This window comes from Lissotriton vulgaris, chromosome 4_1, assembly GCF_964263255.1.
Source record: "Lissotriton vulgaris chromosome 4_1, aLisVul1.2, whole genome shotgun sequence".
Taxonomy (NCBI): Eukaryota; Metazoa; Chordata; class Amphibia; order Caudata; family Salamandridae; genus Lissotriton; species Lissotriton vulgaris.
The window spans coordinates 528,236,984-528,381,162 of NC_141691.1; the positions used below are offsets into that span (position 1 = coordinate 528,236,984).

The 144,179-nt window shown below is 46.8% G+C and overlaps 1 protein-coding gene across 1 annotated transcript; it reads left to right on the plus strand.

Moving 5' to 3' along the window:
• The first annotated feature begins 15,029 nt into the window (after positions 1-15,029).
• On the plus strand, positions 15,030-108,984 carry LOC147721199 (E3 ubiquitin-protein ligase Siah2-like). The gene is made up of 2 exons (XM_086964680.1): positions 15,030-15,622; positions 108,188-108,984. The coding sequence occupies exons 1-2, from the start codon at positions 15,206-15,208 to the stop codon at positions 108,737-108,739; spliced, it is 969 nt and encodes a 322-aa protein (XP_086820806.1). The 5' UTR covers positions 15,030-15,205; the 3' UTR covers positions 108,740-108,984.
• The last annotated feature ends 35,195 nt before the right edge of the window (positions 108,985-144,179 follow it).

Consider the following 144,179-nt stretch of genomic DNA (forward strand, 5'->3'; position numbering starts at 1 on the left):
GCTGCTTAAGCAGGCCCCTCCGTCCAGGCAGCAGCCAGCAGGCGGTCCGAGTCCACACACACACACGCAGTACTGGTGATCACGACGATGACTCACTCAGTCCCACTCCCACAACAGTCCTCGACCTCGGCTCTCCTCAATATGGCATTGGCGTCACATGATCGTATCTATCGACTTACTTCCACAGTGTCCTCTGACTTTCACTTTCACTTATGGTGTGTGTTGTTGTGCAGTACTGGGCATCTCTGGCATTATTCCAGCATGCGCAGTGACGAGGGACAATGGCCAATCACTGAAGACAATGGCTCAGAGCAGCCAACACCCACGCGCGTGGCACCATCCTGCCGCAGCAGCCAAACCTTGCGCAGCGTTAGCAGCGCCACTGCGCCAGAATTGGCTAAAGAGCAGACTGAAATCTGCCCATTTTGAGACCCGGGGCCCGGGTCCATGCCTATATCGATAGTGGTAGGGGGGGGGTGGGGGGGGTGGAGGGGTGGGAGGTCTAAAGTGTGCGCATGCGCGGGCCCGTCGAAATCTGGACAACTCCGGCCTTTTGCATGCGCACTCGCAGTCACCCTCTGCCTGTGCGCTGCCTCAGCCTGCCTGGGCTGTCACTCTCTGCTGCAGCCCCACCCCCCACGGGCCGGCCGACTTCCTTATGGATGCCCGATCCTGTCGGGCTTCTCCCGGGGACTTGGTACGCTCGGCGCTCCAATTTTTTTGGGGGGGGGGGGGGAACTTGAGAAAAAAAACATATTTTATTATGCAGTGCAGTCTCGGTGGTCGTCCAGGCTAGTGGGGCAACGCCCCAACGCCCCCAATGGATGCACCGCCACTGCTGGGGCCTAATTAAGTTGTTGTCCGGACAGCGCCGGTGATTCACCTTTCACCCTGAACCACCCCCTGCACCTGCATCCACCCCACCGTAATACCAATCGCCCCCCGTCTGAAACTTCTTTCCACTCAGACATTGACCTCTCCCCGTCCGTGTAAACTCCACAGGCAAGCCACCAGACTCCAACGTCTGGTCAACAGAATCTAGCTCACACCCAAGAAACCAGATAAACTCAAGCTCCTCCGTTTCTCTCTCTCCCTACCCCCACAGGGCCTCGTATTCAGCACCCATCCAACATAGCCCACACAAAAGCGGTCCGACCACGCTAGTAGTCCTGTCCCACACTACAACCCCCAGTCCCCTATGCTACCATAACGCAGCTAGTTCGAAAAGACCCCGACAGGAATCAGCCCAACCGCCATCCTAAACGACATGCCTTCCACCATGTCAACCTTCCCCAACCCCCTCACCTCACCCTATGTTAAACCACACTGCCCGAACTTCTTCCTGATCAGTCTCCCCACCCCCCAACCTCTCACCCAAAGCGATAAAAAACCTTAAACACAAACTGATCAGGCAATTCCCCGAATCACTCTTTGCTGACCTTTACCATTGTTCTGCCAAAGGCCAAGTAAAAATGGACCTAATCTTTCACACGGAAAGCCCCGTCAAGTGGAATTCCATCCTGAGAGCACAACTCCACATCACCAAAACCATCAGTACTTCCCATAGCTGCAAACTATCTTTCTCCGCCCCTAAACGCAAGGCGTGCTGTGGGAACACCTTTGTGACCATTTACTCCAATGGCACAGTCTTGATTTAAGCCAACAATATCAACCTGGAGTCATTCGATCTCCTCTTTCCCTCTCTGAGGACTACGATCACCCACACACAGTCTCCCCTCCCATCAGTCCCCACCTTCATCGACAACCAGTCCCTCCAGCAGAACATCCACGCCATACCTCCACCCGCTTCCACCAACCCTCACGCTCCGCCTCGATCCACCTCCCACTCCTCTACCCTCAAGAACAAGACGCCCCCTCCTCCTCTGGTCTGGCACCTTGAACTCCCCCACAGGCATAATCCACTTCGAGCATTACCGGGCGACCACATTACCCAAGCTAAGTCTCCCTAGCACCCCCCCATCCCCACCCTCATAGGAAACCAACCACCACATCACGACCCCGCACACCCTGCCCCCAATCCCACAACCCAGACTAACAACACAACAACTACCAAAAGCAAGCAAAACGCTGTCAGATCTTTGTCCCTCCGTGAAAACCCCACCAAAATCCCCCCCCAAGAAGAGACAGGGCGATGACTCTCCCTGATTGAAAGCCAAGTGGATTCTATAATACAGGGCCTGAAAGACATCCTAAGCAACTTCGCCATATTCCATAAGCCGTCCTTGAACCCCCACTTGACCCCTATCATCCCCAACCTCTCTCACCAAAGCCCTTCCAAGGTTCTGCGGCCCAGCTCGTCCTCACCCCCTCCCGAACCTTACTACAAGACCCAATAGAACTGTGAAAGCCATGTCGTCTGTCGAAGCGACCGAGCTGCCCTCCTCGTACACAACCCCCTCTATGCACATCCCTCAGTCCTCGATCCAAGTAATCACTGGACAACCTGTCTGTGACTGAAATCGACACGTTCAATTACAACTCCTTTGAATGCCAAACCACCAACATTATCACCAGCAACAATAATTCACTGCACTGTCATCTCCTATACCAACCTCCGGGCAAAACCCCCTCGTTCACGGAACACTTCTCAGACCTGGTCGCCCACTGCTCTCTCCGAGACAGCAACAACCTAATTTCGGGTGACCTCAACATGCACTGGAATGATTTAAACAGCACACCAATCCAAAACTTGAACAAACTATTACAGAGCAACAACCTCACCCAACACTGCTCAGAAGAAACCCACAACAAACCCACATCATCGCCCAACATGACGTAATCACAATAGACCACATCCTACCGGTCGACTGGTCAGACCACCACTTAATCTTGTTCCGCATGTCCCAACCGATCATGCGCCAACCTCCCATCCAAGACCCCCCCACATGGTCAAGAAACCTAACACAGATCAACATGGCCGACCTGGAAGAAAAAATAACCACTCTTCTCCCCATCCCCCAGGATGGTCTCTCAACAACAGACCTCACATCCCACTACAACACAACCATGTCCTCTATCCTAGACCAACTTGCCCCCCTGAAACTGAAAACATCTAGGAACATCCCCTCCAGATCCTGGTTCAACAAGAAATTAACGACGAACGGAGGCAGCTTAGAGCCACAAAACGTCTATGGAGAAAGGATCCCTCTTCTAACCTTTGCGAAAACCTCAAAACTGCAAGAAGAATGTACAAAAAACATATCATTAATGAAAGAAACTGCTTTTTCTGCACCGCCCTCAACAATGCGAAAAACAGGCCAAAAGAACTCTTCAACATCATCAAGCAGCAAACCTCCAAACCCTCTTCAACCCCAGTCCAGGCCTCCAAACTTTTATGCGACAACTTCGCAACCTTCTTCAATGAAAAAATCAACAAGATCGAGCAATCACTCGACACCACCCTCAATCCTGCATCTAAAAAATCAGCCCCAGCAATCTAAATCACCTCTAGCTTGCGTCCCACGAAAGCCTGGAAAACCTTCTACCCCGTACCTGAAGCTGAGATTCTCAATCTAATCTCTTCCTCCAAACCCTCTTCACACAACCTCAACCCTGTACCCTCTCAACTGACCAAAAAGCTAAAACTCTCCCTCGCACCACTATGGTGCGAAATCATAAACAGTTCCTTAAAAACCGGCATCATACCAGAGTGTCTCAAAGTTGGCCAAGTCACACCATTACTTAAAAAGCCTGGCCTAGACCCTAATGACCTGAACAACTTCAGACCGGTTTTCAAACTCCCCTTACTAGCCAAAATCCTCGAAAAATGCGTTCTCCATCCACTGAATCAGCACATAGACAATATCAACCTGCTAGACCAATACCACTCAGGCTTCAGAAAAGGCTGTAGCACTGAAACTGCGATCCTTAACATCGTCGATGACATCCTCAAATCCCTTGACACAGACCAATGTTGCCTACTCATTCTCCTAGCCCTCTTGGCAGCCTTTGACACAGTGGATCACAATCTTCTCATCAAGGCTCTCAAAGACCGGGTAGGTGCAGACGAGGTGGTCCTTCAATGGTTCTCTTCCTTCTTTCACGGTCGCTCCCAAAGGATAAAAGTTAAATCCTAAATGTGCGTGGTAGACTTTCCTACCTTGTGGTAGAAATGTTCTTTGATGTTTCAAACTTGTAGAGGTGATGCCTGATACTGTAGGCTGTGAAAGAAAGTGGAACGTAGATTGAATTGCCTGTATTCGATATACAACTTGCACGCGGCTCGTCTGAGGCATCGCTTGCACATACCTCATAGACGGAGGGGGCGCGATTGAATCACGATGGACGCGGGGGTATTACTTCATGATCCTGCCCGGTCTGTAGATGTAATATGAGACGCACATTTAGACTGTATCGCCGGCAGCCAAGTTCATACGAAAAATGCATCCAAACGCTTGACACTTACGTTCGCTCAAAGTTCGGCATTCCGTGTGTCTCTCCGCTCGTGGCTTCCGCGTACGTCGTCAGCCCGTCGGGCCGGCTAGTCGATTTTTTGTGCAACAACGCGAGAGGCTGTTGCGGCGGCTTTTCTCCCCGGGGCACTTGGTCTTTGTAGTGCAGACGATATGTTAGTCCCGTTCAATTGCTGTATAGAGGCATTACCGACTTCACAGTTTTTGAATCTGATGAGATAACCATGGGCACCACTCTTATCTTAAATTGCTCAACTCAGACAATTCATTCAGACCAACATTGGTTGTGTTAAATTTCAAAATTAGAAAGGCCTCCCTGCGTGATAATTGCAGATCAGGGTCACCTCCAGATCCTGGGGCGATTTTTATGGCTGACAGAATAGTCCATTTGAATTCATTTGGGCCATATTTGTGTTCCAGAAAATGAGATACAAGTGGGGCAGACATTACCTTGTTCTTTATCCTGGATCGGTGTTAGATAATCCTTTGTCGCACTTCCTGCATCGTTTTCCCAATGTATATTAGCTGGCACGGGCACTTAATGGCATATACAACGTATTTGGATTTACAGTTTGTGAACACGTTGTGTCTCCAAAATGTTTTGCCATCACTGAACAATGTGCCTTCTTAAGTGGTATCACATACCGAGCAGGTTCCACACTTGTGGTGTCCTTTCACTGGACCTGACCCTAAGATTGTACTCTGGACAGTCTTTTTCACCAGTGGACGTGTTGACATTATTTCTTGCCCAATGCTGCGATTTTTCTTTAGTGCAAAGAGAGGTTTTCCCACCTGGGGGATAGCATCTTCCACCAAGTGCCAGTGATTTCGAATGATTTTCTGGACAGATTTTGTATAGGGACCGAATGTGGAAACACAGACCCTCCGTTCCGTAGGCGATTTGTTTTTCTTTTGAAGCAGATGTTCCCTAGGTGTCCTCTTCAGCGAGTGTTTGACCAATTTCCGTGGGTACCCTCTTTCATGTAGCTTTTGCCACAGAGCTTCACCATGTAGTTCAAACTCTTCGACCCTTAAACAATTCCGTCTCACCCTCAGGAATTGTCCATAGGGGAGGTTGTTTTTTAAATTTCTTGGGTGGTAGCTGCGAAAGTGCAAAGCATTGTTCTTGTCCGTTTTCTTCAGATAGAGAGAGGACATCAGTCCCTCCGGGGTGTACTTGATTTCGACGTCCAAAAAAGGAAGAGATTTACAATCATACCTGAGGCTGAATTTGATGTCGGGCTGCGATTATTAAGCCACTGATGAAAGTTCTCCAACGACGTGGGTGATCCTTCCCAGATACACCACATGGAAAGCGGCATGCTGTGACTGTGCTGTCTATGGGAAGGCATAGAGGAAGAATAAAACAACAACATTTATTGTGAATTCGACTAAAGCATTATCTTGAGTTCCATTTAATCTTCCTTCGAGCATAACTTTGTCCTTTATTGGTGTTTATGTTTAGTTACCACTACTTAAAAGACACTGTGCAAAGATTAACTGTTTGTGGTGGAAAAAGTGGTTTAATATAGATGTGGATTGTATATATTGTGTATATATGTATTTTGCATAATTGTGTTGTATATATGTGCAAATTTGTGTGAAATGTACAGTGTTTTTCTTATTTATGAAAATTGAAAAATTAAAAATCAAAAAGTAGGCAACTAGAGGGTAAAAATAAAAATACCCAACAAACACAAGACTAGTATTGGTTTGTTGCTCTTAGTGTTGGAGACAAGAGAGAAGTGTGGGGTCGGCAATTTGTGTATATTTTTGAGTCTATGGGAAGCAGCATGCTGTAACTGTGCTGCCTGCTGCTATGGGAAGCGGCCTGTTGTGGCTGTGCTGCCTGCTGCCGATAGGAAGCAGTTTGTTGTTACGCAGCAGCAGCAGCCGCCTCAGCGTGCCCTTGGATGCAGCTTGCAGTGAAGGTACATTTATGCTTCCTGTGGTAGGTGCTGTGCAGTGGTGGGGCAGGTAGCGCATCATCACTTCGGGGAGGAGCAGCTGGAGTAACTTCACGGGTCATTGTGCTGTGATAGTGCAGCAGCTGTGCCTGTTGGCAGCTGCACACCCTGCTGATCCAGTGGAGGTGCCTGTGGAGTAGAGAGGTGGGTGCAAGGTACCGTGATGGTACAGTGAAAGTCCTTGTGATGGAAGTGATTGTTTGCTCTGTTGATGCAGTTGTGGTAGTTATGGGAGGGTATCTGTTTTAGCAGCAGATTTGATGTCTGTGGGGGCATTGAGCTGTGCTGATTCAGTTGTACTTCCTGCATGGGAACATGTTTTATGGTGGTGCAGCGGTGATGTTTGTTGAGGGCAGAGCCCTGTGATGACTGAACAGTGGGAGACACTGTTGTGTGATGGTGTACGTGTAGCACACCAGGTAGGAAACGTGGTGTGACAGTCTTTAATGAGAGGTGGTGGCTGTCCATGAAAGGCAATGTGCTGTAATGTGTCAATGGAGATGTCATTGGTGCCAGTGGGGGGAACATGTGCAATACTGGCGAACTGCCGGTACCTGTGGGATGAATGGTGTCCTAGTGGCTTGTTCAGGCCATTACTCTTTCATTGGCGCTGGGTGTTTCTGTATTACGTAATAGTAGGATCCTGTTTGAGCAAATTAAGTTTGGGCTGAGTGTCCACACCGCCCTCCTCTGTCTACCAAAGGCAGACCTATCCATCTTGTTTGTAGAGGGCTCGTGTTTAAAAGTGCTATAGAGCAGTTAGTCTTGATATCTTTAGACTCGCTGGTAGTAAGGAGGTCGGGAATTGGGGACCGGGTTCCTGCAGTTATAGCAATCAGTGGATTTGATGTTGTGACTGAGTTGACCGTTGTTGAGTATTTAAGAAGTTAGCTGGGGCTAGTGAAACGTTCGGTTGTAGTTGTGTATAGTAGTTTAACCAATTGAGTATGTGATCTCTGGCACTGGTCAGAGACGTTGATTAGCGTCAAATTTGACAGTTTGTCAGGCGTCGCGTATGTCAGGTGTGTTACTAACCGAAGCAGAGTCTTTTGGTCTTAACCTTAATTAAACGGTTTTAAAGTGGATACCTTGATTTTCACGTTTAGCTTTGCGGTTTGTGTTGTAACTGTGCATCTTGTGAGGTCATTATAGCATTAGAAGTCCACGAAATTATGAAAGCATTGTAAGGTGTTGGAATAGGAATGTGAAAGCGGTTCTAGCAGTGACAGTATGGCAGTTGCTGCTAGGATCTTACTTGTTCTAGAGGTGTTCATGTCGTGGGCGCATTGTGTAACAAGTAAGCCTTCTTTGAAGATTTTCTGAGTGTTCACTCACTTCATATCGGGACGAGTATGGGTTGTGTCCACTCATTTCAGTTGCTGACCCCAGTTACCTTCTGTAAGAGCAGGGTTTTAAGTGGGCCTGCTCTATGACCAGGTAGTAATTAAAAATGGACATTGAAACTGGTCCCTTTTGGATCCTATAATTGTCCGTAATTGTACTGGTAAAAAAACGCTGATCCATCTGCTGAATAATAAATGTAAACCGTTAAAGAAATCCATGTCAGCGATACCTTTTGTTTATATTTCACATTTTACTTAGTCTTGCATGCTATAAAATTGTAGCTATTTCCAGGCTGTTTTTTTTTCTCGTATTGCATATTACTCTGGCACAGAACATACTTTCAACTGTCACCCATAGCTGCCAAGGTTACAGATTGCTATGTGTGACATTATCATAATATTGGTGTAATTATGAGTGACATTTAAACTGAGTGACACTTTCTTGCAAGCAAAACCAAGCAATTTAAACAAGTGCGATTTACCACCCTTTAACAGTGACCCTCAAGTCTCCATTACCACTCTCTTGCATACTTTTGTTTTGTTTTATAGTGCTACTCGTATCATTGTAGGGTGTCAGAACTTTACATCACACCGACAACGAATCCCACTTGTACAAATCAGTTTATAGCAAATAATACATAAGAGGTGTAGGAAAGGAGTCATAGGGCATTCATACTGGGTATTTGAGTGATTGATTGTGATTAGCACAAACTCAGAATTTAAAATGTACCATCGTGGCTGGAGGTTGTCTTCACTAATAAGAATTGATTTCTGCCCAAATGAACCATTTTTACATTATAAGGATAATGAACAAACATTTGCAACGCAATAGGTGTAAAGATGACAAGATGCAGGTAAGTGGTAAAGTCTTTAATGTAAGAAAACACCTGACACCAAAGGTACATCTGCTAGCAAGTGCCACTGGCGAGCAACTGTCATTCTAACTGTCAACCTGCCGGTGGTCAGGTAGAACACCCTGACGTCATAATGCACCGGCAGGTAGCGCGTGCAGGGAACATGTCGCGCGTGCATTCATAGACCAAGCAACAGTTTAATAAACACAACACATCTCCCTTCCTAAAACAACCAGGGAGCCAATGGATGACGGCAGGGGGTTGCAGATGGGAAAAGAGGAAACCACAGCTAATCACAAACGAAATCTTGTAACTTAGCTGGAGGTTTTACTACTCTTCCATATCGGCTTACATTGGGTTCATCCTCACAACTGACGTCCTGTGACATAACATCTTCATAAACAGAATCATCAGAATCAGACTCAGTATCACTGTTGGTCTGACACCTGTACTCTTCCAATGTTACCTTGCTCTGCCCACTACTACTGTCTTCCAACCGTGAGGTATCTGAATTGTTCTCACTCTCAGAAAACACCTCGTTAGTACCTAGAGATACAACGTTGGTACCCTCTGGTCGAGACTCCTCAATTCCATCACGGTCCAGAATCCAATCGTAGTCCTGAGAACAGGAAACTTCGTTATTTTCCAGATCAGATTTACAATCACACACTCCTCCTCCGTCCTTGCATAAAGACAAAGCAGAAAAATGCCAGGTCTTTCCATCACTTAAAAGGGCAGAATTACAAAACACTTTCTTCACTTCCATTTGTTGAGAGTATTGATTTTTTTTCCCTTTCTGGTGATTCTTGCACTTTTAACTCTCACATAGTCTCCTTCCTTGATGTTAACTCTTTTACTTGCATGCCTGTCGTCATGGTATTTCTTACTTATGGTTTGCGACCTTCTTACATTCTCCTGTATTTCCTCTGGAGACCACAACACTCTTTCTGTTGTAGCCCAACTTACATTATCCTTTGTGATTGGAGTCCTTCCTCTCAAAAGTACAAAGGGACTGGTGCCTGTAGATACACATGGTGTGACTCGGAATGACCAAAGATTCTTGATTATTTGTTTCCTCCATGACATGTTATTCTGATTTGCCAGTTGGATTATTCCTTTAATCACCCGATTAAATCTTTCTACTGCGCCATTTCCTGCAGGATGGTAGACAGACGTAGTTTTGTGCTCTATCCCATGTTTCTTCAGAAACGCTTTAAACTCTTTAGAAGTGAACTGTGGGCCATTGTCCGACACAATGCATTTTGGAAGGCCCTCCCTTAGGAAAAGTTTGCGCAAAAAAACAACGACACTTTGGCATCAGCATCTTGCACCACTTCAACCTCTGGCCATTTTGAGAAATGGTCTACCAGTACAATAAGATACAACAGTTCTCCATTTTCTCTGATGGGACCACAAAAGTCAATACCTAGTCTGACCCATGGCATGTTTGGACAAGACAGTGGTTGAAGAGGTGGTCTCAGAGTTTGTTTACTCTTATTCGAATTTTCACATGCTGTACAATTTCTTACACTTCTTTCAATGTCTAGGTCATACCCTGGCCACCAGTATGAATTTCTTACTCTACTCTTGGTCTTACCAATTCCTAGGTGCCCTTCATTGCAAATATCCAGGAGTTTTGTATGCAAATCTTTAGGTGGAACCACCTTCCCATTCCTTAAAATTAAATCATCTTCCACTGACAATTCGTTTCTAAGTTCCCAAAAAGGACGTAATGGAGCAGGTAATTTTTTCTTGTCAGGCCAGCCCGTTCTTATGTATTTTTTTACCTCATGTAAAACCTCATCTTTTTCCATCTTTTCTGTCCACTCTTCAACAGAAATACATTGCACTTCTTCCAGAAAATTAGCTATACAGAAAGTGTCTATTCCTGAAACCTGTTCTTCATCATTAGGTAGAGGTAGTCGGCTTAGACAGTCCGCCACCTTGTTTCTCACCCCAGGAAGGTATTCAACTTCATAGTTATACTCTAACATTTTCATAGAAATCCTCGATAATCTGGGGGAAGCAACTTGTAGACCCTTTGTGGACAGCACTTTTACCAAAGGTTTGTGATCGCTTCTAAGGGTGATGTTATATCCCCAAATGTATTGTCTGAAGTGGTTCAATGCCCATGCACATGCTAGTGCCTCCCTCTCAATCACCGAATACCTTACTTCAGTGGGCGTGATTGATCGAGAGGAAAAAGCAATGGTAACCTCTTTACCTTCCCCATTGACCTGCGAAAGTACTGCGCCTAACCCCTTGTTGCTCGCATCGGTAGTTACTATGCTTTTCAAAGAGGGGTTAAACCCTTGAAGGGGTGGGGCACCACAAATATCTTCTTTTAGCCTGTTAAATGCCTCTTCACAGGTAGCATTCCACTCAAATTTATTCTTTTGTTTAATGAGTTCCCTTAAATGTAAGGTTTTAGAAGAGAAGTTCTTTACGAACTTTGCATAAAATTCTGATAGGCCTAAGAATGCTCTGACCTCATCCTTATTCTTGGGTGAAGCGGCTTCCCTAATAGCTGCTAGCAGCTCTTTTTTTGGTCTTATACCATTTCCATCAATTTCATGCCCCAAATAGGAGACTTTATTTGCAGCAAATTTGCATTTGCGCAGATCTGCTGTAAGCCCATGATGTTCTAGCAACCCTAAGACTCTGTTGAGTTTAGCATCATGTTCACCTCTGCTTTTGCCTGTTACCATGATGTCATCTTGGAAAATCAATAGATTTTTTTCTCCTTTGAAGAGTTCACTCATCAACCTCTGAAACATGGCCGCGGCAGAGGCCAGTCCAAAAGGTACTCTCTTGAACCTAAAATACCCCAGCGGGGTTACGAATGTGGTAAGACTTCTACTTTTGGGATGTAATGCAACCTGGTGGTAGGCAGAGCTAAGGTCAATTGTTGAAAACCATTTTGCACCATTAGTAAGGGACAGCATCTCGCTAATCTTTGGCAAGGGGAATTGATCCACTAGAATGTTTTTATTAAGATCGCGTAGATCAATGCATAGACGGAGCTTGCCATTTGGCTTCTTCGCGACAACCAAAGGCGAAACCCACTCTGCCGATTCCACCAGTTCGATGATGCCCTCCCTCTGCAACTTTTTAAGTTCATTTTCCACTTCACCAATGATGGAAAATGGTATGTTTCTAGACTTGTGTATGCAGGGCACAGCGTCCCTCTTTAGTTTGATTTCGTGGACGAAACCTTTTAGCTTCCCAATGTTCTCAGAAAATATCCCAGGATACCTTTTTTTGTAGAAATTGTTACATTCTTCTTCTGTTTGCAAAATGAGGACAGGGTCTGGACTGTTTGGATCTAGAATTATACCTAGTTCTCCCTGGTACATCCATCCTAACACAGATGGACCAACCTTGGAGACATACAGTTTGCCAAACGTTTGACGGGATTTAAATTTGAACTCAAGTTCCCTGTAACCTAACATTTCAATAGGTTCATAATTGAATGACTTAGGGAAAACATCTGGTTTCATCAATTTCTTCCCTATGACAGGTACAAATTTCTCCATCCATACTTCTTCATTCACTATAGTATATGGCGAGCCCGAATCTGCCACAATAGACATATCAACCCCGCCAATATTCATGTCACAGATCGGTTTCTTTTTTTTGTTTACCCCATCTTCCACATTCAACACAAATAAGTTCATATCATCCTCATCAGAAGATGCAAATCTTTCTTCTTCCTCTGAAATTACTGCTTTTACATTTCTATTGTTTTTTTGTTTCTTAGGACACATAGCACTAAAATGTCCTACCATACTGCAAATAGAACATTTTTGTCTCACCGCTGGACACGATCTGTCGTTGGCTAGATGGTATCTACTACCGCATCTATAACATCTCCTCTCATCTGAAAGCTTATTTTTATGGCTAGCATCTCTATTTTGTACATATCCAGAACTTGGTTTACCATAACTTTTCCTTGAACTTATGACTTTTTCTACCGTAGATTTTTTCTCAACAGAGGATTTTTCTTCTAGTAAAACAGCCTTTGCACATCTTCCTGTTAATTCAGTACATTTTACAATTTCAACTACTTCTTCCAAAGGCAATTCACCCTTTGCCCACAATTTCTCCTGTACATGTTTATTTGAGGATCTCATAACGACCTGGCCACGAACCAGCTCGTCATGTAATGCCCCAAATCTACAGGTAAGTGCTAAGTTTTTCAACGCAGCAACATAATCCTCTATAGATTCTTCAGGTGCTTGCTTGCGTTGAAAATTTTTTAATCTGTTTACGGAAATAGAAATAGTAGGCTTGAAATACATAGTAAAATCTTCTAATGCAATATTATATACATCTCCAGGCCTAGTTTTTTTGTATATCCTATTATATATTTTCATTGCCTTCGCCCCTAAACAGTGAAGTAGGATTTTCTTTTTCTTCTCTGGGGTCAACTCCTCATCCCCCTCAAAAGTGGATAAATAATTTTCAAAGTACTCCCTCCACTCTTCCCATTTAAGTGCATCATCACCAGTAGAGGGTATGAAAGGTAATGGTGGTGATAGATTCCAAACATTTCCTGTAGCCATTATCTATGCTAAAATTTTACACTTAAGGCTAAGTAGTGGAGAAATGATATATATATATTTTTCCTGAAAATTCACCTCTACACTGAACACTCTCACAGACTTTCCCACTGAAGAATTTTATCACTGTAGTTATTCAGTCAATGTAGCTATGCAGTCAAATAAAGTTAAGTTTTTTTTTCAAAAACTGTATGTGTTTATTTTTTCACCAAAACTAAGTAGTGTTTCTCTGTAAATATTCTACCTAGATGTGCGTGTAATCGATCTTGACAACACGCCAACAATGTTAGGAAAAACAATTTCTTTCACAAGCAGATAATTTCCCTTTTAAAACTGCTCGCCGATGTAAGCAAAGCCTATTTCCTTATCTGCGTGTTGGTGTGCGGATCACCGTGCAGATGACAGACACGACTACCATTCACTGACTTTCTCAAAATGGCCGCCAGACGCCGTCTTACGTTGCGTTTCACTGACGTCACCGCCGAGCCTGACAGGATTTTTTCCTCAAAGATCGTCGTGTGGATGCGCAGGAAGGCGGAACACGCTCCAACTTTCACACGCAAAGACGCTCCTTCTCACAAACGGAATTCTCCTGCCCTTCCACCACGCCGACTCGGACTGAAACACACTGCCTCAAACAACGGTGGCAAACTGTGGAAAACAAAGGCAAATCTCCTCGCAAGTTCTCCACTTCCGCTTCTGCAACCGACAACTGGCAAGAGGGTGGGGAACAAACTGGACCCAAACTTGCAGGCAGTGGCCCTTGGTAATTACCGAGACATCCTCCTATCATCCAAACCTCCTTTCCATTTTTCATTAACGCAGGAGGAGTGAAGCACTGTGAATCCCCATTAGCGCGCAGGGCTTACACAAACAGCAGGGCAAATATGACTCACCCTTTCTTTTTTCTGCTTTCTTCACGATTTCCTGGATGATGTTTTGAGGGAATACTTTGGTTGCTCACGAGAACAGTAACGCTGCTGTACGATTAGTGTCTCGTTAATCTCACTCAATAACAGCGTGGAAGGACAGCAGTTCTCCTTTCGGTTCAGCCTGTTATCTATTCCTCTTCACGGAATTCCAATGAGATGGCAATCCTTGCGGTTCAAGACGTACCCAACAGCAGATTTTCCTTGGCTTCTTGTGGGTTCCTCGTGGTGTCAGGCTCTCCGCCTCGTCGCCACTTGTAAAGATGACAAGATGCAGGTAAGTGGTAAAGTCTTTAATGTAAGAAAACACCTGACACCAAAGGTACGTCTGCTAGCAAGTGCCACTGGCGAGCAACTGTCATTCTGTCAACCTGCCGGTGGTCAGGTAGAACACCCTGACATCATAATGCACCGGCAGGTAGCGCGTGCAGGGAACATGCCGCGAGTGCATTCATAGACCAAGCAACAGTTTAATAAACACAACAATAGGTTTCGCAGTTATGAGAGTTTAAGCTATTGGCATTGTAAATAACAATGCCTTTTATTTATGTTTTTAAAAAGAAAACAAAAATAAAAGGCATTGTTATTTGCAATGTCAATAGCTCAAACATGCGTCAATGCGAGACCTATTGCATTGCAAATGCTTGTTTAAACATCTGCAACAAAATGTCACTTTCAAATGAAAGAGGCAGAGTTGTTTATACTTGTTACCTTGCCTAAGCGTACAGGTGATCACCCAATCACTGAAGATGTCACTGCGTTTTCTTACTGTCAGGTAAGCCATATCATCCAATAAACAGACGCGCAACACCAGAATCTATTTCCGAGGTCCACGACCATTTCCTCCAATCAAGGGCCGCGTCGTCTACGTGCCATCCGTAGGTTCCTATACGGAGCGAGATTCCGTCACTTTCTCGTCCAATGGTAGAGCTTTCCTGTTCCCAAGCCCCCACTCTTCATCTGTGTGCGTGTATTGCTACCGCCATGTTAGTGCAGGCTCGAGCGTTTCGGGTGCTGTGGGGGTCGTTCGCAATGCCGCTCCGTACGACAGGCGGCGCGGATTGAACGCGGCGACTCCAGTCTAAAGCTGAGAGCCGAGTGCTGTCTGCTGCCCGCCATGAGCCGCCCTTCCTCGGCCGGGGGAGGCCTGGGCTCGGGGAAGGCGGGCGGCGGCGGGAAGCACGGCGGGGCAGCCGCTGCTGGCGGGGCGGCGGCGGTGGCCGGAGCGGCCCCCTCTGTAGCAGGGATTTTGCCCTCCCCGGTACAGGGCGCCTCGGCCGCCGCCGCCGGTTCCTCCTCGGCTGGGCCCGCCGCCCTGCCTGCTCAGGCCGCTGAGCTGACGGCCCTATTCGAATGCCCCGTGTGCTTCGATTATGTGCTGCCGCCTATTCTGCAGTGTCAGGCTGGACACTTGGTGTGCAATCAGTGTCGCCAGAAGCTGAGCTGCTGTCCCACCTGCAGAGGCCCGCTCACCCCCAGCATCCGTAACCTGGCCATGGAGAAAGTGGCCTCTACTCTTCCCTTTCCCTGCAAGGTGAGTTTCTGGAGGTGGGCAAGATATTGGAGAAAGTGGCAATGCGGAATAGTTTGTATCAGCAATTAAGATGTAGGACGTAAGTTGATCTCTTAATTCACATGAGCCTGAAATCAAACATTTTCAGAAACTATTATATGTATGAAATTGTCTGAACAGAAACATTGCACGCTTATTGGGCTTACCTGGATGGTTGGCCAAAGAACTGACCTAGTTACTTATAGACACGTTAGCACTGTTGGAATTTAACAACGAATCCACGCCCCACTCCACCCAGTTCTTAAAAGAATCCGCCAAGAACATAAACATGGTGAAACGCGACATTGCGACTCAAATACTAATATGAGACCTGATGTTCGCGAACCTATCTATGAAAGGAACGGTATATGCATAGCAAGGTATCCGTCTATATTGTCTAGGGTAATAAGTGGCGTGACACCGTCATCCAAGAACAGCTCAGTTTGTAAGACTCGTTCTAAAACTGGCTAAAACAGGTGCAAGCGCTATTTGGAAAGCAACTCGTGATAGGAGTCGTGTTAAATTTGTCTAGATACGCCCCCTGATAACTTGTGCGTACAAAATGACAGAACGCGGAACTGTAACAGGTTTACGTTTTTTTTCACTGTTGAGTATTTATTTTGTAAAAGCAGATACAGGACAATAATACGAAATATAAATAAAACTATAACATTATTAAGGTAGACTCACCACTATTCACTGTTAGGCCATTCTCAATATACTCGTTCCGCTTTAAGTGTATGACAGATACTGCCCACCCTTTCACAGCAAGCTGCTGTTACACCTTGTAGGACGGTCATGTATTTGAATATATGTATCATACCCGTTGTACCACATTCAACATGTGGCATAATAGAGTTGAGAGGTGAATGGCCCAACCTTTGACTCGGGCTTGCCTTAACTGTATTCTATAGTTAGTTGCTTCACACTGGACTCACACCTATGGAATGCTCAGTATCGTTCTTCCGTGGACTCATGAGGAGCATCTGTCATGGCACTTGCTCTGAGTCAGTCTTCCCAGAATTGGCAGAGAGCAGTCCATAGAAGTAGATACATACAGTACATCCACCCAGCCATAGTTTGTGTTCTGGGTGCTAGTCCAGCATTGTGGATGCAACCCATCTACAACCAGCCTTAGTATTGAATTTGAAAAGTAATCATAGGAGCAACTCAAAGAATCTTCACAACATGCACAAATTCCAGGAACTATGATGGTATTATGCAGAGAAGTTGGACAGAACGAAGTTGATGTATGTGTGGTGTCAGATAATTGGCCTGTTAGTCTACTTAGAAGTAGTGCTAGCATAACAGAGGTGAATATTAGAAGATTAGGACCTGAAGGAGTGGGTGTTGATCTTTCTTTAGAAAGAATGCATGTATGTTACAGGACAGGAGAAGGAAGGAGGTGAGGTTCAAAGGAGGTTTTGGGGGGACAAGGGGGTGAAACGTGGCAGGGATGTGACCTTGGGCCCTTCTGCTCTAAGCAGGAATAGCCAGTAGAAGAATCCCTTAACCACCCCATCCTTCCCCCTGGGTAGAAGTCCCATGCTACCCTGGTTGTGTGGGGACAAATGTGGCAGGATCACATGACTGCGACTTATCAATATCCCACCAAGAATTCTGGGATCCATGACACCGGGCAGACAAGGCACAATGACACTAGTTCTCATGATGATTGTGGAAATAGTTCAGGATGCGATATGTTCTTGTTGTGAAGAATGTTACAAACATATGTTTGAGTTCTTTACCATCAGGGACAGCTGTACTGTTGCAACAGTCGTTTTCACAAAGAAATGTATTTGTCAAAAGAGAGGAAAAGGTGGGCTATTAATAGTCTTTTTAGGGCTCGCCTGCTGTGCGCATAGCTGGCAAAGCTCTATAGGGGCTTAAACAGCGTTTAACCAAGCACGATTCCACTGGCGATTTCACGCAGTGCATGTGCTTTTTAGGTCATTGCGCAAGCGCAAGCCCTAAAAGGCGCATGCACAATGCCACCAGCCGCCTGCCTGCCTGGCGTAACCACATCAAAGGCAGCCCTCCCAGCGCATTTCTCACTCCCTAATTATTCACGGCCGGCCGTACTTTCAGTTTCGTCTCCTTTTAAAACTTGTTTTCTCAATTGCTGACTCCCCTCTTTCGCCACCAGGACTTGTTTTATTCCCGCCCTCTCCTCCCCCTTAATTCTGCCTCTCTCCTTAATTTCCATGGCATTGGTCAGAGGTCACAAAGTAGTACACCAACATCAAGTTCTTTCACTATTTCATTATAATGATATGTTTTCCTTTCTAAAAGTCAGTGTTATCTTGTCTCAATGTAATATAAATGTTTTGATTCAACGCTTTATTAAATTGTGACACCAGGTGGTGCAAGAGGTACTGAAGGAACTATAGGAATTGATATGTTGTTTTTATCACTCAGTCCCTCCAGCAAGATTGATGTTATAAGATTTTCCTTTGTGTTCTTTTTTTGGCGTAGTGGTCAACTGCCCCTTCTATCCCTGCAGCTGCCTAGCATCCAGTCTCCTCTGTTTCCCTAGCCACCCAGTGTTTCTCATTCACTGCTTCACTTTTCCCCGCCCTCTGTCAGTGTCTTCTACGAGAGAGGTAGAAGGTGAGATTGTCTCCCCCTTCAAGCACAAGGCAAGAATAAGCATCCAGGGTTACGTCCCTCCTCCACATTTTGTTCTGAGTAGGGCCGGTGCTTCATTACATGGCCTGCAGGCAGATGCCGTGCGGCGCCATCACAAAAGTCCACAAGATGGTGTTGTGTGATGTTCTCCAGTATCGAATCTTCGAAGCAAGAGGAGGTGGGGGGGGCAAACCAACAACAAGCTTTATTGTTCTCGGCAATATCCTCTACAATATACATAACCCTATTTAGTATACAATATAATATTAAAACGTGCAAATCCTATATATAAACATAAGGTAACCTTAGCTAAAACATTTCATTAAAAATCTGACACTAAAAGGCAATTAGGCTTTTGTGTTTTCAGTATGTTTGTTGTGAATTCTGGTGTGGTTTTGTTTAAGTGTTTTCCATTGTTTTCACAAACTGTAAAAATCAATGTTTATTAGAATTTACTCGTTTTCACTCCATAAACAATGAGGATGGTGTTTATCCAGTGCTTATAATAAAAAAAATCTGGCTTATCTTTCCTTCCTTTCCTCGTTTATTCTTATTATAATTCTTCTTTACGGCTCCTAATTCTCATATTGTACGTTTACCTTATATTTTGTCTCCTGAGTAACTTTTCATTATTCTCCTCACCTTCCTACCCGTCTCGTATACCAGCATCAAAATTCTTCTTTCCAACAGTCCACCCCTATACTATATCCAAGATGCACATAAAAGGGGTTATCTGTGCACCCATTAAAATTTGAGTCCAGCTAACAAAAGGTTAATGGTGAACATTTAACTCACCTTTATGCTGCTCTAATCTTTAGATAAACAACAAAGATTGACTGAATGAAGATCTTCTATTTGGGACTGGAGATATGTATTTTGTGGGATGCTCTGTGCTCTCATCGCTAAGCAGTGTCCCACTGCCCTGCTGTTTGTCTCAAGATACCAATAACTTGATTAATAAATGTGATAGTACTGTGTGATCTAGGCATGTTTCTGCTCATCATAGTCTTAGGGGCGATGTCTGCTAAGGAGTTAATAAGAAGACTGTTGGGTGTCGGCCTGTACAGTTCACATCACAAATCAGGTTTACTTTACAGTAACCACACAGCTCCACTGATGCACCCACCACACAGCTCCACTGATGCACCCACCACACAGCTCCACTGATGCACCCACCACACAGCTCCACTGATGCACCCACCACTCAGCACCACCACAGCATCACTCAGCGCAACCACAGCATCACTGGTTCAAATATGTTCTTTCAATGTTTCAAGCTGTTTACTAGCTTTCACGCTTTATTACAAATCACAAAAAAAGTTAATATTTCACTTCTGTTCATGGATTTTTAATAAAAAACACTGAACATAATCTTCACAAAAGTTATTTACAAAAGTTTAAGCTTTTGCCATTACAAATTAAATAACTTAAGTATTAATTATTTAAAAAAATTAAAAGCCATTGTTATTTGTAATATCAATACATCTAAGTCGCGTAAATACAAAACATGTTGCATTACAAATGCTATTGTTGTCACATTTGCGAAAGTTATAACTATTGGCATTGTAAATGACAAAGCTATTTAGCTATTTTAAAAAAGAACACATAAATTAAAAAAATTCATTTATAAGACCAATAGCTCAAACTTTCCTAATGCGAGCCCTATTGCATTTCCAATGCTTGTTACTATTTCTAAATGTTTATTGATGGATTTTTCTGCCTGTCGGTCACTGTTGAGCGAACTTGCTGGCTAAATTGTTTGCATGTAGAAAGTTTGCTTTTTAGTTCTGGTATTAGCCGAATTCTTTTTACTTAAACAGTATGTGTAATATGCTTATGGGCTTTCAGCCATCCCTATTCACTCATTGGTCTGTTAATGCCATTCACATTATTCTTTCACCTGTTGCAGAATACAGCAATATGCAGTTGATCATCCAACTTTAGCCACTGGCTTCCATCATTGTGAACAATTGCATTCTGCTGTTCATTTATTTTTTAAATAATTTAGCAGCTTTCCCAGAAATAAGGCTTTAAAAACGCTTGATAAAGTAAGCATCAACAAAGCCAATAGGGTGGCAGCTAACACATACCCATTGACTTTGCCAGTGATTGTTTGGGAAAACCACAGGTGATGGACAGAATGCAGAACAATGTCATACATTCACCCCAGTACAGAGATCTGGGCCCAAATCCATCGTTGTTTTGCACTCCACACCACCCCAGTTCATACATGGCCATATGCAAATCAGTCTGACCCTGTGCCTCATGGGAACAGTCCAGTCCGAACTGCCAAGCCATGCCTTCCCTGGACTGGAAACAAGCTTCCAATGACCAGTTTCTGGCATTCCAGCATTCTTCAGCCCGGCTTGAATCCAGTGGTGTGGAGTGCATGGGGCTCTCGTCTGAGCATACCCATCCCACTCGGGGTGACAAATGCAACCAGCATTTACAATGCAATGGTTTCGCCTTTGTTAAAGTTTGAGATTTTGGTATTGCTTTTGACAAATGGTCTTTTCTAACTTCTTTGAATTATGTGTAAAACATTGCTGTGTTTTACTTTACACAGAAAAGTATGAAAAAACACAATCGTTTACCTGAGTCGGGGCAAGGGAGTTACACGCCAAGGTAACCCCTGCTCACCCTCTAGGTAACGTGGCACGAGCGCCAAGGCTAAACTTGGAGGCGATGTGAGTTAAGTATTTGCGCACGCACCCCAGCAACAACACCAAAGGCCCACCACAAAGGAAACTCCACACAAGGTTATATATAAAAATAGCCTTTTGTATTACACCAAAAATACATTAGATAAGAACACACACTTTACAATGTGCCAACAGGCACGGGCAGAATTTACAGGGGATATGTACAAGACAGGGCCACATGGACCACTGTCAGGAATCAGCACTTTTAGAACTTGGAATATAAAATTACTGTAGCACAAAATAGAACATAAAGCACACAACCAGTAACTACTGGTAACAGTTAAGTACCACCTACGCAATCCTAACCACCTTAGGAACAGGTCATGCAGGGAACCAGGACCTCACTAGCACCACCTGTACTAGCAAGAACAACCACCTAAGTATCAAAATACCTGTAGGGGTATAAGCACATAACACATGATGCAGAACATACATTCTGAGGTGTAAGGAACAAGGCACGTGACGCATTAAAAACACATTCAGAGTTGCAGCGAAAGAACAATTGCGCCAAATTCACGTAAGTCACCACCTGTGACTGTCCCTAGGCCCTCTGGCCTCGTTAGGGCTAGGACGCCCTGTGTCCCAGTGTCAGGGGCCTAAACGTGGCAGCTGCCCACGAAGTGCTGGGCAGCTGTAGACAATGGTGGGGACAACGTTGGAGCCTTCCAGGCTTTGCACAAACCAACTGGCTGTCCTCCCAAGAGCCTCGCTGGACTCTAAAACGAATCTGGCACCTCGAGCCTCTCTCAGGGCTCTCAATACATAATGCCCCCTGAGCCCCTCTGGGCCCTACAAACAACTGTAGTGTTGGAGTCCCCTCCGGACTCTGAGTAAACAGGGGGGGGGGGGGCGGTGGAGTCCCTCTCGGAACTCGTGGACCAATAATGCAACCTGAGCCTCTCAGGGCGCAACAAAAAATGCCCCCAGGATTTTGGTGGAGTCCCTCTCTGTGGACTTGAACTAAAATACTGCCCCCGGGAGCCTTGGTAGGCTCTTCCACACAAATGCCACCTTCGTTGGAGTCCCTCGCTGGGGACTCTAAATAACAAATAGGTGCCCGGAGCCTTGGAGCCTAACTGACTAACATATCCACCACTCAAATTACTTTCATATTTTCACTATACCAATTCACCACTAATCCTTAATGGGTTCCGGAGTAGTGTGCAACTCACCGAAAAAGCGATTCAACGGGTCAGGGGTAGTAAGTGCTATATAAATGCAATTACAATACAATACTTATCTTGCAGCAAGCTGAGCAGAGAAATACGGTGATCAAAAGGTGGAAATATGGCAATAAAAGGGTGCGCACCCTGTGCCAGCCCAGCAGGCGACGGTGGAACAGAAATAAAACAATGGGCAACTGCTTGAAGTTCTGCCGATAATGAGGCGCTAGACTGCCTGAGGAGGCATCACATATGGACTCACTGGTATAATAAAGAAGCTTGTTTAGGGATAAACGTCGTGCACCAGCCTTCAATCCTTTCCCTACCCCCCCGTCCATCCTAGATTCCCACAGCCCCTCTTGGTGTAGCGCGTTTCCACCACAACGCGCATCCTGCGGAAATATGAGTCTGAAAACGTAAGACAGAAGGAAAGACTGCACACCATGCTGGAGTCTAAAAATAGGCATGGGAGCCCCCTCCTTCTGCCAGGATTCTGCGGTGTCAGTCCCTGCGTAGGAAGCGCTCCTCGCCCCTGCCTTGCGCAGGGGAAGCCCCTCTCCTTAGACCCTACCCCTGCCCGGACCCGGCCCACCCACTCCCCTCTGACGCCCACCAGGGACCTATGGACGCAAATATTTTCCCAGCTGCGAAACAGGGAGTCGGTAGCTCAAACCTCGGATTTCCCAAGTCACGTAACTTAAGGACCCTGAATGCATTGTTTTAACACCGAGCCTCAGTTCGATTATTTGCCAAATGTAGAAGCACTTAGAAATGAGGTAAACACTGTTGGGCGCTAAGAATAACGAGCATTTACACGACTGCCCTGCAAAACCTGTAACCCGCTCGCGACAAAGGGAGGTATTAAAACACGACAAAGGAGAGGATGGAGAAATAATGAGAGAAGGAAAACGGGCGGGGGGGACGGGGGTATTCTGCCATATGGAAGAGAAGTGCCTAGAGGGGAGCGGGGGTGACTCACAAAGATGAGAGGAAGAGAAAATTGTGAGAGGCGGCAATGGAAGGACATCCTCAAAACCAGTGTTGGAGGTCCCCGAAACCAATAGCACTGTTAGGCCGTTCTAATGGCATACAGTGCTACATCAATATATGCTATTAAAAAATAAATGTATGGCAAATCAAAGATAAAATAGAAAGGAGAGGGTCAGACAAAGCTGTGGGTCGAAGGACCGTGGAAAGTCGCGGAAAGAAGGACATGGTTGACAAAGAAACTAATACAGCAGCATGGCAAGGCAGAACAATGACGGCGATTGCACCCACAAAACAACAGATATGGTTGGGGTGCATGCATGTCAACATTTGCGAACACCCGCATAGAAGAATTTGAAGCTGACATGGGGAATGTCCGATTTACCCCTGTAGGCTTGCACTGCAGGCAGTTGGACAAAGAATGTAGACAAAATTTCATGGAAAGAAGAAGGTTGTGAATTTGATGGGGCGGAGAGAGAGAATAACAAGCACCTACGGGCACACGGACAGCAGGAGGGGGGCGGGAACGGGGACACTAACAGCGGGAGGGGGGCAGGAACAGGCGCACGGACAGCGGGAGGCGTGGCGGGAACGGAGAGCGGTACATCGCGCAACCCACCCCTGAAAACGACACTTCAAAAATGACGGAAACAAAGCTTGATAAATAAATAAACAGCCCACCGCCGCGATGACTATCAGAAAAGGGTGGAGAGGGAAGATATCGCGAGCGCCCACGAATCTGGTCCGGCCATGACGGACAGATCTCTGTTCCAATGGCTAGCCTCCATTTATGGAGCTAGCCAATGGAACAGAGGGCGGATTCCCAAGCCACATATTATTCTCATTAGGTTTTCGCCTGCGCGAAAAGCTGCGCAGTGCGCAGCTTTCACTTAGGACGAAACCTAAACAGGTGATGGACAGAATGCAGAACAATGTCATACATTCACCCCAGTACAGAGATCTGGGCCCAAATCCATTGTTTTTTTTGCATTTCACACCACCCCAGTTCAGACATAGCCATATGCAAATCAGTCTGACCCTGTACCTCATGGTAACAGTCCAGCCTGAACTGCCAAGCCATGCCTTCCCTGGACCGGACCTACTGTCCAGCAAATGGTGAGTTGGAATTTGAGCCACTGGTTTTCCTACCATGCTGGGGTTCTACTGATTCAGAGAGAAGAAACTGTGGTGCTGCACTTAGGGCACAAGAGCTCCTACCTAGGCTGGTCAAGTGGCAATCTGGCAGAGTGGTGTGCTTATTTAGGGTGTGACTGTGCTTTTCTTGGCAGGTGTCCGTAGTAGTCTTGGCCCCTTGATATACTGCTGTTCAAAGAAAAAAATTGTCAAGAGATTTTCATTTTTGATTTGTTTTTTTTGGTATCATTTGAGAAGTAATTTAGCTTGGCTAGACACTGCTATTCTGGGCTGATTTTGTTTCTGCACAACTTTTTTTTTAAAATGGCCGATGTGTTGCAGTGATGTAATTTTTAAGGAACCATGTGACCTATATACTTCATTTTGGTGTCAAAAATAGGTTTTGGGGGTAAGATAGTCTTATAGAGACAGAAAAAAACTCCTACGAGCAACCCTTCTGCCATTTTCCAAAATGGTGGCTCTATAATGTGTGTTAGCCATCATATTGGTAATTTAATGTTAATATTGTTTTTGTTTCAGGTTTTCAGTTGATTCAAATTCCTAAATATGAGCGAAGCAGGTAGTAGCCTAGGATCTTTACCTCCTGAAAGATTTTTGCCAACTACAAAAGACTCTTGTCCTATGTCAAACGTATCCGAATGAAAAGCTAGCATCAACTGTGCCTGGACAGAAGATAGATCGAGATGCTACAGTAATACACCGAAACAAAGTTCACTAAAGATTGAAACTGGTGAAGAGGATCAAATATTTGATCAATGTAACAAGTGGTATCAGTCGTATACAATTGAACAAAGGCTGTTTTTTTTTTTCTTCAAAATTTTAGTGACCAGTGAATCTCAACAAGAATTGGAGTCTCTTGGGGAAAGTGATGACAAACCAACCCAATGCCCATTCACTGAGAAGATTAATGGCTTCCCCTCGTCCATCTCCATTGTGTTTTCTGTGGTTTAGTCAAAATGCAGGTCAAAAGGATTGGCGTTCCTTCTGCTTTTACCTCATGAGGCCTGATCCAATACCCTAATTGGGATGACTTAACTTATTACTTGTGTGGTATCGTGGTCAGAGTATTCACACTCGCTGAAACCAGACACAGTGTAGTTTAGGGTATGGGTGACCGTTGGTCATTGCAGCGCTGCCCACTGAGGAGCTAGTCCAGTCATGAAGCATTACACCTATTTGTGTGTGAGGGTCCATCCTCCTATTGGAGCCTATTCCTTTCTCCTCAATCATAGACCGGAGTAGTTTTTCATGTTGAACTGCCGACCTCCTTTATATTTTTATCTGTGGTTTAGACAGAAGGGCCAAAGGGATTGACGAAAGAACAAAGTACAGAAAATGGGATTCTCAAAGGACAAATATGTGCTTATCTGCAGCTAGTTTCTTCCAAGATGAAGTTTTCAGCTGAGTAGCTGTTCTAACCAGTGAAGTAAATGTATTTGCAGCAGATTTGTATGCCTACCTGAACTGCATGCATGAATACTTTCAAAAATATGAATGTACGATGAGCTCCCAGCAGCAACATAACCACCTGTCTTCCGTTAAGTTTGCTCTCTTTGAAAAATCAAATTACGTTTTAAAGCCACTCTTGAGTGCTGGCTAAAGGTTCACACTCCATGACATCAGAGAAATAATGGTCAACATTGGTGAAACTATTGATCCATAATAATGAAATTAAGATTTTTCTGCTGAGCATGTACAATGACCAAATTCGTTTCAGTCTAACAAATAGAATGAGACACTTATGGTGATCTCAGCCTGTGGAAACTGCAGTGTCTGCCGCCTAAAAAGTAAAAAAAAACTCTGCATCTTGAACTCAGCATCTCGAACCAGGTAAAACGTGAACATTACAAAAACGCACAAATTGCATCTCCAAAAACGTAATACTTTGATCACATGCACATGTAACTTACAACACATGGACATGACCACCAGGAGAATCAAGACCTGAATAAAGGAACACAGGAGTAATCTAAGATGTAAAAGAAACACAGCAAAAAATGATGGAACATTTCATCCAACAGACACACACTCAACGACATAACTTGGATAATTATGGAACCAGTGGAAAAGTGATCAGGAAATCTGGAAAACCACCTCTTTAAGAAAGAGCAAAGTTGGATTTATCAAATGTTAACTCCATAAAACAAACCTGAATGACAGTATACCTTGGAGTAATGTCCTATGAACCAGGCATGTGTACTAAATATGAAGTTGAATGTACAAACAAATGACATGAATTTAGACAGCTCATGGTCGGCAAACTGAAACCTCTATCCCAATTTTATTCGTTTTTTTTTTATATGAGCAACCACATAAAATTCAGTATTTGAGCTTCGAGTATCCCGTTCCTCCAAGATGAACTTTTCAAATGCTGGAACCATCACAATGAAATAAGAGTATTAACATCAAACTAATAATCAATTGAAAAGTAATAACTGCACTTTGACATCATGGGGCATATATATATGGGTGTTCCTCTAGATACTTTGACACCTTAGAGGTATAAACCAAAGAAACAACTGAGGAGCATCATGCCAAAGGCAAAACATGAGCAAGCATGTGATAGTAACCCACGTTCAGGATCACCTATATGGAAAACCTCTTTGGGTTGTTTAGAAGGCCCTCACTCACCAACCTGGTTGGTGACATGCTTCATCATTGGCCCCCACCAGGAGTGGCCGAATGCCACCCTGGTGTGCTGCAACGCCAGATTACTGCGGAGCTGGTTTTCATTGGAATGTGCAATGTGAATAAAGTGATTTAAAAATATCCAAATTGTGTCTCAAAAAGTTTTTGTTTTGCCAATTGGATATGTATAAAAGATGTGTAGGGTAAAGGACCTTAGAGGTATATACACCTTAATTGCACCTAGGTTTTCTTTATACAGCGAGGGTCCTGCTCTACCACAACAAATACTTCTATGCAAATCCAACACACGTTTGGAAGCAGCTCCATCCTAGATGAGGTCAAACCCCGGGCACAGCGTCTCCCGCGGGACCAGAAATAGGCAGACCCATATATTTAATTTTTTTAAATTTAAACCAAACTGCATGGCCACGATCCACAGGACTGTCAGCGATGCAGTAGGTTTACATGTGGTTGAAGCACCTTGAAGAAGTAAGTAGAACGGAGGGGAGCCTGATGTCGGAGCAAATGGCCAGTTAAGCTCTTGGTCTAAACCTTCGTTTTAACCCATTACAGAGTGTGACTGCTGGCCCTCCTTGTCACAGTATCTCAGAGCAACAGGCTACCTCCAATTAAGTCAGTGTAAGCTACCTTTTTTAATAAATACCCTGTTATTGAATTATTATTAAATATGGTTACAACGATCACTCTTTAAACACTGATTACGTAACTAAAAATATACCCACATAATAAATCACTCAAACAAACCAGTTTTGTTTGCATGTATGAATATAAGAAGCTCCAGGATATCTAGCTGTAGGAAGTGAATTACTTGCTTGGCTCCACAAAAAGCAATGACCTACCTAATGTTTTTCAAATTCTACTCTTACATTTTAATTTGCAGGTCAGGATACGAGAAGCACTGTCTTCCCTAGCACCGGAGGTTCTGTAAGTTTTGACTGCACAACACCCCGCACTTGCATGCTTTAGTACGCATGCGAGTTTAAAAGATTTCTTGATACTGAAGAAAACCAGTCTGACTCGAGAGGCCGAAAAATATGGCAGAAGCAGGTCAACCAAATAGAGGATAAAGGAGAGTAATTTAATATCCCACAATTATCTGCCACTATTTTTTTAAATATTGACAGTCCTAGGAATGAAATCACAACTTGTGGAAAAGAATATCAAGTCAATTTTATTCTTTTCACCGTGCGCTGATACACAGCCACAAAATCACTCTGTCACAAAAACCAGCTCTGCTGTAATCTGTCGTCGCAGCACACCCTGGAAACACTCGGCAACCAGGGTGGGAACCCAATGATGAAGTATGTCGCCTACTAGGTAGGTGAATGAGGGTAAAACACCTTGTGTTTTCCAAATCACTTTGTGTTTTCCAAATCACTCTTTGGAGAAAATGAAATAAGGTAGTTGTAAAAACATCAATGATATAGGTAGGAGACTTGTTCCAGTGTTGAATACATTTAACGGTTGGGAAGGCAAACGGGTGTACACTTCACCCGCTCCTTTTCTTTCATTACTTAACCACAGGTAACACATTGAATAGCCTCTGCTTTCTTATCAGTTGTTGGCAGTGTACAAGGGGCAGCCATCAATCTTCCAAATGGACGGAATTTAGGTTTGGTTGTCATCGCTTTCTCAAAAGAGTCCGATTCTTGTTGAGATTCACTGGTTTCTGATATTTATTGACTTTTTTTTTCCTCCAGGTTTTCCATTGTATTCAATTTGTAGCACGTTACAATGAAAAAATATTTAATCCCCTACATCAGTTTCAATGTTTATTAAACTCTGTCTTGCTGTATTTCTGCAGCGTCTTGAACTGTCTTCTTTCTGGCCGCAGTTGATGTTGGCTTTTCTTGCGGATTAGTTTGGCATATGACACATTTTCTTTGTAGAAGGAGTCCTCCGATTTTGTAGTTTACACCACTCTCGTATCGGGTAAAGATCTTCTGCTACCACCTGCTTCACACATGTTTATAAATTTGAATCAACAGCAAACCTGAAAAAAAAACATTATTGCAATAAATTACCAATACGAGCGCTAAACACATCAATATAGAGATGCCATTTTGGAAAGGGGAAGAAGGGTTGCTCAGACGAGTTATATTCTCTCTGTAAGACTACTTGACCCCCCGCCCCCCCCCCCCATGCTGTCTGCATGGCTGGCGCCCCCCCAGCGCCAGCCATGCGGACAGCATGGCTGGCGCTGGCTGCTTCTGGGACGCTGATGGGCACAGGCTGACTTGCCTTAGACAGGCCAGCTGAGCGTTGCCGCTGAGCGTCAAAGTCGGTAATGACAGCCATGGAATGGCCAGGCTGACGTACGCTAATGCTTAACCGATTCTACCTCCACAACAAACGGCCAACAAGAGCTGCGGTGGAATGGGGAGGAGTGGAGCTGAAAAAACGAAAAGAAAAATAAAAGTAAATCCCTCTCCCTCTACCTACCCTATCTGCCAGTCTTGTTTAATAAGTAAAACATGACTTGTGAAAGCCCAAGCAGCTTCAGTTTGCTCCTTAGTGCCACCTTTGTACAAAAAGGTTGCTGAGACCATTAATAAGGAGTTGAATGGTATAATCAATCTGTCTCTTCAGGCTGCCTGTGTTCCGTAGGCCTGGAAGCAGGCCAAGATTTTAGCACTTTAAAAAAAAAAAGTCGTCGCTTGACCCACTTAGCATTGTAAACTACCGCCCCATTTCCCTTCTACCCGGGCTGGCCAAGGTGTGTGAGAAGGTGGTGAACAGACAACTCAAGTGGTTGAGAGAGGGCCTGCTGCATCCAGTCCAGTCAGGGTTTAGAGCCTCCCACAGTACCGAGTCTGCCCTAGTGGAGGTTTTGGAGGCTATTTGGGAGTGTCTGGATGCCGGCGGGAAGGCAGAATTAATTCTGCTTGACCTGCCAGAGGCATTCGACACTGTCCCCCACTCCCTCCTCCTCTTGCGTCTAACCAAGATCGGGGTTTCGGGTACTGTTTAGCGTTGGCTCAGATCCTACTTGGAAGGACGGGCTCAGCAGATAAGGCTTTCACCGTACTCCTCTTCTTCCCAGGCAGTGACTATTGGAGTCCCACAGGGGTCTTCCCTTAGCCCCCTGCTCTTTAACATTTATCTTACACCTTTGGTGTATCTGGCAAAGGAACTTGGGACTAAGGTCATGGCCTATGCAGATGACACCCAGCTTCTTTTCACTTGGGATATTTTTATTTTTATTTATAAAGTTTTATATAGCGCGAACATGACCCACTAGGGTATTGGAGCGCTTTACAATATACAGTTATTAAACATTAGATGGTTGAGGTAGGAAACATACATTTGGTGTTCGCCCTTCAGTACAAAAGAGGTAGATAGTAGTATATGGATAGCATAGGTGACTAGTAGTCAACAAAGAATGATCCACGAGGGAATCAGAACGCTTCACAATACACAGTTATTAAACATTATGTGGTTGAAGTAGTAAACATACATTCGGTATTCGCTTTCAATACAAAAGATGTAGGCAATAATATATGGATTGCACAGGTGACTAGAGGTCACAATAGAATTAAAGTCTTAGCATGTGAATTTGTTCATTAGAAGCATTTTTACTTCTTTTTTGAAGGAGGTAAAGGAGGAGATTCCACGTAGTGTTCCAAATTTTCGGTGCAATCCCTGAGAATGCTCTGCAACCAGTTCTCTTTTTATGGAAGGATTGTGGTTACAGTAGTAGTGAACTCTCACTTCGCAGTTGTCTGCATCCTCTCGATCGCTCTAGCTTTAGAGCGAAGTAACTGGGGGTATTGCTATGCAGGGCTTTATGGGTCTTGCAAGATGTCTTTAGGTGCATTCTTGCCTCGTAGGGCAGCCAGTTAGAATGTGGACTGTTTATTCTGCTCAACAATTTTTCGCTGGCTGGCTGCCGCACAACTTAAGTGTGATGAAGATAAATTGGAGATTCTCCTATATGGAAAGTTTCCCTCGAATTTTAGAGAAAATCTCTGGCTCATCAAGTTCCCTATTCCCACCTCTGTAGGGAAGCCTGCCAAGAACCTGGGGGTGTAGTTTGAGGAGAACCTCTGATTTGCTACACAGATTAAGAAACCTAATGGGACCTGTTTTGCCCTCCTTAAATCTTAAAGGAAGTTTATCCCACTCCTGCCTTGGGCGGCAAAGGAGACTGAACATGCGTCCTTATTTTGTCTCGGCTGGACTACGACAATGCCCTTTATATGGGCATCCCAGGCTATCTGTTAAAAAAAACCCCAGTTGGTCCAAATTGCGGCAGCCAGACTCCTTGAAATTCCGGCATGGACTAGAATGAGACCTCATCTGCGCTCTCTGCACTGGCTTCCTGTAGCCGAGTGGGTCAAATTTAAATATTTGGTCATGGACCCATCGCGCTCTTCTTGGGGCTGTCCCCATCTACCTGCAAAAACGCTTTGCCTTTTACACTCCAGCACGTTGTTTGGATTCCATGACCCATCGCCTTGCTCAGGTTCCCCGCTTTTAAATGTCAGAGGCTTGGGGCAGCTCTCTAGCTCGGAAAGCTGCTGTTGCCTGGAACGCCCCCCTTTTGCCCTCCGCAACATTCAGGATCCGCTGTTTTCCAAGAAAAATCTGAAAACGTACTTCTTTGCATACATTTCTGATGGTTGCCCTCTATGTTCTGCGCTGGGACACTTTCGAGTATCTGCACGATATAAATTAAATTAACATAACATAATAGGTGTTGGTAGAATGAATGGAGGCAGCAATGCATTTTACAGGACACCTAGTTTAAAAGTTGCATATCCCAAAGCGTTTTTCTCTTATGTTCTTGACATAGAGGATGTAGATTCTCTCCATCTTTAATCGCAGTAGCACAGTTGCTTCATCTCCAAGCAGGCTTGTGTATCATTCTTGAGCTCTATTTTCCTCTGTGTATAAGTGAACTTTTATTTGTCTGAGGTTTAAGCTATTATATTTGGTATATCTGTTTCTCATATATATGCTGTTGTTCAGTACAATTGCTTAAGATGTTGCAGTTTTTTTTATTATTGTTGTGGTTCATTTTGATATGATTGCTGTAGGGAATTTTAAGCTTAATGAATTTCGAAATTTCAGGCTCACAGACGTTATTAAAGTTTCTTCGCAGCTAATAATACTAATTGTACTGTTTCCTCAAGAATTGTTTAACAGTATTAAAGTCCCTCAAATTTCTTAAAGGTCTTGTTAGGAAAAATGTATTATTTTTGCTTATAATCATAGACTAAATGGTAAGCTCATTTAGTAGCTTATGGGTAGATGCTGGTTGACAACAGGAGTGCTTTTCTCTCTGATTCTTTGCTGTTTTGTTGTTTTCATTCGTAAGACTGCCCGAACCTTCACCACAGTGTACCAGTTTCTAGACTCTGCTGTCCCATGTTCCACAGATACCTATATTGAGTTTTTCTGCATTGCCATATTCTGTTGCAAGTTTTGATTGTTTACCATGAGAATTGTCTCAATCATTGCCTAAACTTGTTGAAGTAGGATTAATATCAACTTTGCTAGTCCAGGTTTGCCACCTAGTGTCCTGCATTGAATACGAGAGAGTATGGCATGTGCTCTAATTTGCTGGACGAAGAAATTGTGACCGTTTTGGGTTGGGACTAGTTTCACAGTTGACAGATCATAAAACTTGAAGGTATCTGGCCCACATTAAATGGGGAGATTCCAGAAAATCCAAGCCTTTGAAGGTGTCCCATTATTTAGAGAGTCTGAACTTAACAGTGGAATATTGATCTGGTACAGACATACTAGTGTCTGGTGAATATTTCATTAGAAATGTTTGTCTCCATTGAAAGTTTAATGCCATAATGGGGACTGACGGCCATGAGTTAACTTACTTTTTAAAATACACATTTAACTTTTTTACAGTTTAAAAAGCCATACTAGTTGACTTGTGTAGATGGTTCTTCGCAGCAATGAACACAACAATATACTCTTATGTTCCATTTTTTTAATCCAGGGTCAAGAGCCATGGCTCTCAGCAGCAGTGAGAGCCCAGTATGCTAGCCCAAAGCACATACCAGTTAATAATTAGGTTCTTTCAACTTTATTTTCTGTGTAATTCGAAGAGCGAAAATGTGTTTTCTGTAATGGCACAACATGGATACTCAACTCTGACTCTCTACAACACTCTGCTCCATTCGACTCGATCCCATTTCACACTAGGCCACTCTACTTACTCCACTGTGTGTGTGTCACTCGGACACTTTACTCCTCTGTATGCTATGGCACTCTACGCCACTCCACGACTCTTTACTCCACTCTACGGCCCTTTTCAATATGCCCCTCCACTGTAACCTATGCCTCTTTGCTCCCTTGTAGTAATGCTGAACAGCAGCCAAGTTTGTGTACAACATGGCTAAAACGCATTGACCACTTTCATAGGTGAGACTTATTGGCTTTGCCAGTGCCTGCTTATTTTATTTCCTATATTAACTTTAAATGCCAACTATTTATTTTGCCTGCCCTATTTTATCAAATTTGGTATGCTTTTTTAAATACATTGTATGTGCCTGCGATTTCAATGCTTGGTTGGGTGGTAATTTGGTTTGGTCTCCTAAATAACAAGAAAATGCCATGTATAGCTCTTCAATTGCTTTTTGCTTAACACCTAACTAGTAAAACCGCAGCGTTGGATAATTGCTCACTTTTTTTATTGTAACCATTATGAGGCCTCATTTAAGTGGCTAAAGTAAAAGGCAGAAAAACTTCAATCCCTTTTAGCATTCCTATCCTTTATTTTCTGAACTGTAAGTTCTTGAGCTGCCCAATGGAAATAACACCGCTTTCAGCACAAATTAAACCAAATCAGAACATTTGACTATTTGTAGCTACTCCTTTCTCTGCGGCTTCTCCTTTCGCTGCTAGAACAGTGTTTTCCGTCATAATTCTGTATGGTGCTTCACCGTGATGTTGACTGATAACTAATCTCACTTTTGTGTCTGTTATCACCGTTTGCTCCACAGCATTACCTCCGCTGACCACGTGCATTCCATCTGTGAGTCTCGCTTTCTTTAGGATAGGCATTCTTTCCTTCATCCAGCCCATGGGTACTCACAAACATTGGCCCAGGGTGTGTGTGTATGTGTGTATATGTATATGTATATGTATGTGTATGTGTATATATATATCATAAACCATAGGTTTCACACCAGTTATAGTTAGCTGGTCATTTTACTCATACAAAACCTATGAAATTCCCCTGTTATAGTTAGCTGAGCTAACTATAACTCGCGCGCCCGCAATGCACTGCTGATTATGTCACATATTACATCACTCATGACATGGTCAGTGACATCACTGATGACATCATCCAGTGAATGTGTCTCTTTCTGAAAAATAAATATATAAAAAAGATTTATGTATATCTAAAGGTCGATGGAAGATTGAATGGGTAAATAAGTCTAAATGGATGTTTTTTTTTTGTAAAATTGATTGTATAACTGATTTGTTAAGTATATCTTCAGTGAATAGGTGTATTAGCGAGTAATCTTTAAATATTTAAATATCTCTATCAGTGTCTCACTTTGTATATAAGTGGCTGCATGGGGTGGTGAGTAGCTACATGAGTGTGTATATGGGTTATTGTTTTTTAAGTATCAGAATGAATGTCTGTATGGTTCGGTGGGGAGTATTACTTAGAACACAGATGCATGAATGTCTGACTCACTGTTCGTATGTGTTTTGAAGACGGCATGTGTACAGGACTTTATAGGTTGATGAGTGTGTGTATGGTTGTGTTAGTGAGTGTTAGTGAGTGAATGACTGTCTCAAAAGTATCTTTATGAGTAACTACATATGTTTTAAACTAGTATAGGTGAGTATTGTATATAAATGAGTATATGTGAGAGCGAGAGATTGTAAGAGTTCCTGTATAAATAAGTATGTGTTTCTATAAGTGATTTAGAGTAAGTATGTGTACGATTCTGTAGAAATTAGTGTAGTGGTGGGTGTATAGCTGTATATGCAAGTAAATGGATGTTTGATAGTTTATTTGCATGTGTGAGTAACTATATGGATGAGTGTCGGTGTGTAATAAGATGTATATGTGTATGAGTACATATGATGAGTGAGTACATGTACGAGTGCCTATATAGAACTGTTAGTGAATGACTGGATATGTATGTATATTTTTTAAATACTGTATAGGTTGTTCTAACTGAAATTGGTTTCTCCATTTTTTGAAAATGTTACTTTCTTTTTTTGATCGTGTGTATCAAAGGAGAGGAGGTCTGCCACAAGGATGATGTCGTCAGTGATGTCATGAGTGATGTCACTGACATGTCATGAGTGATGTAATATGTGATGTCATCAGCAGTGCATTGCGGGCGCGCGAGTTAACTATAACTGGTGTGAAACCTATGGTTTTTTCAGTGAATTTGCAAGGTTTTTTAAATGCTAATTCCTAACTATAACGTGGCTGTAACCTATGGTTTTTTTATGTGAACTTCAAAGGTTTTTTAAATGGTAATTCCTAACTATAACGTGGCAAAAACCTATGGTTTTTTCAGTGAATTTCAATGGTTTTGTAAATGAGAATTTTTCACTGTAATATTTGTTATATTTTTTATAATGATTTACTACATTATTTTAAATTTATTTTTAGATATTTTATTTTTTAAATTACATTACATATTTTTAATATAAAATGAAAAAAAATGTCTACACCTCTCTGCAACAAAGCCCCCTGACGCGTTTGCAGAGGGGGAACTAATTCCCCTTGCATACTGGGGATCCCTGGGGGCCAACTAGCCCACCAGGAACCTCCAGTATTCCCCAGGGGGCTGCATTGCAGAGAGGTGTAATGAGGCCACACCCTTTTTTACAACTCTGCAGCGCAGCCCACGGGCGCGTTTGCAGAGGGGGTACTAATTCCCCTTGCATACTGGGGGTCCCTGGGGGCCAACTAGCCCACCTGGTACCTCCAGTATGCGCCAGGGGGCTGCATTGCAGAGAGGTGTAATGAGGCTATGCCCCTTTTTACATCTCTCTGCAATGCAGCCCCCTGGTGCGTTTGCAGAAGGGAAACTAATTCTACTTTTATATTGGTTGTCCCTGGGGGCCAACTAGCCCACCTGGAACCTTCTGTATGTGCCAGGGGGCTGCATTGCAGAGAGGTGTAATGAGGCCACACTTTTTTTTTTTTTTTTTTTTTTTTTACACCTCTGCAACGCAGCCCCCGGGCGTGTTTGCAGAGGGGGAACAAATTCCCCTTGCATACTGGGTGCCCCTGGGAGGCAACTAGCCTACCAGGAGCCTCCAGTAAGCGCCAGGTGGCTGCGTTGCTTTGCCCGGAGGGCTGCGGTCTCCGGGGCAGTGTGGGGGGGATTGGGCACCCCCCACACTTATCACTATGCCCCCACAATTTGGTCCCTCTTTGGGGTCATTTTTAAATAAACCTACCGGGTTTAAAAAAAAAAACATTTTTGGCCTTGGGGGTCCTTGTGGGACCCCATGAGCAGGCCTAGGGGGACCCACAGTTTTTGCCTTGGTGCGTGCTTATAGATATATAATGGATTTCAACTTTAATTTTCTCAGGAACTACTGGAGGGATTTACACCATTTAAACAAAAGCGTACCAGACCCTACCATTTTCCCAAATTTGGTGTTATTCCGTTCAGCGGTTCGGGCTGTAGCCGTGTCTAATCGTCCTATGGAAATTAACAATGGGGAAAACACGTTTTGGGACCCCCCCCTTTTTTTCTCGGCCCCCGCTTGACAAATCTTCCCGAGACTTTAAGGGAAGGAGCGGAGCGGAGCTGGCCATCTTCTTTGAGAAATTCGTGGAGATTCATCAACCGGCGCCAAAGTTATTCCCAATAGAATGTTGCTTATTTCCTATGGAAACAAGGTCCTAACTATAACTACCTACTGGCGACCGCCAGTAGGATATATATAACCATAACCTATTAGAGGCAATTTTAATTGCAAAACAGATTTTGCAGTCTGTTCTCACGTGCACCTGTGGTTTAAATTATGTGGGAAGCACAAAGCTACAGGTGCACGTAAGAATTCTGCAACATCTAAGAGCCATACTACACAGCGACCCATCCTACCCGGTGGCCCGCCACTTCAAAGACGTTCACAATAAAGATTTAAACTGTCTTAGATACTATGTGGTGGGGGCCATCCCTATACTTAAAAGAGGTAGGAATCGCATGCGCCTACTAAGACAAATGGAAACTAAAATGATCTTAAAACTTGATTGGGTTAAACAATATTGAGGAATTGCATAGCTTTGTTTAGTCCCTCATGTACACCAGTTTATTCCTACCCACATATGTTAAAGTAGTTTATCTCACACTACCCAGTCCCATTATATAGGTTCCCTAAGTCTGAGGACTTGGAGGAATACTGGCTAATAACATCTGGTCTTGTTTTTCACATTTATTTAAATATGAAATAATGGATTTATATTTGTCTACTATAATTGCACTATTTATTGACATGATTAATATCAATTATTGTGTGTGTGTATGTGTATATGTATATATATATATATATATATATATATATATATGTATGGTATGAATGATGAGAATATAAGCATAAATGTGTGTATATATATTTAGTTTTTACCTCTTATCCTGACGTGCAATATTTTCTGAAATCTCTCTTTTTTATAGAGTAGTTTTATGGAATATTTTATCATGTTGGGATAAATGTGTATATCTCAACTTTACATTATAGGTCATTTAACGTAATTTTGTATCTAATTTTCTACTTTTTTATGACTCATTTCTCTAAATATTGTCCATTTTGTATCGCATTAGCTTTTTACTGTTTTGATGAAATTTAGAAGGTAATTGATATGATTTTAACTAAATCATTACAGGGTTCTGTAATAATTGTTGGTTACAATATTGATACGCCTCATATATCAAACAGTCATTTGCACTTTATATTCATACCCAATTCCGTCTTTTTTGCACTTCCCAATATCTGCACATCTGTCTGCACTTTATATATGTTTGCTGCTTTGCACATATGTCCCTTTTATATCCATGGTAGATTTCTTACGATTTATATATTGGATATCCACGAACAAGCACATATGGTGGCCTATAATTGAGCTTACATTTATTTTGTTATGTATTCATACAGACAATTGCTCAAAGTTAAATAGTCAATAGTGGATTCATCCAGTGATATTATGACTTTAGAAAACTTTTGTTTTACTGAAAGAAATGTAATGGCATTTATGCTGTTAAAAGGACTGTTTTTCATTATCTTCGTAAAATAAGATAAGAAATGTTTTCTATGTCCATGACCATGTGATGTATGATGTCACAGTTAGGGGTGAGCACATTTTCTTTTGCACTAATATAAAAGCAACAAAAAAACTTTATTGACTTGCAGCGTGAACAAGGGCTCGTGAAAGCCTGAAACGTGTAGCTGTTCTGGGCATATAAAATTACTGCACCTGATTCCGTGGTCTGTCTCGTTCTCTCGCTCGCGTTGCAGGGTTGCTTGCTGGAAGTGGTGTGAAGTTCTTCGAATAGAAACAGAACCTGTGTGTATGTATGTGTGTATATGTATATGTGTGTGTGTGTATATCCGGGATCAAACAATTGTTGGAATACGTATCGGCGTGGTTCAGCCGAAGGTCTCACACCGCCACAAGAGCGCCAGCAATCTCCCGCCTTGAACCATCCTGTTGCAATTCGGTAAAACCGAAGAAAGGGAGATGGGTGCCACCGAGGACTGGATCTCGGTATTGGTTTTTTAGTGTCAGTCTCCAATGTAGGCTGACCCGTGGAAGCTCATCATCCAATTGATGTACTTTGAAACAAGCATCGCAAGAACAGCAGCGTAGCGCTCTACCCACTGGAGGGTTTTAAATATTGAACGGACTCCTTGAATCACAGGTCCGACTTGAAGTGTCAGAAAACAATAATCTAACCGGGAAGACAACACCGAGGGAGACACAGAAAAACAATGAAAAACGATCTTTAAAGAACTCGGACTGTGCATCAAATGGTCTGGGATTAAGGCACGACCACAAGTCCCACAACGCATTTCAACCGGAAGTGATTCCATAAATGAATGCCATTGGAGGCAAACGAAATGACTTTAAACATCGGACTGTGGGGTGATGCAAGAGCGAGGCTTACCTTGGAAAAAGTTCCAGGAGGAACGAAACATGTCGGAATTGAGCGCAAGCTACTTGTTTAATTCATTAAAAGGCATTTGAAACGGAGTTTCCTGGTGCGACCACGGTTTTTTCCTCTGGGATCAAACAATTGTTGGAATATATATATATATATTCACTTTCCACCTCCTATCCGGTGCACAGGCGGGTGCGGTTAGCGGCCGTGGATAGCCGCATCATCTGGTGCTCATATTCCTTCGTTTTTTAAAAAACGCACTCCAGGGAGAGCTTTCACAGCAGGCTTCTTTATTTCAAAGCGAACAGAAGCGTTTCGGCTTCAAGCCTTCGTCGGTGTTCATGACACCGCTATCGTCACAGACTAATAAAGTTTCTTAGTCTAATGGCAATCAAAAAGGGACCATAACCCTATTGCAAACATTGGACGCCATCTTTGAGTGTGCAATGTAAATTACACTTAACACTTTAATCTCAAAATTATGCAGTAATGTTGTTAAACCGCAACAATATTAAGCCATAGATTGGCATCATCTGGGCCCCATAAAATTTCTTCCGGCATAAGTGAATAAACATAAAGCACCCATCATTGCCCATAAATCTCCTTAGCCTCCTTTGACCAGCACAATATCCAAACAGTGTCAATAGGCATTAAATTCCATCAGGATCATGCATTCGATTTGGTCACCCGTAATGTTCTGGCTTCAGGTTTACTCTTATAATGAGCCAGCAGTAGTGCTATGAATGGCGGCTCTCTAGTTCGAGTGACCGTCTTTATCAATACAGGCTCCCCTGGCCTATATGACAGCTTCCTTGAGGTCTCAGGAAAGTAGTTCATCCACTAAGCCCTGTAGCGATGCCTCCGTTTTTATGTTCTGCACCAGCCCCCAGATCCCTGCTTACTTGTAGCTGTGTAGTTGTTAGTCCAGACCCAGCCGACATGAGCAGCTGGAGATGTTACCTCACTACCGGCAGTCTCTTTCTTTAGCGTCTGCTCCCTCTCCTGCCAGGCCGATTCACTCTCTGGGCCTGCGCGGGAGGGGAGACTCTTCCACTTCCCGAGTCAGTCGACTCCTCTTCAGCCTGATCACTCACCAAGGCACTTTCTTCGTTTCCCTCCTAGAAGCCGCGCTTTACTGGGCCTGCGCGGGAGGGAAGTAGTTGTGTCGCAGCGCTGCCCCTCTGGTACGCTGACAAGACCTCCGCTGGGCCTGCACGGGAAGCTGACGCCTCGGGTCTGTGCTGCCACCTCCTCACTAGCCACCTCAGCGACCAGCAGCAGCACCGGCGGCGTCTTTATCACAGACCCACCCCCGCCTTATCTGGAAAGGAGACGTAACACCCACCCGGGCACCTCTAGCCCCGATGTCGCGGAACAGGCGGTCCTTACAGCTCAACGGGCCCCAGCAAGCTCGTCCCTAGCAGGAGGGAGAAGTCGCTTCGGGACAGCGCTCCTCGGCGCAGGTGAGAGGACAGTCCTTGTCCGGTGCGGGATCGTAAAGGAAACTGGAGAGGGTGACCAGTTCTTACTGTTCCTTCTTTACCCTCCCTGGGCTTCTCAGCGTCGGTAATCTGCTCTTCCTAACGAGGGACAAAGGGGGCGGTACTCTTGACTCCGCACGAGCCCCAACAGTCACTTGATAAAATTCAGTGAAAGCGTCAGTTTCTCCTATTCCTTAGATTTCAGGGCAGGGCTCAGTAATAGAATATCTATGCAGGGTCAGGATATTTAGGCAGGGTCAGATCTACGGCCGGGGTGGTAACTGCAGTAAGGAAGCAACCCTTAAAAGAAGTCAACCCTCTGAGTATCCTATCCCTATTACGCCACATCCTGCACTCCAGCTAGCTATCCCTGTAACACAAAATGGCCACCCAGGTACTGACCTTATATACCCCTAGGCCCAGGTCACTAGAATGGGCTGGAAGGTTCTAGATCCCTCCATACTAACCTATGGCTAAGTTCTGAGGTAAAATTCTGACAGTTAACAGGCCACCATTTTGTGAGGGTGCCTGCCCTACCTCCATTCTGAAAGAGCACCTGTGCCTCTTCATTGTAAAGAAATGATAAGGCGCCCTAAGGGCCACACCAAAAATATAGTGGACAAAAAGGGGTTAAGAGGCAAAAGGGGAAAAAAAAGGGATAAATTAGGAGGGACCACCCAAAGGGCTGACAGGTCTAACACGCGTTCCTACCCCCCCCCCCCCCCCCCCCCCCCCCCCCAACTGAAATTGGGGAGAGCTACACAACCCCTTGGGAGTTCTCATCACTAAGGCGGAAGTACCTTGAGAGACAGTCTGCGTTGGCGTGATCCACTCCAGGCCGATGTTCCACCCGAAGTCCATTCCCTGAAGGGAGATGGACCATCTCAACAACTTGGGATTCTCTCCCTTCATTTTCATCAGCCAACGAAGGGGCCAGTGGTCAGTCTGCACAAGGAAGTGCAAGCCAAACCGGTATGGTTGCAGCTTCTTCAGAGCCCATACCACCGCAAAAGCTTCCTGCTCAATTGCACTCCACTTCTGTTCCCGGGAAGCAGTCTCCTTGATAGGAAGACAACCGGTTGGTCCAGGCCCTCTTCATTGAGTTGCGATAACACTGCCCCAATGCCATGCTCTGATGCATCCGTTTGGACAATGAACTCCTTGGAAAAGTCAGAGGCCTTTAAGACAGGAGCAGCACACATTGCTTGTTTCAGAGTGACAAAGGGTTCGCTGTACGCCTCCGTCCAAACCACCCGTCGAGGTTGTTTCTTAGATGTGAGCTCCGTTAGGGGTGCCTCAATGTTGCCATACCCTTTAACGAAGCGATGGTAGTATCCTGTGAGGCCCAGAAAAGCTCGGACTTCCGTCTGAGTATTGGGGGTTTCCCAGGCCATGATCGTCTCAATCTTAGCCTGGAGGGGCTGCACCTTCCCCCTGCCCACCAAGTGGCCTGGGTACACCACCGACCCCTGCCCGATCTGGCATCCGACCCCTGCCCGATCTGGCATTTGCTGGCCTTGATTGTCAAGCCAGCCTGTTTCAGGGCTTGGAGAACAGCCTGTAATTGACACAAGTGGTCCTCCCAGCTGCTGCTGAAGACTGCAATGTCATCTAGATAAGCAGCATAGAAGGCCTCCATCCTGGAGAGGACCTGGTTCACCAGCCGCTGAAACGTGGCAGGAGCGTTCTTGAGCCCAAAGGGCATCACACAGAACTGGTAGTGGCCCTCAGGCGTGGAGAAGGCTGACCTTTCCCTTGCTCCATCTGTAAGGGAAATCTGCCAGTACCCTGATGTGAGGTCAAAGGTACGATATTGGGCAGCTCCCAGCCGGTCAATGCGCTCATCCGCCCTAGGGATTGGATGAGCATCAGTTTGTGTCACTGAATTCAGTCCACACAGAACCTGAGTTCCGGAGTGGTGCCCGGCCACCGGACTGGACCAGGGGCTACTTGAAGGTTCAATCACTCCTAGCTCCAGCATCTTAGTGACCACTATGAATGCTGGCCATAACCTTATCTGACAGCCGGTAGGTCTTAGACTTCACAGGTGGGCTATCCCCTGTGTCCACATCATAGGTCCACATGTGGGTCCTTCCCGGGATAAGGGAGAACAGCGAGGAATACTGCTCCAGGACTTGACTGCAGTCCCTCCGCTGTTCAGGAATTAGGGAGGGTGAGAGAATCACTCCCTCCACAGACCCATCCTTCTCTTGAGACGAAAATAGGTCCGGAAGAGGCTCACTTTCCTCTTCCTCTACTCCATCAGTCACCATCATCAAGACGACCTCGGGCCTCTCATGGTGGGGTTTGAGGCGGTTGACATGGAGCACCCGATGGGGCTGTCTGGGGGTCTTAAGGTCCACTAAGTAAGTGACCTTGCGCTTCTTCTCAATCACCTCAAAGGGGCCTGTCCAGCGATCCTGGAAGGCACTATGCTCTCCAGGCTCCATCACCCACACTTTCTGGCCAGGCTCCAACTCCACTGGGTGAGGATTGTGGTCATACCACTCTTTCATAACTGCCTAGCTGGCTTCCAAGTTGTCAGAAGCTTGCTTCCACAACTTGGCCATTTGGCTCCTGAAGGCCAGCATGTAGCTCACCACATCCTGGGGAAGCTTCTTGGGAGTCTTTTCCCATCTGTCTTTCACCAGGCTGAGTGGTCCTCTGACAGGGTACCCATACAGGCTGAAGCCCACTCCTTTCTGTGGCACTTCCCTGTATGAGAACAACAGACAGGGTAGGAGGACGTCCCTTTTCCTCCACAGGCTCTCAGGCAGGCTTTTGATCATGCCTTTCAAGGTTTTATTGAACCTTTCCACCAGACCATTGGTCTGAGGGTGGTAAGGGGTGGAGAAACGATAGGTAACCCTGCATTCCTTCCACATAGCCCTCATATAGGCTGACAGGAAGTTGGTCCCTCTATCAGACACAACTTCCTTGGGGAAACTCACTCTGGTAAAAATCCCCATCAGGGCCCAAGTCACTGCAGGTGCAGTAACAGTCCTCCAAGGAATTGCCTCTGGGTACCGAGTGGCGGGATCCACCAGAACCAGGATAAACCTGTGACCAGCGGAAGTGGGTGGATCCAATGGCCCCACAATGTCGATGCCCACCCTTTCAAAGGGGGTTCTAACGACAGGTAGTGGTTCCAGGGGAGCTTTCAGCTTAACCCATGTCTTCCCAATGGCTTGGCAAGACACACACGTCCTACAGAAAGTGTCAGACGCCACCCTCATTTGAGGCCAGTAGAAATGAGGGACAAACCGGGCAAAGGTCTTGTCCTGACCCAGGTGTCCTGCCAAGGGTATTTCGTGAGCCAATTCTAAGAGAAAGGCTCGGTAACTTTGGGGGACTACCAAGGCCCGTGACGAACCGTGCACTGGAGCTTTGGGTTCACTGTAGAGAAGACCTTCCTCCCAGTAAATGTGGAAGTTCCCTGCAATGTTACCTGCTGCCTGGGCTTCGGCCTGTCGCCTCAGACCCTCAAGGGTAGGGCACTCCTTCTGGCCCTGACAAAACTCTTCCCTGATAGGCCCCCCCCCCCTCCCCTCGCCAATCCGCAGGGATGGGTAGGTCCTCCAGGGAGGCAACATCCCCCTCTGTGGACTCCGGATCCACCATCTCAGGTTTCCCATCCATCTCATGGGGTGTGGATTCCGAGGCAAGGTTCTCCCGCCCCTGGGTCGTCCCCTTTTGGGCAGCTGGCTGTGCCTTTTGTTCCAGGCTCCAGCCCTTGCGAACTCTCCCTCCGGGTAGTCGCGGACTTTGTACTTACACAAGCCCAATCAGGTGTACCCAGCATCTCCGAATGGGTCCGGTATTCCACCTCCTTCCAAGCATTGTGCTCCATATCATTCCCCAACAGACAATCGACTGGCACGGCAGGGCTTACGGCAACTCGAGAGGACCTACGACCCCTTACCACTCAAAGGGGACTTCAGCCACAGGGTAGTGACCTAGTCTGCCGTCAGCCATTGCGGCGGGGTGGAGTACGTTTGGGATCACCTGCTCTGGGGACACCAGATGACTCCTTACCATAGTCATACTGGCACCTGTGTCCCTCAGAGCTTCCCCTCTTTGGCCATTGATGGTGACCCACTGCCCATACTTGGTGGTATTTGGGGGCACCTGGATCTTGGGAACCATCTCTTTGTATCCCAGGGACACTAAGGTTATTCCCGCCCACTCCCCTCCCTTATCCAAGGGCAACTCCTCCCGAGCACTTCACTAGCCACTCCCGTGGTTTTTCCTCCAGTGGGAGGGGGTGGTCTCTTTGGGCACTTGACCTCTCCTTTATAGTGCCCAACCCCACCACATTCATAACAGCGGACAACCCTTGGCTGCTGACTATGGTCAGGATGAGGGTTTTTCTGTGGGTTGGTTCTAGGTGTGAAACTTGATCCCCTTCCTTGGAAACTGTTTTGGGGGCCTTTTGAGAACTCCCTCTTCTTATCTCCCCCCTCTTTCTTCTGGGGAGTGCCCTGACCAGTCCTTTGGGAATCTCCTCCAGTCCCCTTGGAGGACACCCGGGTACTAGCCCAGATGTCCGCCTCCTCCGCAAGCTTCCTGGGGCTGGTCAGCTTGCTGCCCACCAGGTGTTGACGCAGCTCTGGAAACCATTTCTCGAGTAGGTGCTCCTTCAATACCAAGTCGTACAACCCCTCGTAGTCAACCGCCTCGCTGCCCTGCACCCAACCCTCTAGGGACTTCTTGGCATAGTCTAGGAAATCCATCCAGTTCTGTGTAATCAGTTTGTGGCTGTTCCTGAATTTGTCTGTATTTCTCAGGGGTCAGCCCAAACTTCCTGATCAGTGCCACTTTCGTGGTGGGGTAATTAGTCTATTCCTCCTGTTCTAGGGCCAGAAGTGCATCCCTCCCTACTGAAGGCATATAGTTATACAGGCCACCCCCCCCCAGTGACTCTCTATCCCATGGGCTCTTAGCGAGACCTCATAGGCAGCCAAGCACTTGGCAATATCGTCTCCCACACTAAAACTGGCGACTAAGTCTTTGGACAAATAGGGTCTGGGTTCCCTGGTTGTTTCTTTGGGTGTGCTGCCACCATTAGGAGTACTGGAGGTCCCTACCTGTAGGGCTTTGAGGTCTAACTCCTTTAAGCTAAGCTCATGAGCGAGCCTCGTCTCCCCCCTCTCCTTTTCCAACCTAGCTAACTCCCATTTTAATAGTCGTTCCTCCCTCCTGTCAGCTAACTCTGCTGCAGTCAGGCCTCTTCCAGATATACTACTGCCCGCCCTCGAAGGTGTACTAGGACCTGGTAGCACTGGTTAGAGGCGCCAGACCCGTAAGCAGAGAACGGCCGGGACCAGGGTTCAATTCCCGACGCGGCAGGGTCGTGGACCAGGGTCAAAACGGACTCGCTAATTCTCGCCTCGGTGCCTACTCTAACCTGGGAACACACTCGGCAACTCTGGGCATTAAGCTTGCCTCATCTCTACAACGGCCCCCCACAGATGCCGGGGATGCCTGGTTTCACCTTGGAGATACCCAGAAAGGGACCATCTCACAGGGAAAACCAGGACGGGTTCCCCAGCGGTCTTCAGCGTCTAGATACTCCTTGGAGTCGTAGTGCGCTTTACAAGTACACCCACACAGTAAATTCCCCCTTCGGTTTGGTACAGCATTTCTGCTTCAATGGCGGTGTCACGATCCTCCTCTTCCTCTTCCTTTCTCCCATCTGGGTGAGCTGCCACCCATGCTCTTAAGCTGGTTTGAAGTTCCACCTTCTTTGCCCAATGCTTAAAGAACACCCCCTTTTCCTGGCAAAATTCCTTGAGCTGGGCCGCTGTATAGGTTTCCAACTCATCTAATTCAGACTCCATTTTGCCAAGCGGGGCCTCAGACGGTTATTTTGGAGAATTCAAGCAAGAGGCGTTAACTAAGGGCAACCTCCACCCACCACGAGAGGAATTTGAAAAAACAAAACTTCTAATTAGGGAGTCCGCCAGGGGAAAACTCCAGGTGTAGGTACGTGGTGCACACTAAGCCACTGCTAAGTAGCGCACTCTGATCCCACCACTGAACACCAATATGTTGGACCTGGAGTTACCAGTCCACATAGGTCTTTTCACTCTGTGCCAGGCTACCCTATCTCAAAGGCAATTGTGCTATGCTTGCATCCCACTTATCACAGTAACCCAGTGCCCATCCACTAAAAGAAGACACCACACCTTCACTTTAGAACAAGCATTTACAATGCAATGGTTTTGCCTTTGTTAAAGTTAGAGCTATTGGCATTGCTCTTGACATTATTTTTATTTATGTTTTTTTTTAAATAAATAAATGGCATTGTCGTTTACAATGCCACTAGCTTTATCTCTCGCAAATGACACACACAAACACACACAGAGCCCCCCCCACACACCCACACAGAGCCCCCCCCCACACACACCCACACAGAGCCCCCCACACACACACAGCCACACAGAGCCCCCCACACACACAGCCACACAGAGCCCCCCACACACACAGCCACACAAAGCCCCCCACACACAAAGCTCCCCACACACACAGCCACACAAAGCTCCCCACACACACAGCCACACAGAGCCCTCCACACACACCCTCACAGAGCCATGCAGGAGCCTTGCAAGAGATGCTGGGCAAGAGGGCAGTAAACCTTCGGGCGAAGCAGGGAAGATGGTAGAGATGCAGGGCGAGAGGGCAGTAAGCCTTCAGGGAGAAGCAGGGAAGATACAAGAGCCCTGCAAGAGATGCAGGGTGAGAGGGCAGTGAACCTTCGGGAGAAGCAGGGTAGAGTGGCGATCTGCATAAGATGGCGCAGGCTTGCACGAGGAAGAGGCATCCATGCCAGGGTGGGTACAGAACCGCACAGGCCATGAAGGAATTTCAGGTCTGTAGGAGAGAGGCCTGCATGAGACTGGGCCCGCGGGAGCAGGGAGCCGTGCGGCCTAGGGATCAGGGGGCATCCCAGTGCATGAGAACTAGCAGCGGCGTGGCTATCACTGTGCAGCAGGTGCAGCGGCACCAGTGCTCCCAGAGGCCCACTGCATTCAGATTTTAATTCCCAACCGGGTCACCAGAGGCACTTTTCCTGGTTGGCACCAGGGCCCGTGCCACTGGGCCAGTATCTGGGAGCAGGTGGGGGGCAGAACACGCCGGAGGGAAACCGAGAGAGGGTAAAACACACAGGCGTTTTGCTGAGAAATTACGTTTCTCGTCAGGCGGAGCCTGAGTGGGGCCTGGAGACCTATCCAGGAGCAGAGAGGAGAGAGCCGTCAATCCGATTAAAAGCAATTACAGCGAGATTATAAAGGCAAGTGCCGGGCAGAACAGAGAGGAGAGGAGAGCAGGGCCAGGGGAGAGGGAGGCTGGAAGCAGAGAGAGAGAGAGGGAGGAGACGGACAGCAGGGACAGATGAGCACTGAGAGCTGAGACAGGGGAGGCCAGGGGAAGAGACAAATCAGAGACAGAAGGAAAGTGAGAGTCAACAAAAACAGGGAGAAGGAAGTAGATGAGGGCTGGGAGCAGAGATCGAGAGAGACACAGAGCAGAGAGCAGGTGACAAGAATACAAGAATACAGAGAGACAGAGAGCGAGAGGGACAGCGGGCAGAGAGTGACTCCCCGGACAAACACTGTGAGGCCGAGAGAATGGACAGAGGGCAGTAAAGACAGGGGTCTGGGAGAGGCGGCCGAATAGAAAGTTCAGAGTTAAAGCAGAAATGGTTCACTGATAAAGCACACAAGAAAAGGGAAACCGAGCAGGGACAGGAACGAAAGGGGATAAGAACCTCAAGCCGCGGGGTCAGGGGCGTGGAGTCCGGACTCAGCACACACGGCATCGGAGCAGCCCCCGCCGGAGCGCACCGGGACCGGCCGGCAGCAACCCCAGGTAGGCAGCCTGGCACCCTGCAGGCACGGTGGAGCTGGGAGAACCGGGCGCACGTGGGGAGGGGCACACGAGGAACACAGGCAGAGTCTCACGGGACATGGGCACACGGGACAGGCACACAGAGGCTCACGGGACAGGGGCACATGGGACAGGCGCAGAGGATCACGGGACAGGGGCACATGGGACAGGCACACAGACAGGCTCAAGGGACAGGGAAACTGAACAGAGGAACACGGGACAGGTAAACGGGGCTGGGGCACATGAGGCAGGCACACAGAGTCTCAAGGGACATTGGCACATGGGACAGGCAAACGGAACAGAGGAACACAGGTCAGGGGTGGCACATGGGACAGGGGCACACGGGAGAGTCACACGAGACATGGGCATACGAGACAGGCAAGGGGGAGGGACAGGAGCACCAGGGCTGAATCACCGGGTCGGGGACCGGAGAACTGTCAACTAAGGCAAAGGGAACAGACACGTGGCACTGAGGCAGGGGGCACCTGGGCAAGGGCACGAGGGACTGACACTCTCGAAACAGGGGCACGGGACCGGTGCAGAGGGAAAGGAGGCAGAGGAGCAGGACAAGAGGGAAGGAGGAGGCGCACGGGGATGCACGGGACAGAGGCGCAGGGGACATGGTGACTTCTACCTGAGGCAGGAGCCGAGCAGAAAGGGGCCGCGTGTCTGAGGTCAATAACAATAAAAACAACAACAACAACAACGATAATAATTTAAAAAGCACATTTTGCATATCAAAAATGGACCCAACCTACTGGACTTCCGGAATGGCTTTTTATCTCTCCTTGGCCTCCCAGTTTCCTCCCCTTATACCATTCACTGCATTCTTAGCTAGCGCCAAGAACTGTGTTACTTGTGCTTTACAAACCCCAATAACAGAACACACGTTTCCTGGGTTCGTCCCAAAGATGTGACCCCTTCATCCCCCGCAGGCATCAAGATATTTTAAAGGGAACACAATTAGATTCTGAAGTGATAGATTTCTAGCTGCCTGGGGTGTAGCTCCGGGTGCACATGAGATGATGTAAAGACAGGAGTGATTTCCCGTCCGAGCCTGAGGGAAGAAACACAGAAGGTCAGGAAGGCGGGAGTCGGCTCAATGCCGGAACAGATTCGGGGGCGTTCCCGAGGGCTTTTGGCTGACGTAGCGTGACGTAGCCAAAAGCCAAAAAATCTCGGGAACGCCCCCGAATCTGGTCCGGCATTGACGGACAGGCCCGTCTTCCAATGGCTAGCCTCCATTTATGGAGCTAGCCAATGAAAGACGGGGGCGTTCCTGTCTCCCGTACCATTCTCATCAGGTTTTCGCCTGCGCGAAAAAGATGCGCAGAGCGCATCTTTTCGCCAGGCAAAACCTAAAAATATGGAATGCTTTATAAAAATTCTTCAAGCGTTCTTACTCCATCAGACATGTATTGTTTAAGCACAGCAAGCACTTCCACATTGGATTACCAGTATCAATATGAATTCATCATTGCAGTTAGTTCTAGATCCTTGTTCTCTATTGGAAATGAGTTCAGTAAACCCCCCTATTGCTCTAAATTTCAGCCAGTACTTTTGTGGTTTTAAATACAATTTGTCAGTAGGAAAACACCCACATCAATTCAAAGAAGCAAGATTGCGCAATATTATATTCTGGAGAACAATTGATATATCCCTTATAATAAGGTCAGATAATGCATTGACAGGTAACAAGACTGTTCACCCCTAGTGAGTTAAGAATAGGCATTAAATTACATCAGGATCATGAGCCAGCAGTAGTGCTATGAATGGCGGCTCTCTTGTTCCAGAGTGACCGTCTTATCAATGCAGGCTCCCCTGGCCTATATGACAGCTTCCTTGAGGTCTCAGGAAAGTAGTTCATCCACTAAGCCCTGTAGCGATGCCTCCGTTTTTATGTTCTGCACCAGCCCCCAGATCCCTGCTTACTTGTAGCTGTGTAGTTGTTAGTCCAGACCCAGCCGACACGTGCAGCTGGAGATGTTACCTCACTAACGGCAGTCTCTTCCTTTAGCGTCTGCTCCCTCTCCTGCCAGGCCGATTCACTCTCTGGGCCTGCGCGGGAGGGGAGACTCTTCCACTTCGCGAGTCAGTTGACTCTTCCTCAGCCTGATCACTCACCAAGGCACTTTCTTCATTTCCCTCCTAGAAGCTGCGCTTTACTCAGCCTGCGCGGGAAGGGAGTAGTTGTGTCGCAGTGCTGCCCCTCTGGTACGCTGACAAGACCTCCGCTGGGCCTGCGCGGCAAGCTGACGCCTCGGGTCTGTGCTGCCGCCTCCTCAGTAGCCACCTCAGCGACCAGCAGCAGCACCGGCGGTGTCTTTATCACAGACACCCCTCCCCCCCTATCTGGAAGGGAGACGTAACACCCACCCGGGCACCTCTAACCCCGATGTCGCGGAACAGGCGGTCCTTACAGCTCAACGGGTCCCCAGCAAGCTCGTCCCTAGAAAGGGGGAGAAGTGGCTTTGGGATAGCGCTCCTCGGCGTATGTGAGAGGGCAGTCCTTGTCAGGTGCGGGATCGTAAAGGAAATGGGAGAGGGTGACAAGTTCTCACTGTTCCTTCTTTACCCTCCATGGGCTACCCAGCGTCGGTAATCTGCTCTTCCTACCGAGGGACAAAGGGGGCGGTACTCTTGACTCCGCACGAGCCCCAACAATCACTTGATAGAATTCAGTGAAAGCATCAGTTTCTCCTATGATTTCAGGGCAGGGTTCAGTAATAGAATATCTATGCAGGGTCAGGATATTTAGACAGGGTCAGATCTACGGCCGGGGTGGTAACTGCAGTAAGGAAGCAACCCTTAAAAGAAGTCAACCCTCTGAATATCCTATCCCTCTTACGCCACAGCCTGCACTCCAGCTAGCTATCCCTGCAACACAAAATGGCCGCCCAGGTACTGACCTTATATACCCATAGGCCCAGGTCAATAGAATGGACCGGAAGGTTCTAGATCCTCCATACAAACCTATGGTTAAGGGTTCTGAGGTAAAATTCTGTCAGTTAACAGACCACCATTTTGTGAGGGTACCTGCCCTACCTCCATTCTGAAAGAGCACCTGTGCCTCTTCATTGTATAGAAATGATAAGGCACCCCAAGCCCTAAGGTCAACACCAAAAATATAGTGGACAAAAAGGGGTTAAGAGGCAAAAGGGGAAAAGGGAAAACAAGCATTGGAAATGCAATAGGGCTCGCATTAGGAAAGTTTGAGCTATTGGTCTTACAAATGAATTTTTTTTATTTGTGTTATTTTTTAAAATAGCTAAATAATAGCTTTGTCATTTACAATGCCAATAGTTATAACTTTCGCAAATGTGACACCTATAGCATTTGTAATGCAACATGTTTTGTATTTACGTGACTTAGATGTATTGATATTACAAATAACAATGGCTTTTAAATAATACTTAAATAATTTAATTTGTAATGGCAATAGCTTAAACTTTTGTAAATAACTTTTGTGAAGATTATGTTCAGTGTTTTTTATTGCGACGAAAATCCAAGAACAGAAGTGAAATATTAACATCTTTTTGTGATTTGTAATAAAGCGTGAAAGCTTGAAAACAGTTTGAAACATTGAAAGAACATATTTGAACCAGTGATGCTGTGGTTGCGCTGAGTGATGCTGTGGTTGCGCTGAGTGATGCTGTGGTTGCGCTGAGTGATGCTGTGGTTGCGCTGAGTGATGCTGTGGTTGCGCTGAGTGATGCTGTGGTGGTGCTGAGTGATGCTGTGGTTGCGCTGAGTGATGCTGTGGTTGCGCTGAGTGGTGTGTGCAACGGTGGAGCTTAGTGGGTGCATTGGTGGAGCTGTGTGGTGGGTGCATTGGTGGAGCTGTGTGGTGGGTGCATTGGTGGAGCTGTGTGGTGGGTGCATCGGTGGAGCTGTGTGGTGGGTGCCTCGGCGGATTTGTGTGGTGGGTGCCTCGGCGGTGGTGGGTGCATCGGTGGAGCTGTGTGGTGGGTGCTTCGGTGGAGGTGTGTGGTGGGTGCTTCGGTGGAGGTGTGTGGTGGGTGCATCTGTGGAGCTGTGTGGTGGGTGCATCTGTGGAGCTGTGTGGTGGGTGCATCTGTGGAGCTGTGTGGTGGGTGCATCTGTGGAGCTGTGTGGTGGGTGCATCTGTGGAGCTGTGTGGTGGGTGCATCTGTGGAGCTGTGTGGTGGGTGCATCTGTGGAGCTGTGTGGTGGGTGCCTCGGAGGAGCTGTGTGGTGGGTGCCTTGGTGGAGCTGTGTGGTGGGTGCCTTGGTGGAGCTGTATGGTGGGTACCTCAGTGAAGCTGTGTGGTGGGTGCATCGGTGGAGCTGTGTGGTGGGTGCATCAGTGGAGCTGTGTCAGTGGAGCTGTGTGGTGTGTGCATCGGTGGAGCTGGGTGGTGGGTGCATCGGTGGAGCTGTGTCGGTGGAGCTGTGTGGTGGGTGCATCGGTGGAGCTGTGTGGTGGGTGCATCGGTGGAGCTGTGTGGTGGGTGCATCGGTGGAGCTGTGTGGTGGGTGCATCGGTGGAGCTGTGTGGTGGGTGCATCGGTGGAGCTGTGTGGTGGGTGCATCGGTGGAGCTGTGTGGTGGGTGCCTCGGAGGAGCTGTGTCGGTGGAGCTGTGTGGTGGGTGCATCGGTGGAGCTGTGTGGTGGGTGCATCGGTGGAGCTGTGTCGGTGGAGCTGTGTGGTGGGTGCATCGGTGGAGCTGGGTGCATCGGTGGAGCTGTGTCGGTGGGGCTGTGTGGTGGCTGCATCGGTGGAGCTGGGCGGTGGGTGCATCGGTGGAGCTGTGTCGGTGGAGCTGTGTGGTGGGTGCATTGGTGGAGCTGTGTGGTGGGTGCATCGGTGGAGCTGTGTGGTGGCTGCATCGGTGGAGCTGTGTGGTGGCTGCATCGGTGGAGCTGTGTGGTGGCTGCATCGGTGGAGCTGTGTGGTGGCTGCATCGGTGGAGCTGTGTGGTGGCTGCATCGGTGGAGCTGTGTGGTGGCTGCATCGGTGGAGCTGTGTGGTGGCTGCATCGGTGGAGCTGTGTGGTGGCTGCATCGGTGGAGCTGTGTGGTGGCTGCATCGGTGGAGCTGGGTGGTGGGTGCATCGGTAGAGCTGTGTCGGTGGAGCTGTGTGGTGGGGGCATGGTAGAGCTGTGTGGTGGCTGCATCGGTGGAGCTGTGTGGTGGCTGCATCGGTGGAGCTGTGTGGTGGGTGCATCGGTGGAGCTGTGTGGTGGCTGCATCGGTGGAGCTGTGTGGTGGGTGCATCGGTGGAGCTGTGTGGTGGGTGCATCGGTGGAGCTGTGTGGTGGGTGCATCGGTGGAGCTGTGTGGTGGGTGCATCGGTGGAGCTGTGTGGTGGGTGCATCGGTGGAGCTGTGTGGTGGGTGCATCGGTGGAGCTGTGTGGTGGGTGCATCGGTGGAGCTGTGTGGTGGGTGCATCGGTGGAGCTGGGTGGTGGGTGCATCGGTGGAGCTGGGTGGTGGGTGCATCGGTGGAGCTGGGTGGTGGGTGCATCGGTGGAGCTGTGTGGTGGGTGCATCGGTGGAGCTGTGTGGTGGCTGCATCGGTGGAGCTGTGTGGTGGGTGCATCGGTGGAGCTGTGTCGGTGGAGCTGTGTGGTGGGTGCATCGGTGGAGCTGTGTGGTGGGGGCATGGTAGAGCTGTGTGGTGGGGGCATGGTAGAGCTGTGTGGTGGGTGCCTCAGTGGAGCTGTGTGGTGGGTGCCTCAGTGGAGCTGTGTGGTGGGTGCCTCAGTGGAGCTGTGTGGTGGGTGCCTCAGTGGAGCTGTGTGGTGGGTGCCTCAGTGGAGCTGTGTGGTGGGTGCCTCAGTGGAGCTGTGTGGTGGGTGCCTCGGTGGAGCTGTGGTGGGTGCCTCGGTGGAGCTGTGTGGTGGGTGCCTCGGTGGAGCTGTGTGGTGGGTGCCTCGGTGGAGCTGTGTGGTGGGTGCCTCGGTGGAGCTGTGTGGTGGGTGCCTCGGTGGAGCTGTGTGGTGGGTGCCTCGGTGGAGCTGTGTGGTGGGTGCCTCGGTGGAGCTGTGTGGTGGGTGCATCGATGGAGCTGTGTCGGTGGAGCTGTGTGGTGGGTGCATCAGTGGAGCTGTGTGGTGGGTGCCTCGGAGGAGCTGTGTGGTGGCTGCATCTGTGGAGCTGTGTGATGGGTGCCTTGGTGGAGCTGTATGGTGGGTGCCTCGGTGAAGCTGTATGGTGGGTGCCTCGGTGAAGCTGTGTGGTGGGTGCATCGGTAGAGCGGTGTGGTGGGTGCATCGGTGGAGCTGTGTCGGTGAAGCTGTGTGGTGTGTGCATCGGTGGAGCTGGGTGGTGGGTGCATCGGTGGAGCTGTGTCGGTGGAGCTGTGTGGTGGGTGCATCAGTGGAGCTGTGTGGTGGGTGCCTCGGAGGAGCTGTGTGGTGGGTGCATCTGTGGAGCTGTGTGATGGGTGCATCTGTGGAGCTGTGTGATGGGTGCCTTGGTGGAGCTGTATGGTGGGTGCCTCGGTGAAGCTGTATGGTGGGTGCCTCGGTGGAGCTGTGTGGTGGGTGCATCGGTGGAGCGGTGTGGTGGGTGCATCGGTGGAGCTGTGTCGGTGAAGCTGTGTGGTGTGTGCATCGGTGGAGCTGGGTGGTGGGTGCATCGGTGGAGCTGTGTCGGTGGAGCTGTGTGGTGGCTGCATTGGTGGAGCTGTGTGGTGGGTGCATCTGTGGAGCTGTGTGGTAGGTGCATTGGTGGAGCTGTGTCGGTGGAGCTGTGTAGTGGGTGCATCGGTGGAGCTGGGTGGTGGGTGCATCGGTGGAGCTGTGTCGCTGGAGCTGTGTCGCTGGAGCTGTGTCGGTGGAGCTGTGTGGTGGCTGCATCGGTGGAGCTGTGTGGTGGCTGCATCGGTGGAGCTGTGTGGTGGCTGCATCGGTGGAGCTGTGTCGGTGGAGCTGTGTGGTGGGTGCATCGGTGGAGCTGTGTGGTGGGTGCATCGGTGGAGCTGTGTGGTGGGTGCATCAGTGGAGCTGTGTGGTGGGTGCATCAGTGGAGCTGTGTGGTGGGTGCCTCAGTGGAGCTGTGTGGTGGGTGCCTCAGTGGAGCTGTGTGGTGGGTGCCTCAGTGGAGCTGTGTTGGTTAAGCTGTGTGGTGGGTGCATCAGTGGAGCTGTGTGGTGGGTGCATCGGTGGAGCTGTGTGGTGGGGCATGGTAGAGCTGTGTGGTGGGTGCCTCGGTGGAGCTGTGTGGTGGGTGCATCGGTGAAGCTGTGTGGTGGGTGCATCGGTGGAGCTGTGTGGTGGGTGCATCGGTGGAGCTGTGTGGTGGGTGCATCGGTGGAGCTGTGTGGTGGGGCATGGTAGAGCTGTGTGGTGGGTGCCTCGGTGGAGCTGTGTGGTGGGTGCATCAGTGGAGCTGTGTGGTGGCTGCATCTGTGGAGCTGTGTGGTGGGTGCATCTGTGGAGCTGTGTGGTGGGTGCCTCGGAGGTGCTGTGTGGTGGGTGCCTTGGTGGAGCTGTATGGTGGGTACCTCAGTGAAGCTGTGTGGTGGCTGCATCGGTGGAGCTGTGTGGTGGCTGCATCGGTGGAGCTGTGTGGTGGGTGCATCGGTGGAGCTGGGTCGTGGGTGCATCGGTGGAGCTGTGTCGGTGGAGCTCTGTGGTGGGTGCATCGGTGGAGCTGTGTGGTGGGGGCATGGTAGAGCTGTGTGGTGGCTGCATCGGTGGAGCTGTGTGGTGGCTGCATCGGTGGAGCTGTGTGGTGGCTGCATCGGTGGAGCTGTGTGGTGGCTGCATCGGTGGAGCTGTGTGGTGGGTGCATCGGTGGAGCTGTGTGGTGGGTGCATCGGTGGAGCTGGGTGGTGGGTGCATCGGTGGAGCTGGGTGGTGGGTGCATCGGTGGAGCTGTGTCGGTGGAGCTGTGTGGTGGGTGCATCGGTGGAGCTGTGAGGTGGCTGCATCGGTGGAGCTGTGTGGTGGGTGCATCGGTGGAGCTGTGTGGTGGGTGCATCGGTGGAGCTGGGTGGTGGGTGCATCGGTGGAGCTGTGTCGGTGGGGCTGTGTGGTGGCTGCATCGGTGGAGCTGGGCGGTGGGTGCATGGGTGGAGCTGTGTCGGTGGAGCTGTGTGGTGGGTGCATTGGTGGAGCTGTGTGGTGGGTGCATCAGTGGAGCTGTGTCAGTGGAGCTGTGTGGTGTGTGCATCGGTGGAGCTGGGTGGTGGGTGCATCGGTGGAGCTGGGTGGTGGGTGCATCGGTGGAGCTGTGTCGGTGGGGCTGTGTGGTGGCTGCATCGGTGGAGCTGGGCGGTGGGTGCATCGGTGGAGCTGTGTCGGTGGAGCTGTGTGGTGGGTGCATTGGTGGAGCTGTGTGGTGGGTGCATCGGTGGAGCTGTGTGGTGGCTGCATCGGTGGAGCTGTGTGGTGGCTGCATCGGTGGAGCTGTGTGGTGGGTGCATCGGTGGAGCTGTGTCGGTGGAGCTGTGTGGTGGGGGCATGGTAGAGCTGTGTGGTGGCTGCATCGGTGGAGCTGTGTGGTGACTGCATCGGTGGAGCTGTGTGGTGGGTGCATCGGTGGAGCTGTGTGGTGGGTGCATCGGTGGAGCTGGGTGCATCGGTGGAGCTGTGTCGGTGGAGCTGTGTGGTGGGTGCATCGGTGGAGCTGTGTGGTGGCTGCATCGGTGGAGCTGTGTGGTGGCTGCATCGGTGGAGCTGTGTGGTGGCTGCATCGGTGGAGCTGTGTGGTGGCTGCATCGGTGGAGCTGTGTGGTGGCTGCATCGGTGGAGCTGTGTGGTGGCTGCATCGGTGGAGCTGTGTGGTGGGTGCATCGGTGGAGCTGGGTGGTGGGTGCATCGGTGGAGCTGTGTGGTGGGGGCATGGTAGAGCTGTGTGGTGGGGGCATGGTAGAGCTGTGTGGTGGGGGCATGGTAGAGCTGTGTGGTGGGGGCATGGTAGAGCTGTGTGGTGGGTGCCTCGGTGGAGCTGTGTGGTGGGTGCCTCGGTGGAGCTGTGTGGTGGGTGCCTCGGTGGAGCTGTGTGGTGGGTGCCTCGGTGGAGCTGTGTGGTGGGTGCCTCGGTGGAGCTGTGTGGTGGGTGCCTCGTGGAGCTGTGTGGTGGGTGCCTCGGTGGAGCTGTGTGGTGGGTGCATCGGTGGAGCTGTGTCGGTGGAGCTGTGTGGTGGGTGCATCAGTGGAGCTGTGTGGTGGGTGCCTCGGAGGAGCTGTGTGGTGGGTGCATCTGTGGAGCTGTGTGGTGGGTGCATCTGTGGAGCTGTGTGGTGGGTGCATCTGTGGAGCTGTGTGATGGGTGCCTTGGTGGAGCTGTATGGTGGGTGCCTCGGTGAAGCTGTATGGTGGGTGCCTCGGTGAAGCTGTGTGGTGGGTGCATCGGTAGAGCGGTGTGGTGGGTGCATCGGTGGAGCTGTGTCGGTGAAGCTGTGTGGTGTGTGCATCGGTGGAGCTGGGTGGTGGGTGCATCGGTGGAGCTGTGTCGGTGGAGCTGTGTGGTGGGTGCATCTGTGGAGCTGTGTGATGGGTGCCTTGGTGGAGCTGTGTGGTGGGTGCCTCGGTGAAGCTGTATGGTGGGTGCCTCGGTGGAGCTGTGTGGTGGGTGCATCGGTGGAGCGGTGTGGTGGGTGCATCGGTGGAGCTGTGTCGGTGAAGCTGTGTGGTGTGTGCATCGGTGGAGCTGGGTGGTGGGTGCATCGGTGGAGCTGTGTCGGTGGAGCTGTGTCGGTGGAGCTGTGTCGGTGGAGCTGTGTGGTGGCTGCATCGGTGGAGCTGTGTGGTGGGTGCATCTGTGCAGCTGTGTGGTGGGTGCATTGGTGGAGCTGTGTCGGTGGAGCTGTGTAGTGGGTGCATCGGTGGAGCTGGGTGGTGGGTGCATCGGTGGAGCTGTGTCGGTGGAGCTGTGTCGGTGGAGCTGTGTCGGTGGAGCTGTGTCGGTGGAGCTGTGTGGTGGCTGCATCGGTGGAGCTGTGTGGTGGGTGCATCGGTGGAGCTGTGTGGTGGGTGCATCGGTGGAGCTGTGTGGTGGGTGCATCGGTGGAGCTGTGTGGTGGGTGCATCGGTGGAGCTGTGTGGTGGGGCATGGTAGAGCTGTGTGGTGGGTGCCTCGGTGGAGCTGTGTGGTGGGTGCCTCGGTGGAGCTGTGTGGTGGGTGCCTCGGTGGAGCTGTGTGGTGGGTGCCTCAGTGGAGCTGTGTGGTGGGTGCATCGGTGGAGCTGTGTCGGTGGAGCTGTGTGGTGGGTGCATTGGTGGAGCTATGTGGTGGGTGCATTGGTGGAGCTGTGTGGTGGGTGCATCGGTGGAGCTGTGTGGTGGGTGCATCAGTGGAGCTGTGTGGTGGGTGCATCAGTGGAGCTGTGTGGTGGGTGCATCAGTGGAGCTGTGTGGTGGGTGCATCAGTGGAGCTGTGTGGTGGGTGCATCAGTGGAGCTGTGTGGTGGTTGCATCTGTGGAGCTGTGTGGTGGGTGCATCTGTGGAGCTGTGTGGTGGCTGCATCGGTGGAGCTGTGTCGGTGGAGCTGTGTGGTGGGTGCATCGGTGGAGCTGTGTGGTGGGTGCATCGGTGGAGCTGTGTGGTGGGTGCATCGGTGGAGCTGTGTGGTGGGTGCATCGGTGGAGCTGTGTGGTGGGGCATGGTAGAGCTGTGTGGTGGGTGCCTCGGTGGAGCTGTGTGGTGGGTGCCTCGGTGGAGCTGTGTGGTGGGTGCATCGGTGGAGCTGTGTGGTGGGTGCATCGGTGGAGCTGTGTCGGTGGAGCTGGGTGGTGGGTGCATCGGTGGAGCTGGGTGGTGGGTGCATCGGTGGAGCTGTGTCGGTGGGGCTGTGTGGTGGCTGCATCGGTGGAGCTGGGCGGTGGCTGCATCGGTGGAGCTGTGTCGGTGGAGCTGTGTGGTGGGTGCATCGGTGGAGCTGTGTGGTGGGTGCATCGGTGGAGCTGTGTGGGTGGAGCTGTGTGGTGGGTGCATTGGTGGAGCTGTGTGGTGGGTGCATCGGTGGAGCTGTGTCGGTGGAGCTGGGCGGTGGCTGCATCGGTGGAGCTGTGTCGGTGGAGCTGTGTGGTGGGTGCATCGGTGGAGCTGTGTGGTGGGTGCATCGGTGGAGCTGTGTGGGTGGAGCTGTGTGGTGGCTGCATCGGTGGAGCTGGGCGGTGGCTGCATCGGTGGAGCTGTGTCGGTGGAGCTGTGTGGTGGGTGCATCGGTGGAGCTGTGTGGTGGGTGCATCGGTGGAGCTGTGTGGGTGGAGCTGTGTGGTGGGTGCATTGGTGGAGCTGTGTGGTGGGTGCATCGGTGGAGCTGTGTGGTGGGTGCATCGGTGGAGCTGTGTGGTGGCTGCATCGGTGGAGCTGTGTGGTGGCTGCATCGGTGGAGCTGTGTGGTGGCTGCATCGGTGGAGCTGTGTGGTGGCTGCATCGGTGGAGCTGTGTGGTGGGTGCATCGGTGGAGCTGGGTGGTGGGTGCATCGGTGGAGCTGTGTCGGTGGAGCTCTGTGGTGGGTGCATCGGTGGAGCTGTGTGGTGGGGGCATGGTAGAGCTGTGTGGTGGCTGCATCGGTGGAGCTGTGTGGTGGCTGCATCGGTGGAGCTGTGTGGTGGCTGCATCGGTGGAGCTGTGTGGTGGGTGCATCGGTGGAGCTGTGTGGTGGGTGCATCGGTGGAGCTGTGTGGTGGGTGCATCGGTGGAGCTGGGTGGTGGGTGCATCGGTGGAGCTGTGTCGGAGCTGTGTGGTGGGTGCATCGGTGGAGCTGTGTGGTGGCTGCATCGGTGGAGCTGTGTGGTGGCTGCATCGGTGGAGCTGTGTGGTGGCTGCATCGGTGGAGCTGGGTGGTGGCTGCATCGGTGGAGCTGTGTCGGTGGAGCGGTGTGGTGGGTGCATGGTAGAGCTGTGTGGTGGGTGCCTCGGTGGAGCTGTGTGGTGGGTGCCTCGGTGGAGCTGTGTGGTGGGTGCCTCGGTGGAGCTGTGTGGTGGGTGCCTCGGTGGAGCTGTGTGGTGGGTGCATCGGTGGAGCTGTGTCGGTGGAGCTGTGTGGTGGGTGCATCAGTGGAGCTGTGTGGTGGGTGCCTCGGAGGAGCTGCGTGGTGGGTGCATCTGTGGAGCTGTGTGATGGGTGCCTTGGTGGAGCTGTATGGTGGGTGCCTCGGTGAAGCTGTATGGTGGGTGCCTCGGTGAAGCTGTGTGGTGGGTGCATCGGTAGAGCGGTGTGGTGGGTGCATCGGTGGAGCTGTGTCGGTGAAGCTGTGTGGTGTGTGCATCGGTGGAGCTGGGTGGTGGGTGCATCGGTGGAGCTGTGTCGGTGGAGCTGTGTGGTGGGTGCATCAGTGGAGCTGTGTGGTGGGTGCCTCGGAGGAGCTGTGTGGTGGGTGCATCTGTGGAGCTGTGTGATGGGTGCCTTGGTGGAGCTGTATGGTGGGTGCCTCGGAGGAGCTGTGTGGTGGGTGCATCTGTGGAGCTGTGTGATGGGTGCCTTGGTGGAGCTGTATGGTGGGTGCCTCGGTGAAGCTGTATGGTGGGTGCCTCGGTGGAGCTGTGTAGTGGGTGCATCGGTGGAGCTGTGTCGGTGAAGCTGTGTGGTGTGTGCATCGGTGGAGCTGGGTGGTGGGTGCATCGGTGGAGCTGTGTCGGTGGAGCTCTGTGGTGGCTGCATCGGTGGAGCTGTGTGGTGGGTGCATCTGTGGAGCTGTGTGGTGGGTGCATTGGTGGAGCTGTGTCGGTGGAGCTGTGTAGTGGGTGCATCGGTGGAGCTGGGTGGTGGGTGCATCGGTGGAGCTGTGTCGGTGGAGCTGTGTCGGTGGAGCTGTGTCGGTGGAGCTGTGTGGTGGCTGCATCGGTGGAGCTGTGTGGTGGCTGTATCGGTGGAGCTGTGTGGTGGCTGTATCGGTGGAGCTGTGTGGTGGCTGCATCGGTGGAGCTGTGTGGTGGCTGCATCGGTGGAGCTGTGTCGGTGGAGCTGTGTGGTGGGTGCATCGGTGGAGCTGTGTGGTGGGTGCATCGGTGGAGCTGTGTGGTGGGTGCATCGGTGGAGCTGTGTGGTGGGTGCATCAGTGGAGCTGTGTGGTGGGTGCATCAGTGGAGCTGTGTGGTGGGTGCCTCAGTGGAGCTGTGTGGTGGGTGCCTCAGTGGAGCTGTGTTGGTTAAGCTGTGTGGTGGGTGCATCAGTGGAGCTGTGTGGTGGGTGCATCGGTGGAGCTGTGTGGTGGGGCATGGTAGAGCTGTGTGGTGGGTGCCTCGGTGGAGCTGTGTGGTGGGTGCCTCGGTGGAGCTGTGTGGTGGGTGCATCGGTGGAGCTGTGTGGTGGGTGCATCGGTGGAGCTGTGTGGTGGGGCATGGTAGAGCTGTGTGGTGGGGCATGGTAGAGCTGTGTGGTGGGTGCCTCGGTGGAGCTGTGTGGTGGGTGCCTCAGTGGAGCTGTGTGGTGGGTGCATCGGTGGAGCTGTGTCGGTGGAGCTGTGTGGTGGGTGCATTGGTGGAGCTGTGTGGTGGGTGCATCGGTGGAGCTGTGTGGTGGGTGCATCAGTGGAGCTGTGTGGTGGGTGCATCAGTGGAGCTGTGTGGTGGCTGCATCTGTGGAGCTGTGTGGTGGTTGCATCTGTGGAGCTGTGTGGTGGTTGCATCTGTGGAGCTGTGTGGTGGGTGCATCTGTGGAGCTGTGTGCATCGGTGGAGCTGGGTGGTGGGTGCATTGGTGGAGCTGTGTGGTGGGTGCATCTGTGGAGCTGTGTACGTGGAGCTGTGTGGTGGGTGCATCGGTGGAGCTGGGTGCATTATTGGAGCTGGGTGGTGGGTGCCTCGGTGGAGCTGGGTGGTGGGTGCATCGGTGGAGCTGGGTGGTGGGTGCATCGGTGGAGCTGTATGATGGGTGCCTCGGTGGAGCAGGATTCAATGGTCTTATTACGAGGAGGCCCTGGTGTCAGAACACTCATGTTGTAATAAAACAACGGATAGTACATTATCTGGAGATGTATTTCAAATCAACTTCAAGAAATTTGTTTAGCAATATTAGAATCTGAGTGCTTACTCACTCAGCATCAGAGTGGTTAAACTGCTGACCATGGAACGACTAGTTTCGTTCCAATTGTGCAGTACAGTACAAATAAATCTGTTATGTGGCGTTCATTCAATTTCTTCATGCATGCCAGGTCACAGGTTTTAAACCACAGCCATAATACGTAGGCCATGCATCTTAGAGAGGATTTCTAGTTACACTTTTTTTGGTCATGCCCTTTAGAGAACACACCTCAACTTTCACGAAAGTTACAGCACTGGCCATAGACACATTAACAATGAGAGCTGCATTAGTGAGCGCAGGACCCATGATCTTCAAATTGCACACAGTTCTCTACAACATGCACATTAACCCACTTAGCTATGACACAGCTCAGAAAAAAATGCCTTGATAGGGGAGGGTGACACAGAAATTGAGCTGCAGGTATGCTTCGTGCAAATTATGATGCGATATGTTTGGGGAGCACACTCAACACACACAACTCTACTCCACACTCCGAGTTCGTGCTAAAACCCGAATCTCGAGGGAGTTGTGTGTCTGTGGCATTGTAACCTGGTAGCTTTTCCATCTTCCTTCCTTGTGTGCAGATATTTTCGGTGTGACTAACATGATGAGAGATTGGAGCTGTCACTAAGGCGCTGGAGTCACAGCTGAGTTTGTAATGAAAGAGGCGGATGCGTGCACTCAGCATTCAAAGACCCTCGGACGCCTTAATGGCACATGGAATACTTTACAGCCTTCTAATGGCAGGCGGCGGTTAATGACTGTGAAGAACAAACAGAAAGCACCAGAAACGAGGCGGAAATGCAAGACACATGGCAAGCTGGAGGGAAAACGTGCGGTATCGGCCTCTGCTTTTAAGGGATCTGAGATTTAATGAAAGGTTGGTGCATTTCAAAGGCATGGTGTTTGACGTCTGTGCCCCTTCACGTGCGCGGGAAAGGTGGGAAGACATAGCCTTACTTGGCTTTCTCTGCCCTGCTCTCTAAAGAGAAATCTCCCGAATAGCCCCTGCATTCTGTTGGTTAGAGATGCTGATTTATCAATTGTTCAGGGCAGGTGGAAAATAGAAATTGAACTGTCCCCGGAATGGGTAATCAGCATGCATGGAAGTCACAATCCCTAAATAAAACGCCTGTCTCTAATTTCTTTATACCTCAAAGAAACAAGTTAAACAAGTTTTAAAAGGAGACACGGCCTCCGGCCGTGAAACTGAAAGTACGGCCGGCCGGCCGGGCCGGCCGTGAATAATTAGCTGGTGAGAAATGAGCTGGGAGGGCTGCCTTTGATGTGGTAATGCGAGGCAGGCAGGCAGGCGGCTGGTGGCATTGTGCACGCGCTTCATGCACTGCAAGGAATCGCCAGCCAGTGGTGGTGTGGATAAAGACTGGATAAGCCCCTTTAGAGCTTGCCAGCTGTGCTGCGCACAACAGGCGAGCCCTAAAAAGGGATACATTAGTAGGGACCACCCAAAGGGCTAACCAGTCTAACAGTCGATAATATATCTCGACTCTAATCGTCGTAATTTCCGTAGGCGGTCCCCTCCTCTGCTGTTACACGGGACGCTGTCTAATCCAAAGTACTGCAGTTTTCTTCTATCTTTATTATGGAACTCTTCAAAATGCCATGCAACTGCATAGGCTGGATCCGCCTTGTCAATAGCCCGCAGATGTTCCAATACTCTAATTTTCAGCTCATGAATTGTCCTGCCAATGTAGCGCAAGCCACACGGGCAGACAAGACAATATACTGCAAAAGACGTGATGCAGGTCATGAATTTCTTGATTTCCATAGTTCTTCCTGTGTCTCGTAGAGTGTAAGTAAGGACCCTTTTACTAGCAGCGCAGGCCTTGCACCTGCTGCATGGGTAAAACCCCTTCATCTCTTTTAGTGTGTTCAACTTAGGTACGGTTTCTCAAGATGGCTTTTAACCAACATGTCCTTTAAGGACCTGGCTTTACCAAAAGTGACCTGTGGATATCTGGGTATATCCTCCTTAATTACATTATCAGTCAGGAGAATGCCAGTTATTTCTAAGCATTCTTTTCAAATGATTCGCCTCGGAGGAATATGGTGTAATCATCCGAAATTTCCCTTAATTCTCAGTGTCCTCATTCTTTTTGGGTTTGTCTGCCAAAAGTGTCTCTTGGAATCTTCCTGACCTTATTCAGTATCTGGTTCAAAGCGACTCTCTCATAGCCTCGCAGGCTGAATCTCAACACACTGTGAGGCAGTCGCCTCAAAGTCTTGTTCCCTCTTACTATATCTACGAAGCCTCAACAGCTCACCGTAAGGTATGCTGTTAATTAACTTCAGTGGATGATTACTGCTGGCAAACAGGACCGAATTGCCAACAGTTGGCTTACGGAAAAGTGCGGTATGGAGTCGGCCACTATCAACAAACACTCTCAGATCCAAATAGTCCACTGCCACTGGACTAATGGAACCGGAGAAGTGTAGGTTGTAGTTATTGTTATTCAAGTCATCAATATACTTGTGAGCTGTCTCAGTTGACCCCTGCCATACAATGAATAAATAATCAATGTAACGATGCCATTGTATGACCTTACCGTTATCTTGGCCCACTTTACAGCATTTGGGAACTTGCTCCTCCCATCAGCCAACGAACAAGTTCACATAGCTGGGGGCAAAGCAGGTGCCCATTGCCGTCCCAGATGTCTGTCTGTAAAATTGATTCTCAAACAGAAATATATTGTTTGTGAGACAAAATTCCACAAATTCCACTAGCATCAAACTGTGTTGTGCATATCTCAATTGACGTTATTCTAAATAGTGTCGGACTGCCCTCAAACCATGATCATGTTTTATACCTGTATAAAGGCTTGTGATGTCCAACACTATTAACAGATACTCATTATTCCAGGTGATGTCAGTGACTTTCTTCAAAAAGTACTTAGTATATTTTGTCTATGATTCAAGTTCCACAACAAAAGAGAACAAAAAATTGTCCACAAATCTAGACATATGTTCGGTCAGACTGTTCACTGAGGAGACGATCGGTCTGCCAGGTGGATGTTGATGGTTCTTATGAAGTTTTGGAAGATGATAGAAGGTTGAAATTGTAGGATTACCGCTTCTCAAAAATAAATGTTCAATACTACCAAGCATGGATTGGTCATACCATTTTCTTACTAGGTTATCATATAGTTTCACACTTTGTCTGTATACTTCATTGGTCGTTTGCTCATAGTACTTTTCATCTGATAATTGTCGGATCGCTACGTTCTTGTAGTACTCCCTGGTGAGTAGAACCACGTTACCACCTTTTTTCTGAAGGTTTTACAATAATTGTGGCATCATTCATAAGGTCTTGTAGTGCTATTCTTTGAGCGGGTGTAATATTTCCCCTAGTCCTTTTCCGATGGTTCCCGTTTTTCCGAAATTTCAATAGGTCATTTGTCATAGCCTCAGTAAAGACATCAATCGCATCACAAGGCATTTGGGGGACAAAGACGGAGGATGATTTAAAGGGACTCTCTTCTCTATCTTGATCAATGTCTTGCCGTACTGCTCTCTGTACCATATTCATACCCAAAATTGAGCTAGAGTCCTGTTGTATTCTTAGATCTTCCAGGGCTTCTAAACCCGGTAAATCCTTACCGGTAAGGGCATCTGTAGCTGGTAATCTCTTCGATTGTACCTTCGAGTCTTTCATATGAGGCCTTGATTTAAAGTTCTTATGAAGTTTCAGTTTCGGGGGGGGGGAACAAGAGATCTAATCGTGTTTGGGTATACTCTAGATCATTACTTGGACAAAATGTTAGACCAAGACTTAACAATTCCTTCTCCATATCCGTCAATACTCTGTCCGTCAGATTGACCACAGTCAGGTTGGTCATTTCTCCTAACTTCTGTTTTCTTGTTGCGACTGGTCCAATTTGGAACTCTTCCTCGACCTGCCACCACATCCCCTTCGGGTTTTCCTGTGGGGGCCTCTTGGGGTTTGTTTTTTCCCCCGCAACCATGATTACTGTATTATCTTGAACTCTTCGTGAAAAGGGACTATATTGCCTCTTCTATATGTGTTGGGAAGGGACTGATCGTCGCTAGAATCAGTAGCCTCGCACTCAAGAGGTCACCACAGTTAGATCTGGTGATGATTGCAAACTATGATGTAGCTCCCTTCTTGTGGCATCAAATTTCTTAGCGAAGGTCAGAACTCGCTCCTGCAGATAGTCATTTTCGTCCCGGACATACTTTTCTTGTTTCCGCATTTTTATCTTTTGTTCATACTTTCTTAAGCGGACCTTCATTAATCCCTTGAGTTCCTCCACCTTATTGGCATCTTCTCTTTGGCTAAATTCCCTTCCAGAATCTTAATCTCCGCCAGTGCCTTTTCTCTGTCGCTCCAGGCGTACTTCACAAGGATCTTTAAAGTCTCCTCACAATACTGGGCTGCATGCTCTGCCCAACCAGTGAGGAGTTGGGGTCCGGATGCTCGTAAGAGGGTACGGTGTAGACTCTTAGCCCTCTAGGTACACAATGCTCTTCAATATAGCTAGTCAGGCTTGTTGCTGCCCACATTTTTCGAACTTCGCGTTCGTACAGCCGCTCAATTTTCAAGAGTTTCTCTCAATTTGTTGCCTTCAGGTTGAGTAGTTGTTGTTACAGGTACAAGTAGGGTGCTGTGTCGTTTAAACATGTCTTTTGCTGCTTCACGGCGTGTACTTTCGCAGAACATTCTGTCACTTCCCGGTGTCCTTCAAATATGTTTGCAATAGGGTTATGGTCCCTTTTCGATTGCCATTAGACTAAAACTTTATTAGTCTGTGACGATAGCGGTGTCATGAACAACGACGAAGGCTTGAAGCCGCCGAAACGCGTCTGTTCGCTTTGAAATAAAGAAGCCTGCTGTGAAAGCTCTCCCTGGAGTGCTGTTTTTCTTCTTAAAAAACGAAGGAATAAGAGCGCCATATGTGTGTATGTGTGTATGTATGTATGTGTGTATGTATGCATATACGTGTGTGTATGTGTATATATATGTATATATGTGTATGTATGTATGTGTATATGTATGTATGTATGTATGTATGTGTATATATATATAAGTCTTCACGAGAGTCGACCTTAATGTAGAGTTGTGTGTTGTCTTAGTACATGTGATATTGGAGGTTTGAGGAGTTGAGAAGCTCAGTGAGTGGTTCCACAAACCGATTGAAGAGTGTACGGGATAGGGGGAATCCCTGGGGAACTCCCAAAGAGACTTGGGTGGGCTTAGAAAAGGATTAGTTGATCTTGAATCTCTGCGTTCTGTCTTGGAGGAAAGAAGTGAACGAGTTTAACACTGTTCCAGATAAACCCATTCTATGTTTTTAGGAGTTCTAGTAGGTTGCTGTGTTTGACTGTATCGAAGGCTTAGGATAAGTCCAGTAGGATTAACAGATCAGCTTTATTTTGATTCAGTATTTATATGGCGTCATCTATGATGTGGGTCATGGCTGATTCGGTACTATGCCTAGATCAAAAGCCTGATTGGAATTGATCTAGTAGATTGAAGGGGTCGATATGGTTACTGAGCTGCACGTGGACGCATTTTTCGAACACTTTCGCCAGGGTCGAAATGTTGGATATGGGGCGATAGTTGTTCAGGTCTGACGGGTCAGCTGAAACTTTCTTTAGAATGGGGGTTACCTGACCCGCTTTGAGGATGTTGGGGATGGTTCCTTGCAAAAGAGGCGTTTATAATCCTGGTCCATAGGGACACTAGCTGTGGCATGAAGGTCTTTAAGTGGGTAGCTGGGAGAGGATCTGTGAAATGGTTAGAGGGATTCAAAGCCATGAGCGTATTCAAGATAGCTTCTTCGCTGCAGAAGTTGAAAGTGGCCCAGGAAGCTTTGTTCTCGCGGTCGACCTTTGAAGAACAGTTAGGCAGGGTCACAGGTGTGGTCAGCATGATAATGATGTGCGTGTTGGTGTAGGATAGTGGGTCGTTACGTAGGTCTATCTTTAAATTCTCAGTCTTTGTAGTAAAAAAGGCGGCAAGCTTCTCGCGATTGGGGGAGTGTTTCCGGACTCTCTTGGGGGGAGTGGGATACCCCCTTTGAATCTTATTTCAAAAAGTTTTTGGGGATGATTCTGAGCTTGGTCTAATTGTTTACATATGAAGTCAGCTTTTGAGCATCTAATCTTTCTGTAGTATGAGTTTCTGGTGCTCCTTAGTAGTTTGAGACCGATTTGTTAAATGTTGAGTTACAAATCCAATTTTAGTTGACCTAGTTAAAACTAAACAAACCAAATTTAATTGGCAAAAAAGTAATACTCTTGTAGACTTTCATGTAGTATATTTATAACAAAGTTGAATGCCTGGCTTATAGTCCCTTACAAAGCTAAATGCATTCTTGCAGCTTAGGGCACTGAGAACCTGCATGAAAATTCTATATCTGGCTTCCTTTTTCATAACACTTTTAAATAAGTTACAAGATATACTGATGTTCAAAATTGTTTAATTCCACACTCCTTCAGTGCGTTATTTAAAATCCCGGACCAGCTATTGCTCTTATCTCAATGTCCGAGACCCATATGAATGAACTTCTAGCGAAACTGTTAAAAACGGGGGGGGGGATTTACCACTCACACTTTAACAGTAGTCCAAGGAAAATTCAAGATTTCTTTTAGGTAGCCCATCCCTTGTCTCATGCGTTTCATTCTAAGTTTATTTAGAATCATTGTTAAAGACTTGCTATTACAAACACTGACTCTTAACAAGATTTGAGGTTTACTGTAAAACTGAATGTTAAGGGAGATCAATTTTTTATTTAAAAAAAGAGCCCCCCCCCCCCGTACGTTCCCCATACACAACACCAAATATATGGAAGTTAGTGGAATATATATGTTGTATCACCAGTCAATGGCTGTAGACTAGGAAGTGTGAAAAAGAAAGAACAATACAGCTGGCCTTTTCATTTGTGCGCCCAGGATTTGTAACCAAAGAAACACAGAATGCCCTAACAATGTCTGGGTGAAAGTAGCTCCAGTCTCTAGCTCCCGTATCCTAGGTTTAGATTTTCAGTTAACATTGAGCCTTTTGTCTAGTGTTATCCTAAAGAAAATTGTCTGGGTTCTCAATTGTGGCTAATTGATGTTATACAGGTTTCCATACTTTACTTTGTAGCCACAGGGGTTACCAAAATGTAGAGAAATACAGTATTGCACCGAAATATAGACTTGATCCCTTGAATCAAGGGGCACACTTAAAGTTTAAAAGAAAATGTGTCAAAAATGTACATACTGATGAGCTCTCCACCCACAAGAAAAAGTATTGGGTGCGCCAAGTGATGCTCTGGGTGATACTGTCCTGCGTTAGTATAAACTGTCCCGCCGTAGTAAACTATTGGATTATTCAGTACTGCCCCACTAGAGAACTGAGATCCAGCCACCTACACTATTTGGTTATCTTCTCATGTGAAAAACAACGTACGGGAGGATGTAGGTTTTCAGTCACTGCCCCTCGAGCATGGAATAAATTTCTGCTGGGTCTTAGGACTATTTCTAATTACACTAGAGTAGGAAACGCCTGAAACAGGCCTACCAATAACTGTGGATCAAGGACGAATCAGCTACCTAGTGCCAGGAGACAGTTTGGTGTGCTTTAGAAATCCGCAGTAACATAGTGTCCTGTCAGTGATGACCCAATTCAGCAGGCACAGCTGAGTTCAGGAAGTCCTGGGACCAGTTAAAGGCCACACTGGTCCTTTAACCATTACATGTGCTATCTAACAAGTTGTGGACCGGATCTCAGTTTGCATCCGAATGGTGTCTTCCGTACAAGGTCTGTGTTCTTCATACTAGCAGAGCACAGAGACCATGATGTTGTGCAGCACAAGCAGTCCAAAGGCCCATAGAGTCCATTTACAAAACATACACATGCTCCAGGCATCCTTTATAAATCTCTCAAACATGATGAAGGCTCAGTTATGGTGATTGAATAGACTTTTTACAGGAAGGTGTTTTCGCTACAAGGTTACACACCGAAACGTATTTTCCTGGTTATAAATGCTGTCACCACTGTGACACCTCAATAGCATGTCGAGGGTGGATGGGTCGGGGTGATGGCAAACCTCAATTTCTTGAGGCAATTAAGGCACAACAGATTACAGAAGGACAGTTATTTAAGTTGAGTCAGACTCAATAAGTGAGTTGTGGGGTGGTATTATAACTAAAACTGCAATTTCAGCATAGTGTGAGCAAAAGAATGAAAGTTTTGACCAATCGAAGCATTGACTTTTTTTTCCCCAAACACCCTTATTGAGAAACTTTGCCCTACAGGGTTACATTATATGAAAGCGGATAGTTCAGGGAACAAGGAGGAGTCACGTTCATTGTATACATCAAATGAGACACCATAACCCGAAATCTCGTTACAGTACATAGGGTGAAAAGGTCTGAGGGGAGGCTGAGAAGGTGGGTGAAAGCACCCGGAGGATGTCCAGCTCAAATGGAAGAAGGTTCAGGAGACCATGGGAGTAGGTGGGCAGGGAGGGGGAGGCAGTATCACCCTCGCCAGCTACGGCTGCCGCCGCAGGCGGAGCGCCGGCGGGGAGCGTGGGCGCAGAAAGCCGGGAGTTTTGGTGGAGGAGATGGGAGATGGGAGACGAGGGACCCCAAATATCGATCGGATGGGAAGTGGCCTGCATTAGGTTCTAAAATTCGGACAAATGTGTTTGACAGCGGGAAGCGCCTTCAAGCCAAGCACTGACCTGTTACCCCAGCACATGGAAACCCTGCGCTGCGCGTGAACAATGAGCATTGCCGTCAGCCAGCGCGTAGTGTCTGGGCAAAATTTCACAAAGCCTAAGAGGCAAAGCAGAGGATCCGGCTGGACCAGAGTTGAGGTGATCTCCGTGATGGCGGCGCACACCTCTCGCCAATAAGCTGAGACTTTAGGACAAAGCCAGGCGAGGTGGGAAAAATCTGCTGCGGGAGCGGAGCGTTGCAAACCTCTATCACTGGAGTTGAGACCCATTCTATGTGGCTGAGCAGGGAAGTGGTATAGTCTATGCAAATATGTAAAATGAATGAGGCACAGGCGGTAGTTAGGGGATAAGCGCTTGGTCTGGTTACAGCGTTAGAACCAGACCTCTGGGGAGAGCTCAGCGCCCAGGTCTTCACTCCACGCCGCACACACACAATCAGTGGAGATAGTGGAGTTCGCCAACGCAACAGTGTAAATCTTGGTGACCAGCTTGTGTAGAGGAGATTAAGGGTGGCCATAGAAGGGGGGGGGGGGCGCGCTGAGGAAACGTGGAATGAAACTCCCTACAGTGGGCCCTGAGTTGATAATAAAGCAGGGTGTCCATGGGGCCTGACTCATCAGCGGGACTAAAGAAAGTATCGCTGGGGTAGAGGTCTGACACCATGGAGAGCCCCAAGCGGGTCGCAGGCTGTCTGTAGAGCGCGGGGGGGTGGACATCGGGTTATGAGCGATGGGCATGCAGTTTGCAGAGAGCATGCTAGAGCTGATATATCCGCGAAGCCCATCGCAAAATCTCCACTGTGTTGATCTCGCCACGCGTAGGCTTTGTTGGGTGCAAAAAGAGCGGTCAAGAGTAGCTCGGGGGCAGCGAGGTCAGCCTCCACCACGACGTGCGGTTGGAAAGGAGTTGGGTGGAGCCAAAAATGTAGGAAGCTGGCCTGCGCACGAAGGGCATAAAGTTTAAAATCTGGGGCTCCCAGACCACCCCGCTACACAGGGAGAGTGAGTATATTGTATGAGATTCGGGGCTGCCGACCAGTCCAGATAAGAGGTATTATGAGTGAGCGTAGTCTGCAGTAGAAGTGCGCTGTGAGGGGGACGGGGACATAGATGAATAAATACAAAAACTTTGGGAGCACAACCATCTTGGCGATGGCTATGCGGCCCGCTAGAGATAGGGGCAACCGACGCCAGAGTTCTACTAGAGTCAGTCAGCAGTGCGGCCAAAGTTAGCCTTACAGAGTTCTTCCACGTCCCTGCTGAGCCAAATGCCTAGATATTTAGTTGGTCCTGATGCCCATACGAAAGGGTAGTCTAGAGTAAAGGGGACTATGGCATCCATGGGAGGGAAAAGAATGGACTTGCCCCAGTTGACCTGAATGCTGGAGAGACTCCCGAATCGTATCACCTCGAGGACCCTGTAGCCCAGGTTCTTTTGGGTGTTGCGGACATAGTGGGACTTCGTCCGCGTACATAGAGACGACCAGGGCTCAGACCGCGAAGCTCAGACCCCTCTGGGTATGATGTTGTCTGAGCCTGGTGGGAAGAGGCTCCATAACGACTGCAAATAACATGGGCGAGAGCGGGCACCCCTGCCTAGTGCCCCTAGCAATGGGAATGGCTGTTAATCCGGAGGTGCGCTGTGGGAAGGGCATACAAGAGTTGAATCTTGCGCAAAAAAACAAGGCTGAAGCCCATTTGAGGGAGTAGATTAAAAAAAAAGGGGCCACTCAAGAGGGTCAAAGGCTTTGGTGGCGTAAAGAAGGGCGGCCACCGTAGGAAGTGCAAGATTAATTTGATGAAGGACGGAAAAGATGGTTCAAAGGTTGTGGGATGAAGCCGGACTGGTCCAGACGAGTGATGAGCAGCATGAGGGAAGGCCAATAATTTGGCACAGATCTTGTTGTCAGTATTAATTAGAGACACAGGACGATAAGTCGCGAAGCTCAGGAGGTTTGTCCGGTTTCAGGAGGAGCATGAGCAGTGCCTCTCGGAGAAAGGGGGGGGGGGGGGGGGGAATTGGCAGCTGTCAAATGATTCATTATACATGGCAGCAAGGTGCGGGACCAACAAGGGCGCAAAAGCCTTATAAGAGGATGCCGGCAGACCGTCTGAGGCAGGGGCCTTGTCCCCGGGCATACCGTTGATAACAGCCAGGATTTCTTCCATGGAGAAGGGCTCGTCTAGGTATTCCCGGTGGGAATTCCAAAGCCAAAGGAGTTGAAGAGTGTCAAAATATTGATTGAGAATGTCACGTGGTGGCACTGTGTACAGTTGGGAATAGAAGGGTATGAATCGAGCCTATTATCTCATGGGAAGTGGTTCTGTGCAGGCCACTGTCCTGGAGCGCAGTAATGTAGGAGGCGGCATGAAGTTGGCGCAAAAAGGTGGAGGGAGTCTTGCCCGGACAAGTCCCCTCACTGTAGCGGCGCACCCTCGTCTCCTTGCCCAAGAATGAGAGCTCTCTACTGGCCTCGTCAGAGAATGTGGTGAGTTTACCTCGGAGCTGCACAAGGGAATCAGGGGAAGGCGAGGAGGCCAGAGTTTTTATCTCTTGCTTCCAGTCTGTCGAGAGTGCCATGAATAGAGCTGAACACCCTGGCGTGCTTGGAGATACATTTGCCTCGGACAACTGCCTTTAACACCTCCCAGAGTGTGGAGGGTGAGTCGACAGAGCCTTAGTTTAGGTCGAAGTAGTTTGTGATAGCGGTTTGGATCTCATCACAAAAGACTGATTCTCGGAGCGCATGAGGGGGGAGCCGCCAAGAGAACCTCCGCCGTGGGGAATTCTGAAATGAAATTGGGTTTTGTAAAGCGCGTTACTACCTGGAGGCCTCGTAGTAATTCTGGAGTTGCAAACTGAGGCGAACGGGGTGTGGTCGGATAGGGTGCATGCAATGTGCTCCACAAAGGTGAGCCATGCAAAGGCGTCCGGAGTAGTAATCTAGAGGTCCAGGCGGGACCAACATCCACGGGAGCCGATCATACAAGTGTTCTCGCACACCTCAGGACGGGTGTGCCGCCATGCATCAAGTAGTGAGTTATCTGTGAGTATGGAGTGCATGAGTGAGGTTGCCCGTGTATGAGGAGCGTGTGTCCCAGAGTGATCAAGAGTAGCAGTAGTACAAATATCAACCTTGTGCCAGATGAGGTGGGCGTGAACTAACCAAGCCTTTTGGTGGTTATTCAGACCACAGACATTCCAGGTCCAAAGAGTGGTATCAGTCATGTCAATGAGCCACAGGAGTGAATGGCGAGGTGAAGCAGATATGCAATGTGGACCTTGTGCAGTGCAAAACACAGTGTAGCGGATGTTGCGTTACAAGGAGGATTAAAAGACAAAACCAACAACAAAGCCTCAGGAGGAGGTAACTGTCCTAAAAACCCCAACCCACCCACAGCAACCTCCCCCAGCAACCTCCCCATTAGGCTGAGAAACCAACCCCACCCACCCAAGGGGACCCCAACTGGGACGGGGAAGCACAGTAACAGGGAAGGGAAACCTCCCAAGGAAGAATTCACCACTGCCATGGAGACAGGGTGGCCAAGCCAAGAAAGTTGCGGACAGCAATGTAATTTGAAAGGTGTAGAGTCAGGGCGCCTGAGAGAGGTAGAGGCCTAGTGTGCAAGAGAAGATGATGAGGTGGGAAGCCAGATATAAGGTTGTGAGAAGGAGGAGATTAGGAGGAGGCTGAGGCAACAGGAGAGCTAGAGGAGCCCCCCCTCAGCGTGCCCACAGGCCCATCGAGTAGCAAACGGGCGCACATCAATAAGGAGGGGAGATGCACACAGCGACTGAGACAGCGTGTGGCTTAGCCAAGGAGGATGTTGCATATCCTGGCTAAGAACAATGGCGGAGGCAAGAGTCCGTCATTGTCGCCTTCCGCATCGGCTGGGAGTTAGATGGGGGAAGGACGCTGCGCACATTCCAGTATCTTCGCATAAGCCAATGCGGCCTACGGCTCCGTACCTGTCTGACTCTCAGCTTAGCGGGGTATGCCAGTCAGGGAGTGGGAGATTTCCTGCTTTTGAAGTATACGTTTGGCCGGAAGAAATTCGCGGCTGGCAGCCTGCACCGCCACCTTGTAATCTGGGAAGAACGCCAGAGTTCTTGATGGCGGATTTTCCCCTTCTCCCTGGCTGCACGAAACAGCGTCTCTGTCCCTAAAGTTCAGCAGCTTGGTGATGATAGGGTGAGCCAGGATCAGGGCGTGGACCAAGAGAGCGGTGAGCTCAACAATGAAAACTGGGGAGAGGTCACGGAGGAGTTGCTCAACATAGTCCTCCATTTTATTGATGTTGGAGGATTCGGGCACGTCTGTGATGCGAATATTGCTCCTGTGGGAGCGCACCTCCAAAATCTGATTCTTGTTCTTGATCAGCTCAAGTATCTTGTCCATCTGTAAGAGCTAGTGGTGGTCCCACGCCGCAGCGTCCTTGGCGTCCAAAACTCATCTCGACCATGGTCCGACGTTCGAGTCGACCTGAGCCTTGACCGTGTCCAGTCGGGCTGACAACTGATTGAGTTGGGCAGCAATGCCAGTGACCGCAGTCTTGACGTCCAGCAAAATGGCCTTCAAGTCATCCTCTGGACAGGCCGGTGTCCATCAGGGCCGTAGGATCGCTCACATCCGATGTCTCCACCCCCCCCCCCCCCCCCCCACCCCACTTAGAGTGCGGCCATATTGCAGTCGGCTAAGCCACGCCCCCTCAATTGAAGCATAGACTGAAATGTCATATTGTCTTACCATCCAAGCACAATCCCACCAATTAAATATTAATTCAGGCTCTTTATGCAAATGTTTTCCGGAGACAACAGTAAACTATTGTGAATGAATGCAGCACAGTGAGCTAGCTGAAGAGACGTAGAGGGGTTTTAACATAACTGCTTTGAGAACAGCAAGAACATTGTCAATGGAAATAAGCATGACTTGACTGTGTACTGCAGAAATAATAAATGTAAGCTTGCAGTGTGAGAGAATTATTTTGAACAAGATGGCGTTGAGGGCTAGTTAGCGTAAACCATGAAAAAGTACTTTAACCTCATGTGCGCTAGCGGAATTCCGCTCGCACGCTGAGATTTTTCAAAACGCATGTTACGTGACGAGCTGGGCTCGTCATCAGCCTGCGAGGAGTTTACGCCATGACGAGCCCAGCTCGTCATCAGCGTGGAAGGGGTTAAAAAAAATGATGTTATGATCTTTTAAAGGCAGTAGCACCAGATAAATGTGTATATGTAAATTAGACGACACAAGCCACCTCCCTAACATACAAGAAAATAATGTACAATTCACCCAACCCAATAGATCCATTGAGTGTGGCATGGGAGACATTTTTAGGACTTTAGAGGACGATGAGTGGGAAGGGGCAATGCAGAGCCCACAGAGGTAGCTATGAGGGCCAGGTTTAGTCTGATCCAATGCGTATACTCCATAGATCCTATGCATGCAGATCGCTACTGCACCGAATGGGGTGAGAAGAGTCCAGATTGTGTGAGGGGATGTGGGGAAATAGGTTCCTTTTGCCACATCCTTTGGGAATGCAAAAGGATCCAGGTCTTCTGGAGAGAGGTGAAGAGTAATGACTGAAGTCACCAGCAGACTCGAGATGGCTAATACTCTGTCACAGGGGAGGAGAAGTGGCCGAAGTACACTAGTAAGCTTGAAAGTAGCAGCAATGGTGGCAAAAAGGAATGTAGCAAAAAAATGAGGCAGACCTGGATTGGTGCTCCGGGGCTGAAAAAGTAGTCTATAAAAGCAGCGGGTGCCCACAGAAATGGAACAAGTCTGGGGTAAGTGGAGTGAGTATAGAGGCCAGAGGGGAGCTGAGGGGAGAGGTGATGGCGAGACGAGACTGTGTATGTGTGTACGATAACACCATTGGGTTTTAAGATTCACCAGAGACGAGGGTGTTTGGGGAAAGGCAGGTATAGTGTTAAGTTTATCTCCTACTTGGCAAATGTAATCTGAGCAATTGTTAGAGTTCTTAATAATATATGTAAATTAGAGTATAGATCCATGTTTTGGACATTAATTATGCAAAGTTTTATAAATGAACAAAAACGCCCACACACAGTCTGTGGTCTCCCTTACATTGCATAGACCATTTCTTATCTCGGCAATACAATAAACAGAGGGAGCACCTCATTTAGAATTGCATGATTGTCGGGTTCAAGGGAGAAACCCGGTGTTGTCTAATACAATAAGATCAGTGATTTAGCTTTACAGAGCAGTTAAGAGCCCTTTCATACCTGAGCACTCCTACCCCTATTCCCCCCTTCCTCCGCCCCCCCCCCCCCCCCTACCCCCCAACTACATTTACAGCGTCGCTGTACTGGGTGAAATGTATATTCGCTGGACTGGATGAAATATAGCTCTGCAACTGTGGATCAATAATAGTTTCTGTAAGGATCATCAAGGCGGTAAGGTTACTTTTGACTGTCCAATCGTGATCCAACCAGAGATTGCATTGCAGGACGTGCAGTTTTTCATGTTAATGTTTAAAAAAAAAAAAAAAAAAAAAAGACCAACTTGAATTAATGAATCACTTTAGTGGTACTGAAAAACAAATCGAATGAAGAGATTTATGGAACAGATGGGTGTCTGTCTACAGTACACAGTATTTGGAAACGTGAAAATAAAATCGTCCGAGAAAGGAAAATACTGGAGTATACGGCTTACTCCATTAACTTTTTATTCTTCAACCCAGATTTTTTTCCTCTACAATAAAATCAAATTGCTATAGTTTTATTGAAATGTCAAACTGTAGAGTTCAGGCGCTCCTATTTTTTAAAATTTGATCAAAGTGGTAAGTTTCAGACACTGAGCTCCGGACTAATTCAGAAGATTTGAGAGGAGCCAATAGCGTGTTTGTGTTTGCAGGTGAAAGCTGTAGTAGTTACTCCCCAGTGAGCATGTAAGAGGTTTCAAAAAGTATCTGTTTCAACTATTATAACAACTGTTAATTGTTCAAGCATTGCATGGTTCACATTATACTCCACTTTTCTATTTTCGTTATCTGGTGAATTTAAGACCGCTTTATGGCCAAAGTTTTATTAAACATTAGCTTCAACATAATAATCGTTTAACTATGCTTAGTAACTGCTTTACGATTTCACATCTGCAAAGCACACGTTACGCTAAGTTCCTTAACTGTCATTGCAAACTGCAGCAATGACTGCTACCATGTGGCCTTTAAAAAGTGATAAATATTAGATGGGCACTACTTGCATGTGGGCAAAACACCATGGGGCATATTTACGAGCCCCTTTGCATTGGTCTTGCACCATGCATCGTGGTACAAGAGCAATGCATCTCCAGAAAGATAAATATGAAGCCATCTTGTGTGGCCCGAGTGACTTTATAAATCTGGAGTAAAGCAATGCAGTGCAAATCACTGCATTGCCTTACTCTTCACCAAGGGGGATGGAGGGGGTGGCGTTAACATGGGTGTGTGCCTGTTCCCACACAACTCCCATGTTTTTAGGTCGAGTCTCGCATTTCTCCTCCCCCATAAATATTCACGGCTGCCAGGCCATGTCTCTTTATTTTAAGCACCTCTTTGCTATTTTCTTTTCTCTAGCGATTCGCAGTGGATGCCATTGTAGCAGGGAGCTAGTTGCCTGCAGTTAAACTCTTTACTGGATGCACGGTAAAGGGTGCTTGCTACTTTGTGTACGTTAGCATAGGGATTTAAACCTGTTCTCTTCTTAACAAGTTTGCAGCATATGCGTGGTAGGGCTGCCGAGCACGCTGCTCTTGCAGAACTGATGTGATGAATTTATTAATGTTCATCCGTTGAACAACCTGAGATGCTTGGGATTTCGTACGTCCAAGGCAAAGAATGTGCGCTGACTGTCCTACTCGCTGGCTCCCCCGCCCCCCCCCCCCGTTCTCCCCCCCTGCTCGTTATTCGTGTAAACGCCCGATGACCGGTTTTGGTTTACATCTGTGTGAAAGTTGTGCGTTTGAGGCGCGTGACCTGTGGCATTTGGCTTCAAAGTAATTTGCTTTCTCGCCCCTCCCCGGTGTTTCTGGCTATCATCTGCTGTTCCCTTAGGCTCTTTCCACCCCCTTCCTCTGTTTCAGTGAGCTTACTGCGTATTTTAAATGCCTATGGCCCAGCTGGACGTAAAAAAAAATAAAGCTGCTTTACTACCTGCAGGTAGCTGCTTAGAGCAAAAAGCCGACCATGTATAGGCACTGCTGAATGTATGTAGTTCCTACGTGCCAGGCTTGGCGCGGCCCATACATAGCGGCTAGACCCATTCTTTTCCGGCACTGACTGATGAGCGGACGCCTGACCGAAATTAAACGTCCCTGTGATGGGGAGGGCCTGTCGCAACCTGCAGCTTGGAAATTCCATTCTCGGCAAAGTGAGCAGCATATTTGCAGGTAGTGTGTGTTCATTCGGAGAGAGTGCTTTTCTTGATCGGGTCAGGAGTCGTGCCCCCCCTGCCACTGGGTGTGGAGAGATACAGAGGTGAACGTGTGGCCTACAACTCTACTGAGAAGGCAGTGCGTGTTAATTTACACTAGGTTATTTGGTAAAATTGTCTTGTACATTTTAATGCAGTGTGTTGCAGCGCCTGCCTTTTCAGCTCTGGTTACGGAGCATCTGTATAAATAAATAGGGTATCTGGTTTGAGAGCAGAGCCAGTGGCGCTAGAGAGCAATCCGAGCGACTGAGCAGTCTGATCACAGAGGAGCAGGTGAGGAGCTGCGGCGGCGTTCTATCGAAGCCGGATACACAAACCGGAAGCCGAAGCCGCATTCAAGCCGCGGAGTGAGGCAGCTGCGGCGGCACATCACGGCATCACTGAAGCCGCCAGCCGAAAAATACTGAAGAGCCGAAGGAACCGAGCCGAGCAGCGCGAGCCGGTGCTGCGGAGCTGCAAGGGGCGGCGCCCAACCGAGATCACGGAAGTGACAGAAGTGTCAGAGCTGGGAGCTGGGAGCTCTCTGAGCACTCTGAGACCAAGAGGGGGGTTGGAGGGCTGGAGCTGCGGCCTGGAGCCGAACCGAATCCAGCCAAGCAGCTCAAAGCTGGAAAAGGCATCTTATTGAGTAGACAAATTAACAGCATACCAAGCAAAGCAAAGCAAAAGCATTTCCCAAGTGTTTCCCAAGAGGCTTAGGGCGCAGGAGAAGCACCAAGCCGGGGGAAGCCGAGAGGAGACCGTTAAGGACTGTTAAGGACTGTTTTAAAAAATCCACCGAGACGCCAAGGGAGCAGGCGGACTCTGAGATCAGGCACTGGGCGGCATTGCACCCCGCTAAATCGCTAATCGTTTGAAGCCGGCAGTTTGAGGAAAAGGGGGCATTAATACCAACAGATCCCCTGACCTCTGCCAAATCCACAAGGTGGAGCAGCAAAGTATAGTTTTGGGCTGCGAGCTGGGTTTGTGAGTTGCAAGGGGCTGAAGGAGCATTAAGAGCAGCAACTCGGAGAAACTTTGAGAGCTGGGACAAGCTGGGACAAGCCAGAGCCAGCATAAGAGGCAGAGGCAAAGTTCCAGAAGGCGAGTGACGAATTCAGCTGAAAGCAAGTAAGGAACAGCAAAGGAACAGGGTCCAAGGGTTGAAGGGGACAGCAGAAAAGAGGGCTAAGCAGAAACATCCGGTTCTAGTCCAGTGGGGCTTGAGGAAAGAGTCGACCTAGTTTCGGAACCAGAACAAAGGGGGTGGAGAGTGGTACCTATGAGAACAGGCACCGTATGACGGGCAAACAAGACATAAAGGGGGGTCGAGTTAGTGGAACCATCTATTCAAACTTGCAGTAATACAGAACCATTTTTTCACCGTTTTTGCCATAAATCCATCCATCCACCCAACCACCTAACCCCCGACCACATTTCCACGTGTACTCCCCCGACGGCAGCTGTCGCATAAGCGGCAGATGGGCTTGGGGAGTATTTGGGAAAGACAACGCAGTATACGAGCTGGAAGGGAAAACTTCCAGGAAAATTGCAGTTTGAAAGATGCGGTCAGGAAAAATCCGACAGTCTCGAATACAGAAAGCAAAAAGAAGGTTGGCTGTAAAAGGAAAAAAGAACAAGGGAATAAAAGCAATTTAGAAGAGTCAACCGGCAACGATCAATCTGACCAGGCACATATCCCCACGGCCGAACCTTTTAAGTTTGGGGGTGAAAAATTGAAGTACAATTTTCAGTTCTTAAAAGAGCAAGGGGCAGTAACGCAAAGTAACAGCAATGGAGAAACATTCCAAAAAAAACAACCTGCCTGACTTCATCACGTAAAAAACACAAGATGAGAAACGACTTGGAAATAAGTATGAGCCCCAATCCTAAAGGAAAATCGACAATAAAAAATTGGCTGATAAAAACCTCGGCACAAGTTCATGCACCCTTCAATCAAATAAAGTTAACACCAAACAAAACATCAGATGAGGTCAACGAAAATAGCCCAGTACTAATAAACCAAAGCAATTTAGGATCCCAAACAAATCTGCAGGAAAGCGCACAAAAGACGGAGTGGTCCAAATCATTCTCGATCTTCGAAGAAACAGAACTGCGGTGAATGCTCGAAGAAAACACACACCAGGAAGCTGATCCAATGCAACTGAGTCTCGAAAATAGGAGAAAATTGGAATATTCCGAAAGCATTGGTAAAGGAAATGCAAATTGACACAAAAGGAAGCTAACATCCTCTCCAATAATCCTTACATCAAGCCCAATTAGACAACCTACTAGCAAGAGCCAGGTTTCTAACACAGCAAAAAATACGACAAAAGAAGAACACCCTATAACCATCTCTTCCTCAAAGTCTAAACAGGTCAACAGGGGCACAGTTGCAACAAACCGAAGGAAAAGCCACACTCTGGGGGGATGTTCTCCTAAAAAGCTTACAACAAGCAATCAATGCGCTGAACTTTCAATCTAACAAACTTGACGTGCAGGTGGATCTGATGAACCTAATTGCATCTCACATATCGGGAATAAACTCGAAACTGGACAAAATTTCGCTATACCTCACAAAAGAAAAGGAGGAAGAAAAACAATGGAAAGAGAAATAAACAGAACAAAATTGCGTCTGCAAGGATATAATAGATAAACTAGCAACCCTACCAGACGTCTTGAAAGAAATACTAGCAGTAACATTCTTGAAAACCAACGAAGGTGATAATCCTAAAGCAGAGGCCAATAACATTGGAAAACAAAACAGAACAACCCACACCATCGAAGAAGAAAAAACTCTAAACGACACAGATGAAAATGAGACAATAAAGAGAGGTCTGGAAGAAAACAAAACAATGGGTTCATCGGGTACGGCAGAACCCCTAACTAAAAGACAGCGGAAACGGGCAAGGAAGGCAAGAAAAAACGCTACTAAAAGTAAGCAGGTAAAACAACTCTTTGCCATCTTCAGAGGCCCCAACCAATCAGATCACAGAAACCTCTACCAAAGAAGACGGAAATAAAGAAAAAAACACAGAAGAAGCCGAAGAACAAACCAAATTGCCAGAGCAGACCAAAATAATAGCAAGTACACAAGGAAAATCAAAAGACAAGGACAAATCAAACACAAACAAAGTCAATGATGAAAGTGAGATATTAAAAACAAATCATAGAGAGGCCACAGGACAACAAAAAGTACAGGAAAATAAGCCAAAAAGGGAATATGAAACATTGGCCCATAAAGGATCAAATTGGCCCATAGGAGGAAATTCACTAAATAACCAGAAAAAAATGGAAAAAGAGCAAAGCCAAAAAATACAGGCAGACCAAGCGTGGGAACCAAATACTGGTCTGATCATCACGGTAGGAAATAAAGGAAGAACTTGCAGAAACTATCACGAAATTGAGTCAAATGACAAAATAGGACAAAACACAAGCAATACACAAATATGTCGAGGAAACGTACCCCTTAAATTAAGCATCTGCGGTAGATCATATCCGACCGGATTTAACAGCCACAGGCTGCCAGAAAGATAAAATACCTTACATTCGACTTGATCCAACGGAGGGAAAAAGGAGAGTTTATCAAACCCGATATCTCGAAACAGCAAGCATGGAAACAGAATGTAAATTACTGTTCAAACAGGAATATCAAACAAAAGGTAAATCGGACACGCTGAGCAGGGGAAATATTCTGCGATTAATCGAAGAGATACCGAAACTAAGGGGAATAACAACAAGCGACCTGAAAGCAATAGAATTCATCCAAGGAAACAAAGATAAGGATACGGAAATAAGCAGTACCACCTGGGCATCTAAAGAAATAGCAGAGCTTATCTTCTCGACTAGGACATACTTTACAGAATGGGGAATAACTTTTAGAGCGTCAAACTACAATAAAATACCCATTTCCCCATATTAAACAATAAGACTCCTCAACTTAACAACGTAAAAGAAAAAACTCAAACCATCTTGAAGGGAGCAAGACATAAATCAATTTCCGAACAAGACCAGAGTAGTACAAAAACAAAGCATACCAGGGTGTGAATGAACATAAAGATTGGTCTTGGTTATCACAGGCACCTAACTCTCATTGATCCTGATGTAGGTAAATTAGCACAAAAAAATCAAAGACAAAACACCAATTTAACCTCAAAACCAGAGAGAAAAATAAGGATTTGCTCATGGAACGTACACGGTTTCAAAGAAATGTCCCAAGACCAAGAGACAATAGACTACCTGAGTAAATTTGAAATAATACTACTCCAGGAAACCTGGAACGTAACCCCGAGGCAAATCATGGGATATGAGGAACATCATATAATGGCAGAAAAATTTGCAAAGTATGGACACCCAAGGGGAGGTCTGTCCACCTTTATTACGAATGATTTAGATTGGAAAACTGAACTGCTCGACTCAGGGGAGAACTGGATTCAAGTGATCAAAGTAGAGTCAAAAGCAAACAAAAAGAGTCCAGGATGGAAATTACTAATTATAAATCTATATATTCATCCAGACAAGGTCACAAAAATGAAAAAAGCTCTAACACTAATAAATTTGATAAAAATCTTACTCAAAACTCATCAATCCCACGAGATATTTATCTCCGGTGATTTCAACTGCAACCTAATAAAAGCCAACCAGAACAAGTATAAAATCCAGAAGACTTGAGCGAACTGGAACACCTAGGTTTAACAATCCTAAATGGAAACATGGAGGGAGACATACCCGCCAAAACCACTTTCTCTAGTGGTAAAAAGAACTCCACAATCGATTTTACCCTAACAAGTAACGAACTAAAAAAAGAACATAGACCATTTTGGAATACAAACTCGACCTGAGAGTGATCATTCCCCACAAGAGACTACAATGAGAAACTTTCGAAGAAAAAACACAAATAGAATTTCTCACTGCAATCCCGGAAATATACAAACTGAAGAAAATCAAAAGCAAGGGTCCTGTAAAAAAGGAGATAATGGACTCAGTACTGGAACATGAAAATTATTTGGAGTCCATTGAAAATCAATCACCCACAACAAAATGGGAGAACTTACATAAATTTGTGTTAGGAAAATTCTCGGTAAACACACCAGTAATTTATGGACACAAAACAAATAAAGAGCCGTGGTATAACACTAAATTAAGAGATAAGAAAAGGGAAATTGCCAAAAAATTAAGAATAAAGGCTGCAGAAAAAAGGTTAGGAAAAGAAGTAGATAACGATATACAAAAAATGAGGAAAGAATATAAAGAGGATTGCAGAAAAGCGAAAAAATTGCATACAGAGGAAATCTGGGAAGATCTTTTAAGAACAAGTAAGCTACCAAATAGTGGAGAATTTTGGAACATAATTAATAAATTATCGAAAGGAGCTAGTGGTCACCACAACATAGGAATAAGCGAAACAACATGGGCCGCTTATATGGACAATCTATACAACATCCATAGCTACTAAAATAATAAAGAAATATCTAAAAAAAGTCAAGAACAAAAAGAAAGTTTTTGGACAAAGGAAAAATGACCAGCAAGAAAGCACTGACCAAGAGGAACAAGCACCTCTGACAACTATCAAACAATTAACCACTCTAATAAGAAAAATGAAAGCGGAAGGAGCAGCAGGCCCAAATGGAATGCCAAATGCCTTATTCAAATATGACCCCGATTTCTGGGCAAAATATCGGACACCACTATTTAATTACGTTCATAAAGAAAAAAAGACTCCACTGTCCTGGCAAGGAAACATCTTCCACCCAATACACAAAAGTGGATGCAAAATGGAACCCGGGAATTATAGACTAATAGCCTTAATTGACGTGGAGGCAAAGCTTTTTTCATCTTGTATATTGACTCTACTACGACAATGGATAAATGACAATAAAATAGTACCCAAATTCCAAACTGGTTTTAGGGAAGGCATGGGCTGCTTAAACAATCTTTCAGCTTTGTCATTATTAATCGAAGGAGCAGGTAAAAGGAATACCAGATTAATAGCCTGCTACATAGACCTGAAATCCGCCTTCGACCGAGTTCCAAGAAAACGCCTATGGAAAAAACTGGATCTTTGGGGTCTTCCGCCGGCATTAATGGAAACAATAATGGCACTATATAGCGGGACATGGGCAAAAGTAAAGCTGGGAGACGGAAGAAGAATATCCGCAGAATTAAAAATAACAAACAGCCTCAAACAGGGCTGCGTGCTCTCTCCAAGCCTTTTTAATATATATCTGGCAGATTTGAAAGATCAACTTAAGAACGTGAACGGACACCTGCCAAAATTGGCTAATGAAAGCATCCAGTTCCTCCAATACGCAGACGACTTAGTCTTAAGCCAAACACCGATAGGCCTACAAAGAACAATATCCGAATCAACAGACTATTTCGACAGAGAAGGCCTGGAATTAAACACCAAAAAAACAAAAGTGGTGAGATTGGCGGGCACTAGCAGACGATCTTTTAAGTGGTACACAAAAGGCAAACCCATCGAGGAAACAACTGCTTACAAATATCTGGGGGTTACAATAAGTAAAAACATGTCCCTTTCAGACCAAAAAAGAATCATCGCTGCAAAAGCACAATCACTGAGCTTTGCGTATAGAGTCCTCCAAAAGAAACTGCAATGCCCATCATACGACCACCTGCTAAAAGTAATGGCAGCCCAAGTTTTACCATCCCTCTCATATGGACTGGAAATATGGCATGGGAAAGAAGCAGCCATTCTAAACACCCTCCAGACAAAAGTATACAAATCCGTGTTTCACCTATACAAAGGATCAGCCCTGGCACAAATAAGGCTGGAATTTGGCTTGCAAAATCAAATATATCAAAGGAAAGCAGCCCTAGTGAAATGGTGCTGGAAATTGAGATCGGCGGAAACAGGATCTTTAAATAACTTATGTTGGCAAGAAATTAAAAAACAATATGACCAACAGGAATCCAACTCATGGGGTGATGATCTGCGAGTGTCACTAGAAACCCTCAAAATAGAGGAGATCTGGAATAGTCAACCAGAAGAATCATCCTTTAAAAAGATTTGCAAGCTAAATGCAAAAGCTCTATCTTTGATAGAAGATAAAAGACTTTGGCCAAATGGCGACATGCATGGACCATTCAAAACTCGTACAAACAATTAAAACCACAACCCTACCTCGTGTCGCACTTCCGGCTATCTTTAAAAACAAAATTTATGGCTCTTAGAATGGGTGACCATTTCTCAAAAGACTTGATCCCGTCATGGAAGGACACACACCAGGGTCCAAGATGTAGACTATGTGATTACCACAGTGAGACCTTGTGCCACCTCCTGTGTACATGCGAGTCCTCCAAAGAAAAGAGGAAAACTTTACTGAAACCAATTTTTAATATGTTACAGATCCGTACCTGCAGGCAAGCAGTTACCAGCTGGATGGGAGCAGGTTCAAACATCCTAATATGCCGCGGGGTAAAATTCATGAACTTTGTAGAGACTCAGCTTCAAAAAGCAGAAACAGACTACAGATAGAGTCTGGAATAAAGTGTCTAATTAAAGAATGATAAAACACATTTTAACTAAATGAATTTTAAACTTTTGCTATTTAATTGAAATTTTGTACATGTATGCTTTATGGTTGTGACAAACCAAATAAAATAAATTTTGACTGACTGAATCCCCCCATATCGCTGGTGGTACTGTCCGTGAACAGTCCACGCCCTGTTGTCTGTCGGCTTTTCTCGGGCTTCGTGTTGACTGGCCCGAGGGGTGGGACTGTGCAGCCTCCAGGTTAGTCTGTAGCTTTATTGAAGAACACAATCCGCTTCAAGCATGAGGTAAAGCACCTCGTGCTGTGCTCTCATACACTTCCGCAGACTCCTCCGACAGCTCAGACCCTGGGGAAGGTAGCAGTGTAGCCAGGAGAGGCGGAGCCCATCACAATACTTTTTTAGCCAGAGGAGCTCAGGACCCACCACAACGTGGAAAAGTAAAGAAAACCCAAAGATGGCACAACCCGCCAGGCGAACAGAAGACCCGCAACAACTACTACCAATGGTAGTATCGGGATCCCCTTCCCTACCTAGCATTGACACAATCCCCATTTTTAACCTGTCAACCTACACATTGCCAGAAGATGAGCTATCTTTGCTCAAAAAGGGTTTATCCTTTGTCCCAACAGTCCCACCCAACTTTATGGAACTACAGACAGAACTTATGAGATTTTTTAGGCGGATACGTCTCCAGGCTTTCTTCCAACTGCACCCCACGCCAGAAAACTATGCCAATACCCCTTTCCGCCCTCCTTCTACTTTTCTCCCATCAGCTGGGATGATCCCTGCGGAAGTGGTGACTTTTGAAAAAGTCATTCTGAAAGAACTGCACAACCTTCAGAATAAGAAAAAATTCATTCCCTACAACATTTCATTGAAGGAAAAGCATGCAATTGTCCAACTTAAAACCAATGACACCTTGATAATTAAAAGTGCAGACAAGGGCGGCGGTATAGTGCTCCAAGGAAAAACTGCCTACATCTCCGAAATGCAACGCCAACTAGAGAACAAAGAGCACTACAAAAGGCTACCCCATAATCCGACTAAGGAAATACAGGCTTTAATCCTAAAGGTCACTAGGGAGGGGCTTGATGCCGGCTTTCTATGTAAAAAAGAATTTAATTTCCTTAACGTGAAAACCCCCCCGAATCCCTGTGATTTACACACTTCCAAAAGTACACAAAGATGCGAACAACCCGCCAGGGAGGCTGATAGTTTCTGCATGTGGGTCAATTCTTGAACCTCTTGGCTCATATGTTGACTACTTTATCAAGGAATTTGTCACAGCAATCCAATGCTTTGTCAGAGACTCCATGAATATGATCAATATGATCGAACACCATCCCTTCGATCCAACATCAGAGACTCTAGTGACCATGGACGTAGAGTCTCTTTACACTAACATACCCCAGACATCAGCACTACTAGTTATTCACAAAATTTTGGAATCACGTCCTCGCCCCCATTCTGTGCCCAGTACATTCATACTTCAACTCCTTGAAATATGCCTTACGAAAAACTTTTTCATGTTCAACAATAATTTCTATGAACAAATCAAGGGAACTTCAATGGGAGCAATTTTTGCCCCAAATCTGGCCGTGCTTTTCATGGACCAGCATGAGACTAATGTAATTCTCAATCCCTCGAATCCATTCTTCACAGGGATAGGTTTTTGGCGCAGGTATATCGACGACATTTTCATCATTTGGAAACAGGACGTCGATTGCCTGCGCCAATTCCTTCATTGGATGAATAACAACTGCCTAGGGCTAACATTCACCATCACCGCCAACAATGAGTCAGTGTCTTTTCTGGACCGTACAAATTTCCATAATGATGGCTTTCTACTCACGCGGCTTTACCGCAAGTCCACTGAGAAGAATACCCTCTTGGCTTACAATAGCAATCACCCTAGAGCCTTAAGAGACTCACTCCCCTATTCCCAATTTTTGCGGATAAGGCGCAACTGTTCATGCAAGAATGATTATTTTCAGGAAGCTGCGATTCTAGCATCTAAACTAAAAGAACGTGGTTATCCAAAGAAAATAGTAAAAAATGCCTCCAAACGCGCCTGGTACTGTCCCAGGGTGGTCCTACTCACCCCCAAACCTAAAAAAGATTTGAAACCCATTGCTTGCGGGACTGCCTTCTCACCTGTTTCACAAAAGCTGAGGAAAACTATACTCAAACAGTGGCCTATCATTAACTCTGGCATTCTTGCTATTGATAAACCCTTATTCGCCTTCAAAAAGAGCAAGAATCTCAAAGACCACCTTGTCAGGGCAGCTCTCCCTTGCGCACCATCTGCTTCCACTCTTGACACTGTATGGGGTCTGTCCCCCATTGTTGGCCATTCGAAATGTGGGAGCTGTAACAACTGTAACTTGACAATTGAAGGAAAAAGTTTCACAATTAACAACGTTACTGTACACAGTCATTCCTTTTCAAATTGCAATACACCAAATGTTATATATTTGATCCAATGCCCCTGCCTGAAGGTATACATAGGGCAAATCACTCAAAGTCAAGATCCGAATTAGACAACATAGAAGCCGCATTCGATGCGGGACCCTGAATGCCCCACTGGTTGACCACTATGCAGCGTTCAAACACACTGCAGATGACCTAAAGTGGACTGTACTTAAAGTTTTTGAAACTACCTCCCAGAGGTGGCAACATGAGACAATTGCTGAACAAGGAAGAGCTCAAATCAATCATCCAATTCAACTCCATACAGGATGGACTTAACAGATCAGAAGCCTGGACTAGTCTGGTATAAATCCACCCCAGTGCATCAAAGAACTTTACAAATCTGTTATGAACTCATCTCCCTTGCTGTCCTTATCTTCAGTTGAACCTCCTAAAGACCTGTACAGAAATGTATTTTATCAACTCTTATGGATTGCACTTGAGCTGATGCTCAGTAAGAAACTGTTTTTACTTTACACGGATTTTCTCATATATTGTTAAATTCTGGTGTCTTACTGTGTTTTGATACATATTTTGAGCTTAAATCTGTCACGTCACCGGGTGTACCCTTTCACAACCCCACCCTTGCTGTTTTGATCCCTTGCCGATTCACCACTTCAAAATGGCGCTCATGTTTCAGCCAGTTTTGACACTCTAGGGTAGTCCCTTGTCTGTCTCCACGACCCAAGAGATGCACGCTTAATATGCTCGTCTCCGTAGCCTGTATGCACCAGCCACCACACTGACCGGACGGGACTCACACGCCCGCTTGCCGTGATCACATCGAGGTAAGAGCAATTCCAACAACGCGCTCAGCCCTCACCCCTGTTATGCCGTCCTACTGATCACCCTTCTAATCCCCACAGGATCACTATGAACTGGACCGCTCCATTGCGCAGCGGCCGCTCTTAAGCCTCCCACGATCGTTGTTTGCAGTAACCGAACATTCATAAAGGTAACCCCTCACTTGGATCGCCAAGCACGACCTTCACTGGCCTTGGGCACGGTTCATTAAATCACAACCTTTCTCCTGCAGGCTGCATATTCCCTGAAAGGAACGCTACGGTCATTTCCGCACGTGCCGTTATTTCGTGCAAGAAGCCGCCCCAAGTTATTAGCTTGGTGGTCCAGGTAATTTACTTACACGGCTGTTTTCTAACACTTGCGCAATCAACGCGCAGCACCTAATTCTTTCGTGTCTACCTTTGGCAGATCACTCCTCCTGCTAGACTCTTCTTGCTCACTTGGTGATTGCACTACATCTTAGTGCATAGGTCAGTACTCATGTTACTCATTCTACCACGACTATGTGAAATACCACCAACCAGCCCCTTAGAACGGCTTCACTAGTCACTGTAAATACGCCGGTTCGCTGAACCCTCACAATCTACATCCTGTGTCATGTCTTATCGCCACGAGCACCATCCACGCGCCAAATGGTCGAACCTTCACTCACTTAGGCATTGTTTTGCTCGCATGACGTTATGATCAAGTACAAGTTGTTGTTAACTCCGCCATCTACTTAAAAAATTAGCACAACTCCACCTATGCCCTTTTAAGTAGTCACGCACTACTTGTGCACACTGCACAGTTGTCTCCTTAATGTTGTTGCACTTTATGGCACAGAACGTTTGATTAACCAAAAATGTGACTGACCTGTTGTATTTAAACAAAAATTTCCCCTTGAGATAATTTGTCTCCTTTCCCTTTTCCCTCCTCCTGTTTAAATCCCACAGGCTTTTATACCAACAATCAGGCAAAAAGTAAATTTGATAGTCCTGAAGATGATCCCAATTTATTTTTGGAGATGGGGATTGAAACGTCACGGCGACTGTTTTAACAGTACTGCTTCTTTCTATTTTGTAATATGTGTTTCAGTCACTGTTGGTCTGAGCTTACACAAGATTACATTGTATTGTAAGCCACCTCTTGCTCCAATCTGTTTTCCTGTTATTCTTTCCCCTATTTATTGTTTTCTCTTTTCTGACCTGGTACAGGCTTGTGCCCAGTTATCAATTTGTGGTTTGTTACACTTCAAACTCTGAATTCTTTTACTTAACCTTTTGAAATAAACATCCCTCTGTCCGGCTGGACATTAGAGAAAAAAGATACACAGTTGTTATTTCAAGTCTGTGCTCATTATTTTGTTTTGCATCAAAAAGTTTAGGACTTTTTTGTCTTTCCAAAAATCATTAACTACCCGAGGTCCTCAACTACCTAGACGGGTCCCCTTGTTTCTTATATTGGTGCTCTACAGGGAAGGCACCCACCAGCAGATGGAGAGCAGCTTTTCACCTCAGTGGCAAACCTAGTTGTCAGAAAAGAAGCGTGACCACGACAAGATCACACATGCATATTTGATGCATACACCCATCAACTTGATGCTGAAACCTCGCCTTTTAAACGAAGACATCTCTTGAAGGTCAAACTGGTTCTTTCAACCGCAGTCTCCAGGGCATTTACACCCGTGAGAGAAGTTACTTTTGTTGTAGATATCTGTATGATAAAAAGAATAACATGGCTTGCATCACAGATGCTCTCCTCAAACTGCAGTTATTTGAGCTTTACAGTCACACTAGAGGAGTCATAAGTATGAGAAACTTACATAACGAATATGAACTTTAATATCCTTTCCCTTTCACAAAATTAAGTTCCCTGGTTGTTTGTGCTCTAGCAGAGACTTCACAGAGCGAACATCCACTAAATTATAGTACAGCATTATTAAAGACGAAAGGGGGCAACTCTGGCACCATTTGCATTCGGGCATTTAAATTTGAAGCCGTCTACCAGTGGATTATACCACAATATATTGCTGAGGGTGAGCACTTACAAGCCACATCCCTAAACAAACTAATTAGAATTCTGGCAGGAGATGCATGTACTTTTAGCAGATGTATGAACGGGGCCTCGCGCAGCCAACTGGGATTTCACCATGTTTTCACCCGTGGCCTCTAATACCCCCCTTTTCATCATGTCACACATTCCAAATACTACTCAGTGCCACATAATTACACATCACATAATTACACAGCACTCAATGTAACCTACACTTCAAATACCACTCAGTGCCACATAATTACACTGCACTCCATGCAACACACACTCCAAATACCACTCAGTGCCACATAATTACATGCCACATAATTACACTGCACTCAATGCAACACACACTCCAAATACCGCTCAGTGCCACATAATTTCACACCGCATAATTACACTTCACTCAATGCAACACACACTTCAAATCCCACTCAGTGCCACATAATTACACGCCACATAATTACATTGCACTCAATGCAACAAACACTCCAAATTCCACTCAGTGCCACATAATTACACGCCACATAATTACACTGCACTCAACTCAAAACACACACTCAAAATACCACTCAGTGCCACATAATTACACTGCACTCAATGCAACATACACTCCAAATACCACATAATTACACGCCACATAATTACACTGCACTCAATGCAACATACACTACAAATCCCACTCAGTGCCACATAATTACACACCACATAATTACTCTGCACTCAATGCAACATACACTCCAAATCCCACTCAGTGCCACATAATTACACGCCACATAATTACACTGCACTCAATGCAATACACACTCAAAATACCACTCAGTGCCACATACTTACATGCCACATATTTACACTGAAACATACACACCAAACAATCACTTTAAGTATTAATTATTAAAAAAATTAAGACATTATTTGTAATATCAATACATCTAAGTCACGTAAATACAACTAGGGTGACCAACCGTCCGTAAATTTCACGGACAGTCCGTAATTTCGGCCGTCTGTCCGTTGTCCGTGAAGGAATCTTTAACGGACGCCATTTGTCCGTCATTTTAACAGGGCACCAGTTGCTCCACCCTAAAGCCGGCACAGCTTGCACCCACCTCTTTTCTTCACTCCAATGCTGCACCATCCTCAGATGCCCCGCAGCATTGGAGAGGCACAGCGGGACGGCTACCCTCACACCTCCAGCCCTTGATGACCTGTTAAGAGGTGCTTCGAAGGTGATTGAGAGGGAGGGACTGCCGGTTCAGGAGCAGTGACATTTATTCACATGCAATCAGCCCTGAATGTGTCATGTCTCTGCTATTTAGAGGGGGGCTCACACATTCCATTTCTACCCAGGGCCCCAAACATCCAAGACTCGGCCAGATTACACCCCTGATTACACCGAGGCAGCACGTGGTTCTCTTCACAGAGCTTAATTACTGTCACTAAATTGTAAGCAAACCTCGGTTCTTCAAACATGCAGTCTATAATGTAAGAAAATAAAGAAATGGCACAATCGCACCCACACTGATTAACAAAGTATGGAGGACAAACAGTTCAATCAGTTCTCTTAGAGTATCTCCTGTAAGTACTGTACATCACAGTGGGGGATGGCATGTTGGACAGAGACCCTGTCTTCTCGTTGTCTTGTGCAGGAGAGGAACCCAAGATGATACTAGAATACTGCATGCACACCCCTGTGTTCCCTCTCCTGTGATGGCTCCTGCCCTCCCCTCAGTGATGGCACCTGTCCCCCCATGTGGTGGCTCCAGTCCACCCCACGCCTGGGATGTCTCCTGTCCCCCCATGTTGTGGCTCCAGTCCACCCCCCACCTGAGGTGGCTCTTGTCCCCCCCTGTGGTGGATCCTGTCTCCGCCCTGGGTGGCTTCTGTCCCAGTCCTGGAACGGCCCCTGCAGCGAGGGTGAAGTTCTTGATGGGCCTCTTCTCAAAAGGGCTCAGCTCAAAATTAATATGGAAAGGTCGGCGAGTAAGTAAGTGAAGGGATGGGTGAATGAATTAGTGAAAGGGTGAATGGATGAATAAAAGATTGAATAAATGGCTAATGAGAGAGGATGGATAGATTGAGTGAGGGGAAGGATGGAGAGAAAATGTAAATAGCTGGATGTATGGGTGGAAGGGTAGCTGGATGATGGATGAGGGGAAAGATGGATGAGGGGAAGGATGATGGATGAGGAGAAGGATGGATGTAGGGGAAAGGATGGATGAGGGGAAGGATGGATGGAGTGGATGGATGGAGAGGAAGGATAGATGGATCAGGAGATGGATGGATGAGGGGAAGGATAAATGGATGGGATGGATGGATGGATGGGTGAGGGGAAGGATGGATGATGGGGGGAAGGATGGATGGATGAGGGGAACGATGGATGGATGAGGGGAAGGAAGGATGGATGGATGAGGGGATGGATGGATGAGGGGAAGGATGGATGGGTGAGGGGATGGATGGAAGGATGAGGGGATGGGTGAAGGGATGGATGGATGGATGGATGGATGGATGGATGGATGGATGGATGGGGGGATGGATGAGGGGATGGATGGATGGATGAGGGGATGGATAGAGGGGAAGGATGGATGGGTGGGTGAAAGGATGAATGGATGGATGATGAGGGGAAGGATGGATGGATGATGAGGGGGTGGGTGAAAGGGTGGATGATGAGGGTAAGGGTGGATGGATGGATGATGAGGGTAAGGGTGGATGGATGGATGATGAGGGGGTGCGTGAAAGGATGGATGGATGGATGATTAGGGAATGGATGGATGATGAGAGGGTGGGTAAAAGGATGGATGGATGATGAGGGGAAGGATGGATGGATGATGAGGGGAAGGATGGATGGATGATGAGTGGGTGGGTAGAAGGATGAATGGATGGATGGATGACGAGGGAAAAGGATGGATGGATGATGAGGGAAAAGGATGGATGGATGATGAGGGGAAGGGCAGATGGATGGATGGATGGATGGATGGATGATGGGTGGGTGAAAGGAAGGAAGGATGGATGGATGGAGAATCGGTGGGTGAAAAGATGGATGGATGATGAGTGGGTGGGTGAAAGGATGGATGGATGATGAGTGGGTGGGTGAAAGGATGGATGGATGAGTGGGTGGGTGAAAGGATGGATGTATGAGTGGGTGGGTGGATAGTGGGTGGGTGAAAGGATGGATCAGTGGATTGGATGGTGGGTGGATGAAAGGATGGATGAGTGGGTGGGTGGATGGTGGGTGGGTGGATGGTTGAGTGGATGATGGGTGGGTAGGTGGATGAGTGAAATGATGGATGGATGGATGGATGGATGGATGGATGGATGGATGAGGGGATGGATGGATGGATGGATGGATGGATGAGGGGATGGATAGAGGGGAAGGATGGATGGGTGGGTGAAAGGATGGATGGATGGATGGATGATGAGGGGGAAGGATGGATGATGAGGGGAAGAATGGATGGATGGATGAGGGGATGGATGGATGATGAGGGGGTGGGTGAAAGGATGGATGATGAGGGGAAGGGTGGATGGTTTGATGATGAGGGGAAGGGTGGATGGATGGATGATGAGGGGGTGCGTGAAAGGTTGGATGGATGGATGATTAGGGAATGGATGGATGATGAGGGGGTGGGTAAAAGGATGGATGGATGGATGGATGGATGGATGATGAGGGAAAAGGATGGATGGATGGATGATGAGTGGGTGGGTAGAAGGATGGATGGATGGATGGATGAGTGGGTGGATGAAAGGATGGATGGATGGATGAGTGGGTGGGTGGATAGTGGGTGGGTGAAAGGATGGATCAGTGGATTGGATGGTGGGTGGGTGAAAGGATGGATGAGTGGGTGGGTGGATGGTTGGGTGGATGATGGGTGGGTAGGTGGATGAGTGAAATGATGGATGGATTGATGGATTGAAAAGTGCAAGGGTGAATGAATGGACGTATGAGTGAAAGGGTGGATGTAAAGATGGATGAGTGAGTGAAAGGGAGGGTAGATGGACAAAAGGATGAATAGATGTGTGAAGGAGTGAAATGATAGATGGATGAGTGATAGGATCAATGGATGGATTCATGAGTGGATGAGTAGATGGATGGATGGATGGAAGGAAGGATGGCTAAGTGAAAGGGTCGATGGAGAGAGAAAGGGAGGATGGATGGATGACTAAAATAGTGGATGGGTGGAAGGATTAGTAAGTGAAAGGATGGCTGGATTGGTGAAAGGGTAAATGGCTAAATGGATGAGTGAATGGATGGATGGGATAAAGAGTGGATGGATAAGTGTACAGATGGATAGGGTGAAATGGTGGATGGATGGATGGATGGATAATGGAGATGAGTGAAAGGATGGATGAGGGTATGAATGAAGGGATGGATGAGTGAAATGATAGATGGAAGGATACATGATGGATAGGTTTGCAAACGGTCGAATATGTTTGGAAATGGCTGGGCTTACTTATATACTATTGCGCAACCTCTGATGTGTTTGTAAAACGTACCTATTGTCCTGAAGTTTTGTCCTGAATTTTGACCTCCTGTCCTGAATTTGTGTCCTGAATTTTGACCCTTTGTCCTGAATTTTTACACTCACCGTCCTGAATTTGCACCAATGCCAGTTGGTCACCCTAAATACAACACATATTGCATTACAAATGCTATAGGTGTCACATTTGCGAAAGTTAATGACAAAGCTATTAATTACACTATTTTCAAAACCAACACATATAAAAAATCTGTCATTTACAATAGCAATAGCTCAAACTTTCCTAATGCGAGACCTATTGCATTGCAAATGCTTGTTTAGGTCTTGCATAGGCAGCGCAGCTGCCTCTCCGAGGCATTAAGTATTCAGTATTAGTGATGAAACTCCACCCATTGCATTTCTATTTGTTTTCTCGCTTGCCATTGGTTAAATCTGGCATTGCTCTTCTGATCTCGCTCATTGATTGACTAGTGGTCCGATAACTCACTTCCATTTTGCAGGAAGCAGCACGGACCAACTACAGTGTAGTTACACTGCTGGGCTGTTATCGCTTTCGTTAGGGACTATTTCCTTGTTTTGTACTAATGCCGGCCCGTGTTCGCGATAGAACGGCGACATTCCTCCAGCCGAGCATGCTATTTTCAAGCCTGGTTTGGTGGGACACATCCAGTCAAATAAACGTGCGCTGCGTTCAAAACCGTAAGACGCTAGACACAAGTGAAATGGTATTCTCACTGTACTGTATGTTGTTTTCAAAGACGCGCTCTCGGGAACTACAAACAATGCTGAGCGGATGGCTTCCTTTTCTGTTTTCAGCACGCTCACCTCAGAGCCGCAGCTTCAAAGTCTGCCTCTATTGCTTTCCCCCTCCTAGTTCACATTAGAAGCCTTACCCCCCTCCGAGCCCAAACGCTGAGTTTCTCTCACCCAACTCTTTCGGTGTGCATCGGGTGCATCTTCTCCACGCGACTGCTAAGCATTAGAGCTCAACTAATGCCTGCCTTTTCATTTTGTTATGCACACGCCACTTCGAAGCATTACACCCACCCTCCAAGCCTAAACACAGCGTTTGCCACTGTACCACCTTCCTGTCCATGACCCACAAACGGGATCTGACTCGCAGCAAGCCACAAGCTATTTTTAAAAGATTCTTTGGTAAAGTTTCCCCCAATTTCATCCTGCAGATGGGTTAGTCAGTCGCCTGGGAATGGTAACTTTCACATATAACCCACGCTGACGCTAGCCGACCCTGCACACATGTAAGTTTTCAAAATGTTTATGCTGCATTACTGCATATATACACCACAGTTGTAGCTAGCGCGCAAAGTGTCAAAGGTAGAATCTGGGAGGCCGCTCAGAGGGCATCTCCACATCGTTGTGAAGTAGGTTTATGTAGTGTGGAGAGGAAAGTGTCAGGTGAGCAATGTTTTGATCCAGTTTTGGTAGGAACCCGCCTGGAATTGCTTTTTCCCATAAAGGGCAGAAGCGTGATCCGAAAGAGGCTTGGAGGCTCTGTTCTGGGGGCTTGGCTGAGAGAGCGCGTGCAATTGCCAAGCCTATTACATTTAACTATTTCTATTGTGTGGGACAGAATCACTTCTTTGCTGAGAGGATGAACGTGATATTTCTTGTAATGAGCTACCGATCTGACTAGTATCTAAGGTGATGTCGGTAAGCTGCAGCACGGTAATGTTTAGCTGTGTATTGTTTACATAGGCTTGTAGGACGCGGTCTTGTACAGACACTTTGAGGGTGTATGCTATAAAAAATGGTTTAATCAAAGTATGAGGAGGCAGGAAGGAATTAATGGATGGCTGCAAGGATCTGGAGTCATTGAAAGCGTAGAATAAAACCATTACTGACCAGGAGATGGCGGATCTTTCCCTCCCCCAATTCTTTCTGTGTGCATTTTGCCCACGCGCTTGCTAAGCTTTAGAACTCATCTAATGCCTGCCTTTCATTTTGGCACACGCTGCTTCAAGGCATTACACCCACCCTCCGAGCCCAAACACAGCGTTTCCCTCCCCCGACCCTTTCGGTGTGCATCTTGTCCACACGCTTGCTAAGCATCAGAGCTCAGCTAATGCCTCCCTGCCTTTCGTTTTGCTAAGCACATGCCGCTTTATTATTTTTTTATTGCTACCACAGGAACTCACCTGAGAGCTTCAACGTTGGCTGTTGTCATTAAATATTTATTTTTCCCTCCTGATCCGAGTCCCCCCGCCCCCAGAGTTTTCCTCCCCCAATGTTTGCATGTGAAGGGAGGTTAGTGACCGTGGGAAGGTGCCGTGAGGCTGTAGGCTTACTACTTGAATGCAGCGATTTATTGTGGGGGCTCTGTGCTTATACCAGCAGTCCGTATCCACCCTGTGTGCTGCTTTTTTGTTGGCATGCTTTTATGCACTGAAAGCTGTGACCTTCAATTAGCCGATGTTAATCTCTTTGTGCCCTTTCCCACTCCACCTGACCCCTCCCACAACAGTGCATGCCTGCCCACAACCCTCCGAGGTCACTGCTTCTTGTTTTGCATTTGTCCCCGAGCCACATTGCAATCTTTCCCCAGGTGCTTTCTGCAGGTTGTATACTCTCTCCCAATTTTAATGGCTTTTCCAAAGTTTCAGAATGTTTAAATATGTTGGCTTCTATTTTACAAGGCTCCTTTTTACGCATATGTTAGTGATGCGTTTATTAACGGATGGGAAATAGAATTTATGACTCAAGGATTTTTAGCTTGGGATGCCTAGTGTGCAGTGGCGTAACGAAACTTGAGGGGGCCCCCCTGCAAACTACAGGGAGGGGGCCCCCCCTCCCATTCTCCGTGACAGTCTAGAGCTCTCAGGCCAGCGACCCGCCATACTGCAGGAGATGCAGGGCTATTGTTACGCCACTGTCACCAATGCAGCCGTTGTAAGTAACACTGGATGGTGGAGTTCACAGTTGGGCTTAGTCTGCCCGCAGGTTATCATAGGTGGTGGTCTATTCATTACAGGGTCCCTACCATCAGCAGGCCGGGGAAGTTTGCCCAATTTTAGGTTGGTTTCCTGATGCAGACTCCTGTCATGATATACAACATCGGGTCCACTCATCGTTCAGTTTTGACAAAAGTGCATCCACTGCTCCTTCTCGTTTCCGTTTTAAAACATTAGACAATGCGACAATGCAGTATTTCAAAAGCAGATGTAACTACAAAGAGCAAATTCTTATAATACATTTTTATTAGCAGACAATAGCAAACTTAAGAGGCATTGCATAGCTTCATACACACTCTGACCCCAATTCCATCACAGTCTCTCTCAGTCAGTCAGTTTCTCTCTTTCAGTAAGTAAGTCTCTCTCTCAGTCAGTCAGTCTATCTCTCTCTGTCATTCAATATCTCTCAGTCAGTCAGTCTCTGTCAGTCTCTCTGTCAGTTAGTCCGTCAGTCTGTCAGTCTCTCTATCTCTCTCTCTTTCTGTCAGTCAGTCTATCTCTGTTAGTCAGTCAGTCTCTCTTAGTCAGTCTCTCTCAGTTTTTCAGTCTCTCTCTCTCTCCTTCGGTCAGTCAGTCTCTCTCAGTCAGTCAGTCTCTCTCTGTCAGTCTCTCTCTTTCTGTCAGTCAGTCTCTCCCTTTCTGTCTGTCAGTCTCTCTGTCAGCCTGTCTCTCTCTCTGTCAGTCTCTCTGTCAGCCTGTCTCTCTCTCTCTGTCAGTCAGTCTCTCCCTTTCAGTCAGTCAGTCTCTTTCTCTGTCAGTCTCTGTCAGTCAGCCTGTCTCTCTCTCTGTCAGTCAGTCTCTCTCTCTCTGTCAATCTCTCAGTCTCTGTCAGTCAGTCTCTCTCTCTCGGTCAGTCTCCCTCAGTCAGTCATTTTCTCTCTACCTCAGTCAGTCAGTCTCTCTCTCTCTGTCAGTTACTCTCTGTCAGTCGGTCTCTCTCCGTCAGTCAGTCTCTATCTCTCTCTCTCTCTCTGTCTCTCTCTGTAAGTCTCTCTCTGTCAATCTCTCTCTCTGTCAGTCTCTCTCTCAATCTGTCTCTCTCGCAGTCAATCAGTCTCTCTCTGTCAGTCTCTGCCTCTCTCTATCATCCTGTCTCTCTCTCTGTCAGTCAGTATCTCTCTACCTTAGTCAGTCAGGCAGTCTCTGTCAGTCAGTCTCTCTCTGTCAGTCAGTCAGTCTCTCTCTCTGTCAGTCTCTCTCGCAGTCAGTCTCTCAGCCAGTCAGTCTCTCAGCCAGTCAGTATTCAGTCTCTGAGTCAGTCAGTCAGTCTCCCTGCTCTCTCTCCACTCTCTCTCTACTCTGTCCACTCTATCTCCAATGGGTCACTCTCTCTCCACTGTCTGTCTCTCCAATCTCTCGCCATTGTCTCTCTAATCTCTCTCTCCACTCTCTCTCTACTGTCTCTCCACTCTCTCTCCACTCTCTCTACAATCTCTCTCCAGTCTCTCTCCAACTTCTCCACTCTCTCTCCAATATCTCCTCTCTCTCTACTATGTCTCTATCCACTTTCTGTCTCTCCACTCTCACTCTCTCTGACCAATCTCTCCACTCTCTCTGTCTCCAATCTCTCCCCTCTCTCTCCACTTTGTCTCTCCACTCTCCACTCTCTCTATCTACTCTCTCTACACTGTCTCTCTCTCTCTCTCTCTCTCCAGACTCCACTCTCTCTCTACTCTCTCTCAACTCTCTCTCTACTCTATCTCCACTATCTCTCTCTTAAGTGTCTCTCTCCACTTTGTCTCTCCACTCTCACTCCACTCTCTCTCTCCACTGTCTCTCCCCGTCTCTCCACTCTCTCGCTCTCCCTCCACTCTCTACTCTCTCACTCCCTCCGGTCTCTCTCCACTCTCTCTCTCCCTCCACTCTCCCGCCACTCTCTCTCCACTGTTTCCCTCCGCTCTCTCTCCACACTCTCTCCACACTCTCTCCACTCTCTCTCCACTCTCTTGCCACTCTCTTGCCACTCTCTTGCCACTCTCTCTCCACTCTCTCTCCACTCTATCTCCACTCTATCTCCACTCTATCTCCACTCTATCTCCACTGTATCTCCACTGTCTCTCCAGTGTCTCTCTCCACTCTCCCCACTCTCGCCCCTCTCTCTCCACTCTCCCTCCACTCTCTTTCTCCTTACTCTCTCTCCACTGTCTCTCTCTCTACTCTCTCCACTCTCTCTTTCCCCACTGTCTCTCCACTCTCTCTCTCAACTCTCTCTCCGCTCTCTCTCTCCACTGTCTCTCCACTCTCCCTCCCTACTCTCTCTCCACTCTCTCTCCACTGTCTCCCTCCACTCTCTCTCCAATCTCCACTCTCTCTCTCCAATCTCCCCACTCCTTCCACTCTGTCTCTTCACTCTCTCTCCACTGTCTCTCTCCACTTTCTGTCTCTCCACTTACCTCTCTCTCTCTCTCTCTCTCTCACTCTCTGGGGGGAGCATGGTTAAATTACCGGCAAGGTATGCAGGCCATTATGTTGAACCCTTGTTCTGGTTAATTATAATGTTGCGTAAATATGATAATTTTAGGACGTTAATCACCTTGACATAAACCATTGCTTGCTAAATGAGATAATAGACATTTCAATATATATGTCATTCAGGCATGTGATTCATTTTTGAACACTCACTTTTTGTAAAACCCTTAATAAATATAACTATCAAAAGCAATGTTGAGTAACGGTGACTCAAAAGGCAGAATTGTTCTTATATAAATAACTTTTTGAAAGCACACTGTTGTCTGGAAACATTTTAAATTCGTAACCACAATACAATACCTCACAAATATCTATGTATTCTCAGATGGAAAATCACTGATGGGAAATCTATCTGGCTACCTACTAATGTTTTCACTCGGGTCAGTTACAGAGCATGAGATTTACATTCCAAAAATACATTCCAATAACCAGTTGCAGGATTGCAGTGTTCCCCCAGGAACACATCAGGTGTCAAAAAAACAATATGGTAGCTACTACATCTAGCAGAAACTCTTTGCAATCGGCCAACGGGGATTTTCACTAGGGTTGTGAAAAGGCACCATCAGGGTTCAATCAATGCAGAGCAGGGAGCATGGAGGCCACGGGCTCTAAAACACACACAAATTAAGCTTGTATTAATTATTCTACTTTGTCGAAAGTCACGTGCATGCGCTACATAGCTCAAGGTTAGGGGTGGTCAAGACACCAACTGTAAAACCTGTACCACACCGGGGTTTTTCAACTGCAGCTACCAGGGTATTTTGAAATGTTTTACTTATGCAGGAGATTGTAATGCGTGAGCAGACCACCGTGGCCGCCCATCAAATACTAACTCCACACAATATCTGCGATGCCAAATAAAAGATTCAGGTGGAACTGAAGTCCACAGAAAAGCATCCTCGAACCGTGAACCCCTAGTTCTTCTGCCATACCAGCACGGCAAAAGTACAACTTCGCTCTCTTGAGGCCTGGGTGAGGCTCTTTGCAATTTTTGAATTAAAACATGTTTTCTAATAAATTCATTCACGAAGCGCATACTGGCTCACACACGTATAAAAAATGTATGGCAAAAGGCATTAAAAACTAGAAAACTTTTGAAATGTAAGCATTTTTTTTCTTTTGTGTTATTCTTTAAAGAATACACATCTGCAATAGAGTGCGTGGAAAGGGCGCGCCTCTGGAGTAAATCATGAAATAAACACATTAAAAGGATGAATCCGCCTCAACGGCAGTCACCGCATGATTCCTCGGGATCTAAAGCCCTGGACTTTGTGAATTACATCATAGAGATGTGTTTCTAGATTAGAAAAACACTGAATGTTTGCACATTCTGCACGCTATCTCCTCTCGTGTGCATCCCGGCCCTGCCCCAGCCCTACCAGCAGCAGTGCAGACAACCCTGGGGGCAGAGCCCCCCTCTCCAGGAGCCCCCTCCTACTGGTGCCACGCTCAGCAAATACAACCCAAAACCTGTGCCACCAGCAGCCAACACAAACCGGGATCCAGACGGCCCCTGGGGAGAACCCACACGTGGCACCCGCAGCCTTCAATCGCCACCAACACCCCCTCCTGGAAACCCTGGCTGGCACCTGAGCAACCCCCAGTCCCCCCCCCCCCCCCCTCCCCCTGACCCCCCCCCCCCGCATCCTGTCAGCAGCGGCCTGCTGCACCCCTTCCCTTCTCCCCTGTCCACTCCATCACTGGGAGGACCCTCCAGCAGCAGGGAAGTCGCCACGCTGCCCGGACTTCCTCAAAGCTCAGAGTTCACCGGTTTGAATGGACTCCGTCACTCTGAGCCCTGCCCTGACAGTGCTAAAACTAGGGAAATTTCTATACCACCTGCCACCAATGACCAATGCAGCCTGCGCTCTGCCCTGAGGATGAGTGCACCATTGCGGGCACTGACAGGCAGGCAGGGCAGGCTTCCTTTAAGGACTCTCCCCAATACCCCCCCCCCCCCCTCCACTCCTATCGTGATACGATACAAAATGACATTAAAGCTTTGAAATATGGGTGAAATTTACAACACAATTAGACATCGGGGAGACCTGTTTGGCCACAAGACGACATTCTTAACACGGTCTTTAAAGGCTCATGGCGGTGCCAGACAACATTCATCTTGTCTTATTAGGAGAGCCTAGGACTGCCAGCCAAGTGCCTAGAGGCGAAACAGTCCTCACTGCAAGATTTAAAGTAGGGGTGGGTTTCTGCAAAATTCTGTTCTCACCATACGTTCACTCACAACCTCGGGCCACACTACTACAGATCTCTCTCTTGTTGTGGTTGATGTAGGAACCGTTTATTGTAAAACCTCTGCTAACTTAAAATTCTTATATTCATTACCACTAGCTTTCAGTTGCATTTTAAATGAAAGGTGTTAAGATTAGTCCAACTGGGTTGTTCTATCTTTATAGGCCTCGGAAGACAGAAAGATGATATTGCACTTAAGTGTTAGGGTGGGGTGACTGCTGTAGGCTCATCATGAACCCACCAGGCTAACCGTCTATCTAACACAGATAGATGCAAATAAGGATTTCATTATCATTGATCCGTCCGACACCGAGTCCTGACTGAGCAGGACACACACACACACACACACGACATACATACTCGCTCACCTTAGGCCTGGATTACGGCCTGCAGCTAAGGCGAGCGGGGTGGGCACACTGCACTGGGCAGCAGTACAGAAGACAGTGGGCGAAGGGCTTGAAGTTGCCACCAGAGACCAGAGGGCTGCCTAGTACTAGTGCGTACTACTCTTTAGTACCACGGCGGCCGCACCCGTTCTGGTCCGGTTCTTCTTGCTTCTTTGTTCTTCTAAAGTCACGCGCTGCAGCCTGCACACTCTACAATCCGGCTGCGCATGACAAAATTGGCACCCTGGTCACGAGGTGAGCACCCCCACCCAAAAGACCGCGGCACCGCGGCACGCAGACGCACCTTGATAGGCTGATACTCAACTGCGCGCCGCCACCGGCCACGACCACGCCCACGAGCGCGGACCATTTATTTATTTCATTTTTAAATTATGTTGTGACGACAAAGAGCCGTCCTACCCAGCACAGTGCGCGTGCGCCAACTATTTAATTAATTTAAAGGCTCGGGCAGGCCGGCAGGGAGTGCAGTGCGCACGTACGGCATGCACCACCACCATAGAGTTTAAAAAAAATAGTGTCATGCACTGTGTCACCGTCAGTGGCAGGTGCGTGCACTGTTTGGCCTGGCTTAGCTAACGAAGTTCCTCCCTGACTGTCAGTGCTGAGAGTGAGGGGGCCCCTGGCTGGAGGGTGCGGCCCCCCTGCTGCCTGTGATGCACCTCTAATGTTTAAATAGAGGCAGTCCGGGCCGGCCGGCCCTCGTGGTGTGCTGGCTGGCTGGGGCCCTGACGAGAGACGTGAGGGCGGGGCCCCTTGGAGCGTGTGAGGGGGCCCTTAAAGCGTGCGTGGGGGCCCTGGGCCTGCGGTGGGGGGTGGGGGGAGACTGTGTTCATTCATTTAACCCACTACTGTCTGTTAGCGCCTAAGCCCAATGCTGCATTGCTTGCAGCCGTCTTCTTCCCTGCAGAGACTAGTGAGGCCAGGGGGGCCCCTGACCCCCCCTTGACCCGTGGGGCCCCCCCCCGCACTGCAGGGCCTGCGGGGGCCTGTGTTACGCCCCTGCTAGTGTGATTTACTGCATTTTTAGCCTCGGCGCCCTGGTTTCTTGTGATGGTTCAAGACACTTGTTGAGAGAGTGCCACAATACCATGTGTGTCCTAAAGTAGAGTACAGGGACGCTCTGGGTAGTACATGCACATGGTGTTCATGAGTCATTTTAGATAGCATCCCGTTATCGGGCACAGATTTCCGAAAGAACGGTTTTACCGAAGAATTTGGTCGGTGCTTGGAATGTTTTTTTTCCCTGTCTGGAGCATTCTTGGTTTATCCCCCAATATTGATCAACGAAGAACACACACCTGGATGAACTCCCTAATACATGTAGTCCCTACGGGTGATCTTCATCACACTAAAGATTCGCACCTGCAGGCAAGCGGTGATAAGCTGGCTAGGAGGTGCCTCTTTTATTCTGTCATGTCGGGGAGTTAAATTCATGGCCAAGGTAACAAAACTGATACAAGAAACTGAACAAAGGCACCTGCCATCTAGCACACTTAATGGTCAAGGGAAGGAAGATAGTGGTGGAAGACTTGACATTTAGCGAATACTCCACAATGGACATAAATATTGTGTTTTAATGAAAGAAATATGTCCAGAGGTCCTTTCCTGGGACAGAACTTCTAGACTTTCTTGTCCTGAACACAGGTCATTTTATTTTTACCTTCTTCTGTCTTTTTCTGTTGTTTTTACCCTATTCGAATATTGTAAAGATTTTTATTAATCAAACAATAAAAGATGATGATGATGTAGTCCCTATGTTATGGACAGGGGCATCTGGTGTTATGGATTTTTTTTTTACCTTTTCCACTTCTTTATCTATATTTACCCTACCAGTCTTTAGCACGTTTCTTTCCTTATGAGGTATCAGCAGCGTAACCAAGGGAGTCTCCTCTACAGCTCCATTCCTCACACCAGCAGGAATGTCTGAGACCTAAAAAGAACACTCCCATTAACCAGACAACGCAGTCTCAAGCACGAATAGTTGGGGAAGGCCATATATTGTCTTGCTAATTTTATCATGTACTTACCTTGTAATGAAAATATGCTATGTGGGAAATGAAGGAAATTGATTTTCAATTTACCTCGTTCTGTTTTTTTTGGGGTGCCAGGAACATTGCATTGTGGGATTTGTAGTTGTGTATTTACCTTTTTGATTATGTGCTTCTCCAGTGCAAACAAACATCCACAACTGGCTGAGGGTATGCTGCATGGCGTTCAGCCACTTGTCAGTCAGTTATTAACTCTGTGTGCCAACGAGCTCAGTAAAACGTCTGGTAAAATAACTTACTGCACTGAGCAACTTGTATAGTGTGTAAACCGGGTAATTGTTTAAGTGCCATTTTATTAATGTCTTAGCCCTTTTCAATTTAACAAAATATTACTTTGGGTATACTGCAGATGATCCTTTTACAAATACAAAGGAGGTGTGTAGTAAGCACACATTCTTTTTATATAAAAATAAGATTTTTTTAATTAGTGGGAGGCTTGTTTAACATCCAGTGATTGCACACAATCCCACGCTATATAATTCCAGCACACCTAATACCACTTAATTACTGCATAATTCCACTGCACACCATGCCACATAATTCCAATACACAAATCCCCTCTGCACCACGCTATTACACGCCACACAATTCCACAACTAACAATTTCATTCCAATCCCTAGAATCCCGCTCCACGCCACATACATTCATCCATAAAGCATTGTCATTTATAACGTCAATAGCTCCAATTTTTACAAATGCGAGACAGATTGCATTGCAAATGCTTTTTTTTTTTTTTTTTTGTACTCGTTACCAGATTTACCAGAACTGGTAGAGCAGGGAATGTACCGAAAGGATGCGCCTCTCCAGTTAATGCTTAACTAGGAGAAATATCTTATTTTTCTGCTTCTTCGTTACTTCCTATTTCTAGATGTGCTGCATTTGCCTCAGAATTGTTTTTTGTGCAGGAAGGTGTCCCTTCCTGCACAAACAATCCTGTCGGAACATAGTCACCCTGGTACCATGGTGCAAGGCTGCCTGCATTGCGGCTAGGCAGCCAAAACGGTGCCAGTACATAGATAAGGACAGGAATGCGTTGTATTCTTTTAAATACAGTGCATTCCTGCCATTTATCTGCAAAGCAGTGGCGCAAGGTGACTTGTTGCGTTACTATGTCATAAATAAAGCCCCCAGTTTAAAACCAACTTAGTGGTTGTCAAAGGCCTTTGGAAGTTGGCTTTCCATTAGAATATTGTGTGGAATTTTTTTGACTTGGTGAGGCAGAATGTGTATTTAAAAAAAAATGATATTGGAAAGAATCTGTACCCTCTTAACCATGCCTTCTGTTTTTCAGTATGCCACAGCTGGATGCCTTCTGTCCCTGCATCATACGGAAAAGCCAGAACATGAAGAAGTTTGTGAGTTTCGTCCATACACGTGTCCTTGTCCTGGGGCTTCTTGCAAGTGGCAGGGATCGCTGGAGGCAGTGATGCCACACCTAATGCATGCACACAAGAGTATCACCACTTTACAGGGAGAGGACATCGTTTTTCTAGCCACTGATATTAACCTACCTGGTGCTGTTGACTGGGTGATGATGCAGTCTTGCTTTGGACACCACTTTATGCTTGTACTTGAAAAACAAGAAAAATTTGAAGGCCATCAGCAGTTCTTTGCTATCGTGCTGTTAATAGGCACTCGTAAACAAGCAGAGAACTTTGCCTACAGGTTGGAACTGAATGGAAACCGCAGACGGCTTACATGGGAAGCAACACCTAGATCGATACATGATGGTGTGGCAACAGCCATCATGAACAGTGATTGCTTGGTCTTCGACACCTCCATTGCACACCTTTTTGCAGATAATGGAAACCTGGGAATCAATGTTACAATCTCCATGTGCTGAATGATTTAGCAAATGTGGAGTTGTCGTGCAGCTTGCGTGGTGCTTACTGCTCATCTTTATTTTTTATAAACCATTCAGTGCATGATACGAAACATCGAGGCAAGGCATGTTGAGCACGTGATTCAGAAACCTAAGTAATGCGTGTAGTGCAAAATGCCTATTGTGACACAGGTTTGCAGTGTGATAACTGAATGGCGAACACCCTGGTCATTGGATTTGGGTTAAATAAAATGGTTTTCTATTGCCATTTTCCTAATTATTGATACATGTACATAGAACTTAAAGATTATTTTGGATATAACCACTGTGATGCAGAATAGACGTCAAATTGATTTATAATGCATTGTACAAATATACTTATTCAGTAATTTTTTCTTTTTCTAAACTTCCGCCTGCTGGCTAACTTATTCACATTACTAACGGGAATTGGAAGTTGTTTGAATTCATATTTGTTTCGTGTTGCTGTGAAAATGCAACTCTAGCTGAGACAGAACAATGGAAATGCCTGTCCGCTTTGCACCAATAAGCTGACAGATTTTGTGTGGATCTGAAATCACTTTGTTGTACTTTTAGCTCCTCAGGGTTATGTTTTTAAAAGCTCATCTTTCTCCGGTCATTTCTGTTTTTGTCTGACATTACTCATCTAAAGCTTCTTTCATTCTGTATGAGCTTGGTTGATACACAGACGTCTGTGGATCGTTTCCTAGTGCCCCTGCATAAGCCTCAATTATGTTCCAGAAATGGGGACCTGCTGGGACAGTGGTGGAACTGGAAACTACTTCATAAACTGGTAGAAACCAGTGCTGCACATAGGCACTACTGCCAGATGCACAGTTCTGCTTGTGTGCAGCCATGCTTCTCCCCTTGCACCGTTGAGACCTTTTTTTTTTTATTCAGCCCTCGTTGCCTTAGTCCCCAGATACTTTGGCTTGCTTTAAATAGTTTATACTGCATGCAGTTCTATTACTGAGAATACGGTTATACAAACATTACATAATGTCAAAGCACTTTGGGTCACTTGATACTCTGGCAGCAGTAACGTTTAATGACTGGTCCAGGAAATTCTGGAACTTTTTGGTCACACTGTGTGTGCCCCCTTTATCACATCTTGTAATAGAATTTTGTACAGCATGATTGCAGTATTGTAGATTATTTTCTATAAGATTGTGTGCAGTACCCTGATTTTGTTTTACACTGATTTCTCACAGAGAAAACAAATGTGTCATTGGTCGTAGTGTAAATAGTGTAGAGACATAAAAATTAAATGTAAGCCCTGTCGATATGGAGATGTCAGTATTTGCGGGACTATTGTATGTTTTGGCAAATAACAAATTTCTGTCTTGCTACAAAGCCAGCTTTGCCTGGTTGTTCGGCACACCAGAGGTGAACTGATTTATCAGAGGTGCTTTGCCCGATTTCTGCGTGTCCAATTTCCTGTTTTACAGACTACCTTATAAAAATGTTATTTACAGTTGGTAATCAACTGTGGCGAAGAAGACTATGTACACCAAGTACTTACTCCTACCATGACCATAGGTCTAAAAAGGGTTAAAATCATATTAATAATTGATGGCTGTCAACATCAGATGTTTCAAAAGTAGTTAACTCGTCATTATGTAGCTTTTTGCAAGCATTCTTCCTAAAACGTCAAATTAGACTTGTTTTTTATTTTACCTAATGTTTTAAGTATCTTTCAAGCACTGTCATGCTGCCTCTGGGATATGCCATCAGTTCTCTGGGATTGGATTGATCGCTTCAACACCTGCTCATATCCTACTCGACACCACATGGACATACCTTACTCATCTGTTAGGTCTTGTATGTGCCAGACCTGCTGGCAGGACTGCACCTTCAAGATAACATGTTTCCTCCTGCAATAATGTCATTTGTTTGTTGCATAGAAGTGACATCAACAAATTGTAATTGTTGGAGGGCAATGCCGTATTCTCTGCTCTCTGCTTTGGAAATTAAAGAACAGTGAATGGGCAATACATTTCTTTCTAACCTGCAAAGATCGAAGAGCCTAAATACTCAACGTGGAGAATCCTAAAAGATGTTTGGAATGTATTCCTTCTTGAGTGCACTTGGTTTCTAGGTTTGCTAGCATTATGTGATCCCTACAGGGCATGTATGAAGAATTTTGTTCTATGCCCAATGTGTGTTTTTAGGATGGATATTGTGGTAACTGTTTACCACACTCCCAAGTGTTATTTATGTTGTGAGAATTTAACGAAGCAGTGGGTATCTTCCATCCTTCCTGTGATAACTGGGTGTGTTAGCCAGTTGGAAGACAGCTTCAATAGTACTTGTTCTTGGTGTGATAATCGTTGGCCTAAACATCTTGAGAAAGGGAGTGTTTTGCCTCACATGCTGTGAGGAAAAAGTCATTTGATACTTGGTTGAATGTTTTTGATTTGGTATGTAGCATTTTAGGCCTTCTAATATGCGACGGGCTACTGCAAAATCCCTTCCAGATCTATCTAGATCATGCATATTTTCCTACGTTTGCATGCAACATGTAGCATAAGCTTTTTTGAATAATGCTTTGTTTGTTTCAAAGACTGTCGCATGAGTTACTGTCTTGTCTAAGTTCTTGCGACCAACATCACCCTGATGGAGCATGTTTGTGACTAGGCCTATTAAAGCTGCCTCACTTCTGGTCTATGCTTCTCTTGGTATCTGTGAGATGTACGACAGGAGGGTCTGAACACAGCATGACCACTTGAGTTATTTTCCCTTTTCTCTTGGTAAGCTGACCTATTTATCACACTTCCCACATCACTAAATTTATTTACAGGCTGCTCCTTCCTTGTTTGGATGGTTTTCTCTTGGAAAATTATTTTGAATCTATGTAATGGAAATATTTTTCTGTAGAAATATATTATTAATTGTAAATGTTGGAGTCTGGCAAGGTTGTGGTTCTAAACGTTGTGACGATCACAGCTAAATCTAACGTTTGAGTCAAAGTTAATATATTTTATTCCTTTTTTTATATTTTGGCTTTTTTTAGCCTAGTTAAATATATATATTTGGTTTCCTTCGGGCACCTCCACTGTTCAGTATTTTCAGGTTTTCTGCAAATGAAGTTGTGGCAAACCTCCTATAAAAAATTACTCAAACCACAGTTATGAGTTGTATATGGACTCCTTGTGGCAGGCTGCTTGGTGACAATAACGCGTTGGTGCAGCCTGTTTCTATAGCCACTGTTCAAACGCTGCCAGTTCTGCCTACGGTTTAATTTCATAAAGGCTGTGTCTAAACATTTGCTATTATTTCAAACCTAACTTTAAGCAGCTGCAGCTCGCTATATTGCCATCCTAGGGGGTTTGTTCAGTAAAAGAAAAGGTTTGTGTGTTGATATTGGGGAAATATACAGCCAGTGGCTGCTCAGTATTACTTAAATAATCCAGCTAAACTATATGGAACAGTACAACGTTTGAGTCTCTTTGGCCCCAAAACACTCTACTTGCACGGATTTAAGTTTGAATGTTACAGGTGAGTAGAAGGGTTGACTGCAAAATTTCTCCAGATAAATGCAACTAATTGAAGAACCATCTTACTTTGTTACCTGCATGCATTTACACTGAGAACCATCTTACTTTGTTACCTGCATGCATGCATTTACACTGTAGGCCATATGTTTTATTCTTGTAAGTTTTTTATTGTTATAGAGTTGTGATAAACGGAAAGTTGTTTGTTACTTTTTGTGCTTACTAGTGTTCGGTATTTACATCAGTAGTCCGTTTCTATATGAGAATGAACCTAATGGGTTACCCAAGTTAGTGCTTCTTTTGTACCAGTCACCCAGTCTAATGGCATGAGCAGTTACTTTACTTTTAGGCATATATACAAAGCATGTAGCAGTCTGCATTGACTGTGCTGAATTGGTCAGGAGTGTTCTCTGCAATCCGTCTACTTAAGTACTGTGATGCTTAGCAGTTTTGATTTTTCAGAAGTTCCATGGTGCAAGTGCGCTTTGCCGCAACTTGTTCAGACCTTTTTTTAGTTGTTAATTTGAGAGAAATCACTAAGATATTGTTTTACGAAGGTAAATGTGGTCACAATCCATCAATTACAGTTCTTTGCCAACACGAAGGATGCAAAAGACTTGCAGCCAAATCGAAGGCGAGGCTTACTATTAGTTTGTATTTTTGAGACTATAAGGTGTCTCTTGTTTGTTACATGTGTTTGGTTCTGCCCTGTTTTGCAACCATGGTAGTTGACAGAAACATGGGTGGGTGGCAAAGCCTGCACTACTGTGCATAATTTACAATTGCTCTTTTTGTAGCTGGCCTCTAAACCTAGTAACTTAAAATGTTTTGTTTTGAACAACTCAATTCTGAAACTCTATTTGTGACTGCAGAGACAGGATCCTATTGGTGTCATTTATTTGAGCTCACTTGGAAACATCAGTTAAAGGAGATAATCATCTAAACCTATACATTTCTATATTTTAGTTTTACATTATGTGGGGTTTCTACACCTAAGTTTAAGACTACCAGTATTGTCTAAAAGCTTAATTGTGATCATAGCTTATAGTCACTTGTAATTTAATACAATACAACTATTGAACAGGAGGAAGCAGAGCCTTTATGGCATGAAGCTAAATGGACTAAACTTTACAAGCATTACATGGTAACATGATTGTATAGTAAAGCCCCCATGAAAATTAATTTGCTACGCTTGAGCAAACTGCTTTTATATATTAAAAAAAAAGATTTTTTGTTACTGCTGCCTTTATGTGGAGCTGGGGTTGTCCGGCTTGGATCGATTCCTTAACTTTAAAAAGCACAGAGGAATGAAACTGGTATAAAAACCATTAAGAAGCATGAAAACGGGCATGAAAAAACTAGATATTCTACCATAGTATAATATAAAGATCAACTTGAACATCACTTTCATGTCCCATTCCATCCCTCTATCTTTCCTTCTTCACTCCAGCCAATCTTTGACCCTCCTGTGTCCCTCTTCAAATATTCACTGGCCTCCCCCGATTGCATTTAATACTCAGTTGAGCCTATTTGGGACCTACGCTAGCTAATCTTTCTTCCCCCAAATTATAGTGTCCAAACACCAACTAATCTTCCATACCATACTTCAGCTGCAAATTTGTATACGTGTGGGCGAAACGCAATTTAATGTGGAGGTTACTGGGCTACAGTTGATGCATTTAAAAGGTTTAGTGCAGGTTAATATGCAGAATACAATATTAATATCATTGGTAAATTTGTTGTAAAAAAGGCTATTTCACGGAAACCAATATTTTCTTACTGTTATGTTAGTCCACATGGCCCCCTTCATTGCTGGAATGAAAATTGTGCCAGCTGTAGTGACTGAAAGGTTTAATTCTATTAAGGACACAAGGATTATGCAGCAATTGCTTTGATCCTGCCGTGTCCTAAGTACAAAAACTTGTCATCATAGAAATATTAGCAAGCAAGGCCGACATCTATAACCCTAATCTTTCCTGGACTCTTGGATGCACTATTTGTATATACGTCGCCTGGGTTCTAGGTGGAGTCAGTTGTGTACTAGACCTTGATTTAGACAGGTTGCATTCCCCATTGCCTCATTCCCCCCTCCAAACATACCCAGACAGAACGCTTTCAAACCTGGGTAGGCACTCTCAGACTAGTGGAGTTCTCATCACCCCACGTTCTGGCTCTACTCCCGCCTCTCATTCCCGGACCACCTCTATGTATGCCTTTACCGCTTCGTCTGCTCTCCGACACAGGGGCCCTTACTTCAGCACATGGACTATCTGGGTAGGGTAGTCTCTGACCATGATGCGCACAGTATGGATCTCAGATGGGCACCACCTCCTTGAGGATCAGGTGTTCGGAAGGAGCAGGAGGTCTGCATTGGGCAATATTTCTGACCACAACACTGCCTCCACCAAGATGCTGGAGTGGGATACTTTTAAAGCGGTTGTTCGGGGAACCGTATCCAACAGATTGCAGGAGTTTGCAGGACTCTTGAGAGATGTATAGAGAGCTGAACGTACTCGGGTGGATCTTAGCAAGGTTGCAGTCGCCAATCCTGCACTCCCCTTGCAGTTAGCAGATGCCAAACTTGCCTATCCTACCGTTCTGGAGAACTTGCGTTGCTACAATCTTTACAGCGTACGTAGCTAGATTTTACTGAGAGGGCGATAGACCTGTTCGACTCCTGGCGTGTCCCGCCCGATGGGACTCTGTGACGCGCCCTTTAACTGAGGTCACAACACTTACCAGTGTCAGTTCACACTCAGGCTTACATTCTACAGCCCTTCAAGAGCTATTATTCGGCCCTATAAAGTGCACAACAAGACTCTCAAATGGAGTTATCGGGGGGATTCCTGGCTGGTAGCATGCTCCCACAGATACCAACCTCAACGCATACTGCCCTAGACGTGAACTTCACATCCGTAGACTTAAAACGGGCGATCCGCTACCTTACCCGAAATAGGATTCCGCGGTTAGAGGGTCTGGCCCAGGAATATATCTCACTTTTTCTTCCCTTTTATCGCCCTATGTTGGCTGCAGTGTATGGAGCAGCGGTGTACTCCCTTACTCCCTAAACAAGTCCCTTCTGGTCTCCATCCCAAAACTAGATAAATGACCCCATGCAATTAACTTCGTACATACCCATTGCTATACAAGATCTTAGGCAAGACTGTAGCTGCTCGTTATGCCCAGATCCTCCCGGGATTAGTACACTCAGATCAGAACAACTTCGTCCCAGGTAGAAGTCCCTCCCATAATCTACTCTGCCTTTTACATGTAAGATCAGATAAAGTGGCGCTTCCCACAGGTGGAATGCCTTATACAAAATTTGGAAAAGGCGTTCAACACCCTGTCCTGTGATTGCCCGCCTGGCGGTGGGACCCAATCTCTTAGCCTACACTAAGCTACTGTATACTCACCCAATTATCTCAGCCCCTTTTTCAGTATCCCGAGGGAAGCCCCAGGGTTGTCTGCTGCCCCCTATTATTTGTGTTCATTATGGAGCAGCTTGCCATGTGGCTGCGAGGGGATAGCATGAGAATGGGGCATCCCGCTACCGGGCAGGACCCTTGTATTATTTCTGTACACAAACATCTAGTCTGCTATGGTCCCAACATAATGACTGGTCATACACCAATTCAGGGTACATTGGCAGAGTTCACCTCCGTGGCAGGACTCTGAGTCAGTTGGGCAAAATTGGTCATCTATCCATGGCACCGTGGGCAAATACCTTGAGAGGTATACTTTGGTGCAACCCGCCTTAACTGGCAAGGTAAGGAGCCCCATTACTTGTGAGTATGTCTCTATCACTCTACCATAGATCTATATCAGAGAAACCTCTGCAGAGTCTTGGCAAGTATCTGATCCCAAATACAATGCTGGTGAACTCTCCCACTGGCCCCTATTGGCAAGATTGCTCTAGCAAAAATGGTGGCTTTGGACACCTCCTTTACCATTTTGCAAACCTCCCAATTATACCTCACCATTCCTTCTTTAAGGAATTTGATGCACTTCTTGGCACACCTCTTTGGAGATCTGCCAACATATAGCCCTGTCTATTTTTTTTTTTTAAATCTTGATCAGGAAATGATGCTGAAATGGGACATTGTTAAGCAAGTCATTACATGGCTGGCACACTCATAACTTCAGTGAAACCGCATTTGGCATCAGTACAGCAAGTAATTTAGGACGAAAAATAGCTAAGGAGTGCACAGGTAACCCAATTCGGTATTATTGATCAGGAGAGTTTTAATGCAGCTGTACTTCATAGGTTAAGGCATGTATTCTCACCAGAATCTATGGTAGACCAAGAGTTCAAATAATAGAGGTGCAAACATAAAATACATTAAATAGCCAAAGTCGCCCTTTCCTGTTGCATTGCATCAGCCCACCCCTTCAGGTACAATGACACTTTCAATTTGGGAGCTAGTTTCTCTGCATCTCTCGAGACATATGCACGATACGGACCACATATATCTTTTGGGCGGGAAGAGTTAGGCATTAGCGAAGCGTAGATTTCACTATTTACATTACAATAAGCTAGGCTACGCAGCCAGGCCTTCAGTGTTTGGGCTATCCTTCTGCCCAACACCAGCTCTATTTCCTGCTTAGCCAGCAGGAACCCAAGTGCAGCAAACCTCCTTGTCTTTTTGGGAAAATTACCCATGTACTCCATGAGTGCGATCTCCGGGATGGGGGTTAGAGACAGGGAGATCATTTCGCCTAATGTAGCATGAACTTGCTCCCAATACGGCTGTAGCTTAGGGCATGTCCACATTAAATGGGCAAAATCCGCATGTGTAGCAAAACACTTCAAGCAATGGTGGGGCCTAGACGGGTCTACTTTATGTGATCAAGCAGGAGTGTGATGTATTCTGCTAAGGAATTTAAAATGAATGAGTTTGTGCCTACTATTGAGAGATATTTCCTTTGTGGCCCTACAGCACTGTTCCCATTGATTGTCCGATATGGGCCGACTGAGGTCGTGTTCCCATGCCATGCGAATCTTCGCATCTGAGATCGGGCGTATCTTAAGGCATGCTTTGTACATTTTAGAAATCAAATGGGCACCGGTCTCACTCTCTATTAGCAGTGTTAATGGGGCTGCCGGTTCCGGCGCTGCTGGGTATGTAGGCAGAGTGGCACATAGTGCGGAATGTGTGCGCCCATAATGAAGGCGTCCATAAAAGTACTGCCCTGAAACCTAGCATCCTCAGACATCGAGAATATATGATTATTGGGGAAGAGATCTCCAATTTGTCTGATAACCAATTTAGTTGGTGTGCGCTGCGCCAGTGTATCCCCTGTAATGGGGCTCCATAGAGGGCTTGGAAGCGGCAACGCCGGTGAATAGAGATCTAGCTTCAGTTATCTACACAATTTCTACCATGCCCAGCTGGTGGTGGAGACTGTTTGTATGTCTAGTGGGTCTCTAGGAATCCCCCTGGGAAGTACTGTAGACCATATCCGAGGGAACACCAAGTCTGCCTCCTGCTTCAGAAAAGGAATCCGGGCGTCCGGTTGATACCAAGCAGAAGCATAACTGCATTGTGCTGTTAAGTAACACAGATACGTGTCTGGGACAGCAAAGCCACCTCTTTTATACGGTAGAGTCAGTCTGCCAGGCTACCCTAGGCCGTCGTCTCCCCCAACCCCAACCAGTCTAATAAGGTGCTGACGCCGCTGCCTGAAGGATTGAGTGAGGCGAATGGGACTATTATTGAAAAGATACACTAATTTAGGCAACACTATCATTTTATTAATGGCAACCCTACCTGCCATAAACAGTGGATTGCGGAGCCATTTCTCGACCTGCGTCTCCAAGGAGCTTATGGCTCGTCTGTGATTTAGCAGAATTATAGTAGTGGTGTCCTTTTGAATGTGAATGCCAAGATATTTGACCGAGTCGTGACACCACTCCAGCAGAAACCCACAGTGCTGCACATCAGTGGAAAAATAACAGACTTGTGCCAGTTTATGCCGAGTCCCGAAAAATGGCCAAACCGCAAAATTTCCCTGATTATTGGCTCGAGGTTAGTCTGGGGATGTCTCACATATAAGATAGTATCATCTGCATAAAGTGAAACCAATAATGGTTCAGTATTGAACTGCAACCCCCTGTGTAGGTGGCGTTCCTGAAAATGTCTTACCAAGGGGTCCGTGGCTAAAATAAACAATAAGGGGGAAAATTGGCATCCCTGCCACAGGCCAAGCTAATGGGATGAGACAGCGTGTTGTTAATGCGCAATCAAGCAGTGGGCCTAGTGTATAAAAGAGCAGTGGTGGTAACAAAATCCTCCCGCATCCCCATGCGGTGCATTACTGAAATAAAAATGGCCATTCTAGTGAATCAAAATCTTTTTCGGTATCCAATAGCACCGCCGCTGCTGGGACCATTGGAACTATCCTGTGTAGGACTGAAAAAAGGGTTCTGAGTTTAAAGTGAAATAGAGTGAGGAAGAACAAACCCTGATTGTGCAGAGGAAATAATCTACTCCCATCAGCAAAGCCAATCTGATTCCAGAATTTTATAATCCTGATTCAATAAAGAAAGGGGCCTAAACGAACTACATTGAGAAGGGTCCTTGCCAGGTTTGGGGAGTAGTATAATAACGGCCTCTAAAAGTGGGAGGGAGAATGTGTTTTTCCAACGCTTCCTCATATACCTCTATCAGTCGGGGGACTAGAATGTCCGTATACCTTGTAGAAATCTGCCGTAAATCCATCTAGACCCAGCGCAGAGGAACTCCGAAGTGTGTCGATGGCTTCTACAACACTATCCTGGGTTATTGGGATGGCCAGGAAGCCTTGCATGTGTTTCTCGAGGTAAACTAGTGCCATTTCGGACAGGTACTCTTCTTGGGCGTTAAGGTCTCCGCCTAGTTTGGAACTGTAAAGGGATTTAAAATGAGTCCGGAACGTGGAACTTATCTCTGGTGTGGAGTATACCAAATGACCAGTGGGAGTTTTAATTTCAGTTATGTATGCCCTGCTATAGGAGCAATTGTGCAAGGATTCTGCCAAGGCGTTCACCCTCTCCTTATCTCCTGGCTGTGGTATTTACCAATATACAATCTTTCCCGCCTTCTCTCCTGGCTATGTGCTATTTACCCATATACAATATTTCCCTATCCGCTAAGTCCCGGAATTCCACTAATCGATCCAGGCGTCCACTTTCCGCCTCCGCAGAGGCGTTCTCCAGTATCTAGGCATCCAAAGCCAAAATGTCTCTCTCAATGTGTGCCAGGGAGTTACGTAAGTCTTTAAGTACACCAGAGTTTTTGGCAATACAGACCCCACAAATGTACGCTTTAAAACCCTCCCAGAGGACTGCACATGTATCTACTGATCCGATGTTAATTTCAAAATAGTCCTCTATGGCTTTCCTAATTTCCTCGAGGAATACTGGGTCATGGAGTGCTCTGCTTGGAAACCTGCACTGCTGTTCAAACCCCCGGGTTGTGGGACAGCAAGCCTAAATACAACAGGGGTCTGTGGTAGGGTATCAAGCGCCCGGGCCCAACCCGCTATGCCAGGGGAGACCAACCAGTAATCAATTCTAATCCAGGTATTATGGTAGGCGGAGTAGTGCGTGTAAGAAGGAGTGGTAGAATTGCATGTGCGTTCAATGTCCACCAATGAGAATTGCTGACAGATGTCTTGTAATACAAGGCAAGAGCGTGTTTTGGTGTCAGGATAGGAAGAAGTGCTGTCTCTGACAGGATCGAGCAACAGATTAAAATCACCACCCATAATGACTGAACAGGGATTCAATGCCAGCAAGTGTACCTGCAAGGAAGAAAAAACTCTGGGGAGTCGACGTTGGGACCATATATACCAATTATTGCGACATAATGACCCATTAAGGTACCTGTGACAATTTTAAAAAACTGCCCTCGCTATCCTTAATCACTTTGCCTGGGGAGAATGGGATCCTCTTGTGAATTAGTATAGCCACCCCCCTAGCATAACTGCTATAGTTCAAGAAGTACCTGTGGGCACCCCAGCTAGCAGCCACTGGGAAATTATCTGATGTGGACAAGTGTGTTTCCTGGAGACAGGCTACGTCGACTTTATGGCGGGATAAGTAATTGAGCACTTGCAGTCTTTTGCGGGTATTGTTTAGGCCCCTAATATTCCATGACATAAGGGACAGCCCAGAAGGACCAGGCAGGTTACCAAACTGCGCCATACTGCGACTGGGAAGCCAAATCTGTGTTTAATGAAGAATACCAAGTGCCATGTGATAGTGACACATGCGTCTGTTCCCTGAGCATGCTGTATACCATACCTGTGTTATCCCTCCACCCCCCAACCTCACCCTTCCCCCCTAGCGAGGCAAACCCATGCCCACCGGAATATCTGGTGGTGCCAGTAGAATGCAAAGCCAGTAGTGGATAACCAAACCCACACCTTTTCCTCTTGAACCATTACCTGGGGTACACGCCGGCCCGACACAAAATATAGCAACAAGGAATGTTTAGAAACCATATAACTGAAGCATCAAACCCAGAAAGCCCAAACCTCATTGCCGCATGATCCAGTCCCTGGGTTGGAGAAGAGTTCCATGCTGGCCTCGAAGACGCTCTGGGGAGGGGACAAGACTCTAGCCGCCGCCACTGATCCGCTATTGTCCTTTTTGTAACAATGGCAAAACTCCTGCACTTCATTTGGGGTGTCAAATATACAGGAACGACCTCAGACATCAACCTTAAGTCTAGCCAGATATAGCATTCCATACCTCAGTCCCAGAGTTCTTAGGGAAGCCTTTACCCCGTTGAACTTGCGACGCGTTTCTTGTACTGTTGCAGTGAAGTCTGGAAAAAAGGAAAGTTTAGAACCTTGCCACTGCACTTCACCGCGTTCATGTGTGGCACGTGGAATAGAATCTCTATCCCTAAAGTTCATGATTCTAGCAATGATAGGTCTCAGAGGCAGGCCCGGATTCGGACGGGAGCCATGGGATCTTTCGGCACGTTCTACGAAAAAACCCGAAGTAAAGGAGTCTTTACCAAATAAATCAGATGGCAGTTCTTCAATGAAGAGATCCATGCGGCCAGTTGTGCCTGCTTCTGGTACGCCTAAGATGTGAACGTTGTTTTGTCGACTACGTGCTTCCAAGTCCTCGTTCTTAATCGCTACCTCTTTCAAAATTCGCTCCATCCTCTCCAGACGTTTCCGTGTTTGTTATGCGCCATCCTCCACATCAGATATCCTTGCCTCCGCCACATCCAATCGTCTAACATGTGCCTGCACCTTAGCGCCCATATCTGCCAGGCTTTTATCAAGCGCGTCGAATCTGCCGTCTAGGGCCCAAAATCCTGCTCTCATCTCTTGGAGTATGGCAGCTGTCAGGGACTGAGGTCCTCCGCCCTGTGGGTGTCGTCTGCCATGTCTGTGGGATCATCAGACTGGTTGTCAGCAACTTTCCCAAAGCGTAAGGTCCTTTGCTTGGGATCTTTGCGGCCCATGACACAGGGAAGTGTATACACTCTGCCAGGGAAGTGCAGGCGGAGCTGATAGTTATGCAGAGGCCTGTGTAGGGCCAGTGGACCTCACCGGAACTCACAGGCATGGAGGGAGATCAGGGTAGCAGCAGCAGCGTGTAGGCCATCCAGTTGCAACTAGGCGCGAAAGCGGCTCGGAATCTGGCACTGGAAAAGGGAAGCGTGTATCCACCACTGCGCTACGGAGCCACAATTATCAAAGTGTCCCCCTCGTCTGCTTCAACCAGGACTAGGCTTGTAGCAGCGCAGAGAGTTTCCTCCACAGTAACAGCAATTCCCAGTCCAATAGCTTGCACAGGGGCCGTCAGTCGGCCAGGGAGATATGGGACTGCCCAAGGAGCCACAGTCCGTAGGGAGCAGCCACACAAAAGCAGGAGGAAACGGTACCTGACTCCGGAGCCAACTCGTGGCACCCACTCACCTCATGGCCCGATCTCTGTAGTTCCCGGCCAAAGTGTAGGCTGCTGCCCAGGGCCTCGGTGTGGTCCTGGCATCAGATCGCAACTCCGGTTGAAAGTGTCTGAGCAGCCGCCGGAAGATGTCAATAGGTTCTGCCTCAATCCATGGCGATAGCGATGTGCCTATTTCTTCATGCCCAAACGGAATGATACATGGTCCTGGCCGGTGGAGCTTCAAACTCAGGCGGCCAGTTTAGACGCCTGCATGGCCATGCCCCCGCCCTGTCTAATCTTTAGCTACCATTGAGAGGACCTTGAAGCTCCATCTTTTGAGGCATACTTCTGGGTAGCTGAGTTGCAATGGTTGTCCCGTTGGACTGCGGGCCACTACCATGTCGAAGCATCAACAGAGGTGGGACCTTTACCTGTAGCTGCTCTTTATCCATTACTATCTCCGGGGACACAACTTACGTCCGCCTGGCCCCTACAGCTGGAAGTGGAAAGAACCTGTATAATGATATATTGCCTTAGTCGGAGAGTCCCGATTTATTCCCCTAATTGGCCTACCCCATGGGCGAGATTACATCACAAGTGAACTGTGGGGGACTTCCCCTCGATGTGGGGATGTCTTTGCAGAGGGTTATCGTCTCCCTTTTGGCCAATTGGCTGAAGAGAGTAGATTCCCGCCGGGACAGTTTGTCCTTCATAGGCACCTCATTCATACGTGGGGCACCCCATGTGTGCATGCGATCTCCCAGATGGGGGAGCCTGAGACACATCCAGTCCTTCTGACCATACTGACAATGAGACCAGGTTGCAATCTTATCACCTGTACAGCGCCATTCGGGAGCTGATGGCTACCTCACTCTACATGCTCCATCACAAATCTGCATAGGAGTTTGGTAGGGTATTGCACCTGATACATAATGGGAACCAGCGCCCGGATTTCCGAAGGTCTCCCGCAATTCACATGTGTTTGAACTGTGAATTATAATGTTGCTTGAAGAATGCTGTTACACTATTCAATCTTATGAGTGATTGGTTTTACAATTTTTTTTATATAATATATATATATATATATATATATATATATATATATATATATATATATATATATATATATATTGAGCAAGGGTATTCATTACCCGAAACACGTCATGCCAGAAGTGACTTTTGAAGAGATAATAAACCTTCTTTAAATACTTACGAGCTTCTTGGTGGTCCGTGATTCTGTGGTGTTACGCTGGTGAAACAGAAGCTGTGTGGATATACATACATATATATTATGACACTGTTCAAATGCGGAGACTGTAGTCTGCCAACACTTTCTAAAAAACGAAGTTGTGAAGACTTGATGGCTGCTCGCTCTGACCCTCGCATTATGATTAAGACTTTGAACGAGTTGAAACGTGTTCTGCTGATGCTGGAGTACTTGCCAAAATAAAAGAATTTCTCTATTGGAGCTCACCTGTTGGACCCAGTAGACGGCTATGGCCGGAATGCTTACGTCTGTTTTGTGGGTTAATATGCACCTTGCACTTTGCTGGTTCATTGCTCCATAATGTATGGAAGCATTTGAAGCCAAATAAATTGCTTAGTTAAAGGATTCCTGTGTGCCGTACTTCTGTTGGTCCTGGTGATGGAGTGGTAATAGCAGGGCTCTCTTCAGAATTTTTTTTGAAATATATATAATAAAATCGATCATCACTCATAACACTAACTGGTTTTAACAGCATTATTAGAGCAACATTATAATACTTGAAGTCTCCATAGGGGCAGGCTTAGCACAGCTGAGCAGAATAACCCTGGCCTCTTTGTCCTTAATAGAAATGAAACTTCTCATCACATGGACTAAGAATTTTTCATTTCTATGTTGGAACTGGAGGTGAGGATTAGGCGTGATGAGGACGTCTGAATTTCTGAAGGTCTTCTTGCTTCAAGAACATACAGTTCTTTATACTACTTGGAGCTAACTCACGCCCCGCACAACTCATTGCTACTTCCCAGAAACAAAATCTGCGTGCCTCCGCTGTCAAGGCACAGACGCTGCACTGATGCATATGCTGTGGTCATGTCTGGTCCTCTGGGATTATTGGCATACGTGCCGCACTGTTTGAGGTCACGGGAATCCCAGATATAGGCACATGGGAAGCATGCTCCCTCTGTATATTAAAAAGAAAAAAACAAACGATGGGCGTGTTTTGCAGCCTTTTTCTTAAAGCTGGCTAAGCGTAATATTACACACCTGACTCTGACAGGTTTGGAAGGGTGCTGCGGGAAAGTATGCCCTTCGCTATGCGGAGGCACGTCGAAGGTCTATCTCACCGCTTTGGGCTGCTCTCCTCGTACATTTGACAGCTGGACTGCAATGACTATTTGCCCTGTGAACCCCTTATGAACACTGCACATCAGGCTCGAACCCCCTTCTTATCCCCCAAGAAGGGTCTGTTGTCTTGGCATGCTATCTAGCATTGTTCCTCCCTTAAACACCCGCAGAATCCGTGTTCAGTGGATAGATATACATCATCTCAAGGTTGACTAGTGTAACCGCATTATTAGAGCAACATTTTAATACTTATGCTGTACAAAGAATTCTCCATAAGGGCATGCTTAGCAAAGCTGAGCAGGATAATCCTGGCCTCTTTGTCCTTAATAGAATGTAAACTTTCCATCACATGGACTGAAATTTTTCATTTCTGTGTTTGAACTGGAGGTGAGGATTACGCATGTTCAAAGCTAAAATAGGTCACTGCATAATCCTTGCATAGAATTTTAGCATAATTACTTTGTAAATTATGTCCATTGATAGGTTTTATCAGAATGTTGCGGGTGAATATTATAAAGAAACCTGGCTCTTAGTCCAGTAGTTTAGCCATCCCTAGAGCCACATTTGTACCCAATTGGATATCCAGCTCCAGAAATACTTGGAGCTTACTAGGAGCAGTGGGGTCAGGCAACTTTTGCCATAATGTTTTACTGCCTTCACAAACCGCTTTATACATTTGCATTTAATTGTGGAAAGGGGAAATAATTATGATTATTGCCTAGTTTTTTTCTGCTTTTCTTTTCCTCCGTTTATGCAAGTAAATTGTGTAGACTATTGTTTGTTAATACTGTCGCATTTTCTCTTTCTCTTGAAAGCTGTGTATTCGTAAAAACGTATTAGTAAAAAATAATGTATTGTCCCTCAGACTTTGGATTGCTATCCTTTCCACTAATTATAGAAACAAGTTCTTGCTGAACATGAAATTGCCCTGTGTTGGTGCAAGAGTCTGTGTGGAAAAAAAGTGTTTAAAAAAAACCCAAAAACTTTTTTCAGTGCCAAGTAAAGGCTATCCGAAGAAACTGTTCCGCTCTCTTAAAAAGGTATGCATCTTGACCAAAGGTGAACAGGATAAAAACCAGTAGAGTAGAAATGATGATAGTCTTATCTCATGCCATAACTTTTTATATGGGTTTAACAATGAGGATTGTAAGGCCACTCTACCATTCAATCTGTCAAACTTTAACATTTTTTTATGTGATTTAGTCTTTTCTGACGAGCATAACCTTCAAGGAGGTAGAATTACTGTCTCTTTGTGCATGTCTCTTAAACACTTTGCAGATCTACATAAATATTTTGTCTCTGCTGTATTGTGCAAGTAAGGCAATGAATTTGTGCTAACATTTTAATGCACTTCCCTTGACTTCATTGCAAATCATTCTACTAAGAGGAGAGATGAAACCTACTTCTTGACATTTTTTTGTGTGCAATGATGCTCTTCCCTCCACTGAGTGGCTCCTTTCTGCTTGAGTAGTAAAAGCTGGACTGTTTGTGTGCATTTTCTAGCACATCAGTTCTTTTTGTTAACCGCATCGCTGCGGCGGCTTTTCCCGCTGTGTGCGGCTTTTTTCAAATTACTGCGTTACATGACTAGCTCAGCTCGTCATCAGCATACGAGCGCCGTAGCTGATGACGAGCTGAGCTAGTCATCCGCATCAAAGGGGTTAACCAATGGCATGAAGCAATGAAGTTCGAAATTAAGCTGCTAACCAGTTAAACCCAGTGTTCATGGAATTATTTTTTCATGTTCACTCTTGGTTTTTAAGTAGGTTTGTTTTGTTTGCTTCCTTTCATCACCTACATCAATTCTGTGTTGGTTACAAGTCTCTTAACTTCATAGGCTTGATGTAATGTACGTGAGTTTGCATTGTACATCAGTTTTGCATCAGTTTCTCAATTTTTGTACCACAAAGATTATTGTAAAGTTAAAGTGTTGTCTTCGAAACTATTGTAGATCTTTAAAAGTTGGTTACTAGCATCCCACACCCTAGAAGAAAGTTGGTATAGCTGTATGAAAAAGGACTGTTTACCGCAATGGTAATCTTGGCCCATGCTTCCAGAAGACAATTGAGTAATGTATGATGGAATACTGTGTATTTCATGTTGGGTGGGTGGTATGTGTGTACATGAGAGTAATTTTCTGACAACTTTCTGGCTTTTTTTTCTGTAATGTTTGCTGTTCTCAAACGCTTAGTCCAGCTTTTATTCAGTTAGACAAAACTGTGACTATTTGGACATTTTAAAATTCAAAGTGCTATTTTGTTTAACTATTGTACAGTTGATATTTCCTTTGTATCTGATTCAAAATAAATTGATTTTAATGGCTGGTTGTACTTGGTTCTTAACACCTTAGCTGCGTGTAAACATTTCTCCCCAGTGCTGCGCTGTCCATTAGAACTAGTGCTGAATGGACGTTCAATGGTCGTGCGCAGCACTGGGGAGTAGTGCTGCTGACGACCATTGGCCGTCAGCAGCACTTAAGGGGTTAAGACATGATAGACTTATTTTGTGCATTGTTTATATTCTGTCTATTCTTTGCAGATGGCTTCTGACCTTTCACTTAGCACGGATGTGATGAACTTTGTGATGGTAAAACAGCATCGCTTCATGGTCTTCCATTCATAGTGAAAACGTAATCTTGCTTCCTAGGCCTAAATAGTAATCTTGTTTACAGACTGCTGTAACTTGGCTTTGACTTAAAAGCGTGCATTCTAGTTTTCTTTGTAGGATAATCCCTCCAAGACATCTGAAGAGATGTTCCCATCAATGTGAATCATACCCATTACCATTTTGTCCCTTTTTGTAACTATAGTCTGCATGTAGTTATGGCAACTCACCCTTCCCATGCAATCTGACTTACCCAAATTCATAATACTATGAAACATTTTTGACCTTCCCAGCTGTACAGGGCAGAACATGCTGCACACTCACGAAATCTAATGTTTTTCATGTCTCTGTATGTATATAGCATTTCTAGAATGTGAACCTAGTCATAGGGCAGCGGAGTGCTGTACTAAGCCAAAGATAGTCCTAAAGTGAGTGACCGGAGAGCTAGCTGGGATGTAAACGTTTAAAGCATTGTGATGTAGTGTTTTTGGAGGAGGTGAGTCTTGAACTCTTTACTAAATTTGGAGCATCTTTGGGATATTCTTGATGAATAAAGCGATGTGCCATATATGGGATACAAAGATAGAAAAGGCCTGTTGCTTTGTGTTTTGTTAGTCTGTAATGAGAACGAGCCCTTGGCTGCAGATGTTTTGAGAATCACCAGAGTTGGTGAACTCAAAATAAGTGGGGTGTACTTGATTGTTTGTAATGCAGCTGGTTTCTAAGATGGTGCTTATCGGCAAGGGGAGCCAATGGAGTTTCATTAGGGTGAAGGTGATGTGATAACATTTCTTCAGGACAGGAATCTGACATACTGAAGTGTGTAGGATTCCCTCATTGGGTGCCGCTGTGGTGTCTGGGAGGCCATGGAGCAGGGTGTCACCATCCAGATGCAAGAGCACAAGGGCTTCCACAGGAATTCTGAGTTTTTCTGTCAGAATTCGTTTCACTTTCTATAAAAGAGATAGCTGCTACTTGGCCATCTTTGTTTTTCGGTCTCACTTGAGACACCATACGTGTGCTGCCTCTTTGAGATCTATTGTATTTTAAACCTGAAAACGGGATTAGAGCCTGCCCATTCTTTACCATTGGTTCGCGTCTTCGTCACTCACTACTTTTGTCTTCATTGGTCAGCGGCAGCTGGGCTGGTTTCTTTTTGTTGGTGGGTATCGCTCCAGACTGCTTTGTACATGCACACACCAGGATTTTGGTTTCTTCTTCAGATTCACACAAATTAGTTTTGAGCTGGCACCTATAATATTAACTTTAAACAAAGGAGGAACCAGGAGCTTCTAATGAGGTCCTGCACTGCGCCCCTAATTGATGCATAAGTTAAAGAAATGTGCAATTCCTGAGGGGCGGGTCAAGGAGTGAACAGGTCTCTTATGGATTACCCTCACACACCCCGAAGGATGTCATGCTTCATCATTTGGGGTGTGCTCCTTGTCGGGCCGGTGCTGCAATGCCTGACAGGCTCCCACGAAGGGGCTTTTTATCGGAGATCTTTTGAGACAGCCATATGGTAAGTGAGGGTAAGTGGTCAAGGTAGTGGTATGAGTGTGTTTATGAGTTAAAATAGGTTAGGTACTGCCCTGTAGAAACAATTTTATTTGTGGGGTGTACTGACCTAGTTAAAATGAGTGAGCCCTGTCTAGATGTAATGATCTTACAGGGTCTGTTGTAATGTGATTAACATGTTTCTTGCCTACAGCCCCTAGTGGGTCAACCGGCAATTCTTCAGGACCAGTGTTAACTTGAGAAAATTCTCTTAACTCTAATACTACCACATCGCAGGTGCTGAAGACTAATTATATCACCAGCGTAGTGTGCCATGGTCCAGCCAAGTTGTCCTGGATGCGAGAGACCCTTTGCTTTTAGGTCACCTGCGGATTGGGCTGCCTTATGAGCACTTAGTTACCAGACTACGGGTGGAAGCGCAACTAGTGGGTATCATACCCCTGCTCTGGATCTCTGCCACAAACAAAGTTTTAGCCATGCTTAACCCCTTCGTTGCTAGGCCTTTTCCCCTCCTGTGCTGATTTTTTTTTTTCTGGCTATTTGGGGTTGTGCGCGCTTAGGCCTCTGTAACATTTTGACCACATAAGGTGTCCACGCCAATTTTGCGTCCTTTTCTTCCAACATTATGGGGATTCTAAAGGTACCCAGGGTTTGTGGATGCCCTTGGAGGGGTCCCAGAAATTATCCAAAATACAGTAAAAAAAAATGTTTCCAGAAAAATTGGAAAAACGGGCTACAAATGAAAGCCTCTGGGTTTTTCCTTGCAAATGTTATCAAAAAAGGTTTTGTGGGGCTGAAATCACCCCCCCCCCCTGTTTTAGGGAATGACAGTCTTTTGTCAGAGAACCAAAATCTTTCACACAGTTTTGGCCTTTTTCTGGGACATAGCCTATTTTTAGTGCTTTCAACCTCCTTCCAGTTATAGGTGAAAATGAGTATGAAAGCAATAATGGATCCTGGAAATCTATACATTTTAGGAAAGTAGACACAATTCTGACTTCAGAAAGGGGTCATTTGTGTAGATCCATCAAGCTTTCTTTATAGAAACTAACAGTTAAATATTGGAAAAATTGAAAATTAGTTGAAAAAAACCATCCTTTTGTGTCAACGTTTTCACCTGTAACTTCTTGTAATCAAGACAGCTCTTTGAAAGCAATACACAGTTACATCTGCTGGACCTTCCTAGTTGTGGGGATATATAGGACTTGTAGGTTCACCAAGAAGCAGACAACCCCAGAGTCAAAAACTGAGTAGCAATTTGCAATGGCTTTTTTATTATGTACCCGGTATATAGCAATTATTGTGCAAAAGTGTATACATGGAAAAATCGGTATGAGAGACACCTATGTATTTCTGAAATGGGTACAAATTATAGAGTTTAGAAACAGTACATATTTGCACATTTTCAAAATTGGGAATACTCATACTAGCATGAGAATTATTCGTAATTTTTCAAAATGACTTCGTTTTTACACAATGTCTTTCATCGGGAAGGCAGAAATGCATCAAAACTCAATAGGTAATATTAGTTGCTTTACAAATCTGAATTACCCTAAGTCTCCTGTTTAAAAATGGTACCTCACTTGTGTGGGTAGGCATAGTGTCCACGCCCGGAAAGGGATCAAAACCCAACGTTAACACCACATTTTCACAATGAAAATGGACCCTTTTTTTGCGAAGTGTGTAGCTGCCGATTTTGAAACCTAGCTCTGCTGGCACCTAAGGAAACCTAGCAAACCCATACATTTCCGAAAACTAGAGACCTAGGGGAATCCAGGATGGGGTGATTTGACTGCCTGCCACCATGTTCTGTTACCCAGAATCCCTTGCAAACCTAAAACATTGACCAAAGAAACACATTTTTCCCACATTTTTGTGGTGGAAAGTTCTGGAATCTGTGTGGCTCCATAAATTTCCACCCACCCGCGTTCCCCAAAGTCTTCTGAGGAAAAATGGTACCCCACTTGTGTGGGTTGGCCTAGTGCCTGCGACAGGAAACTGCGCAAAACGCAACATGGTCGCACCTCAATTTTGCAGTGAAAAATTTGCCTTTTTTGGCACAGTGCCTAGCTGTAGTTTGTGAACCCTAGCTCTGCTGGCACCTAGGGAAACCTACCAAACCCACACATTTCTGGAAAGTAGACACCCGGGGGCTTCCAAGGAGGTATGACTTGCGTGGATCCCCCAACATTTCCTTACCCAGAATCCCTTGCAAACCTCAATTTTAGCTGAAAAAATCAATTTGTGTGGCATCACCTGTCGCGGGTACTTGGCCCTCCCACACAAGTGAAACAAAAGATGGACGGAATGTTGCACAATGGCAAAACGATCACCCCCTGTCACAGATCTGGGTTTAATCCATCGTTATTTTGCTCACCAAGCCACCTCAGTTCAGACCTGGCCATATGCAAATCAGTCTTGACCCTGTGCTTCATGGAAACAGTCCAGCCCGAACTGCCAAGCCATGTCTTCCGTGGACCGGAATCAAGCATCCTAGTACTGGTTTCTGGCTATCAGCCGTCTTCAGCCAGGATAGCTTGACTCCAGTGGCTTAGTGAGCACGGGACCCACCTCTGGGCATACCCTTCCCACACAGGGTGAACAGCAAAACACACAAGATGGACGGAATGTTGCACAATGGCAAAACAATCACCCCCAGATCTTGGGTTTAATCCATCGTCTTTTTGCATTTCCCACACAAGTGAGGCCTCATTTTTATCGGGAGAACTGGGGGAACGCTGGGTGGTAGGAAATTTGTGTGGGCCCGGTGATGCCATAATTTCCCACACAAAAATGTGTGAAAAGAAAGATTTTTTCCAGCTAAAATTGATGTTTGCAAGGGATTCTGGGTAGGGAAACGCTGGGGGAGCCACACCTCCCTGGAAACCCCCGGGTGTCTAGTTTTCAGTAATGTGTGGGTTTGGTAGGTTTCCCTAGATGGCTGCCGAGCACGGGGCCAAAAACCCAGGTGACCCCCCTTGCAAAACCAGGTAGTTTGGAGATAGGCACATTTGATGTCGCCTCCCTACGTTTTGGGCCCTTGGCTTTCGCAGGTACTTGGGCCTCCCACACAAGTGAGGCACAATTTTTATCGGGAGACCTGGGGGAACTCTGGGTGGTAAGAAATTTGTGTGAGCCCGTTGATGCCAGTTTCCCAAACAAAAATGTGTGAGAAGAGAGATTTTTTTCTCAGCTAAAATTGAGTTTTGCAAGGGATTCTGGGTCAGAAAATGCTGGGGGATCGACACAAGCCATACCTCCCTGGAAACCCCTGGGAGTCTAGTTTTTCAGAAATGTGTGGGTTTGGTAGGTTTGCTTAGATGGTGCCGAGCACGGGGCCAAAAACCCAGGTGACCCCCCCCAACCCTAGCAAAACCAGATCGTTTTGACAAAATTAGTTGTTTAGTTCTGCAGCGTGAGAATTTTGGCACAATATTGCAAGGAAAATATGACGGACATTGTGAGGTTTGCAGGACATTGTGGATAAAATAACTTGTTAGAATTCACCAGAGAGACATCACCATGTACTCCCATGGGTTTTCACCAATATCTACAGTTGGTAGGTCATTCTTAGGTGAAATGTACACCTTGGCAGAGAGACTAAAAAGACAAAGATTCCTGCGCAGCCATCTATTCCTCAAACACACACACAACCACACACACACACACACACACACACACACACACACACACACACACACACACACACACACACACACACACACACACACACAAACACACACACACACACACACACACACACACACACACACACACACACACACACACACACACACACACACACACACACACACACACACACACACACACACACACACACACACACACACACACACACACACACACACACACACACACACACACACACACACACACACACACACACACACACACACACACACACACACACACACACACACACACACACACACACACACACACACACACACACACACACACACACACACACACACACACACACACACACACACACACACACACACACACACACACACACACACACACACACACACACACACACACACACACACACACACACACACACATTGGATTTGGCTCGAGGGCGAGTGATAGTTCAGTATATAAAATTTTATTAAGAGATTTCACAAAATGAAATGCACTGTCAAATGGACAAAAAAAAACGAACTAGTGACTCTCAGCTCGTGAGCTGTAAAGCCACTGCAAGCGACCAACTGCTTTACAGGCCATTCACACACCATTCATACTTGATACACAGCAGGCCATTTGCACCACCAGGCACGAAAGCAACACATCACAACATTCACAAAAAGGGACAAGGGGCCCTCTGAGGAATAGATGGCTGTGTAGTAATATTTGTCTTTTTGAAGCAAGCACACTCTTCTTTGGATTTGGCACGAGGGTGTTGTATTAGCAAGTGATTTCACAAAAGTCAAATGCACTGTTAATAATTGAAAGGACGAGAAACTGAACCATTGACTCCAGGGGTGTGGAATTTTTTTTTAAAATTTACTTGTCCAGTGGACAACATTGTGCGGAAAACTACTTGTCCTGCAAAGAAATCTACTTGTCTAACCTATTTCCTAAATCAATTAAACTGACCGCCAAAAGTGTACGTTTGGTCTTAGATAGTGCATTTTAGACATCCAAGTGCTGAAACATTGGGAGAAGGAATCAGAAATTACAATTTACCCGGTGTATGCTATACTGGTAAATCAATATTACATATTAACATTACGTATCATTTTGTACAAGATATTTACAATGAATAGAAAAGATTGTCACAAATCAGCTAGAACTAAACCTTGCATTTTTTTTTTATAAAGTACACTGTGGAGAACCATGAATAATGTGACTGGCAGGACAAATCTAGCAAAAAAGAACTTGAGGGGCCTGATGACAAAAGCCAGAAGAATTAACTTGTTTGTTTTCAAAACTTTCCCCATATTTTCAGATGGAGGTTTAAGAGTGCTCTAGCAAATTGTGGGGGCATTTTGAAAGGGCTAGGGTGCAGACACTGAGGATTTTGACTAGAAACAACAACTTATGAATAGTTTTTACTTTGTGCTATCAGGATGTGCTCAACCATCATTTTGTCCCGGAAAGCCAACTCACAAGTCTGCAGATAGACAGAAAGGAATGATAGGTTATGGAATAGGGTCAACAATCAGTGGCAAGTTAAAGAAAGGATGACATTGTTGGGTGTTAAAAAGACAACATAAAAAGTCAGAGAGAGAGGGGAAGAGTGGCGATTTCAGGATATTTGCAAAAAAAGAAAGAGGAATAGAAAAATAGGATGAACTTACAGTAAACATGGCCGTCACCTTGGTCATGCGGTTAATATGGAGGTGGCTGCACCAGTATTCATCCTCCAAAATTGATAATGTTCCCAGTATGTGATTAATACTTCACAAATCCGTAGGTGTCTCCCTCAGGACAGCAGCCAGAGGACAAGTCAGGCAAATGTTACACCTGTGCACTGTACACACGACGTTTAAAATGAAGCACCTGTTAGTCCTCCAAGTGCAATATGTTATAGGCATGCCCTGACACCAGAACATGGAAAATCCTCCATCACATGTATGACAGAGGTAACATTTACAAATATTCAAATCAGCATTACTTGGGCTCGTTCTAGAGATGGAAAATGTGTTACAGTGGGAGTCAGTGATGACCAAGAGGTTACATGGAGAGCCAGTGATGTATGAAGGGGTGCAGGTGAATTACAGACGGATGTAGTGATGTCCTGAGGGAGGAGTTACACAGGGTGGCAGTGATGTAACTGGGTGGGCAGGTGGAAGGAGGAGTTGCAGAGGAAGGCAGTGATGCCATTAGGCAGGGGTTAAAGTAGGAACAACTGATGGACCATTATTTCACAGCTAAATGTGGGAGAGGTCTTAAAGAAGGAACCACTTATGGCTTCAAGGGAGGGAATACAAAAAAGCTAGGGTTATGCTGATTTCTTAGAAAGAGAGATGGTTTGGTGTTTAATAGAAAAGGGAGATGACCAACAAAGGGAACTAGATGGTTGGTAGAGGGCAGAAAGAAGGGAAGGCAGCAGATCAGGGAAATGGAGGAATAGTGGTTTTACCCTGGTAGTTTGAGAGCAAAGGAAGGGAGCCAAAGTTGGCTAGAGATGTATAAGGATTTATATTAAAAGGAAGAAAAGAAAGGGGACTTTGATTGGGTAAGAAATACAGCATGGGGGTTAGACTGGGTCACAATGGTAAATTGTACCAATGGCAGAGACTTTAGACACAGCAAGAGAAAGGAGATGAGTTGAGAAGGGAATTGGAAAAAAGACAGAGTTTTGAGACTGCAAACAGGAGAAGGAAAGGGTGGTAGACGTAGATTGAGGTGGTTAGGGTGTCACATAGCAATTAGAGGATGGTACTTTTGTAATTTATGCTGGCTGGCACACAGCATAAGTACACATTCAATTGCTTCTGCTGCCACTCCTGAGAGGTTTGCAAAGTTAGCTGTTTCTGCTTTAAGCAGCTTCTAACTGGAACTTTTCCATGTGGTGTATTTATTTGTTTTTGCATATGATTACTTTCCATCAGAATAAAAAGTCCTTCCTGACTGCCTGGGAGTAAAAGCCTTGGATCTGTGGTGGCATTTCATGTTCAGCTTCATTGCAAGATGTAGCTGTGAATGAGAATGCGGGCTCTGGAGGCAATTTCTTTGGAAACTCTTACATTACCTACTCAACCCAGTTTACTTTCCTATCTATTTTTAAGAAGCACAATTCTGTACACTGCATAAGCACACTGTCCTGCCGTACATGTTGCTTTATCTACCCCTCCCTGCACACAATGCACCAGGCTCTTATGGAAATGTGGCTTTATTATCGGTTGCCACACGAGGGCGCAGAGCCTCTAATCACAACCACTTAACCACATTGTGTGATCCCGGGCAAGTGTTATATTGAAGAGATCACCCTTAGTTTAGCGCCCCAGTGCATCCCTAAAGTGACACTTACTGCTGCACAGAAAAGCATGTAAAGTCCCTGACAATTTTAAATGCAAGGTTTTGGTAACATTATTTAATTGAAATTAAAGCTCAAAGGGCCAGATAAGCTACGAGGAGAGATAAAGGCATAGTGCAGTTACCGTGTGAAACATGAGTGGCTCATGGAAAGGGAAGTACTGACCGGAGCTTTAATGCACACCCTGGTTGTAACATGAGAGGTCCAGGAGCTGCAAGTGAGGCCAGTGGGGAGCAGAGGCACCAGATAAGTGCAGAGGGAAAGCAATGTGCAAAGGGAGGGGCCCGTGAAATACTTCACTGCAGGACTCCGATATGAGTGAGTGGGGAGCGACCGGAGGGCTGAGGGCTATATCTGAGAGGCCCAAGGGCAGCACATCACAAGGGTGAACAGAGAGCCCAGGTGAGAGCAGGGTTCGCCAGGCTCTTACCCGCCAATGCGGCTTTTCTCGGACTGCAGACGCTACACCATGTTTCCCTCTTTCTAGAAGGATTCAAAGAGCCAGAAAAGGAGCCTGTAAGCCGCATGAAGGCTTCGTGGAGAAAGACAAAAACCACTTAAGTGACAGCGCTGTGCAGTTTCTGTTTGAACCTGCCAACGTGAACTTAATCATGCTCGTATTCAATGGAGACAATGCTGCCCAACAGCTGCAGCAGCCGACTTTGGAGCTGGGGAACCAGGTTCGGTTCTCTGTGTCTGTTCAACATCCTGTGAGTCTGGGCAAATCTTTTAATCTTCCCGTGCCTACAGCAATAAAATAAAATATGAATCCTTGTGTAATGTAACTGCCTCTCATATAAAGCACTTTGTTTGCGTCTGGTGTCAAGATTTACTATAGTACACAGTCTTCTTGTCCTTTGGACAAAACAGACATTAAAACTTCTTGCCCTGGCAAGAAATCTAGATGTCTCGGGCGATACAAATTCCCCTCCCCTGGACTCTCAGCTCGTGAGCTGAAAAGGCACCAACCTCTTTACAGGCCATTCATACACCTTTCATACGCGTGACACATACAAAACATTTACACCGCCAGCCACAGGCCCATCACATTACAACACTTCCACCAGCAGACAGCGCCATTCAAGGGCCCATCACTGTCACATGCCCACATTCCTGACACAGCAACTACACAAACTGATGGATTGCATGGAGTGGCGCTCAGCTAGCAGTGTGTGTAGTGACCAGCATCAAGTCACTACTCACACACCGCCAGCTGAGCGCCTGTCCACGCACACTGCTAGCCAAGCACCAGTCCACGCACACCGCCAGTCAAACGCCAGTCAAACACCAATCCATGCACACTGCCAGCCAAGTGCCAGACCACGCACACTGCCAGACAATCGCCACTCCATGCAAAGCGCCATCACATTTAGGATTTTTTTTATATAAATAAGAAAACATAAATTGATACAAATCTACTAACACAGCAACTAAAACTAAATACACTACACTAATGCCAACCTTGAAACTGAACAAAAATTATTAAACAATAGAGGCCAGGCAGTTCACGTTACCACTCATGGATGCTCCCAAAAATTATTTTGCGTGTGGTACATTCTAAAACAAGCAGGCACGCACAGCCCAGGGTTAGAAGGACACTCTGGGCAGTACATACGAACCTCCATCCGCATACCTCTTCGCCAACAGACTCTACATCTACTGGGAAAGTCTTGGATGTAGGAGTAATGTGATCAGGAAAGTGGCGATCTTTCAATCTAGCAACATCCTCCACCACTCCAACTCTAGGAACACTTGCCTGTTACACTAAAACAAGGCTGCCTATCACAGACTCCTGAAACTTTACAAAAGTCATCTTTGACTCAGGACAAGATTCCTGGAACACAACAAAAGCATTAAAGGTTGACCAGTGGAAAAGATGGATAGCCAACTTCTTGTACCAAATGTAAGCCTTACGAAGAGCAGCATAAGGTTCCAACTTCTGATCTACTCTGTCAACACCACCAATGTGCCTATTATAGTCTAAAATGCTCGCTTCAGCAACCTCACCCCAAACAGTCACCAGTTCAGTGCTTTCATCATGGATGATAGTCAACATGTAGACATCTCTCCTGTCTGAAAACTTCACAGCTAGAAACGCCTCGCAACGTAATGCACTGCACTGTCCCCAGACAAGCTTTTGACAAACAAGTTCTTTTGGGAAACCTTTACGGTTACAGCGGATTGTGCCACAAGCAACAGTGTCCACTTTGGCTAATTCCCTGAACAACCGCACACCAGTGTAGAAGTTATCTACATATAAATGGTGACCTTTGTTAAATAATCCTCTACCAAGTTCCCACACAATTTTCTCAGTCACTCCAAAAGTGGACAGACAACCAGGGGGGTTAATCCTGGATTCCTTACCGGTGTACACCCTGAAATTAGAGACATATCCAGTCCGACTGTCACACAGCATATACAGCTTAATTCCATAGCGTGCCCTCTTATTAGGAATGTATTGCCTAAAAACCAAGCGGCCCTTGAACAACACCAAAGACTCATCCACTGCAATTTCTTTCCCTGGAGCATAGATCTCAGAAAATCGATCAGCAAAGTGATCAATGACAGGCCGAATCTTGATAAGACGGTCACAATCAGGGTGATCTTGTGGCAAAGCTAAACCATTATCTCCAAAATGCATTATCCGAAGCAGAAGCAAATACCTATCACAACTCATGACTGCCGGAAATATAGCAGTCGCCATCAAGGGACTAGTAGACCAATATGAAGCCATTGATGGCTTCCTTAGCAAGCCCATCAAAAAAGTTAAACCCAAGTTCTGTAGTAGGGGATCTCTGTGTATAGTCCTAATCTAGTGAATAGTCCCACCCATGTGCGTGGACCCCGGAGCAATCAAAATTAATCTCTTAAATTGTCAAAAAATGCAGACCTGCACAGACACTTAAGAGAGAATTTAAAGACAGATAATGCTGTCTATATCCACAGGCTACACTGCCCAGTACTTCAACTAGAAATTCCACCAAAAAAACACAAACAGCACAGCCTGTCCAGTGTTTTCCACAGAGAAAATCCTACCCCTACCAGCAGAAGCCTCTGGAATGATAGAGAAAGTGGTGGATAGACAAGCCCCATAGGCTGCCATTATGTGGCTCAGAACAGTATATTGTGCCTTTAAGAGAACTTTCCAGAACTCTCTCAGTATCCCAGAATACACAGCAGGTCCCTTTTACTTTCAGTTCTTTTTTCCGGCTCCTGCTAGCAGGACCCCGGAGCATTGAGCTCTCCCTTTTTTGGGTTTATTAAAGGATTTGTTTTGCACTTTTTAGTGTTTGAGTCGTCACACGACGTGTTTTGGTGCCCTCTTCCTTTTTTCTATCATCTGAGCACTCTATTTTTTATCAAATATGCCTGCATTATTTGATAAGTGCCCGGAGTGTTCGAGGAAGAAGGCCAAATCGGACCCACATGACGTGTGTATCCTCTGCCTTCCTTCATCTCATGCCCCTGAGGAATGCAACATTTGCCAGTCCTTTACCAGTAGGACCCTGAACCACAGATTGGAGATCAGGCTCCAAGGCCTGGAAGAAAGAAGACTGATGGCACAAGGTGGGTCTGGGTCTGCCCATGCTGAGGCCTCTGGGGGGCTCCCCAAGGGCAGGAAGACCAGCAAACGTCCCTGTTCTCCGCCCGCGTCGATTGCACCGACGACGGCATTGAGAGGGATGACTGCAGTCTGTTCCCTGTCTCCCCAGGGCTCTGGGTCGAGGCGACGTCGACGTTCGGCGTCGAGGGACCTGACTAGACTGCCGTCAAGATCGCTGTTGACGATATCTTCATCGTCGTCGTCGACATCGTCTTCAACTCATCGACCTCGAGAGGCGTGTCGGCGCTCGCCGTCGAGGCGACACCGCCGTCGCCGAAGAGGAGGTCGTCGAGGGGATCCTTGATGTCGAGAAGGACGTCGAAGTCTCGCAGACGTTCGCCGTCGAGACGGAGGTGTTCGACATCGAGGCGAGGACATTCGTCGTCGAGACAAGGGCGTTCGTCGACGAGGACGTACGACGTCGAGGGAACGACGGTCGCCGTTGAGGCGGCGTTCTTCGACGCCAAAGAAGCGCAGAAGGAGTTCTGGCGCCAGGAGTTCCTCTGGGTCCGCTGGGACTCGCCGGCGGCGTGTGCCGACAGGCTCTACCTCACCCTCAGCCGCCCAAAAGGAAAAGGGAGTCACAGGGCTCTGTGTACTCTGAGGTATATATACCTCCAAAACCGAGGATGCCTACTCCTCGGCCTCCATTGCCCCGGGGCACTCCCCCGCGGGCTCCCACCCCGCCTAGAACGGTTTTGCTGCCTCGATACCAGAAGCCTCCGAAGGGGACCCCTCAACCGCGGCGCCCGGTCAGACCGCAGTCGCCTACCCCTGTGAGGCCCGTGGAACGTCCGAAGTCGTCGGCTCCGGTGAGGCCTGTGGAGCGTCCGAAGTCTCCTGCTCCGGTGAGACCTGTGGAGCGTCCTCAGCCGAGAAGATCGCGTTCTGGCTCCGACATGAGGGGCAGGTCGCGGAGTCGTCACCGGTTGTCGACAAGATCACGACGACGCCACGGGAGGCGCAGATCAAGATCCCGCACGCACTCTCTTCTGGGACCAGGGACTATTCGCCGACCTTGTCGGAATTCCCAGGGACGAGAGTGTCGCCAGTAGACGACATCGTCTCCTTTCAAGATGTTCTGCTGAGGGGTGCGGCTAAGTTGGGCATTATAGTGACGGTGCCTACGCCCACGACGTCCGTGATTTTCGAGACGCTTCATAAAAAGCACCTGTCTCGGCCTTTGCTGCCTCTAGTGCCAGTATTGGTGGAACCCGCAGAGGAGGAGTTTCTCACTTTGGCAGTTACGATGGCAGCCCCCTCCAGGCTTCTCAAGAAATACCGGGCTCCGGAGGCTGACCCGGCCTTTCTTAGGATGGATCCTACACCGGACTTTGTCATAGTGACGGCGGCTAGGAAGCAGCACGCCACCACTCCGTCATCTATGGTGCCTCTTGATAAGGAAAGCCGCTGGATAGACTCGGCTGGCCGGAAGGTCTGTGGGACAGCTTCTACCACGATGAAGGCGGCCAGTGCCAGGGCTTTGCTAGGGCGATATGATTGGGCCCTGTGGGAGTCCCTCCAGCAATTTGTGGAGCTCCTTGAGAGAAGAGAGAGGATTTTCAGGAGATCCTGAATGAGGGTATGTTGGTGTCTAACCAACTCATCAGCCCGGCTGCTGATGTGTCTCTTCTGGCGGCGCATGGGTACTGCCATGGTATCAACCAACGGCGCCACGCTTGGCTTCGCCTTACATCCCTCAAGCCAGAGGCTCAGCAGCTAGTGGCCAACCTGCCTTCCTCAGGGAAGACCCTGTTTGGCAAGCATGTGGATGACGAAATGGCCCGCATGAAAGCTGAGGCCGAGACCCTGACGGCCGTCTGGTTGGAGAAGCCCAAGGAGAAGAAGACCTACCGCTCGTTCCAGAGACGGTTCGGGGTGCAGGGCCGAGAGCGAGGACAGGCTTCGGGACATCAGCAACAACAGCAGCAGCAGTTCCGGAGGCCCTTCCAGAAACGCCAGAAGGGCAGAGGCGGCCAGCAGTCTGCAGCAGCGAACAAAGGCCCGGCTGGGTCTAGGCACTGAGCGGTTACTTCCCCTGCATCCGTTACCCACTCCGGTGGGGGGAAGCATTCAATTTTTTTTGGCAGAGTGGAGAAAAATTACTCAGGACAAGTGGATGCTGAATATTGTTTGCAATGGATACAGTCTTCGATTCACCAGCCCGCCTCCTTCGATTCCACCGGTCAGCTCGCAGTTTCAACTGCGCAAGCTGCAGGCGGAGGCCGATACCCTGTTAAGGAAAAGGGCGATAGCAGACGCACCTCTGTCTCAAAGAGGAAGAGGTTTGTACTCGCGGTTCTTTCTGGTTCGCAAGAAGGACAAGAACGAGTTCAGCCCATTCTGGATTTGCGACAAGCAAACAAGTGGATTCGCAGAGAGAAATTCCGCATGCTGTCATTGCATCAGATTTATCCTCAGCTGCAACAGGGAGACTGGCTACGCGCTATAGACCTACAGGATGCTTACTTCCATGTGCCCATTGCACACAAACACAGGAAGTTCCTGCGATTCCAAGTCGGCGCCAATCATTATCAGTACACGGTACTGCCATTCGGGCTGAAGTCTGCGCCCAGAACATTCTCGAAGTGCATGGCAGTGGTAGCTGTACACCTGAGGAAGAACACGGTGTTTGTCTACCCGTACCTGGACGATTGGTTGATCAAGGCCTCCTCCTTCTCGGAAGCTCAAGCGCACTTCCAGAAGATGTGCGTTCTCTTGAACAAGCTGGGGTTGCACATCAATATGTCCAAGTCTGTCCCGACTCCGGTCCAGTGCATACAGTACCTGGGAGCCTCCATCAATACGCTGTCAGCAAGCGTGTCTTCTTCGGAAGGCTCGGGCTCTTATGACCACTCCATCTACAACAGTGAGGACGGTGTCTTCTCTACTGGGGTCGATGGCCTCTTGTATCTTCCTCTCGCCGCATGCTCGACTGCACATTAGACCGTTGCAGGAGTGCTTGGAGGATCAGTGGGATCAGAGGAAAGGATCTTGGGACGACGAGATACGACTGTCTGCATGCTCTTCAGTCTCTGAAATGGTGGTGTTCAGCGGAGAATCTCCTCAGAGTGGTTCCCTTCCACAGGGACATTCCCACACAGACTATCGTGACGGATGCGTCTCTCCACGGCTGGGGGGCGCACTCTGGAGACTTACAGATACAAGGAACATGGTCCCCGACGGAGTCCACGTTCCACATCAACTTCCTGGAACTCAGAGCTGTTCACTTGGCGCTGAAGGCCTTTCATCCGTCCCATCTACTAGGTGTGCAGAATGTTCAGGCAGACGCACTGAGCAGACTGATTCAGGAAAACCACGAATGGGTCATAAACGACGAAGTACTAGGAGAAGTCTTCGCATGGTGGGGGACTTCAGATGTAGATCTGTTCGCCACTGCCGAAAACAGCAAATGCAGAGACTTCGCCTCCAGGTACTACCAGCAGGGGCCGCTGGGGAATGCGCTATGGATCAACTGGTCGAACAGCTTTCTGTACGCTTTTCCACCCATTCCCCTGATTCTGGCGGTGCTCATCAAGCTGTCCCAGTCTAGGGCGCGGATGATCCTGATTGCCCCTGAATGGCCCAGGCAGTGGTGGTTCACGGACCTGCTTCACCGGTCCCTCCTTCCTCACATATGGCTGCCGTGCCGGCCGGACCTTCTCATGAAGTTCAGGGGGCAGATGGTGCACCCCAACCTCTCGTCTTTGAGTTTGGCGGCATGGCTCCTGAGATACTGCAATATGGCCATTTGAATCTACCAGAAGATTGTATGGACATACTGAAGGAGGCGAAGCGACCTTCCACTAGGACTTCCTATGCTTACAAGTGGAAGAGATTCTGCATCTGGTGCAAGTCCAAGAACTGTGATCCAACGACATGTAAGGAAGATGTCATCCTTACGTATCTTCTGCATTTGGCGCAGTCTGGCCTTAATTTCCATTCCATTAAGGTTCATCTTGCTGCGCTGACTGCCTACAGGAAATGCCCTTCACAGACTTCCTTCTTCCAGATCCCTGTGATCAAGGACTTTTTGGAAGACTTGAAGAAAGTGTTTCCTCCTGTCCGGCTTCCTTCGCCTTCATGGGAATTGAATGTGGTGCTGTCCAGATTGATAAAGGAGCCTTTTGAACCTATTCATAAGGCTTGGTTGCAGCACCTGTCCTGGAAGGCGGCGTTCCTCGTGGCCATCACATCGGCCCGCAGGGTGAGTGAAATTCAGGCGTTGTGTTGCCAAGAACCTTATACTGTATTTCATGCTGCTAAGGTTGTTATGCGTACTCACCCTAAATTTCTTCCAAAGGTTATCGCTGATTTCCATGTTAACCAGACCATAACTTTACCTACGTTTTTTCAGAATCCTTCATCTCTAGCGGAAAGGTCTCTGCATTCCCTGGATGTGAGGAGGGTGTTGAAATTTTATCGGGATAAAACCAAGGATATTCGTAGTTCAGACCAATTGTTTATCAATTATGGATCCGTCAGGACCGGTCTTGCTACCTCAAAACAGTCCATCTCTAGGTGGATTGTGTCCTGTATACAATTGTGTTACCAAAAGGCTAATAAGACCTTAGGGGGTAAACCTAAGGCTCATTCCACCAGGGGCAAAGTTGCCACGACTGCTTTGCTGCGTAATGTTACAATTTTAGAAATCTGCAAGGCGACCACTTGGAAGTCGGTCCATACCTTTGCTAAGCATTACTGTCTGGACACTGATGCCAGGACAGATGCTCAGGGTAGGCAGGCTGCGCTGCGAAATCTGTTCGCACAGTAGTGGTGTTAATTTTCTTCTCTCCACCGCCGCTTTGGTGTGGGGATGGGCTTGCCATTCTATTCACTAGATTATGACTATACACAGAGATCCCCTACTACAGAAGGACTCGTTTCTGTCCTGTAACTCCAGTTCTGTAGTAAGGGTATCTCTGTTATAGTCATAAGCGCCCGCCCTCTTCCCCGGTGGAGAAGGATATTCATGTAAGGAATGCTACAG

Coding starts and splice junctions, on each gene's coding strand:
- LOC147721199 (XM_086964680.1), top strand. CDS start 15,206: ATGAGCCGCCCTTCCTCGGCCGGGGGAGGCCTGGGCTCGGGGAAGGCG. Junction 15,623..108,187: donor CTCTTCCCTTTCCCTGCAAG/GTGAGTTTCTGG, acceptor TCTGTTTTTCAG/TATGCCACAGCTGGATGCCT.